The 142,997-nt window shown below is 41.2% G+C and overlaps 3 protein-coding genes, 1 non-coding gene and 1 pseudogene across 6 annotated transcripts; 4 read left to right on the top strand and 1 right to left on the bottom strand.

Moving 5' to 3' along the window:
• Window positions 1-39,850: 39,850 nt before the first annotated feature.
• On the top strand, window positions 39,851-73,666 carry Clul1 (clusterin like 1). Its single transcript, XM_028874060.2, has 7 exons — window positions 39,851-39,959; window positions 40,998-41,146; window positions 46,414-46,581; window positions 49,352-49,781; window positions 58,126-58,263; window positions 68,538-68,752; window positions 73,481-73,666. Exons 1-7 carry the CDS (start codon window positions 39,851-39,853, stop codon window positions 73,664-73,666), a joined length of 1,395 nt encoding a protein of 464 aa, XP_028729893.2.
• On the top strand, window positions 61,174-61,292 carry LOC114696439. The gene has a single exon (XR_003735021.1). It is a non-coding gene; the product is annotated as a 5S ribosomal RNA (ribosomal RNA).
• A 12,280-nt stretch (window positions 73,667-85,946) lies between the features above and the next one.
• Tyms (thymidylate synthetase) lies at window positions 85,947-98,166 on the top strand. Its single transcript, XM_028874059.2, has 7 exons — window positions 85,947-86,188; window positions 87,688-87,761; window positions 90,407-90,581; window positions 95,377-95,478; window positions 96,161-96,336; window positions 96,766-96,837; window positions 97,671-98,166. The coding sequence occupies exons 1-7, from the start codon at window positions 86,002-86,004 to the stop codon at window positions 97,806-97,808; spliced, it is 924 nt and encodes a 307-aa protein (XP_028729892.1). The 5' UTR covers window positions 85,947-86,001; the 3' UTR covers window positions 97,809-98,166.
• Window positions 98,167-99,415: 1,249 nt separating this feature from the next.
• Window positions 99,416-138,343, bottom strand: Enosf1 (enolase superfamily member 1). 3 transcript variants are annotated; one of them, XM_028874094.2, is made up of 16 exons: window positions 137,959-138,333; window positions 130,252-130,360; window positions 125,528-125,643; window positions 123,008-123,094; window positions 122,676-122,702; window positions 119,872-119,944; window positions 119,712-119,750; window positions 119,207-119,289; window positions 117,509-117,543; window positions 115,202-115,289; window positions 113,092-113,226; window positions 106,527-106,568; window positions 105,630-105,759; window positions 105,204-105,303; window positions 101,895-101,976; window positions 99,416-100,581 (listed from the first exon to the last, which is right to left on the bottom strand). In XM_028874094.2, the coding sequence occupies exons 1-16, from the start codon at window positions 138,040-138,042 to the stop codon at window positions 100,468-100,470; spliced, it is 1,344 nt and encodes a 447-aa protein (XP_028729927.1). In that variant the 5' UTR covers window positions 138,043-138,333; the 3' UTR covers window positions 99,416-100,467. The 3 variants fall into 3 exon arrangements, with proteins under 3 accessions (XP_028729927.1, XP_037066094.1, XP_028729928.1); XM_037210199.1 differs by lacking the exon at window positions 113,092-113,226 and having other exon boundaries at window positions 137,959-138,343; XM_028874095.2 differs by lacking the exons at window positions 125,528-125,643; window positions 137,959-138,333 and having other exon boundaries at window positions 130,252-130,314.
• Window positions 126,377-127,247, top strand: LOC114696425 (annotated as a pseudogene).
• Window positions 138,344-142,997: the final 4,654 nt, after the last annotated feature.

Raw genomic sequence — 142,997 nt, 5'->3', positions numbered from 1 at the left:
GAAAGAAAGAAAGAAAGAAAGAAAGAAAGAAAGAAAGAAAGAAAGAAAGAAAGAAAGAAAGAAAGAAAGAAAGAAAGGTAAAATGGATTTTTACAATTTTGTTAAAAATCCAAGATTTATTTACTATTAAAGAACATTCTAATATAAAAAAAAAGTTAGTGTCAGATCTGAAGAGCTGGGTTTACTGCTTCTTGTAGAGTTAGAAAGGAAAGTGGTTGAGCCAATGAGAGCTATATAGCAGAGGCTTCAGAGACTGAGGGCATTTTTTTTCCACATCCATTGTGCCATTCACACATTTGTGGGGGTTGATTTAAAAACAAAACTCAACAAGTGTGAAGTAATGGTAACCAAATTTGGCTGCTTGTCAGGATTGCAAGAAGAGCTTACTCCAGCTTACTCAACTCAGAGTCACTGAGTCACTCTGAATCATAGCAGGTAGGAGATGGAACCTAGAAAGTGGAATTTTAAATCAAATTGGTTTAATGTAGGTATTTGTAATTTGTAGCTCTAGAGTTTCACATAAGGAAGAACTCTCAACTTGGCATCATATGGAATCTTCACAATAAAGAGATTATTTGCTAGTACACGTATTCTGTATTTTTTAAAGTTTAATGACTTTCCTGTCACCTGCCTATACCAATGGATAGTAGTATAATTTGTATGCATCTTAAATTGCCAACTTTGTCCAGTGGAAAAGGCATCTAGCTAATGTATAGCACTAAAGAAGTTTCAAAATGGTATTAACAACTGCATATACCAGTGGATATAGTGAATTTGAGTAATTGTAGCCACTGTTGTTTTAGATAAAATTGTTTTAAGCACTAAAATCTTCCCACTCATGAAGTTGACCTAAGATGGTTCAGTAATGAACTTGACTTAGTTCAAGGCTACTTCCCACTTTCTCTTCTATCAGGTTCAATGTAACTGGCTTTATGTTGAGATCTTTGATCTAGTTGGACTTGAGTTTTATGCAGGGCACTAGATATGCATCTATTTGCATTCTTCTATGTGTCAACATCCAGTTATGCCAGCACCATTTGTTGAAGACACGTTCTTTTTCCCAATGTATAATTTTGGCTTCGTTGTAAAAAATCAGGTATTCATATATATGTGGGTTTATGTCAGGGTCTTCGATTCACTTCCATTGGTCCACATATTTATGCCAATACCAAACTGTTTTTATTTCTATAGCTCTATAGTAGAGCTTGAAGTCAGGGATGGTGCTACCTCTGGAAGTTCCTTTATTGTACAGGATTGTATTAGATATCCTAGCTATTTTATTTTTCCATATGAAGTTGCGTATTGTTTCTTTGAAGTCTGTGAAGAATGTGTTGGCATTTTGATGGGGATTGCATTTAATCTGTAGATTGCTTTCGGTAAGATTGCAATTTTTACTATGTGAAACCTACCTATCCATGAACATGGCAGATCTTTCCATTTTCTGACCTTTTCTTCAATTTCTTTCTTTAGAGACTTAAAGTTTTTGTCATATAGGCCTTTCACTTGTTTGGTTAGACTTACTCCAAGACATTTTACATTTTTTGTGGCTATTATAACAGGGTGTTGCTTCTCTGATTTTTTTCTCAGTTCTTTTATCATTTGTATATAGGAGAGATACTGATTTATAAAATAAACGGAAGCCAGGTATAGAAGTACACACCTTCAATCCCATCACTTGGCAGGCAGAGGCTAATGCAATTCTGTGAGCCGGAGGAAGGTCTGGTCTAGGTAATGATTTCCAGGGCTGTGTACAAAGACATTACCCACTCTTACCCCATCTCAGTTATATAAATGAATAGAAAAATAAAGCCTGGCAGTAGTGGTGGTGGTGCATGCCTTTGATTCCAGCACTCAGGAGGCAGAGCCTGCCTTACAGAGTGAGTTGCACGATGGCCAAGGCTACACAGAGAAATCCTGTCTCAAAAAAAAAAAAAAAAAGGAAGAAGAGGAGGAGGAAGAGGAAGAGGAAGAGGAAGAGGAAGAAGAAGAAGAAGAAGAAGAAGAAGAAGAAGAAGAAGAAGAAGAAGAAGAAGAAGAATTAGATATGATTAACTTGAAATAAAACAAAGAAACAAGGGAAGACAGTGCTGGAGGGGTCTCACTTATAGGGGAGGGATTTGATGGGATAAAAATTAAAGCCTCATCCTCTTATGACTTTGCCTGCTCTGCCTTCACAGGCTCCTCCTGACTCCTCCTGCCCAGACAGCCCTCCTCCTTTGGTCTTCCAAAGATTCAGCCAGCCAGCAGACACAGTGGTGGGAGCTACATAACCCCTTTTATGCAGTATGGATTCAGCTGTCATTGATAAAGTTCAGCCCATTAGAATTAAAGGTCCTGGTGGAGGATTAAGCCAATACATAAGGCATATTGGAGCTATTGCCTCTTTGAATGAATTGACTCTTTCTTGCTGTATATTTTATTGCTGTAGAAGCCATAGCTTTTCTCATCTGTCACAAATTTGGAAATTATTTCCCACAGTTTAGTAGTGTTCTGATCATTTATTGGGTACAATTTCCCCTATGCATTTAGGGTATTTGGATAACACCCCCTAGTTATGTGTGAAATCAGTCACACAGTCAAAACCTGTATCCCACAATCAGGTCTGTTGTCCCTTTCTCTATTGTAAATATAGAGATCTGCCTTCCTGTAATTATCTTTATTGACAGGCATTTGGTCAGTGTTAGTGTTCAGGAAAAAGTATCTCATTTGAGACATTTTCAGACACACCAAGGACATAGATTTACTACATGTCTGAAATTATTAATTCATAGCCACTTAGATAGATAGAAAATAAGCATGATCTGGTTTTACCTTGCCTGCAAATAAGAGAAGTGATGAACTAAACTAACCTCACACTAAAAGATTCTTAACTCCTTGTACTTACTTTCACCTCTGTTTAATAACACAAGATTTTAGTTTAGGGATTTATTGCTTGTGTTTACCCTAAGAAAATAATGGGAAAGGTGATCAGCCATTTGTTCATTCCCAGAAGAAAGTAAGCTTTTCCACAGGCTTGCTGAAGACCTGTACCACCAGAGGTAGCTGGAAGATGCCAGGTTCTTTTTCTTGTACAAATTAATCTTAAGTCCTCTCTTTGCTCTACAGCCTTAAGCAATAGATGGAATCCTTAGATCTAAAAAGTTCCTTTTAAGCAACTGACTATAGCAAAAGTGCAACAACAGACCAAAAGCTGCACGTATTCCTCTATTGCTTATGAAGGTTGCCTAGTAACCAAGGACCCACCCCACCCACTGGAAATGTGGCACTTGAGCCACTTGGATTGGCACAGGGAGAAAAAGGCAATTTTTACCTTATTTGTGACTTTTACTGATTATGGGCATTTAGCTAATGACCTAGACACACTTAGGAATGTAGTTTAAGCACACAAATTCCCCTCTTAGATTCCATTGCTAATTAAATCTCTAGTTGACCTCATCGGGGAGCCTCCACTAATCACTCTTATTTTGTGCTGTAAATGAAAGCTGACAGTTATTGCTCTGAGAGTAAATCTTATCTGCTTTGGTGACCCTGAGAAATTTAAGCCTCACGTGTTGTATTTTGGAAAGAATTACTGTTGTAAATGTATATAAGCTGGTACCCTTGCTGTAGAGAGGATTTGTTGTAGAACAATAAAGAGACATGGATAGAAAGAATGTGATATGAGGGGATTCATTTACTTTGCCTTCAGAGAGTCAGGTTTTTCCTCCACTTATTGTAGCATCTCCTTTGGAACCTGAGAGGAGGTCTTTAAGGGTGGCCCTTAAAAGCCTTTGTTAACACAGTGAGCTAGAAAATTGGGCACCTGCTGGTAATTCTCACCTGAGGCCTGGCCCCATGCTGAAAAACAGAGAGGTAAAGGACACAGAGGAACTGGAATGTCCACAGTGGTGATAGCACATCCTGTTGCCCTTGCAGACTGTTTGTTCCTGGCTTAGGGATTGCCAGGTCAGTCAACCTGATGTCCATGTGCAGGAGAAGAGCAAGGGAAGGAGAGCTCCTGAACTGTCTCTGAGAGCCCAGAAAACTTGGGCAAGGGAGCTTAGAGTCTGTGAGACAGTGTACAAGTGTTATGGTTAGGGTTCTGGTTTCCTCTGCTCAATACCCAGCAGAGATTTGGGATCTTGTGCTCTGTAGTCCCACCCCACTGCAATAGTGTCATTGGCCTATCATAAAGGATGAGGGCACTACATGCACACATGCTTGTTACCACATACATACCATGTCTGCATGCCTGCTAGCCTGCCTACCCACCTATCTGTAGAAAAATGCAAGTGCCTGGTGCCTTTGGAAGTCAGAAGAGGGGGGTCTGCTGAAATTAGAGTTGTGGATGGCTATCAGCTGCTTGTTGGATGTCATATGGGGGGTGGGATGTGAATCCACCAAAGACAGAGACATGATAGACAGGAGGGAAGAGAAACAGGCTATTACATTTTAGTGTTTCAAGTTATGTCTGAGGAGCCTCCTAGTTACATGAAACAAAAGCAAATCCTTTCAAATGTCCGTGTCCTCTGAGGGGAATCAAATGGTTGGGAAAAAAGGAACAGTTTTTTTTAGGAGTTCCTAAATCCTCAAGGACACTCAGACCAAATTAACCCTTAAATGGGGTTTGGAGAACAGCAAGAGTTCACTGGGCACCTGTCTCCTGCTGAATTGCTTCAAGTTTTTTTCCAATTTATGGTTACGTTGACTGTAAGATTCTCATCTTTTATGATGATTTAAGATTCCAGCTTTTATTTAATAGACACCATGTAGTGGGTAGCTGTTCTAGCTATGGCCTTGAAGCACCACCCCTAGTGAGGCGGCAGGTAACTGCTACACCTGCCTATGACCCATTACTCTGATAAAGGCTGCAGAATCTATAGCTAGTCCTATTGAGACCTAACTACCTGAGATTTCTTACAGAACCCCATAGAGATACCATTGCCCCCTAAATAGCAGGAAACAATTATAAAAAATGATCCCTGCCACCCAAAGGTTTCAAATTTTCTCGGGGTTATGAATAAATGGTTATAGGATTGAGGGTGGAAAACAAAAAGTTAGTATCAATATTCTCCTTAAAAAAAAGAAAAAAAGGGAATGAATAGGTATAGCATATTAAGGTAGATTATTATGTCCACTAGTAACCTAATCTAGCAAATTTTCAGCCTTAGATACTTTGCACTGATATGGATTCTTGTATACTGATACAAATGTAAACTATTTTTACATTCCTATTTAAGATAAATTGTATATTGATACAAATACAAAACTATATTTGTCATATTGTACACATATTCTACTGTTCAAAATATTTTGTATATTGATACAAATATAAAATTATATTTGTCATACTGTACATATGTTCTACCTCTGTTTAGGATATTTTATATATTGATACATATCAAGTATTGTTGTCATTGCATATTTCACTATACATTTCTACCTCTGTTTAATATATTTTACATATTGTCACAATTCTGAGGTCATTGTCCTTTTACTGTACATCTATTCAGACTGTTTACCTTGTTTATATGAAGCCTTAGTTCTTAGGTTATTTAGGTAGATAAGACTTACAGAATTAGTCACCTATGTTTGTCATATCTATTGTTATGTTAGTTAGATTGTCCAGATTTACAGATACATAGGTCAGATGGATAGGTAATCTTCAAACACTTCATAGACCTAGAGAATATGGCATTTAAATGTTTTGATAACTTAGAATTCTGTTGACATGAGACATGATCACTCCTGGCAACACCAATCTAATCCCTAGAGAATGTTGGGCTTCTAAGGCACTCCACTGGGAAGTTTATCTTTTTCTTGGCACAAAATGGCCTGATGGGCAAAGAACTGCCCTTGCCTCTACTGCTGACAATATGAACACTGTCCTTTCTGGATGAGCAGGACACAAGGAAAAGTGACTACTTAACCCTGCCAAGACAGGGTAACATGGTCTTTCAAAATTCCTGCTTTTGAAAATGATCTGACAAATATTCTAGCCATCTGTCAAATATGTAGCCAAATAGGATGCCCCAACAGTGCTAAGAATCTTTAGGTGACTCTCCAGGCTGGCAGCTGTCTGTGTCTATTCTCACAAGATTTTCAAAAGTTGCTTGTATGCTTTTCCCATTTTCTCGATTATTATATTCCTTCTCAGGACTTTGATGGAGCTGAAGACTAACAGTTACAGTTATAATGTTGTATCTTAGCTAAAACACATTAAATACTAGATTTAGATTCTTCAGGATAGGACAGCTTTTGGAATAATCTCTGTAACATGCTATTTACCTATGTTCTGGACATCTCTGAATTTTAGTATGTGTCTCTTGTTTAATGTTGTTCTTGTTGGTTGTAGTTTCATTTTGTTTGGCTCACTACCCTTTATATCTCTTGGATAATCATTCCTATTGTATATAGTTTTATGTTAGATTACAGTTTTCTTATACAGACAAAAGGGGGAGCTGTGGCCTTGAAACACCACCCCTAGTGAGGCAGCAGGTAACTGCTACATCTGTCTATTACCTTGTAGTACCTGCCTCTGGTGTGTGACCACCGGGAACCCTTAAGACCTGGGATGCATGTACACAGATCTCTCTCTTTGCTCCCTTGTGGTTTTAGATACTGAGATCTTGGACGAGGCAGATCAGTGTGGGACTTGGCTGTGTTTTTCCGGACCCTATGATAAATCTCCTGTGGTTGTGAATTAACCCCTAATAAATTTCTTTGCTCATTAAATAGACTCCATGGATTTCTTGCATTAGATACCTAGTCCCTCTAGTCTCATTGGCTGTACAACTTTGATCACAAAGGCATGTTGGATTTCATCAAAGAACTTCTCTGCATTTTATATTTCAATTTCCATTGTTATTACTAGTGGATTCCTGATTAATTTGTTTGTATTTTTCCTAATTCTTGAACATTGTACCAAAGGCATTTCTTTCTAGTGGGTTTGTGTTTAATTTGTTTATATTTTTCATTATTTTTAAAGATTGATTTATTTATTTATTATATATACAGTATAATGTCTGCATGTATCCTTGCATGCCAGAAGAGGGCACCAGATCTCAACTGTGTGCTGAAGTCAATTATTTGATCTCTTAGATTTCTTTAAGATGAGCAATTAGAGCTATAAATTTACTCATAAGACTTGGTTTTACTATGTGCCAGGAATTGTGTAGTGTTTAGTTTTCATTTCCTTGAGAGAATCTCTCTCTCTATCTCTCTATCTCTCTATCTAGGTTTCTGTTTTGTCCTATTCCTCATGCAGTGATGAACAAGTTGTTGGATCTCCAGTCCCATGGGCCCTGATGTCCACATCTGTCCTCTGAGGGCATCTGGTAGAAGCATGATACACAGACTTACAGGCAAGAAACGTTTAAGATCACATCCCTTCCTAACCCCTTGACCTTGTGCCAGAAACTATAGGAAAGAAACAGTAAAGGGTGAGGACTACTTAGATATGCATATCTCTTGCCTTCTAGCTAAACATTAACTTCTTGGGTATGGGGAAGCCTTCATTGCTGATTTGAGTTCAGTCATTTTCAGGTTTCTGAGGAAAAACTCTTATTTGGTTTACTTCACATTTTAACTTTTATTTTTGAGACAGGGCCTGTCTCTTTATTTGTACTCTAGACAAATTATCTCACTGCATGGCCCATGACTTCTTTCTGAGCACTGCCATGAAAGTAGTGAGCTACTCCAAATTATGTTAAATATAATGCTGCTGCTGCTGCTGCTGCTGTTATTATATAGCACAAACAGGGAGACATGCATAAAAATCCTGCCTTGTCAAAGAGCAAAGGGGACTTCTTTGGCAGGGGGGCTTTATATAGATTGGTGCTGAGTCTCTTGTGTGTGTAAATTTGGACTTATTGTGCATTTTTAAACTATAGAAGGTTGTGAGTCACTATGTGGTTGCTGGAAATTGAACTCAAGACCTCTGGTAAAGGAGCCAGTGTTCTTAACCACTGAGCCATCTCTCCAGCCCTTTATTGTGCATTTTTAAATTGTTATTACTACTGTGGTGGTGCTGCAGTGGCTTATTCCAGAGATCTGAACCCCAGTCCCTGGGTGTGTGCAATGACTGATGTTGGGTCTGTAAGTAAATCGGTTCCAACAACTCTGGGTTTTGGTCCCTGATTTTGGCACCAAAACGTGAGTTTTGCAACTCTGGGGAAAGGTGTCTTAACTACCTGGGGAGTCAGGCAACCCCTTGAGCTGCTTAGGACAGCTCTGATGGCTGAACTGCAAGGAGACAGTTCAACCCTGGAGGGCAAGGTATCCTGGACACCTCAAGCTGCTCAGAACAACAGCTCTATCCTGAAGGTGTCCCAGACACCTGGAGCTGTTTAGCACAGCTCTGACGGCTGGAACTGCAATGAAGCAGCCCAACCCTGGAAGGGAAGTTTTTCTGACTTCTTGGGAAAGTTAGGCCTGGAACTGCTTCAGCAGGGAAGGGTATCCTGACTGTTCGAGAAAGTCAGGGCATACCTGGTATGATGGGGGATAGTCTTCCCATAGGATATAGCAATCTTGCTCCTCTCCTAGAGAACTGCTACAGCTGAGCTTTTCTCAGCCCCCACTTAACTGAGCTTCCTAGCAGAGCTCCGCTTCTCCAGCCTAAGATGTGGCTTCTTTTGCTTCACTCTGCAAAGAGGGAAACCCCTGCAAAAATGTAGCAATCTCCTCCAGCTCCAGAGAAAAGTGTTACTTTTTCAGCTCTCTCTTGCTTTGTCCACTGAGGGACGTCTCAGCAAAGATCTTCTGTTCAGCTCCTCCTTGCTCTGCTCTTTCAGCTCTCCCTTGTTTTGTCCACTGAAGAACGTCTCTGCAAGGATCTTTCCTACGCCAGTGAATGAAGATCTTCACACCCAAAACTCTTTTGAGCAAGAGATTTATTTGGGAAGGAGTAGTCCAGGAGAGTAGCTGCCTCAACCAGGGTGGAGAGAACAGCCTTTTTTCTAACTGACCAGGCAGGATGATTTACACAGGATGTCTTGGGGGTGGAGTCAACGAGGGGTTGACTTGGGGCCCAGGGTTCTACTGTCCTGCTCTGTGATTGTTTGGTTTCCAGGGGCAGAGATAGCTCTGATCTGACTAAGCCAAACTATGTTTCTTTCTGACCTGATCTTACCATCCCCTAGTTCTGGGCTCCAGGGTCAGGGTGGGTTTCTTTAGCCAGGCTCTTTTCCCTACAGGGTCTGTTCTTAGCCCTCTTGTCTCTCTCTAGCTTGGGACTGAATTTTTATTGTTCTTAACAAAGGTTTAAAAGGAAGTACTTTTTCATTTTGAATTTGATTATTTATTGTATGTTTGTCTGTTTATTTTACTATATTTTCACTTATTTACTTGAGACAGGGAACTAGATCAGCTTACAGTCAGGTTGCCTAGCAACAGGATACTGAGTCAGAGCCCTTGACCCTCTCACCCTGTAAACATCCTATACAAACATCCTGTTAGCTTGTCCCACCTTATGCAGATGACAGCTTCTTGCCCCCCCCCCACCCTACAGGAACTATATAAACCTTTGTGGAAGGAAATAAAGTGGCACCTTGATCAGAATCTAGACTTGGTGTGTTTTCCTTTGTATCTCCTGTCCCTACATTCCCTCCTTAGGGTGGTCGAGAACCCGTTGTAGCCTGCAGGCAGGGAAGCATAGGGTGTCTGGAGCCCTGGGTTCTATCCTCTCAGTACTACTTAAAGTGGGTGTGCTGGCTCATGCATGTAATTTCAGTACTCGGGAGCTAGAAAGTGGAAAACCAGCCCCCTACTCCACCCCATACCCTTGTGAGTTGGAAGATGATTGCTATAGAATCATCCTTTTGTCCACTGTAAAGATTTGTTACTCAAATTGGCTTAATAAAATTCTGATTGGCTAGTAGCCAGTCAGGAAGTGTAGGTGGAGTGACCAAACTAAGGATGGTGGGAAGTAGAAGGGGGGAGTCAGAGAGTCACCAGCAAACACAGAGAAGCAAGATGAGAATGCCGTACTGAGAAAAGGTACCAAGCCATGTGGGTAAATGCAGATAAGAATTATGGGTAAATTTAAATGTAAAAGTTAGCTAATAACAAGCCTGAGCTATTGGCTGATCATTTATAATTCATATTTAGCCTTTGAGAGTTTTTTGGGACCAGGGGATGGGGACAGAAAACTGCAAACATTTGGTAAGGATTTCCACATAAAACCTGAGAAAGCTTAAAAAAAGGATTCCAAACACATAAACAAACGGAGTCAAGCATGGCTTCTTGGTAGCAACATTTTCTTGGGTAGGCTCTGTTTGTTGGTAGTGAGCAGAGGTGTAGCTCCTTTAAGATGCAGCTTCCTGGTCCATGCTGGTGGCACAGCTGGCTCCTTTGGGAGGTCCTGCTACCAAACACTTAAGTTGATTTTATGAGCATTGGGTGGCAGCATGGATCCAGAAACTCCCCCAGAGTTGGGGTGGTTAACATGGCTCCCAACAGTATCTTTGCCATGAAGCTAAGCTCTCACAGACCAAGGAGCTGTGCAGAGGCTGCCTTTTTGGTCCTACCCACTCTGCTTAGCAGTTTAAAGACTCATGTGGTCAGAAAAAGATAGAGATGTGCTGTAAAGACAGATTCAGATGAAAAATAAATAAATAAATAAACTTTTTACAGTTTCTCTCCCAAGCCTATGGATAATTTAAAAATATCCATAGGCTTGGGAGAGAAAAGGAAAGGTATAGACAGTCAGAAATATATAGTTTTAAAACAATAAAGTCCTTAAAAAGGGAGTAATATTTTTTTAAAAAGCCATGTACAGATTTAAAATACACATAGAGTCTGGATACTGTATGTTATTGTGTTGTCTTTGAATTGTTTGACTGCTGAGGAATGAACAACAGCTGCTAAGAGACATTTGATTATAAATGTTGCGGGATTGTAGTGGCATTCTGCTGAGCTCCTGGTTTGGCTCCAGAGAGTAGCACCTAACCCTAGTCCTTCATTTGTTTAACCACACCTTTTGTTTCTCTTATTGCCCTATGTGAATCTTGTCTGAGAGTCAGGATCAGAGAGTCCCCCAAGGATCAAAGGCCTATGCAAAACTTGGTCCAGGAAACCCAGAAAACCAAGGTACCTGAGAAATCAAGTAATTTGCAACTGGCATTTGGTCTCTGGGAGCTCCTTTTGGTTTGCTTTGAAGGTACGGAAATTAACTATCTAAACTGTAAAAAAAGAAAAAAAGTAAATAAATATGCCCTAGGTGAAGGAAAGAGTGCTTCAATCTGGACCACCCCACCCCCCACCCCCCTGCAACCATGATAGATTCATTCATAAGATGCCTCTGTGTCTTCATTCCATGGACCCATGTGAACCCACACACTCATGTAGCGACCACACAGCTACACTGGATTAATGCAACCTATACATTTTGAAAATGCCTTGACTTCAAAATTTAAGCCAAAAGGTATATTACTTTGGAGAAGAGGTTATGCTTTTGTTTCCACAGGAAATGAAAGTCTGTGGATTCATTCTGGGTTAAGGAAAATCAGGCTTGACTGAGGAAGACACCTCCTGAAAAATCTGACTACAAGCATAAAGAAATAAACCTAGAAGAACTACAAGACATGTAATGTATATTTTACCTTCTCAAACATAAAAAAAAAAATTTTTTTTGGCTGACTTGTGTACAATGCACAGTCCATACTTGTATTAATGCAGATATGTATGTTACCTTTAAAAGTTTCTGTATTTTCAGAGCAAGGGACCAAACAACAATGCAAATGTATGGCCCAGGCGGTCCAGCATTTCAAAATGCCTCTGTTATAGTCTCCTCAAAATTCTGCATCCAGAAGAGCTTCAAGGCTGCTGGCTGAGATGATCCAGCCTCACAGAATACTCCAGTCAGAACTTGACCATAATCCTAAATTTTCTCAGGGTCCCCTAAAGATTACCAGTGCTCCCAATCAGCAGGAAGTAGTCTAGAGAACTACACTCATATTCCCCCAAATAAATTATGAATGTTTGCCATTGTTGAGGGGGATGGGGTTGGTTACAAGTAGTTATTGATAATGGTCAGGAAAAGAGCTAAACAAAGAAGATTAGATTCAGGGATCTTGTTCTGAAAAGAAAAAGGAGGTATATAGAAATGTTAGAATAAAAGGGTAAATTATTGAATCTACTTTAATCCAAAAAACAACTATTAATCTTACATTGTCAGGAACCAAACATGGACCATGGAAAAGTACTAGCTAGGCCAGAGAACAAGCCCCTGCCCTAAACCAGATGCCCTCAAAGATAAAGAACAGGTCAGGCAGGTCAGGTAGCATAACAACAGAACAATGGGCCCTGACCAGTGACCTTACCACCTAGCAGCCTCACGACTTGCATGTAGTCCTTCACCTGCACCTTTGGCACATCTGTCATGCACCCCTCCCTCCTTCATGCCCCTTCTCATGCTATATAAGCCTTGCTGAGGAGAATAAAATTTGCAGCTTGATCAGAACACTGTCTTGCTGTCGTCCTTTCATGGCTCCTCTGTCCCTTTCATTCTCTCCCGCAGGTGGGTCGCGGCCCCCCCCCCCCCCCCCCCCCCCCCGCTTGACACCCCGCTGGCCGGGGCATTACATATTTTACATTTATATGGATTTTAGTTTATTGATACAATTTAAAGTTAATTTTGTTATATATATTTCTACTCTTGTTTAAGATATGTTTATGCAACTTATTTAAAAATGTAATGTATAATTAAGAAATACAGATTAATATTCATCTATGAGAGTCAAACTTATAGTCATATTAGTTAGGTTTTCTAGATATACAGAGATATATTCCAAATACGTAATCTTAAAACACTTCAAAGACATACAGAATATGGCATTGAAAATGTTTTAATAACTTAGACTTTTCATGACACTAAGACATGTCTGCTGCTGGCAGCACCAATGTCCTCCAGAGAAAATAGTGGGCATTGAAGAAACTCCATATGCAATTTGTTTTCTTTATGGCAAAACTAGCCATATGGATAAAGAAACAGCTCTTGCCTCAATTGCTGACAGTTACTGTCCAACCTGGACCAGCAAGACACAAAAAAGGTCAATGACAAACTTTGCCAAGACAGGAAAGTCTGTCAGATATGCTAGGCCTGTAGGCCAAAGACGAATGTCCCAACATTGCGGAACTTTGGATGACTGTTCAGGCAGCCTGATGTCCCTGTCATTAGGTAACATTTCACCCTTCTGGGATCTTTGATGGAGTTGAAGACTAGAGAGTTATAATTATAGTTTTCTTTAGTTATGATAAAAGATAAATTAGGTACAAAACTTTAGATTCACAAAGATAAGATAGATAATAGGGTGTTTTCTTTAATTTTGCCAAATATGACTAGACTGGATGTTATAACTGTAATTCTTACTTGATAACTGTTTTGTTGTATATAATCTTACTATGTTAAAGTTAAAACCTTCCTTTTAAATTAGACAAAGGGGGAAATGCTGTGGAATAATCATTTTGTACACTATAAAGATTTGTCACTTGAACTGGTTTAATAAAAATGCTGGTTGGTCAGTAGCCAGACAGGAAGCATAGGTGGGGTGACCAAACTAAAGATGAAGGGAAGGAGAACAGAGTCAGAGAGTTGCTGGCAAACACAGAGAAGCCAGATGAGAATGCCTTACTGAGAAAAGGTACCAAGCCACATGGCTAAACACAGATAGGAATTATGGGTTAATATAAATGTAAGAGTTAACTAATAATAAGCCTGAACTGAAAGACCCCCGCTCCATTATGAGGACATGGGGCGTTGGGCCGATGAAATGCCCCCCCCCCCCCGTCCCAATAACTTAGCCTAAGAAACGCCATTCTAAAGGAATCAAAAAAACAGGAGTTCACAGCTGTGGCTGGCTGGCCATCCGGCCTTGGGAGAGAGATAACTGTGGCCAGCCACCCGGCCTTGGGAGAGAGATAACTGTGGTCAGCGGCCTTGGGAGAAAAACAGTTGAGTCAAATCAGGATATTTTATGGCTGGCCCCCTGGCCTTGAGAAATAAGCAGCTGGGCTGGAAAAACACCCACTATACCCTGGGCAAGGCCAAGTCAGCCACACACATACGACCCCAAGTTCACCCTGGCCTTCTTTGAAACAACCAATAGGGACCCTGTAACTATGCTTCTCGCTTCTGTAACCGCGCCTCTGCCCCTGAGATCCCATAAAAAGTCCCCCTTGCCCTAGGAAGGGGCGCAAGTCCTCCGAGAGACTTCGCCCCGGGTACCCATGTATCTAATAAACCCTCTTGCTGTTTGCATCTGATGTGTGGTTTCGGTGTGTTCCTTGGGTTTGGGGTCTCTCCTGAAGAAAGATCTCCGCTGGGGGTCTTTCAGAACTATTGACTGAACATTTATAATTCCTATTTAGCCTCTGAGTTGGTTATTTGGGACTGGGTAGGCAGAACAAAAACTCCACCTACAGATGACCCCCACATTGGATATGTGCTCTACTGTTCTGAGTCCTGTCTTTCTAATGCTCCTTTCCCTGACACACCCAAAAAAGTTTTATTTAGGCATGATATCCCAGAGCCTTCCTAAATCTAGACACAGGAAATAAATAAGTAAATATTTCTTTGTAGCAAAAAACTAGGGTAGGTAACCCAAGAGAGGCCACGGGTATTGGCTTTCCTGGAGTGGATAGGTATAATAGACAGATAAATAAATAAGTAAAGATAAATAATACAATTAAAGTAAAATAAATAAATATACACATGAATATTATTAACTTGTAATAAAGCAAACAAACAAGGGTCAAAAGTGCTAGGAATCTGATTTATTAGGGAAGAGGTTAAACCCTGGACAAGAATACCCCAAGCTCTGGGATCCTGGCAGCTCCATGCCATTCAGGTCTCTTGTTTATTTTATTTATTAAAAAGGAAAAAAGAAAAAGAAAGAAGGAAAGACAGACAGATGGAAGAAAGAAAAAGAAAGGAAGGAAGGAAGAAGAAAGAAAGAGAGAAAGAAAGAAAGAAAGAAAGAAAGAAAGAAAGAAAGAAAGAAAGAAAGAAAGAAAAAAGACTCACTTTGCAATCAGCATCCAGGCTTCTTCTCATGCTACCCCGTCCCAATAACCACCAGAACTTGCTTTGTTCTGTGTATTGTAGCAGCACTCCAGTTCTACTGCACTGTTCACTGCTGAAGATAGAACCCTGGTCCAGCTCACCTTCCCAAATCAACACCTGACGCTTCATCTCATCCCCAGCCCAGTTTCCCTTTGCATTTATTCATTTTTTTCTTCTTTTTAATGCCATGTTAATTATTTTAATTTTGATTGTGAAGGGAGGCAAGAGGCTTTGGACTCTCTGGGGTGGGAGGACATAATAGATGAATAAATAAGTAAAGATGATACATAGATAATAGATAGATAGATAGATAGATAGATAGATAGATAGATAGATAGAAAAGAAAATTTAGTCCAATGGTGATGATGTACCCTTTTAATTCCGGCACTCAGGAGGCAGAGGCAAGTGGATCTCTGTGAGTTACAGGCCAGCCTGTTCTACAGAGTGAGTTCCAGGACAGCTAGCACTACACAATAAAACTCTATCTCAAAAAAAAAAAAAAAAAAAAAAAAAAAAAAAAAAAAAAAAAAAAAAAAAAAAAAAAAAAAAAAGAGAGAGAGAGAGAGAGAGAGAGAGAGAGAGAGAGAGAGAGAGAGAGAGAGAAACTAAATAAAGAGACATAAGCACACACAAATATAATTATCTTGGAATGATATGAACATGCACCACCTCACCCAGCTTCCTTTAACCTCAGCTTTTCTTTAACCTCAGGAAGGTTTTGTGCTTTTATATTTGTTTGTTTTTAATATCCTGTTCCGTTACTTTTATTGTACATTGACCTCATCAAGATGGAAGCAAACATGTGATGGCAGCTATCTTGTCTGTTGACCTCTCCAAGATGGAAGCAAACATGTGATGGCAGCTATCTTGTCTGTTGACCTCTCCAAGATGGAAGCAAACATGTGACTTCACCGTCATTTTGGTTGATGTAACCTGGTAACAGACACCAGAAGATAAACCCTGTTTAGAAATACCAAAAAAAGAAAAGAAAAGAAAAAGAAAAAGGAAAGAAAAGAAAAAAAGACAAAGAAAAAGAAAGAAAGAAAGAAAGAAAGAAAGAAAGAAAGAAAGAAAGAAAGAAAGAAAGAAAGAAAGAAAGAAAGAAAGGAAGAAAGGAAGAAAGAAAGAAAGAAAGAGAAGAAAGAAAGAAAGAGAAGAAAAAAGAAAAGAAGAGAAAAAAAGAAACAGAAAAAGGAAGACAAACAGATTTTACAACCAGTACCTGGGCTTCTTCTCATCCTACCCCCACTCCCAACAACGACCAAAACTGGCTTTCTTCTGTCTTCTGAGGCAACACACCAGATTATGCGCTGCTGTGAGTAGATGCCAGTGCTCGGGGCACTGTTGTGGGAATTCATTCGGTTTAACCAATGACCTTTGGGCTATCTGACCCAGTGGAAATGGCCCTTTCTGGGTAGTGACCAGTTAAAACTGAGGGGAGAGTGTGATTGTGCTCTCTCTTAGGTGGTCAGAGACGGGATGCATGCCCCACAACCCCATCAGTCCTGCTAGGCATGTACACGCGCAGAAGCAGGTTCCCCTTTCGTCGCCACTATGCCCCAGCCCACACCCAAACTCCATCTTTTGAAATACCCGCTCTGAGGCCCCCTCCCGACCTGCAACTTACCCCGCTCTGCCGCCAGAGCTCCCAGCTCCCAGCAGATCCCACCCTGGTCCAAGCAGCTCCACGCTGTGCATGCCCGCTTGCCACCAACCCTGCTTGTGCCAGCGCTTCACCAGTGATGAAGCACAATTCCACCCTGCTCCCAGCTGCCTGTAAGGCGTCCTGGCCCCGGGCTGCTCCAAGCTCCCGACCTCAGCTCACGCCAGCCACTGGCACCTGTGCTCCAATGGCTGGGCCACATGGTCCAGCGGCCGGGTCCAGCCAGCCATTTTTGCTCAGAAAACAGATTCTGCTCTGCTTCAGCATGCGGGCAGAAGCTGAGACTTCTCAGCTGCTTTCTCTAGCCGAATCTGTTTGGTGTCATTCCTTTAAGTTTTGCTTAGAACTCACAGGTCAGTCAAATTCAGGAGGCGCTCCAAGCTAGAGCAGAGCTACAGCATCCCAGGACATGCTTTGGTGGCACACCTGCGACACCTGCTGGCCATATATCGTTATTACATCCTTAAAAAAATCATGGCATAAAATAAACTATCCTAATCTGCCTGGTCAATTATGAGCTTTACACTTAGGACAATCTTCCAAGGATTTTATCTGAGATAAATTACTTGATAATTTTGAACTTTAAACTGATAAACAAACAAATAAACAAATCTTTCTTTACAAATTTGTAAACTTTTTTTTAACCAATGGCAGGTAACATCACAATGCAGATTACACATTTGCATATGTCTGTTATGGATGATACACTAGGAGAGATAAACAACCTACATGGGATATACACATTTTTAGCTATAATTGCTATTAGTCTGGCAATTCATATCATATCCTTTAAAAAATTGTTTGATAAAAGTGCCAAAAATGAGAAACTGACTGAAATGATGCAGACTTTGCAAAGTGGTAATGAGAAATTAGCCAAAAAGATACATTCCACAGAGAACTGTTATGAGAAATTGGTGGAGAGAACATTGGTTTGGGGAGGGAATATGCATGCCCTATAGATAATCACTATGGATGACAAAGTAGCCTTGGTGGGTAAGATAAAATCTTTGGAATTATGTATGAATCATGAGAACAAGAAACTGACTGATTTAATGAAGGCTTTGAAAGCACTCACTGTTCAGGAGGTTCAGACCTACAGAAGTCAGTTACAAAGAGATTCCAAGCCTTAGAAGAACTTGTTAAAAACTGATTTAAAAAAAAAAAAAGAACATTAATGCTGTGGGATGTTCTGTATGTCCTGTGGGAGCCTGTTCTTGGGTTCCTCATGGCTTTACCCAGCAGGTCCGCATAGAGGATGATTAGGACCATGGGTCTGAGTGCAGGTGTCTGAGATGGTCTGCACTTGGCCGTGCTGGGGGATGGTCTGTATGTGAAATTGCTCTGATTGGTCAATAAATAAAACCTGATTGGCCGTGGTTAGGCAGGAAGTATAGGCGGGACTAACAGAGAGGAGAAATAAAAGAACAGGAAGGCAGAGAGAGACACTGCAGCCGCCATCATGACCAGCAGCATGTGAAGACGCCGGTAAGCCACCAGCCACGTGGCAAGGTATAGATTTATGGAAATGGATTGATTTGAGCTGTAGGAACAGTTAGCAAGAAGCCTGCCACGGCCATATAGTTTGTATGCAATATAAGTCTCTGTGTTTACTTGGTTGGGTCTGAGCGGCTGTGGGACTGGCGGGTGACAAAGATTTGTGCTGACTGTGGGCAAGGCAGGAAAACTCCAGCAACACATTAAGGCACAGGGAAAAGAAGTTAGAGGGGAATTAACCTCACCAGTACCTGACAGAGTTCGAGATGAGCTGACTATGATGGTCAGCAAACCTGCCATGATTTATCCTGTTACTGTTTGTGAAAGGCCAGCAAATAACAATTATCCTGAAGGACATGCAGATTGCAAATGGGAACCTATACATACATATGAGAGATTTAAAAGATATTAAAGAAGCAATAGTTTCTTATGGTATGCATGGTCCTCTGAAAATAGAATTACTCCAAATGACTGGACTCAATTAGTCTTTGCAGTATTAGAATATTGTTCTCAGTTACAATGGAAAAGCTGATTGAGAGAAGGTAAGGGCTTTGAGCAGTAAGGTTGGGTGAGAGTTTTTGAAATTTCTCAAGACCAAATTCTTGGAGAGGACTGTTATGCTGATGTAAATAGTTAGGCTACTTTCAATGAACACATCTTGTCCCTGTGCTGTACAACAGCCTTAAATGCTTGTGACAAGATTCAAGAATCAGGAAAAAGAATTGATTCATATACTAAAGTTATACAGGGTTCAAAAGAACCCTTCACTGACTTTTTGCAAAGATTGACTAAAGCCTGTAAATAGAACAATATCAGATCAAGAAGTTGGATAAGTACTAGTTCAGTGTTTGGCTTTTGAAAATGCTAAATTAGAATGCAAAAAGATAATTGCACCTTTAAAGGTCAGATCAGCACCCATAGAAGAATAGACCCAACACAGTCAATATTGAGTCTCATAACTATAGTGATGAGGCTTGGATAGGAGAGACAATGTTCAAAGGCCTGAACAGACATCAAAGTCTCAAATGTTTGAATTGTGATAAACCAGGCCATCTAAGAAGAAATTGTACACAGGGTATTCCTAGAAACAATGTTTCTCCTAGGAACAACCCGAAGAGAAGGCCTCAACTTTCTGGATTATGCAGAAGATGTGGCAAAGGCTGACACTGGATCAATGAATGAAAATCAACAAGGGATAAACAAGGCAGCCCTTTACCATAGGGAAATGTCTTGGGGGTGGCTCTCACAGGCCCCCAAGTTGAATGTGATCTGGTCATTCCCAGTCACTGTGGAGGAAACTCCACTCCTTAACAATTCAAGGATCCAGTGCCTATTGGAAAAAACCATACTGCTTTGGATGATAGAATAGCTTTAGAAGATGAATAAAAAATTACAGGAATAAAAAATTACAAAATAAAAAATGATTATTTTGGCAGACTTCTATAAATGACCAAAGACCAAAGCTAAGGGTATGAATATTATAAATTCATAATAATTTTGATAAATAATATTGCAACTGAGGGCTTATTAGACATAGGGACAGATGTGACTATAATTACACTAGAATCATGGCATCAAAATTGGCCTCTTCAGGAGGTAGATGTTCAGTTCTTAGGGATTGGATCCTATCTCAGGTAAAACAAAGCATAAGATGGGTTGAATGTATAGGACCAGAAGGACAGAGAGGAAAACTGAGGCCATATGTTTAAAGACCTGCCATTAATATAGTTACATAGATATACAAAGTCATTATGTTGCTGAACATTTTTATTCTATAAATTATACACTACTATAAGTAATATCTGAATGATCATCAGATGTTTTACCTCTTTTTTATTGTTTTCACTTTTTGAGGGTGGGGGAATATGTGCCATGGCACACATGGACAGAACTCTTGCAGGAGTTGTTTCTTTCCTACTACCATGTATGCTCTGGGTACTAAACTCAGATCATCAGGATTAGCAGAAGGTGCCCTTGCCCACTAGCCTCCTCCCCATTTACTGCACTTCCAGGTCTCGAGGGCAAGACTAATATTATTCACTGCTCAAATATAGGTACCTGCTAAGTGCAAAGCACTGTTTAAGTGTTCCATGCCTTACACTTGGTCCACACAATAACCTTCTGATACAGTTTCAACTGTATGGTTGAGTTAAATGAGCCATGTGTTATCAGACAGTCATCAAAACAATGTCCTGTTCTTTGTAGTTCTCAAGTGTGATTCAAACCATCATTTCTAGATTTTCCCAAGTAACGCAAACAATAATAGATCCAGCATATATTGTTTGCTCCCAGGGTCTGTGGAAGAATCTGACAACCAGCTAAGGATTCTAATCCGAGGGATAGTCAATGAAGCTAAGCACACTGGGCTTGTTAGTCCATTCACATAATTCTTCTAAGTCAGTTCTATCTACACAGTTTCCTTTCTGCTCTCTTCCTTAGCTCATCTCTGTCCATCCTGCTTTCAGTCCCTTCTGCTGGTCTCTCATCATTCTACCTAGTTCTTTCCATCTCTGTCCTCATCTTTGTTCTTCTCCATCAATTCTTTTTTTTTTTTTTTTTTTTTTTTTTTTTTTTTGCTGTTCTCTCATATCTATCTAGGTCATTTCCTTCTTTTTTTCTTTGCTCCCCCAAACATACACACACACACACACACACACACACACACACACACACACATTCATTAACAACTTGTTAGTAAAAACTACAAAGTCAACTCTCAGGGACAAGTATTCTGATTAGAGTCCCACTTGGCAAAGACTTGGTAAGCTTAATTGGTGATTGACAACAGCTGTAGGTTGTAAAAAGTTCCGGCTATCTCTTAAAGGGATAGCTACAAAGGCTACAAGGAAAGAAATTAAACCAATGAGATATTTATGGAAAAGGCAAAAAAAAATGTGTACTATTTTGTGATTAATAATATCCAGATATGGTTAGTCAGTTAACAGCCTTTTTCTGTTAGTCACCTGAATCTCAGGACCTATATATAATTAGTCTGCTGAGCCTAAAAACTGGTGTATTAAAACTGGTGTAGAAATAAATACAAAGTGTTAATTGTTTTTTGAATCAGAGTGGGGAGGTGCTGGTGGAGGAGGCTAGGGAAACATAGGTGGTGTTGATCTCTTGAAGGACTAAGATATACCAAGGCCAGACACCTGCGCTATCACTTCTGGTTCACTATAATTCTGAAAGGTTTTGATCTAACAAGGCCAAGCATCTGCAATTCCACTCTGTGAAAGTTCTATGAAGACACTTTGTCTGGCCAATATTTACCTTGTCAGTGGCTAAGGATGAAGAATAAGACCTCTAAGTGTCTACAGTCCACATAGAACAATAGATCTAATATCAAGCATATTTTAGTATGCTTCTAATCATAAAAATTGTAAAATAAAAAAGTAAACCATCTTCTAGACTATCCACAATTATGTGTGCCCATAAGATTGAGATGCAATTGTGAGATTACATGTACACATAACATGGAAATGCACAGTAAATGGGGAGAATCATAGCTGTTATTGCACAAGAAGTTTACAACAAGAGACAGTAAAATCATTCAAAAGGCAGTAATTCCATAATGCCTTGCATGATGGTTTCCTCTAACAGAACCCTTAGTTCTGATGGGTTGACCTTCTGAACTCTAGTTGTCACTGCTATATACTCCATGACTTTTGCTACCAGCAGCTCTCAATACCCAAGATACCAAGAACTTCATCTTCTGAAACTCAAACACCAAATTTCCTATAGTATAAAATGGCAAATGCCAGTGAGTACCTGGTGTTGACTGAAAGAAATAGATTAAAACTGAAGAAAAAAATCAACTTCTATATTGCAACTACAGGAATAGTCAGCGAGGGTGAGGCAGAGGACTTTTTTTAATAGTAATGCTAGGAACTGAACTTACAACCTCACACAGCCAGACAATGGTTTTACACTCAGCTATATTCCCAACAGGGGACATCTTTAAATGCAAAGTAAGGGTTACAGTGGGTATTTTGAAACAGTAATTCTTGACCACAATATCAATCCAGGGTTGAACAGACAGTTGCTGGGCAGATAGATTGTTTATACAACTTTGCAGTGGCCATTCTGCAAGCTTGTGGGCCTAGCAGTCTTTTGTGACTGTTTCTGCCAGGTAAATATGCATAAGGACTTTTCCTTCCTAAGCTCTCAGCTTACTCTTGTGTTTGGATTGATACAAACAACTTCATTTTGATTTTTTGACAACCTTTACAATACACACACAGGATGAACATGTCAGAAGCACATGGGTTCTTGAACTCACAAAAACAGGAATGATAAACATGCAGGGTCCTCTTTTCAAGGAGAAAGATCTATAACCTTTTTTAAACCCAGAAGGCTCATTGGAATAGAAGTGACTAATAATCTGGTGATCTGCATTATCCTTAGAGCTAGGCCATACCAAGCTCCCAGGAATGGGGGTGGCTAATAGTCTAGGTGACCTTTGCATTATCTATATGGCCAAGAGCTCCCCCAAGTTCCCACACCACACCAGATCCTTCCCTAGGTCCTTAAGGTAATACATGTAAGCTGGGCAGTGGTAGCATATGCCTTTAAGCCCAGCACTTGGGAGGCAGAAGCAAAGGCAGGTGGATCTCTAGATCTCTGAGTTTGCAGTCAGTCTGGTCTACAGAGCAAGTTCCAGGACAGCCAGGGCAACACAAAGAAACCCTGTCTCAAAAACCAGAAGAAAAAAAAAAAGATAATACGTGTAGCCTATCTGTAGAACCAATATTCTTCTAAGAAGTGACATTTACTTTGAGTTGAGTTTCCATGTAATTATGCCTCCTTGGTGCACAGGGGATTGTATTACACCAGGAATATTTTTTCCAAATTGTACTGTGCTTAAATATGCTTACAATAAACTGCTCAGGGTCTGACTTTAGAAATATGAACCAGTACCAGCTAAGTCGTGTTGAACCAGATTTCCTTCTTGCCTCTCAAACATTGTTCCTCTGCTGACCAGAGCATTTGCAGGGACCCCCAGAACACATCGTGAAACAGAATGAATGAAACAAAAAATTAAAGCAGATCCCGAATCTTTTTTGGGTCACGGACTTTCCAAAATATCTGAAGGTTGGGACTTCCTCCCTAGAAAGGAAGATCTTCGTACAAACAAAACAATTTTGGATATAATATTAAAAGTTGTTAACTGGTCTCAGAAATCAAATCACATATTATTTGTCAGTGGCATTTCCAGGTAAAGTTCTAATTTATGTAAAAGGAAAGTGGAGTGAGTAAACCACAGCAGGTTTAAATTAAATGAGACACTAAAGTGATGCAATAATGATATTACAGGTAATAATGATGGAGGATTTTGAGGCCTGGCATGATGATAAATACATGTAATCCCAGAACTTGGGAGGCTAAGGAAGGAGGGTCACATGTTCCAGGCCAGGTATTAAAATAAATTAATAGATAGAATAAAGCCTACAGCTCTACCCACTTGCTATATGTATTCTAAGATATGTATTTACACATTTATGATTAACCATGATCATTCAAGTTAAACACTATACCAGCTCTAATGTATAGAGGAGACAGTCTATTTGTTAGGCGCAGAGAAGACACACAAGTCACTACACTTAATCATTACATTTTCTTCATAAAGGACTTCCTTAAAGAGGAAGATTTCCTGGAAACAGCTGTATTTACCTCAGAGCACACTTGCTCTCAATCATGAGGAGAGGCACACTCTCTGCTGTATCTGATGCCCAACATTCACTCAGGTCTCTGTATCCAGAGAGGTTTTATGCCTAATTTTTCAGAAGTTGTTACTACCACATCTTAAGAATAATCTTAATCAAATCAAAGCCTCAAATAACTTAGAATTGACAGTAAGGTTTGCAAGCAGGTAATCCTCATGCTTCAGAATAGAGACTCAGGTAGCATTTTGAATTTTTATATCTTAAGTTATTTCAATGAAACTTGCTCATGCTACGGATATAGCTCAATGATAGTTTGTCTAGCATGCTCAAGCCTCTAGGTTCAATCTCTAGCATCACACAAAATAAAACCCACATTCAAAATATTATCATCTAACAAATAAGTTTTTGTCCATATAGATACTTTCTATTCTTTCTGCTCAATGTTTGACCAAATATACCAGGCAAGTATATTTCAAATGGATTACTGGCAGTGTAATATGTTTCTTTGTTTTGCATTATAGGCATTCTACTTGTTAGTAGCCAAATTATTTATGTAAGATGTATAAAGCATGCTAAACTCTGTTAAGTGTTCCAGAAGAAAAGTAAAACTAAGTCAACAATGGCATACAAACTTGCTGGAATATTACTTCCCATCACTTGGTGCAATAATTGTTAATTTATTTTTTATTATCAGAAACAACTCTTCACTCATTTATTTGTTTCTGAAGGGAATAATGAAGCTGTATCATTTCTCAACTTCTTTAAGCCTTCTTAGTTCTAAGGCTTGGTCAAGAATGCTCCCAGGATAATGTATTTAGTAGGAATTTTACAAACAACAAAACCTGATTTGTATATTGGAATGAAATTTGTTTGTTTTTCCCCCATCCAGGACCCAGGCTATGGAATGCAACAGAGTGCTGGTAAGATTAGAAGTATTTCTACATGATCTAATTTGCAGTTTCTCTTCAGCCATTCAACTCATGGTAAAAGGGGCTCTGGATTGCATTAGTAGGAGTTTTCTCTGGCATGATTTGCCTGGTTAGCAGTCCTGCCCCACACTGGTGACATCGGAAGAGCTGCTCTCAGTTTGAGCTATCTGATGGATCGTACATGGAGAGTGCTGGCTGAAGATAGTGTCACTCTGTCGAAACTTACAAGCCTCCTGTCCAGTGTGAACTCACTGGTGCTTAATGAGATCATTCTTCCCAATAAAGGCCTTCCCAAACTGGCAACATTCATATGGTTCCTCTCAAGTAAGAATTCGTGGATTTACAATGAGGGCCTAACACTGGCAGAAGGACTTTCCACAATCAGTACATTCATACGGTTTCTCTCCAGTGTGGGTTCTTTGTTGTAAGAAAAGATGAGAGATTTGACTGGAGCTTTTTCCACAGTCATTACACCTGTCTCTGTTTCCTAAGTGCTGGAAGGTAAGGTGTGTTCCACCAAGCCCAGCTCTCTCCTCAGCATTTTAGATATTGCTGTCTTAATTTCCAGCTAAGATCCTCCATGCTATATAGAATAGGAGTGGGAGCTAGAGACAATGTCCAATGCTGCCACCTGAAGCAGCCTGAGGGGTTCTTTTCAGAGATCTCTACTTAGATGGAGCTGGGGCCCTTGACTTCACCACAGGAAAGAATTCTAAGATGTGTCAGTATAAACCACATCTACAGTTTACTTTAAAAGACTTTAACATAGATTTTAGCACAGGTATTAAGGAAGATAGACAGCCCCTTGCGCGTGTGTGCACATGCACACACACACACACACACACACACACACACACACATGCACACACACACACACACACACACGCACGCACACATGCACACACACACACACACACACACACGCACACACACACAGAAAAGATAGTATTCATCCAGGTGTTAGTTTCATGTGGGGTCTCTGTAAACATCAAAGCCAACAAAGTGTTGATCTGTGTGAGGAAAGAAGAAAGTCTGGTTCTACACGACTCAGTAGGCAGTGTTGGTTCAAACTTCCAGAGCCTAACAGAGGGAAGTCTATTTTAGGCATATTTAAGTACAGTACAATTTGGAAAAAGGTTTCCTGGTGTAACATAATCCCATGTGCACAATAAAGCTTAAGGTATAATTAAATAGAAACTCTGAAAAGTTCTATAGATAGACTACATGTGTTATCTTAAGAGCCTGGGGGAGCTCATGTGGTCTTAGTCATGTAGACAGTACAAAGGCCACTACATTATTAAACACCTCTGTTCCTGTTTGTAGGTGTCTTGTGGGGCCAGATGTGGCCTGGCTCCACAGATAGTGCAGAGGTCACCTAGGCTGTTAATCACCTTCATTCCCAGTCTTCCAGAAAACAGGTCAAACATCTCTTCCTTTGAAGAGACAACCTTGTGTGATTAACATTCCTATTAATGTTTTGCTCAACTCTGTTTTATCTGCAGTACATTGGTTGCTAAGTTTCTGAATTTGTCGTGTATGTTCTCTTGACACAATAAAGTTTGATCTTACACTCTGAAAAAAAAAAGCCGTGTTGCTATATTTATACAATTGAGAACTGATTTATGTAAAGAGGCCACGGGTGAAAGAAAAGACAAGTAGAGATGCAAGAAATGATTCTATGCTAAAGAGAGTGGTATACTATAATAGAGCTCAACTAGAAAGAAATAGGAACAGGGTAAGGAAAAGGCAAGTCAATAGAAAGACAATTCTAACAAGGCAGTAAGACACTTTTCCTCTATGTGACTGGTGATGGACATTAGGTAGGTAGCCATAATGCTCATATAGATGAGGGCCCCATTTCAGAGGCTACAATCTCTTGCAAGTCACATGGCCCATGGCTTATGATAACTCCCATCTGGTCCTCACATAGAGAAGCTTCATGGTGAATCCCTCCCTCTACCATGCAGGGGTCTGAAATCTACTCAACAATTCAAAGGAAAAAACTGCTAACTCATGTATCTGACAAATCTCAAATTAACTGAGCATTGTCAAAGACGTTATAGCCAACATATTATATAATTCCATCCATGTGACATTTGAAACAAGCAAAGTCCATGGATAGAGAAAAAACAGTGAGGTCAAGGGCTGTGGGAGACAAGGAAGTACTGGCTAGCACATCACTATGTTTGGGGGTGCTGGATCTGTTCTCTATGTTTTTAGTTTTGTTGTTTTCTAAATACAAGTCTTATTTAGCCCAGGCTGGCCTGGAGCTCCTGCTTCTATGTCCAAAGTGCTGGTATAACGGGTGTACACTATCATGCTCAATTAATTCTACAGATTGAAGGAGGTAGTGGTAACACAACTATTCACATTTGCCAACAATCATACACCTGTACATCAAAATGGAAAGATCTGACTGTAAAATGTAGAAATCAACACAAAACCCTTTATTATTTTAGTAATTATTTTTAGAGTACTGGAGGTGTAGCCCGGGGGCTAATAAATGTTACGCAAGAAATGATCTGTGGAGTCTCCCTCTTCCTTGTGGTCTGTTGCCCACCAGGCCATGAGGACAAAGGGATAAGAGGCAGCCAGTGGGGCTTTATCTGGCCTGTGAGCACAGCAGAAATAGCCTTCCGGGAGACTGCTTCAGTGTTCCAGCTCAACTTTATTCCAGAGTGAGAGGAGATATGAAGGATGAGGAGAGTGGCTGGAGCATCACCTAATTTGCATTTGGCAGCATGCTCCTATCATAAGGCTGGAGCACCATGTCTAGTTATCCTACGTGGCAGCACAGCCCTATCGTATAGTTACCATATGTGGTAGCAGGGGGAGAGCGTTTGCAGGGAACTGTGTCAAAGGTCTCCACTAAGTTAAGTCAGGTATCCAGTCTCAGGGACAGTCTCCAAATAAGGTCAGGCAGAGAGCAGGAAACCCATGCTGGGGTCTCTTGCCCTGAACTCAGAAGGGCTATCCTGACATGGTGGGCTGCAACCTTTAACCAGCAAGGCCTTCCAACACTGTACCACTGAGCTGTGTTTCCAACCCAACATAAACCATTTTAAAGGAATGTTCAGTCAAGTTTTGTACGCTGGGTATCTTCTTTCCCTTCTAGATCCCTTTATCTGTTGTTCCCAGAGTGCCCCAAGTAGATGTTATCAAAAGGTTCACTGGCCTCTGCCCTGCTAACTTATGTCACCGATGGAGATCAACAGCTGTATAAAAGTCTCATAAGCACATACTGTATCCACACTAGAAATACAAGGGTAAGCAAGTCAGACAGACAGCACTAGAAGGAAAGGTATTTCAATCCAGGCAGGTCTGAGCTTGCACACGGACATCTTAAATTTGGGGTTGGGTAAAAGCTTCACTCAATTTAACTTCACCAAGTCGGTCTCCATAGTATGTTCCCAAACAGTGTTATGATGAAGGTGACTGAGTTGGTGCACACCTTTGAAACCAGTAGTCAGGAGGCAGAAGCAGCCACATTTCTGAATTCAAGGCCAAACTAGACGACACAGCTAGTTCCAGGTCAGCCAGTCTTACACAGTGAGACTCTACCACCACCAAAAACAAAACTAAGCATTGCTATCAGCCTGTTCTGACACACACAGAATAGGTAATCGAGCCAGGGAGATGGCTCATCACATAAGCGTACTGTCACCCAAGCATATCAATTTGAGTTTGACTTCCAGGCCCTACACAATGGAAAGAAAGAACTGACTCATGAAAAGTATCCTCTGGCCTCCATATGGGCACACACACACACACACACACACACACACACACACACACACACTGAATAAATATAGCAAATATGTGTCTTAAAATTTTCTTCTAGACCCTGACATTAATCCATGCACATATGAACACCTGGTTTTTGACAAAGGAGCCAAAACTATACAATGGAACAAAGAAAGTATCTTCAACAAATGGTGCTGGCATAACTGGATGTCAATATGTAAAAGATTACAAATAGATCCATATCTGTCACCATGCACAAAACTCAAGTCCAAGTGGATCAAAGACCTAAACATAAATCCAGTTACACTAAACTTAATAGAAAAGAAAATAGGAAGCACTCTTGAACGCATTGGCACTGGAGACCGTTTCCTAAATAAAACACCGACAGCACAGACCCTGAGCACAACCATTAATAAATGGGACCTCTCAAAACTGAGAAGCTTTTGCAGGGCAAAAGACACAGTCAATAAGACAAAAAGACAGCCAACAGATTGGGAAAAGATCTTCACCAACCCCACATCTGACAGAGGATTGATCTCCACAATATATAAAGAACTCAAGAAACTAGACATCAAAGCACTGAACAGTCCAATTAAAAAATGGGCTAAAGAGCTAAACAGAGAATTCACAAAACAAGAACTACAAATGGCTGAAAGACATTTAAAGAAATGCTCAACATCCTTAATCATCAGAGAAATGCAAATCAAAACGACTCTGAGATACCACCTTACACCTGTTAGAATGGCTAAGATCAAAAACACCAATGACAACCAATGTTGGAGAGGATGTGGAGCAAAGGGAACACTCCTCCACTGTTGGTGGGAATGTAAACTTGTACAACCACTGTGGAAATCAGTATGGCGGTTTCTCAGAAAATTAGGAATCGAACTACCACAAGACCCAGCCATCCCACTCTTGGGCATATACCCAAAGAATGCTGATACATACCATAAAGATACATGCTCAGCTATGTTCATAGCAGCACTATTTGTAATAGCCAGAACCTGGAAACAACCTAGATGCCCATCAACGGAAGAATGGATGAAAAAAATGTGGTACATATACACAATGGAGTACTACTCAGCAGAGAAAAACAATGAAAGCATGAAATTTGCAGGCAAATGGATGGAACTAGAAAAAATCATCCTGAGTGAGGTAACCCAAACCCAGAAAGACAGTTATGGTATGTACTCACTCATTGGTGGATTCTAGATATAAAATGAACAATCAGACCACAACCCATAGAACCATAAAGGCTATATATATATAGCATGGAGGTCCCTAGGACGACTGTGGCATATAATAAATTTCAGTTTTACTCAATTATTGAAAAAAAATAGCCAAATGAATGGAAACACATGAACTATGAACCAAAGGCTGAGGGGCTCCCAGCTGGATCAGGCCCTCTGAATAGGTGAGACAGTTGATTGGCTTGATCAGTTTGGGAGGCATCTAGGCAGTGGGACCAAGTCCTGTGCTCATTGCATGAATTGGCTGTTTGAAACCAGGAACTTATGCAGGGACACTTGGCTTAGTCTGGGAGGAAGGGACTGGACCTCCCTGGACTGAGTCTACCAAGTTGACCACAGTCCTCGGGGGAGGACTTGTCCTGGAGGAGGTGGGAATGGAGGGTGGGCTGGGGGTAAGGGGAGGGCGTGGGAGGGGGGAGAATAGGGGAACCCATGGCTGATATGTAGAACTGAATGGTATTGTAAAATAAAAAATATATATCAAAAAAAAAAAAAATTTCTTCTAGCCCTTTCCCAGGTAGTACAGGTTGTCCTTGAATTCATGATCTCCCTCCCTCAACCTCTCAAGTACTGAGATTTTTGCAAGCGTGTTACACATTTGACTTAAATCATAATTTCAGTACTTTGGAAATCAACCCCTCTTTTTCATTTTGATCCAGGGTCTCACAACATATACTGGGCTGGCTCCAAACTCATGATCCTCCTGCCACAGCATCCTGAATTCTGGGATGACAGACATGTACAATCACACCTTTGCTGGAAGAACTATCCTGTGACATTTGCTTTGTATTTTATGTTTTTGCCTCATAGCAACCAAAGTGTAAAACATTTTGTTGCAAATGTTTTGATAAGCAAAAGTCACATTTTGCAAAGTATTTATTTTTATTTAATGTATATAAGCGTCTACCTTCATGTATCTCTGTGTACCACATGTGTGCAGGACCTGCAGAAACTAGAAGAGAGCGTTAGACCCCCTGGAACTGGAGCTACAAAATGTGAGCAACCATGTGAGTGTTGGGAATTGAACCTGGATATTCTGGAAGAATGGTCAGTGCTCTTACTCACAGGGCCACCTCTCCAGCCCCCACTTACTTTTGACATTAATTCCCACTCCAGTTTAGATTACTTGTTTCCATCCACTCTGATATAGCAAACTATTAATTATCTTACTGTTCCAAAAAGGCAGGAAAACACCATTTCAGCAAGTTTTCTTCCAAAGCAATTCAAATATCATGTTACACACACACACACACCCCAAGTGCTTGCATTCCAGTGTGGAAATCAGCTCTGTTCTCAGTCTGCTTCCCCAGCTCACCAGTCAGAAGTAGTCTTCCAGGTAGAGGCAGAACAAGACTGTCTCAGTCAGGGTTATCATTACTGTGATGAAACACCACAACCAACTCTATTCTTACAAAACATTTAATCAGGGACTTGCTTACAGCTTCAGAAGACATCATCATCAGGATGGGGTGCATGGTAGCAGGCAGGCAGGCATGCTGCTAGAGAAGCATCTCAGAGCTACATCTTGATCCACAGGCAGCCTTTGAAACCTCAAAACCCACCTCCAATGACACACCTGCATCTAACTCTGCCTAAATCATGCAGAAATCTAAGTAAGATACATACACATATTAACCAATAACCTTACTGGCTAGTTTCACCTTCTTGTGTGTGATCATTTTCATCTAAAAAGTACAAAAGCCAGAGGGTTTTCATAGGTGACTAAACCTAAATACCTGTTTTTAACTTTAGTTGCAATATTAAAATACTTTTCATCACTATATAAAATGCTAGAATTCAAAAATTGCAGAAAACTAGCCAAAAAATTTAAGAATATCAAGTCTTCACATTACAATGTGAATTGTTTTTCTCCATCAATGATAGAATTCTAAATAAACTGAGAAGTCAATAAAATTTAAACATCAAATGTCAGTTAATGAGCTGTAGCTATATGCCAGTCACAGGTCCATTTAACCTTCATAATCTAGAGATGGGTGGCATTATCCTCAAATCACAGGTAATTCAGAAGTGGGAGAGGCCAATCCTAATTTCACAAGGGAGGAGCAAGAAAAAGAACCATGAAGTGAGACCAGCGTCCCATACCCATCCCGACACAGGGCACCTCCCTCGCACATAGCTCAGCAGGCTGTCTCCGCTCATAACCTGCAAATCAGCGCAAGTTCATGTTCTGTACTCACTTGTTATTCCTGTTCCCATCACCGCGTGAGAAAACACATCCCTTTGATGCAAGGAATTTAAAAATTAACTTTGCATAAACTTTATGTTTTTATAGTACATGCTTTCTGGTTTTTTTTTTTGTTTGTTTGTTTGTTTTTAATTTTCTGGAGCTGAGGGCCGAACCCAGGGCCTTGTGCTTGCTAGGCAAGCGCTCTACCACTGAACTAAATCCCCAACCCCCCATGTTTTCCATTCAATGTCAAAATAATTAAAACTCCAATACAAACAGTGCCCCCCCCTACTCCAAAGGCTTTAAATCCCCTGTTCATTGATAATGAAAATGAGAGGTGAGGATAGTATTGTGTCCAGGATCATAATTTAGTAATTCAAAATTCAAACCCAGCTCTAACTTTAAATTTTGTAGAAAAGTTGAAGTATTGGAAAAAATACTTACAAAATATTAGGCTTTATAAAACAAAAATACACTAGACTATGTGTATTAGGGATTTAGTCTCTAAGGAATTAAGCTATAATTCACTTCAAAGCTTGCTTAAAATCGAAAATTGTGCTTTTGCAACTGTAATAAACTTTTTAAAAAAGGAAAATATTGTGTGGAATATTAGTTGTTTCTGCTTTTGTTTAGAGAATTAGTCATCTGGCAAACTTCTGAAAAACACATATTAAAGGTAGCAATTATGCAATCATGTTTTTGATTATTTTAGAAAAACAAAGGTTTGCAATCGATGCATAAGGCAAAGTGTCACAATTCAACAAGTTGGTAGTAATACAGACTTTCAAAAACCTTTATATCTTGGCTCAAACTAGAAAATTATTATTATTTTGCTCATTCTTGGGACTTAGATACATTCAGAAAACAATATGTATTTGTAAAAATACGATGGCAAACTCAGCCCCTCCACTTAAATCTTAACATCTCACACTAGCTTAATAATTTTTGCATAAGAATAGCTGGGAGTTTTTTCCCTGTCTATTTTATCATGAAATACTGATGAAAATATTATTTTAAAATCAGGGGCTACCAAGTCAAAATATTAGAATCAACATGGGCAACAAAATTGACTAAACAGAAACAAACAAAATTGCTGCAGCTCTTCAAGAGTCCTTTCCACCATCTTTACTCATCTGACATTTCTAAACCAGGCTTCAGGAGTCCTTTGAGTGGGGAAGAAAACAAAACCGGTATATCTAATAATCCTCAAACAAGCTTCAAACAATAGAAGGTACGAAAATATCTATGTACACAATGAAGGATTTCAGAAAGAGGTGCTGAGGATGCTGGACCAAGCATGAACAATCTCTAGAATACTCTGAAATGTTGTTTGAGCACCAAAGAGCTAAATTTTTGAACTTTGTAAACCAGAACTTTACACATGAAGGAAAAGATGTAATTCTAATTTCCTGAAAGGATTCTGTTGTTGGTATTTAACCATGGGACTTATCGTTGATTTAAAGGATCAATCTTTTCCTAGATTATGAAGAGAGCCGCCTTGATTTTAAAGTATGGTCTCCTGATAAGCAAACAGTATTTAGAATGATAACACGTCAAAGAGAAAGGCACATGAGTGAACAAATTTTAAATTTTGTTATGTGAGCAGCCTGACAATGCAAATAAAAAATATCCTCAAGAATAAGTAAAAAATCGTTTAATACAAAAAGAAATAAAACTATTCACTTGCAAACCACTTGCACATTTTGTTTTTCCCAGTGAACACATTTTAAAAGTATGAATAGAATGAGGATCAGTATACAGTTGTTTTACAGCAGAGAATCAAAGCATTGCCGAGTACAGGAAAACTACCTCTGCTCTTCTGTTTACTGATGCAAAGCTGTGCTTTACCTTCTTTCCTGCTGAGAACTTACTTACAAGTTTTGATTGATAAGACAAAATGCACATCATATTTGATAGTGATGAAAAATATTAAAATATATTAGTCGTACTTCCTATGTCCTCATGTCTCTCTCCTTACCATACAGTATCATAAATAAGGCATCTATATGTACCTCAGGTCTTTTCTCCTGCAAAAAAAACTTTGACCATTGGGACAACTATCATGAACCTTCCCAAAGAGTCTTCTTTATTCTTTGGAGGAGGTTGCTTGTCACGGCAACTATTAACAGTGCTCATCTCTGTTTCCATTTGAAAATATTTTTTTATTTTCTGAAATTCCCTGTGACTACATATTTATACCATTATCAACAAAATTCATTATGGGTGCTTAAATATTAGAAATGGATGCTTTTTAAATATGAAAAAGCACACCTGGAAACAAACTATGGCTAACAATTCCCTGGCTCTACAGACTCAGTTTCAGTTCAGTGCTGATTAATACTGACCAGAAAGCAGAAGCCTAAGTAACATCAGTGTTGAAAGTGCAAACCACGTTTGCAAATGCTCGGTGGATCCTTTCAATAAACCCTAAACTACTCAAACAACAGCCACCTAAACATTACCTATAGAAATTCTGGAATTAGCTAAAACAAAGGCCTCAAAATTAACAAATTAATGTATAGTAAACATGTTTTCACAAAATACACACTCTTAGACATGGCTACATTCTGGTGAATGATGAGAGGTCACGACTACCATGGAGGCAAAGCTGAGAGGCTAGAGAAGAGAATGTGGACCTCACCATCTGTTCATGACATCTGAGTTTAACATGCTAACTATGTCGTGGCCTCCCACAATAGAAGCGTGGCAGTAAATTTTAAGTTATTAGTTTATATATCATAAAAATGGTTTATATTACTTCTGAAAACATTCTTAATAGAAATTTTAGAAGTAATGTCAAGCTATAAAATAAAAAAAATTAAACAGAGCAAAACACTAGGCTGCTTGGCTAAAGGCAAAGTGTACTAAGAAGGCCTCTCCTTCCTACAGTGACGGGCAGTGTGCCCCGCTGAACAGCCCAGGGTAGGTGCTGAAGTCACCACTCCCCATACCCTGGTCATTTTGTCAAGCTCAATTACAAGATTCTTCCCCCACTTCATGGGACCATAAGCCAATATCATAATAATGCAACTGAGTATAAGTAAAAAAGTAACATTTTCCTTAAAAATCAATAGTAAAATAAAATTACTATGCTATATAAAAGACCACTTTATTTTTAAACTCAGAATCTGAAATTTGATACATGGGAAAAGTTACTAGTGTCCCTTAAAATGTCTAAATTTTTAAAGACTTAATTTGTTTATATAAATTTTATCCAAAATATGGGAGAATTGATATATTAGGTGAAAGTACTATTTCTCTCTACAAAACCACACATCTTCCATTCCAATGGTTGAGCTAATATTTTGTCCAAGTTTTTTAACTTTGTCATAGAACATGCGCACAGAGGAGTGTGCACAGAATGGAAATCTGTAAAGTAAACCGATACAACGATTTGGCTTGGTTTTAGACAACTCTTCATTTCTTTGCGCCAAGCATCTTCCCACTTACGGAAGAATTGCTTGAATGCATGCAGTTGTTACTAGGAAAATACAAATGACACGTTCTCTTCTGTAAATAGATCATGATCAAATCTCTAAATTCAATAAATACTCTTTAGTAATCTGAAATCCTCTCAAATATTTCTTACCTCTGAAGTCTCCGTCTTTCTTCTTTTCTAATACATCCTTGGGCTCTTGCACAGTAGGCACTAGAGATCCTCCACGGATGGACTCCTGCTCTTTGCTCTCTTCTATCTGGTCCTGGTTTTCCCTCTTTTTTGGGGGGTGCCTCATACGCTCTTCTACATAGCCTCCATCTGTGTCAACTACGTAGATTCCATAGAACATGATGCTGATGACACCTAGTGGCAGGCTGCAGAGAAAGCAGTCCATAAGTGGAGCACTCTTGCATATAGACTGTGGGGAGAGAAGTCAGTTGCAGTTGAACGGAATTCTGACATTTAAAAAAAGCATGATGTAAATTTAATACAACTGATTTCCACTCACTGCTTCTGAACTTAGTTTCAATGAATACATGTCAATATCTACCATGTTAAAGACTCTTAAGATAAAGACACTATGCTTATACATGCACATGTGAGTGTACACGTGTATAGAACTGGCTATATGAACAGGAAAAGGAACCAAATAGCCTGAGTATGTAATAAAGACCGTTCTTTTTCTCACATTACCCATGAAGATCTCTGAGATGATTACTGTCTATGCTTGAACTCTAGGAAGTTGCTTGTGGGTTCTTACTGATAGAGAGTTTATATACATGCTCTTATAGGTTTGTTTTTTTTTTTAAAGGATTTTATTTAATGTGTGTGTGTAGGTGCCTGGAGGCCAGAGGTATCAGATCCCCTGTGGCTGGAGTTATAGGAGGTTGTGAGCTGGGAACTGAATTTGAGTCCTCCCTAAAAGGTACTAGCTCTTAACTATTTATAGCCCTGTGTGTATTCTCTTCACATGACATTTTAACATATGAGTCATCTGGTTATTAGTAAAGCCACATTAACTTACTAGTTCCTTTTATGGTATGTGCTATTTCCTCAGCTCTCAGGAAAAAATAATTTTACTAAATCCACTTTACCACTAAGACATATTTCATGGGTTGTGTCTGTTACTCTTAAGAAGAGTCCAGAGAACAAAAGAAAATCATTTTTGCATTGACTCACAGAATAAGAGGTGGAAATTTAAGGATGAGTGAGAAAGAGGCAGAGTAAGGTAGCATGTGATTCCCTAGAAAGCCTCAGGAATATTTAAAAGCCAGCAATGAAAGTATTTCAGAAGGGTGGGGGCTTCTGGTATGTATTGCTGGAAAAGGAAAGTGCTCAGAGCTAATGGCTGTTGTGACATTGTGTAGTAGTATGAAGAATGGATTGAAGACTGGTGAGAGGAAGAGTGGACATGAGTGAAACTAAGGGCAGATGGCAGACAAAATAAAAAGGAGCCAAATGTGACTGAAAAAGCAGAAGGGTGCTAGGTCTAGGATAATTCAGATTACTAAATTTTACTCCTTACTAATAAAGAAGGCTAGCTACATTTTCATGGTGGTCTAGGCCTAACCCTAACTCCTAACCCCTAACCAGCTGATCATTCTGGTTACATGATCCACTGTCAGATAACTCCTTCCCCACTGCCTTGGCTTCCATTCTATGAACAAAAAATGAAGTGAAATGAACAATGAAACTGAACCAAAGCAAAATGCACAGGCAGCAGGGTGAAGCCCTCCTTGATGTCCCAGACTAACTGCATCCCAGGATTCAAGTGGAACAGAACATGCAGCCACTGATGTTGCATTAGGTCATGTGTCTGGGGAGGAGCTCAAGGGTAGCTCCATGCTCTTCGATCGAGTGCTCCTTCTCACCCTGAACTGCCATTCCATATGCATCTGTCTGTCTCTTCACCAAATACCACCCACCCTTCTTTCACTAAACTCTGAACATTGGCCCAATTTGTGTCCTGGATTTGTTTCTAAACTTTATTCCCACATTTCTTACCAATCTTCTTTCTAAAAGTAATATTGTTCCTAGGCCTTGGAAGAGGCACTCACTGCCTCTCAAGCAAGACCAGCTTCAAGTACCTGCCTCTTGCATCCTTCCCTCCACGCTCTGTTACTGCCATCTTGAAGTTCTTAATATTTGTTAGACACTGGGACCATACTGTCATTTTGTTCTGAGACATGTCTAATCTAGTGGCTGTTCTGTTCTCTGACCCCATATAAGATTATTAGGGTGCACAATATATTGGGGGACACAATATCACCACAGCATGGGCGTGTAAGAGCAGCACCCATCTTATGCTAATATTGGAACATGACAGACGTTTACTGAACAACCTATAACAAGAGCTGAATTGGTTAGAGGCTCTGCTGAGTGCAGTGGAAATTTAAAAAAAAATATTTTGATATATTGATATGCTTATGAATAATTACATTTTTGTCATACTGGCCTAAAAGGGTTAGGTTCAGCTTTATGATGGACCTCATAAAAGTTACCTGGGATATAATTTCCTCAGTGAGAGACCCTGACTCAAAAATAAAGTGGAGAGTAATTGAGAAAAGGCATTGGCCTCCCGTCTAACATCCACATTCACACAAAAACACATATACCATATGTACATGTGTCTATATGTGTCTGTAGTGTTAGTTATGTGACTATTGAACTATGGCACTTTAAAAAGAATAAAACATATTTTTTTCTTTAGTCTTGAGAATTTTTACCACTTTATAATCCAAATAACAAACAAGGTAAGCAACCAGACCACACAGTGGCTCAGGCCTGTAATCCCTGCACTTGGGAGATGGGAGATGGAGAGTTGAGAGGAATCAGAATTCAAGGTCATCTCTGCCTACCTGTGATTTTAAGGAGACTCTGGCTTAAAAAAATGTCAAACAATAAAACCATATTTGTTACCTGTCGTGATGGCACAATGCATTTAATCTCAGCACTGTAGAGGCAGAGGCTGGTCAATCTCTGTGAGTCTGAGGCCAGCCTAGTCCACATTGGGAGTTCCAGGACAGCCAAGGCTACCTAGTGAGACTGTCTCAAAAAACAAAACACAAACTCATCTACATTTATGTCAAGTAGGTAAGGTCATTGTTGCTGGTGATGTGCTTAGCCTGCCCTCTAGTGTTTCATTTTAGGTACTACCAAATTTTAAACAGCCTTAATCTCAAAAGATCTGTTTAATAGGATTAAGAACTGTGTCATCAGATGAACAGAACAAGGCTAAATCTCTGACACAGATGAAAGCCACATCAGAGAAAAGTGGAGGCCCTTCCAGAAGTTAATGGCAATTTCTCTGGAGAGAGCTGCAATATCAATGGTAAATATTACAGTATTCCAAGTTTCGTTTGTTAAGTGGGGCATGAGCAGAAAGAAAACAGTTCAAATGTCATATAAAATGTGGCCACTATATTATTACTAATATAGCTGCTGTTTTATTAGTATGTGAAAAAGATTCAAATGTGGATTAGTGAAGTTTTAATGTAACAGATATGCATAAAGTAGATAAACATCCCTTTTGATCCCTTTTGTGGGAAATTGAGATAATGTGCCATGTTTTACAGGTTTAATTTCATTAAAATATGCAGTTGTGCCAGGCAGTGGTGGTGTATACCTTTAATCCTAGCACTCAGGAGGCAGAGGCAGGTAGGTCTCTGTGAGCTTGAGGCCAGAGGGAGGCCAGAGGGAGTTCCAGGAAGCCAGGGCTACACAGAGGAACCCTGTCTTGACAAAGTTTAAATTATTCTTAGGATATTTATAACTAATGTAAATCAAATTACATTGAAAAGAGAGTCATTAATCTCAGAAAAATGTAACTGCATATCATATATGATGGTAGGTTTTATAAGAAGTATGAGAATACTCCAGCATTGTCCTGCAATCCCAGCGTACTAGAAATGGAGGTAGGAAGGCTGAGAATTCTGGACATAGAAAGTCTTCCTGGCAAACTTTAAGATTGCCTTTGGACACGTTTACTGTTGATAAAAAAAAAAAATCGGATGAAGTTTCAACTCTAGAGCTCTATGATCCATATTATTCATTGGCTTGGCTTTCAAGTACTGCAGCAGATGACATTACCATTGATGTGCTTATTGAGGCAGGGTCTTGCTATGTGGTCCAGGTAGACATGGAACTTTCAACCATGCCCCAGTGTCTATGTTCATCAAGCTGGACATGGTAGTACACAGTTAATTGTCAAGAAGAATGTAAACAAAAATAGACTAAATACAGTTGGTTTGGCTTTTGAACTCATAGTTTATGCTTCTTAATATGCCAGGCATTTTGGTATGAATTATCTGAAGTCATAAAGAGAAACTGACAGAGAAGTGCTTAGGAGCACCATGTGTTTTCAATTGCTATGCAAGAGGGTAGCTTCAAGGAAGGCATTAAAGCAGCTTGATTTTCCCTTCACAGGAACACTGGACCATGAAGCCACCCCTCTTGGTGCTTTCTGTGCATCTGCTGTGGTTGAAATGTTGCCACAGTGCACCTACTTGGAAGGACGCAGCTGCTACTACGGATGGAAACCTGAATAGTATGCCCTGTTGCTTGTTCGCCTGTCCTGCTGGTGTTTACAGGGATTTGCAGTTCAGAGATAACTGTATCCATTACATTTCATAGTGAAATGTTCTCTGGGCACTTAATCCAAGTCCTCATGGTGTCAAAAAAATTGGATAAAAATAGAAAATTCCAATAAATCTCCATGAGCCAACATTCACAAATCCAGATGTTTGCAATCATGCGGAGAAAGCTTGCCAAATTTTTGTCTGCATTTTCTTTTGTATTATCCAAATGTTTGATGTCCTCTTCACATATCTTCAATGAACAGCAAAATGTTTTCCTGGCTTCTAAAAAATTTAAACTACTAGAGTAATCCCTGTAATTATTTTTATATTAGTCAAAGGGCATGCTGTCATGACAGTGAATCTGGTTGTTCTGTGCCCATTAACTTTGTTTGGTGATACAGATTTGGGGCATTTAACATTTAGTAAAATAAATTAGCTAAAATGGAGCTCATTTGGAGTCTGCAATTAAATTCAGAGGTAAGAAAAGCATCATCAGGATGCCACACTGGCTAAAGAAAAGATAGAATGACAGTGACTTTATACCCACAAAGGGACAGTTAATGGTGCAAAAGAGACTTCTGTTAAGTTACTATGTGTGTGTGTTATATGACATACATTTTTAGTATGACGGCTTCTTGGAAGGTAATTAAAACTGAAAAGGGGAAACTGTTCACTGTGTTTGAAGTCTTCTGCTGAGTGTTTCACATAAACTGTAAAAAAAAAAAAATCAGATTTTTCTCTAATACAACCATACCTGAGTCTCCAGTGATAGAAAAAAAAAAAGTAAAGGAAAACAGGGCTTCTGGAAAATGGCAAGACTGAGATCAATAAGCTCAGATTTGTCCAGGAGCTCCCATGTAAGAGACAGAAGGCGAGTCAAAGAGGCAGCTGATAGCTAATTCATCATGAAGTGCTTTAGATTGAAAGGTTGTGCAAGAATAATCAAGCTACTATTTAGAGGGTACCAAACACTGGTGACGTTACTGTTTTCTAATCACGTCTTCTAGGTCTTTTGGAGGTGGGGGAAACAGATATAGGAGGAGAAGTGAAGAAGGCTTTGATTGGCATTAAGCAGATGAAAATCATGATGGAAAAGAGAGAGGAGGAGCACGCAAAACTGATGAAAACCTTGAGGAAATGCAAAGAAGAAAAGCAGGTACCATCACTGAAAGCTGTCTGTTTTTTAAGCGCACCTGGGCTATAAAAATTGCAACAATACATATGTGCAATTAGTGAGTCACTTCCTTCAGTATGTCACATTTTCTGGAGAGCAGTTTAGATGGGAGAAGTTAGAGGAAGCTTTACATTTTCTTGTCTAATCATCTTCCACAGGACCTTGAACACAAAGATTTGGGGGTTGAAATTTAGTTAAGAAGGCTGCTTTCTCAAAATGCTTCACTTTTAGTCTCATTTAAGATATTGAGTTAAAAGTGTTTGGAGAGGTTTTGACTGGGTCAGTGGTTTCTAGTCCCTGTTACTAAAAATAAATAAATAAATAGTTAAAGACTACTCCTAAATATATTTAGGGTAAGAATGGTTAAGAATGCCATATTTCACGGGCAGTGGTGGCTCACGCCTCTAATCCTAGCACTTGGGAGACAGAGCCAGGTGAATCTCTGTGAGTTCAAGGCCAGCCTGGTCTACAGAGTGAGATCCAGGATAGTCACCAAAACTACACAGAGAAACCCTGTCTTGAAAAAAAAAAAAAAAAAAGAATTTCATATTTCTTTTCGTTTTTTAAATTTTTATTTATTTATTTATTTTTAATCAGGGTCTCATGTAACACAGGCTGTAACTGAGGCTGGCCTTGAACTCCTGACCTTTCCACTTCCTAAGTGCTAGAATTATGTGTATGTATCCTCATACCCAGCTCTGAACTCTACATTTTAAGTAGTCTTCTGGCTGTTTGAAAATATCGTCGGATTTGCCACATCTGATTAGATCTCTAGTCTTACCCTGTCACATGGCCAATAATGAGCTTACAATGAAGGACTGTCAGTCTGCCCTACTTCTTGACGACTGCACTTAAATCACCCATGGATTTTTACCTCTCTAGATTACTTTCCCCCCTCCAAAATCTTTCAAAGCCCCCTAGCCTTTCTTTTTTAAAGAGTTAGTTTAACTGCAGGTCAGCAAGAGGGCTCGGTGGATAAAAGCACTTGCCACCAAGCCTGATGACCTGAGTTTAACCCTTGGAACCCACCCAGTGGAAAGAGAATGGACTTTCACGAGCAATCCTTTAACTTCCACATGCACGCCATGGCAACCTGTACCACACATACACACAAGTGCACACACACACACAAGTAAATAAATAAATGTGAAAAAAAATGGAGAGTTAGTTTAGTTGCAACTATATAAAAATTCACTAGTCCACTTGAGTCCTCTGAGAAGGTACCTCATTATTACAATCAGAATGCAAGTAAACCGAGAACTGCCCGGGGGGGGGGGGGGGGAACTGGCCAATACCTACAGAATGAAGGGACCCCTTCCTCGGGGTCCTCATACAGTTGGCAGGTGGAATGTCTGACAGCATTCTAGCAGACACCAGAGTATGTGAAATAGCGCACCGGCCTAACCCATTTTGTTACATTTATTTTCAGCATTGTCAGTGATTGTAACAGGGGCCTCTACTACTGAGCTACATCCCAGCCCCATTTTATCTTTCTATTTTCAGTTTTTGAGACGCTAGGGATAGAATACATGCTGGGCTCTACCCCAAGCTACATTCCCTAATCTATTTTTTAAAATCAAACAACTTTACATATGGTTATGGTCCAGATACCTATTTTTCTAATAGAGAATAAATGTTATATTCAAATGTCCTTGGAAGATGTGAAAATTATTCCTCAACTACTGTATAGGACTATAGACACTACCTACTTGATAGTTTAATAATATTAACAGGTAATATAACACTCAAAACAAATACTTTCCAGAGGTTATATTTCAATGCTACCTTTAATCAAAACAGAAATAAAAACTGTAACAGAATAATTCAGAAAATCTGGGTAGGTTGCTTATGCCTGTAATCCCAGTATTCAGAGTCTAAGGCAGGAGGATTGCCACAAGTTTAAGGCCAACTACATATTCAGTTTCAGGCCAGTTTGGGCTAAATAAGTAAATAAATAAATAAAATTAGAAAATATTTTAAATGTTAATGTTGATAACTGCATCTTACTTTTTTTCTTTTTTTAATTTTTTGGGGGTGCTGAGGATAAAATTTAGGGCCTCACACATTATAACTGAGCTCACTCCCACCTCCATCTTTTCATTTCTGGGGGTACCGTTTAGTAGTGTTAACTACACTCAGAACACTTTGCATCACTGCCAGACGTGTCCTCGTTTTGCAAATGCTGAGATCCGTGCCAGTAAACACCACCTTATTTCTCTTCCATCCAACCTTCCCTGTGTTTAATTATTAACCTAAAGGTACAAATGGGGGGGGGCATCTGGAGAGAGAGCTCAGTTGGTAAAGTGCCTGCTGCTCAAACACGGAGATTTGAGTTCAGAGCACCTACATGAGAGTATAGTGGTACGTGACTGAAACTCTAGCACTGGAGGGAGACCTGTAACATTGACTTCTGGACTCTATACATACTCATTAAGAAAAAATACCAGTGGAGTTCCAATGCACAACTGTATCTTTACCTACGTTCTTATAAAGTCAGAGCCAATGAATTCCGGACAGTTTCTAGAATCTTATCATTCTTGAGCACTGACCTCTGGGAGTCCATAAGGCAATAAGGGTGGAATCTGCCAAGCTGACCCCAAAGCTGTGTAATGGTCACTTACCAGGCAGGAAGGAGATGACCCAGCTGGCAGCTGCTAGTCCTCCCCTCTTCTGGCAGCAATCAAGATGGTGAGGAAATCTAAAATAGCTCCTCATTAGGACAATGTGAAAGGCCCCATGCTGGTTCTTCCTTGGTGTGCTTATAGTCTGGCCATCTGGGAATAGTGACACTAAATGTCATTAATACAAATCACCATCATCTCATGGAATCCTTCAAACATCTGGGTCAACCACACTTTGGTTTTTGCAGCTAAGAAAGCTGAGGTCGGAGCTGCTAATTAACATGTTTCTCCAACACTAGCATGAATGAACCTGGAGGAAGTCCGCAGATGAGCATGTGAGAGCCGCTGATTTACTATTGTTCTTATTTTCTTAAGCTGCCTACAAGCTAAGACTGCGATGCTAGGAAAAGAATATTCCCGTGAGGACCAAGGAAGCAAATGTGGGTTTCAGAGCTGATACTGAAAAATCCCAGCAACTAGTAGAAATTTTATTCCTAAAATTTTATTCATTGCATTAGACTCTAAATTTGGGTACTCAAAAAATTAACTGAGGAAAAAAATAGAAATCTTAAATTTGGGCTGTGGTGGGGCACACCTTTAATCCCAGCACTCGGGAGGCAGAGGCAGGCAGATCTCTGTGAGTTTAGTGATCAAACCCTGTATCAAAAAAGCAATAGCAGAAGACACCCAACTTCAACCTCTAGCCTCCCCACATACATATGCACACATACAAACACATAAACTTGCACACACAATACACACACACACACACACACACACACACACACACACACACAAACACACACACACAAACACACACACACAGGAGATCTGTGATAATACCCATAATGCTAGCACATAGGAGGCTGAGGCAGGAGGATCAGAGTCAGCCTGGACTACATATTGACTCCCTGTTTCAGAAAACAAGCAAACAAGGGTCTATAATAAAATGGTTTCAAGAATAAAAACTTCTCTTCTGTTTTTCACTTGAGAGCCGCCTTGGCTCTGAGGCCTGGTGTAGCCCTCATTCTCCTGAACTGCATCTCAGACAAGAAGTTCATGTGTGCAGTGAGGCCAGGGGTCAAGTCAGGAATAAAATTTAAAAAAAAGGCCTTTATTTATTTATTTGTTTGTTTGTTTGTCTGTCTGTCCGTCCGTCCGTCTGTCCATCCTTCCGTCCGTCTATCTATCCGTCTATCTATCCATCTATCATCTATCTCTACCCATCATCTATCTATCTCTATCATCTATCTCTACCCATCATCTATCTAATCTATCTATATCTATCTATCATCTATCTATCTATCTATCTATCTATCTATCTATCTATCTATCTATCTATCTATCTATCTATCTAATCTATCTATTCATGTATTTATTTTTGCTATAGAGCTGTGGGGACCTCCAGGGCAGAACTGAGACAGTTGCCATTGCCGCTGGCTTCTTACCAACGCTAACAGGTCCTAGCTGAGTACAGCCAGAACCACAAGGGGGCGCATTTGGAATACAGACAAGAATCACTGTAAATCAATGGTTGTATACAGGAATCGTGCTTTCTTGCAGTATCTAAACACATACCACGATTTAAGGAAGCCTAAATTAAAGAATTAAAATATCGGTTTTCAAAGCCTTATAGCCCACCTTCCGTATCCCCCATGGGCTAACCATGCAGATAGAGAAGTCAAAAGATAATCACCGTGGTTCCCCATAGGGGTGATGTCTTTGCTATTGGCTCATCCACATTTAGTGCAATGTTCATCATACAGTGAGTATTCAATAAACACTTGGCGAAAAATAAAAAGACAATGAGATTTTCATGGCCTTCAATCAAGGTTCATTCAGAAGACTTTATCAAACAGAAATCACCAAGGCAGATCTCTGAGGCAGTTCACTGCTAAGGATCTGAGTGAAGATGGAAAACTGAAGTCGTTTATGAAATGATGAGCCACACTGTTAGTGGTGCTGGGTGCCAGCGGGAAGGTCACAGTCAGGACAGAACCTGGTTGCTAAGTAGCGGAGAGCTTTATTAAGGAGGAAGGGGAGAAGGGATAAAAGGACCAGGCCTGAGGAGGAAAGAGAGAGAAAGACGGTGGGGTGGGGGAAGAGGGAGCAGAGCAGAGAGAGAGGGTGGGGTCTGCGTCTGGCTTTTAAGGGCTCCCGATTCAGCCTTACACTACTGCACGCATGTAGCTGGCAGCGCACACCAATGCCATAAGACGCAGGACCTTTTGCTTAACTCCTGGACTGTGCGTGTGCGGTCATGCAGCTGGAGTAAGGGCAGAATTCTAACAGTTTAGAGGGTCTTAAACTTAACTTCTGTTGAAGCCAGGTCATAGGTATTAAAGGATGGGCTTGAAATTACCAGGTAGCCAAGAATAACCTTAACTTCTGATCCTCCCTCTTCCACCTTCTGAGAGCCGAGATTAAAAGTTTGTGCCACCATGCCTGTTTAGGTGGTACCGGGGATTGAATCCAGGGCATTTCAAATGTAAGGCAAGCGCATTCTATCAACCGAGCTAATTTGGCAACCCCTAGTGCCAATATACACTTAAAAGGGGGAAACCAACTGAGGTCTATAGACAGACTCAGGAAATGAAAATGAGACCCGTGCTTGTACATTTTAACCAGGAGGCCCTGAAACTCATGAATGAAGTGCAAGAACATTTGGAGGAAGAAGAAAAGTTATGCCAGGCATCTTCTGTGGATTCCTGGGATGGATGCAGGCCATGTCTGGAAAGTAACTGCATGAGATTTTACACAGCTTGCCAACCTGGTTGGACCTCTGTGAAAAATACGGTAAGAGGGGAAAAAAAAAAAAAAGCTCACCATTTTAGGATTCTTAAGACATCCAGGCCATCTTGATTTTTAAATTATGTTATTTTTAAAAATGGAAATGATTGATGTTGTCCTTTTATGATCTAGAACCTAACACCAAAGTTATATATCACCACCTGTGTGTGCACAATTTATAGTTTAGAATAACTATCAGTGTTTATTCTCCTTATAATTACACTCTGTAACTCCTGTAGAAGTGCCCTGACTTTGCATTGTATTCACTGTCTGTGGACAGGTTCCAAATAGATAGAAAAGTCTTTGATGGCAAGGGTCGTATTTTATGGGTCTTCCTTTGAGGAGGCTGCCAATAAACATGTCCAACTGCATTTTCAATTATAGTATTACAGTCTTTTCTTTCAATCTTCAAGCATGTATTTGAATCTTTCTCTCCTTCCCTTCCTCCCTCCCTCTTTCAACTCTACACGTCCTTAAACTCAGTATGTAGCCACATTATGACCTTGAACTCCTGATTCTCATGATTCCACTACCTCCGTTCTGGGTTACAAATGTGTGCCATAACACTTAGGTTCATTGTTCCCGCCCTCCTTCCTTCCCTCCCTCCCTTGATTTATGGTACAAAGTCTCCTCTGAGATGTCTCCTAGACTGACCTTGAGCCCATGATTCCTCTACCTTAGTCCCCCAAGTGCCAGGATTACAGACGTGCAACACCTCATCGTCTTTATTTCAATGTGCTTTTCCTCTTCTGTATTTGTATACAAATGTGAGTAGCTCCAGGTCTCCTTTCGCCCTCTCCGTGTGTGGCTTGCAGGACTGGCATGTTTTCTTTGTATGCCCTTTGGCTATCTTCTAGGCAGAGGAATTCACAGAGGGTGGTGACCCACATAGGATGAGCTCTGCCCCAGTAAGTTCTTTGATTGGCCTGGATTTTCCTCCCCGCTTTGAGAAGTGAGCCATGTATGAAGTGGAATGGAATTTTACTCTTTGTATTAGTGTATATATAGTAACTATACTCTGCCTCTGGCTTGACAGTGCCACACTCAATTACAAAAGAGCAGCCACTAGGATAAGGAACACGCCAAGTTAATTTGGTGACATTGTTGATTGCATCTGCTCCACTTTTACCGCTAGGGTCATTCTCTGATGTTCCAGAATATAATGATGAGTGCTGGAGACAGGAGATTTGGAGGTCATTCTCATTTGGGCCAGACATATAACTTTATGAACTTTTGTTGGGACTTGCTTATTATAGTTGCTGTTTTCTGAGTCTTGTTATGTTGCACAGGGCTGTATATCTCAACCCCTTGGCTGTAGTAATGCCCCCTCCCCCTCAGTCCCCAGTGGAGCTAGAACTATAGTCATGTGCCGCCTTGTCCAGCTTTAAAGTTTTGTTTCTATGGATGGAATCAGTAACCAAAAGCAGGCAGAGGAGAGGCAGGCAATCTATCCAGATTGTTTTCTGGGAAAGGCATGGGTCCTATACAGATTCCTGGATAATTGTTTGGACGGTAGGAAGCTGATGCTCCAGGAGTAATATTCCATAGCTGGTGACACTCAACACGTTCTAGCACTGTGATGTAAAGACAACTGTGGTCTGGCCAGACTTAGATGTCACATAGTATGATGTCTTCTTCCATTGAACAGTATTCAAATTTCTGTGACTAGGGTTTCATTCATTCCTTTGACTACAACAAGCTGGGCATTCTCGCTGTTAATTCACAATTGTCACTAAGCAACCTACTATATAACCATCCCAAAGCTGGCATCTATGGCTCAGTGTAGATGTGTTCATTTTTTTTTCTTTCCATGGACTAATCTAGTGATAATAAGAGACAAAGTATCAAGATAGTCACACTCTACGAAATAATCATTAACAACAACAATAATAGTTAGGAGTCAAACGATAACAGCATTCTTTATAGTTCTAAGGCAAACTTCACAGTAGCCTATAGTCAATGACCTGCCAGCTGCTGCCAGAAGATCAGGTTATAGTCTGTCTACTATATTTTGACCTTTTTAGCCCTCAGTGAGAAAACCTAATCCAGGAGGAATTTCAGGTCCCTTTTCCATAGTTAAAGTTAAGGCCAGCTATATGAATTGTAGTATAGGGATTCTGTATGTGTGTGTTTGTGTGTGTGTTGGGCATGTGTATATATGTATGTATGTGTGTATATGTGTGAATATGTGTTGTGAGTGTGTATGTATGTGAGAGTATGAGTTTGGGTGTATATATATATATATATATATATATATATGTATATATATATATGATAGTATGAGTTTATGTGAGTGGTATATGTGTGATTGTATGTTATATGTGAGTATGATATATGTGTGTATGTCTGAGTGTGCATATGTGTTTGTGTATGGAGAGCTTCTTTGTTGCAACAGTTAAAATATATACATATATATGTGTATTTGTTGTACATTGTTTTATGATTGTTCAAATTTTAGATTTTTGCCAAAAGTTGCTAAAATATTCGGCTTCTAACTAGGGTTTTAATTAAAAAACTTTATATAAATATTTTGGAACATACACATTTCCTTGATCTAGAAAAGTTTTTGTTATAAAAAGAAAATGATGGTTATTATTAGGTAAAATAATAAAGGACTAACTGGGGGGAAAAAAGAATGGTAATGTATCATCTCAAAGTCAACCACCTTTCCCTAGTTCGTACAGAACTAAATTTAGAATGACTACCATAAGATGACTTTAAATTTTGCAGTCGTTAACTTCCTTATTTTCATTCCATGCCCCACTCTGCCCCACAGATGGAGCAATTTCTCAGGAAGATGTACCGATTTCTATTTCCCCTCGGTGAAGATGTGGAGGATCCCCCTGCCGCCAAACAGCCGACGGAGGAAGACTTACAAGTGACGCAAATGGAGGACCTCTTCAGCCAGCTAGCGGTGGATGTGAAATCTCTCTTCAACATGAGCTTTTACATTTTCAAACAGATGCAGCAAGAATTCGACCAGGCTTTTCAGTCATACTTCTTGTCCAATGTAGACTTCATGGAGCCGTACGTTCCCCCAGCTTTACCCAAAGAGCTAGCCAAAAAAGAAGACCTTGGGCAAAGGTGGGACATTGCCAATGTCTTCCAGCTGTTTCATAATTTCAGCCTCTCTATTTATGGGAGAGCCCGAGAAATAATTATGAAGATACTGAACGCAATTGAGGATTCGTGGGAACCACACAAAGGCCAGTTACTAAAGACCCCTCTTCCTCACTCTTTCTTCTCTTCCCTCTTGCTCCCTCTTTTTTTTCCTTTTGCTTTTTTTTTGTGTGTGTGTGGTATGTACTGGTGTGCCTACATGTTCATGAATTTGCTGGTAAACATGTGGGCATGTGGGCCTCTGTGTATGTGCACATGCGTGCAAAAGTCAGAGGTCAACCTTAAATGTTATTCCTTAGGAGCCGTCTATCTTGTCTTGAGATGGAATCTCTCACTGAGACCCAGGGCTCACAGACTTGGCTAGACTGGCTGACCAGCAAGTCTCAGGGATCACCTTATCTCTGCCTCCCCAGCACTGGTATAAGCACATGCCACCATGTCCAGCTTTTCATGGGGTGCTGGGGATTGAACTCAGATCCTTATGCTTGCGTGTTAAGTACTTCACTGACTAAAGTGTCTTTCAAGACCCTTTTTCTTTCGCCCACTACCTTTGTCAACCTTTCTTTCTCCCCTCCCCCCCCGCCCCCCCAAGACAGTGATTTTCTCTGTATCCCTGGTGGTCTTGGAACTTGCTTTGTAATCCAGGCTGGCTTAGAAAGTTGGAAATCTGTTCAGCTCCACTGGGAGCAAAAGCATGTGCTAACACAGCCAGCTCTTTCTTTCATTCAGAGGCAGAATCTAGGCTGGTCTGGAACTCACAAGCCTTAGTCTCCCCAGAGCTAATATTCATATAGTACAAAGCCTGTCTTTAAAAAAAAAAAAACCTACTTTAACTTAGGGATCTATACTAAAATTAAGTTTGACTTCAGAAATGGTACATATAGGCCAGTGGGAAGGCTTAGCAAGTAAAGATACTTACCACCAAACTTGAGAACCTGAATTCAATCTGGTAACCTGAATTCAATCCCCAGCACCCACTGCCCCACCCAAAATCAATTTAATAATTATTTTAAGGAAATGGTAGACATTTCTGAGTCATTATAGAGTGTTTCTTAAAGTGATCATTCATAGAATGTATTCAGAGCCCCTTACAATGAGCTTTAAAGTTTACCAAGTACCATCTCACCCCCATCATGCTTGAGAGTTCTAGGACTTTTTACTTTTCTTAGAGAAAAATTTAAAGCTGAAAGACTTAAACTCTAACAGGCAAAAACTTGAAAATCACAGCTCCCTCCCTTACAAAGCATATGTACACACAGACTCAGCTCAGTTTTTTTTTTTTTTTTTTTTTTTTTTTTTTTTTTTTTTTTTTTTAAGTCAATCTAGGTCCTCGCCTACTTTGTGAAAAGTCTTACTTTTTACAGGTCCAACTGAATGTCCTGAGATATGCCTGAGTCATCTCTTCATCTGAATCACAAAATGGATGCACAGGAACCATAGGAAATGCTTACAAAGATCCTCCAAGTTACACAAAGGACAGCATTTTAGAAGAGAGAGTGTCTGTATGTGCTGAAGGGAGAATTCAAATTCCTCAACTTACCGTTTTTGTTGTTTTCTAACAGGGTCTCACTGCAGCCCAGGCTGACCTGAGACTGCTCCAGGTCCGTCTGCCTCTACCTCCCAAATGCTGAGATTACAGGTTCATCCCCTTACACAGCCTCAACCTTTTATTGATCACAAGGCCAAGTTAAAAAGCTGCTTGCTCTTTTTTATTGTTGTTGAAATAGTAATAGGCTAGTGCCAGCTGTTCTTCATTTCTGTTAGCTGTATCTGGCAGCATGAGAACCAGATTCTCAAAGATACCACAAGACCACACAGTTGGCTTCCATCTAGGAAGGGTTTACCTCACACATTTTGGAAATGGAAGTCAGGAAACAAACCCTTCCTGTCCCATTGTTCCATGAGCAGAGAACAGCCATCATTACTGGAATTGCTGGGTTCTATTTCAAGGTCTGGCAGATTTTTTTGGTAAGTCGAATGTTTTCTCTGGTCTAAGCAATACTCAGGACCAGTATCAGGTAGTAATACTACATATGTTGATACTGGAATGGAATTAAATAATTCTTGCCTGGCTGTTTAGGTAGATATCAATTACCTTGGACCAATGTCCAGAATGTATTCATTAGAACAAAATGGTGCTCCTCATTTCATACTGTATAGCGGCCTTGCACAGCTGCTGCTACGTTTAAATGTGAAGCACAGGGTTTGGAGCATTTCAGATACATCAAAATCTAAATAACTTCCTATCCACTGCAACTCCCTCCTGCTCTAAGAGGAGCATGCCCAAGGTTCTTGCCGAGTCACACATGGGGTGGCCATCCCTGCCCTTCTGTTCTATCCCATCTCTATGATAACTCGATATCTAGGGTCCCTGTAAATGTAAACATGGAAAATAAAGGCCAGGCATGGTGATAATAGACCCTGGCACTCGGGAAGGAAAGGCAGGCAGATTTTTATTAGTTCCAGGCTAGCCTGGTCTACATAGTGAGTTCCAAACCAGCTGTGGCTACACAGTAAGACTGTCTCAAAAATAAATTAATTAAGCCGGGCGGTGGTGGCACACGCCTTTAATCCCAGCACTCGGGAGGCAGAGGCAGGCGGATCTCTGTGAGTTTGAGGCCAGCCTGGGCTACCAAGTGAGTTCCAGGAAAGGTGCAAAGCTACACAGAGAAACCCTGTCTCGAAAAACCAAAAAGAAAAAAAAAAAAAATTAATTAAATAGAACACAGCTTTGGAATGTAGCTCAGTGGTAGAACACTTATCTAGTTACCTGTTTAGTTCAGTCCTTAAGAAACCACCAAACAAACCTACTTAAAACAACAGCTTCACATAAAGATAAAGACCTGGGTTACACTATTACCAACACCCCTCCTCTAGATATCACACAGCAAGCTCAACAAAAGAGAAATGGTCATTTCCCGGATGGACAAAGGCAAACTACTGATCTGTCAGGCAGAAGCTACAGAGCATTTAATGTGGCCTCCACCACTTTTCTGTACAGGTGGGTAGTAAGGAATAGGCCAACCATCCCTAGAAAATCTGCCTGGTGTGGGGAAAAAAATTTTATTGAGACAGGATTTCTCTGTGTAGCCCTAGCTGTCCTAGAACTCGATCTATAGAGCAGGCTGGACTTGAACTCAGAAACCCTTTTGCCTTTGTCTCCTGAGTACTGGGATTAAAAATGTACACCACCACTGCCCAGCTGTGTGGAAAAAATTAGAGCGCCCCCTTGTGGTGGGCAGAATTAACAATTACCTAAAGTTACGGATCCCCTTTACTCCCAGGACCTGGGATCTCCATGTTACAAGGTAAAAGAAGAGTAAGTGCATAAAACAGAACTAAGGTTGTGAGCACGCTGACTTCAAACCCCAGAGAATATTCTGGATTATGGAGGGGCTCAACGTAGTCACAGGGTCCTTAAAGTAGAAGGGACTAAGAATGTAGCTCAGTGGTACAGTGTCTGCCTAGCACATAGGAGGCCTGAGTGTGATTGCAAAAGCACACGAAACAAAACCCTGATATCCTCAAAAGTAGAGCAAAGAGGCAGGAAAGAACAGAAATAGCATCTTGAGAAGGCTGTGGTCCAACTTTGCTAATGTTGAAGATGGAGGAAGGATGCCTTGTGTCCCAGTGCAGGTTGCCTCTAGGAGCTAGACATAATGCACACTAGGTTTCTCTCTGAGAATTGTCACATAATCAGTCCTGCAGACAACTTTATACTAACCCAGTGAGACCCACACCAAACTTCTGACGTACAAAAACTGCAGGATAGCCGGGTAGTGGTGACACCCAGCACTCAGGAGACAGAGCCAGGTGGATCTCTGTGAGTTCAAGGCCAGCCTGGTCTACAGATCGAGATCCAGGAAAGGCGCAAAGCTACACAGAGAAACCCTGTCTCAAAAAAAAACAAAAAACAAAACAAAACCAAAAAAAAAAAAAACCTGCAGGATAATGAGTTTTCACTGTTTCAAGCCAATTTGTGGTGCTCTGACACAGCAGGAATAGGAATCTAATACATAGCTCTTGTCAGTTCCAGTGGTTAAGGGTGAGCTAGTGTTGTGTGTCAGGAAGCTATCATGGATGGAACTTAATGATCACAATCACCCTAAAAGCTGAAATTAGAAAAATGGCTAAAACTTAGAAGTGAACTCAATGAAAAAGAAAGAAGGAATCTTTAAAAAAAAAATCTAAGCCACCTTAACATTCAATGCTATTTTAAATTTTATTGATTTGATTTTCTATGTATTTGTAATTCCTCTTGGAGGGTCTCAAAATTTGATCTGCTTTAGATATTTTCCTAAATTTTAACCCACTGATTATTTTTTAAGACAGGGTCTCATGAAACCCAGGTGAACTTTAACTTTTGATGTAGCTAAGAATGACCTTGAACTTCTGATCCTCCTGACTTCACCTTCCAAGTGCTGGTGTTACAGGCATGAGCCACCACACCCAGTTCGTTAACCTACTATTCATAACAATATATGTATATATAAAATGCAAAAATGAATGGTGCTCTAGTAAATACCATCTGAATTAAGACATTTCTAATTTCTTTGGAATTCCCATATATTTCCAATTATAGCTTTAAATGTTAAAGCCCTGGCTAGCCTCAAACTTTCTGTGTAGCTGAGGAAGCTGGCCTTGAACTTTACAAAACCTTTCTTTTGTTATTGGAGAATTTCATATATGTATATAATGAATTTTGATCAAATACACCCTCACCCTCCCCTATAATTCCTCTACTATCCTATTATCACTTTTCCCTTCCAACTTAATTTACTCTTTAAAAAAAAACCATTAAGTTTACTCAGTGCTGTCTGTAAATGCAAAACTGAAATATGAGCAACCTCTCAGGAAGAGCATCCCTGAAGAAAAATCTCTCTCTCTCAGCAGCCATCAGCTGCCAATAATTCCTCAGATAAGAGTAGGATTTCAGGATTCCCTCTCCCATCTATGCTGGGATTTTGTCTGGCTTGCTCTTGCAAAGCTCTTACACATGCAGTCCCAGACACTATGAATTCACGTGTGCTATGGTGCTGTCCTGTTCTCAACAAAAACTCACTGCAGATATCTACTCGCTCTGGCTCTCAAAATCCTTCTGACTCCTCTTCTGAGATAATCTCTAAGTCTCTGATGAAGGAGGAGTAATATAAATGTCCCATTTAGAAGTAAACATTCTATGGTCTCTTATTCTTTGAATGTTGTGGGTCTCTGTATTAATAACCATCTGTTGCAAAAAAAAGAAGCTTCTCTGATGAAGGTTGAAAGATACACTAATTTACAGGTATAAAGACAAGAACTTAGAGGGTAGAGGGTATTCTACTGCCCTTCCCTGAAATACCTCCCTCCCCTCATGGCCCCTTGTAAACGCATATAAGATTCAAAAGCAGTATACACATATGAGAGTGCCATATAGCATTCATTTCTCTGCATCTGGGGTTATTTGACTCAGGATAATTATTTCCAACTCAATCCATTTGCCTGTGAATTCCATAATATTCTTTACAGTTGAAAAATATCCCACTGTGTATTTAAGCCATATTTTCATTATCCATTTATCATTTGGAGGGCATCTAGCCTCTTTCCTATTGTGAATAGAGCAGCAATTAATATGGATGAGCCAGTATCTCTATAGTAGGATATAAAGTCTTTGGGGAGTATGCCCAGCAGTCACATGGCTGGATCATATGGTGGCTGTATTTCCAGCTTTTAAAGGAACCTCAACATTGATTTCCATAGTGGCTGTACCAGTTTGCACTTCTACCAACAGTGAATGTTACCCTTTTCAACATCAACGCCAGTATTTGTTGTCTTTTTTTTTTTTAATCTTAGGCATTTTGACTAGGGTAAGATGAAATCTGGAAGTCATTTTATTTTACTTATTTTATGTGTATGGGTATTTTGTCTACATGTATGTCTGTGCACCATGTGCATTTCTGGTGCTCATGAAGGACAGAAGGGCGATCCTCTAGAACTGGAGTTTGTTGTGCTGGGAATTGAACTCTGGGTCCTCTGCAAGAATAGCAAGTGCTTTTAAGCCCTGAGCCATCTCTCCATCACTCAAAGTAGAGTTTTATTTTGTATTTTCCTGATGATCAAGGATATTGAACATTAAAAAAAATACTTTCCTGCCATTTGTATTTCTTCTTTCGAGAAATGTCTATCTCTCTGTGCAGTCTTGGGTGTCCTGAAAACTTGCCCTGTACATCAGGCTGGCCTAGAACTCACAAAGATCTGCTTGCCTCTGTGCCCCACCCCCACCCTCCAGTGCTGGGATTAAGGTATATGGCACCACCGCCCAGCCTGCATGTCCAAAACTTTAATTGGGTTGTTTGTGTTGTTTAGATTTTTCATATTCTAGATACCAACCCTCTGTCAAATGTACAACTGGTAAAGATTCTAGAGTCTGCCTCTTCTTCTGAATGATGGTACTGTACAGAAACTTTTTAGTTTCATGAGATCTTATTTGTCAATTGTTTGTCTTATGCCTGTGCACTGAGGTCCTGTTCAGAAAGATCTTTCCTGTGTCTATAAGTTAAAACATATTCCCTATTTTCCTATCTTTCAGATTTAGGGCATCAGGTTTTATGTTAAAGTCCTTAATCCATATAGAATAGAGGATAGAAGTCAAGGATCTAGTTTCATTCTTCTACATGTAGCTATTCAGTTTGACCAGAACATCTATTGAAGATCCTGTCTTTTCTCTAATGTGTACTTTTTGGTTTCTTTGTCAAAAATCAAGTGTCTTTAGAAGTGTGAGCTTATATCTGGGCCCTCTACTCTATTAATTGGTCAATGTCTGGTTTTATTTTATTATTTATATTGTTTGTTTGTTTGTTTGTTTGTTTTGAAGTAGTGTTGCTCTACATAGCCTTGGCGCTCCTGGAATTCACAATGTAGATCAGGCTGGCCTCAAACTCACAGAAATCCCAAGTCTTGCTTCCCAAGTACTGGAATTAAAGATGTATGCCACAAAACCCTTCTTGAATTTCTGATTTGGGTGGTGGTGGTGGCGGCGGCGGCGGCGGCAGCAGCGAGGGCAAGGGAGGGGGGAGCTGTTGAGACAGAGTTTCTCTGTATAGCCCTGGATATCCTGGAACTTACTCTGTAGACCAGGCTGGCCTTGAACTCAGAGACCCACCTGCCTCTACCTCCTGAGTGCTAGGTTTAAAGTCATGCTCCACTACCTGACTTCAATTTCTGTTGTTGTTTTTTTTTTATTTAAGAAGTTTTTTCCACTTATTCTACATACCAACCACAGTCAATTTCTGTTTTTAATGCCAATACCATACTACTTTTATTACTATAGTTCTGTTGTATAATTTGAAATCAGGAATGGTGAAATTTCCAATAATTTTTTTTTGTTATTCAGGATATTTTTGATGTCATGAGTATTTTGTGTTTTCCAATGAATTTTGAAATTATTTTATTAACTACTGTGGAGAGTTACCCTAGAATTTTGGTGGGGGAATTGCTTTGGATCTGTAGACAGCTTTTGTAGCACGGCCATGTTCACAATGTTAATCCTACCAACCTATGAGTATGGGAGGTCTTACCATCTTCTGGCATCTCTTTCAGTTTCTTTATTTAGTGTCTTAAGGTTTTCATTGTAAACCTTTCACTTCTTTGGTGAAATTTATCCCAAGATTGATTAATTTTTAAGGTTATGGTGTGGGCTGATTTTAGGCTGTGGTGTGGGATTGTTTCCTTGATTTCTTTCTTGGTACATTTGGTTGATTTATAGAAAGGCTAAGGATTTTTCTGTGTTAATTTTGTATCCTACTACTTTTCTGACTACTATATCACCAACACTACAGCTGGCATTGAATTCATGATTTTTTTCCTCTACCTCCCAAGTGCTTGAATTACAGATATAGGCTACCATGCCTAGCTTCTAAAGTTTTAAAATTTTATTTAATTTTGATTTACTTATCAAATAAATTAATTTATTTAATGTCCATACAAATATGCGTACATATATGTGTGAGTATCTTTAGGTATTGTTCATCAGGAGTCAACTACTTGTTTTTGTTCGTGAGTTTTTCTATTTTATTTTTAGTTTTTCTTTCATTGTGTTTTTAGTTTTTGTTTGTTTGAGACAAGCTCTCCCTATGTAGTCCTGATTGGCCTCCAATTCAAAGATTGCCTGCCTCTGCCTCCCACATGCTGGAATTAACCTTCTCATTGGCCTGGAACTCAAGAAGGCTAAGCTAACTGGGCCAATAAGCCCAAGGATCCACCTGTCCTCACTTCCCCAGCACTGGCATTAAAAGCACATGCTACTACACGTGTTTTTTTTCCAAGGGTTCTAGGGATCGAACTTTGGTCCTTGTGCTTGTGGAGCTAGCCCTTTACTGACTTAACCATCTCCCCAGCCCTGTATGGTGAAATTCCAGTAGTGTTTACGTGTGAATGTTGTATTCCCTACAGAGTTGGACCAGAGAGACCTGCCTTCAGAGATGGTACCTGAGCAAAATGGAGGAATGTGTGAGGAATTGGGCCAGAATGTTTCCGGATGTTTCAAATTTCACGAAAGATGCCAAAAATGTCACAATTACCTATCTGAAGGTAAATAATTATTGTTTTATATCATGTCTTTCATGTGTGTGCATTGCTGTGTTCATGTGTGTGGGTACATGTGCACATAGAACACCTGTGCATGCTGAGATCAGAGGACAGCCTTAGGTGGTATTTCTCAGGTTCAATCCATAGTTTCATTTTGTTTGAGACATGGCTTCTCACTAACCTGGAACTCTGGCCTGGCCAGCTAGTGAGCTGTAGGTATGTACCTGTCATATCCTCCCCATGACTGGCTTTTTAAAATGGGGTTCTTGAAATTGACACAGGCCTTCCTCCATGCTTGCATAGCAAGCACTTTACCAACTGAGCCAGATCCCAGCCCTGTTTTTGTACTCTTGGTTCTATCCAAAGGTGTTCCTTATAAAAGTTTATAAATAATTACCCAGTGTATGTAAACTAATCCTTTTACTTTCGTCAATTCCATCCACTGTGAATTGTTTTGTATGTATGATTAAAGACTAAAGAAACACAAATATATACAGAAGAGAAAGACAATAAGCCAATTAGGTCAACTTCCTTTTGCTGCAAAGAAAAGGAAAATCCACTGATGAAGGAAAACTTCTCATGGAAGTGAAAGGTAATGTTTAGATAACCTAACTCTAACCTTTCCTTTCTCGTCCCCAGGATCTCGTGTTAATATTATAATATAATACACAGCCTAACTTTTAAAAGATCTACAGTCTTTAAAAATTCCATGTCCCTTTAAAATTCCAAAGTCTCTAAACTGTGGGCTTGGTTGTAAAAAGTTGCATACTTTCTTATTTCAAAAGAGAAGAACAATGGAACAGGAAAAATCAGGTCAATGCAAAATAAGAGTCCAGCATCAGGAATCCAAATCCTGTAGCTCAATGTCCAGCATCTGACACTCACTCACTCTTCTGACTCCAACAGGCCTATGGGCAGCACACACAATTCAAATGGTAGCCTTAGGTGGGCTCTACTTCAAATACACTGCTGTCCTTGGCAAATGTCTCATGGTCCTGGCATCTCCAATAACCTAGGGGTTTACCCTGTAAATAAGGCTGAACCTCTACCAGTGACCTCTTCCTGCCTCTGTACAGAGACTCTGACCCTTCCATATGGTGCCAAACTTCTGAAGCTCTCTGTGATCCCTCCATAACCTCAAAATAAATACCATCCAGGCAGCCTAAAATATAGCCTGCTCCTGTTAGACCAACTCTATGTTCTAACTCTGAGGAAATTTTTTTTAATTGTCCCAATAAAGCAGAAAATTTCACTCAATGGCACTAATCTCTTATTAATCAAAGCTGATTCTTTCGCCCCAGCAGATCAGCATACACAGGTTCTTAGCCAAAATATTACATGAATGGCCCCTATCCCAGGTCTTGATATAGTCTTTACTTCCCTCTGAAACTTCTCAAGATAGGCCTTCACAGATAACATCTCTCTCAGCATTATTGTTTTCCAAGCTCCTCCTAGAACGGCCCATTAAGTTCTGAGCATTCAACCACTCTTCTTTTCCTTTTTTTTTTTTTTTTGTTTTGTTTTTTGTTTGTTTTGTTGTTGCTTTGGTTTGGTTAGGTTTTTTTGTTTTTCAAGACAGGGTTTCTCCGTGCAGTTTTGGTGCCTGTCCTGGAACTTGCTCTGTAGACCAGGCTGGCCTCGAACTCACAGGGATCCACCTGGCTCTGCCTCCCGAGTACTGGGATTAAAGGTGTGTGCCACCACCACCGCCCAGACTCAACCACTTTTCTAACCCAAAGTTCCAAAATCTTCCACACTCCTCCAACAACATAGTTCAAAGATGTAAAAAGCTACATCATCAAGTCATCGCAGCAAACACCACTACTCTCACTATCAATCTTTGTTCTAGTTTCATTCTGCGGCTGTGATAAAACACTCTGACCAAAACCAATTTAAGGGAGGAAAAGAGTTTATTTCTTATTGCAGATTACAGGCTGCAGATCTGTGGTGGTTGGAATGAGAACGGCTCCCACAGGCTCATATATTTGAATGCTTGGCCCCCAGTTGGTGGAACTGTTTGAGAAGGATTAGGAGGCCTGGCCTTGTTGGAGAAGGTTATGTCACTGGAGGATGGGCTTTGAGGTTTTAAAAGCCCATGTGATTTCCAGTTAGCTTTCTCCCTGCCTCTTGTTTGTGTACCAAGATATAAAGTCTCAGTAACATGCCACCTCCTGCTTCCCACCATGATGGCCATGGGCTCTCACCCTCTGAAACTACAAACCTCCAATAAACACTTTTATAAATTGCCTTGGTCGTGATGTCTTCCTATCAAAACTATATAAAAGTAACTAAGACACCATCATTGAGTGAAATTAGAGCAGTACCTCAATCAAGAACTTGAAGCAAAAACCATGTAGGAATGCTGATTGCTACCTTGCTCACAGCCTCATGTCTTTTTGTTGTTGTTTTGTTTCGTTTTGTTTGTTTGAGATAGAGGCTTGCTATGTGGCCCTGGCTGTCCTGGAATTCTCTCTATATAGACCAGGCTGGCCTCGAACCCACAGACATCTGTCTACCTCTGTTGCGATTAAAGGCATGCACTATTATAATCAGCTCCAGCCTCATGCTTAACTAGTTTCACTTTTTAGTTTTTAAAAAATTAATTTTATATGTATGGGTGTTTTGCCTGCATGTATATCTGTGTACCACATATATGCCTGGCACCTGCAGAGGCCAGAAAAGAGTGCTGGATTCCCTGAGAGTAGAGTTCTAGACAGTTGTAAGCTGTCACGTGGATGCTGGGAATCAAACCCAGGTTCTCTGGAAGAGCAGCCAGTGCTCTTACCCATCTCTCCAGGTCCTTAATTAGCTTTTGTCATACTGCCCAGGACCACCTGCCCAGATGATGACACTGTTGTGAGGTATCCACCAGAGAAGACTGCTCTGACGTGGGTTTAAGTAAATAGAAAGTCAGTCTACAGCCATACCACCCTGAACGCGCCCGATCTCGTCTGATCTCGGAAGCTAAGCAGGGTAGGGCCTGGTTAGTACTTGGATGGGAGACCGCCTGGGAATACCGGATGCTGTAGGCTTAAAAAAATAAAATAAAAATGATAATAATAAAATAAATAAATAAATAAATAGAAAGTCTTTATTAGCTGGCCAGCAACTACACTAGGCATTTGGGATCCCGGTGTACCACTGAGCTTTTCTTGGGGTGAGCTTTTTTTTTTTCTCACTGTGTAGCTGGGGTGAGCTTTTAACCACAAAAACCATGTTCTGGGTTGTCATACTTCAGTTAACAAGAACACTTAGCCAGAAGCAGAACTCCAGAAGCTAAAAATCAAGGTTAGTGCATTTAGAGAGTTCCCCAGAACTATGGACTTGGATGGATTAGGTCTTTGTTTTCACTTCAGCAGGTGGTGCTGTCTACTATAGAGTTTACAGCCTGAATGGTACTTCCATCATGGAATCAGTTGTGCTAAAGTCTGGGGGCCTGCTACAGTGCCACCCAAGTGAGCTGGGCCCTCCTCCATCAATTAATAATCAGTATAATCCCCCACAGACATGCCCAAAGGCTAATCTAATGTAGGTAATTATCTCAGGTGATTCTAAGCTTTGCTTACAATTAAATCTAAATAGGGCAAGTTAACAAAATCAAAGTTAAAAAAAAGTCAGGAAAGACCAGATTCTTTAACTGCAAAGTTAAAAAGCTCTTGTACCCTCAACTTGCTCCAAAACAAAGACCACAAAACAAAGACTGATCTACCAATTGGAAGATCCACAGTACAATCGACAGAAACTTTTTTTTTTTTTTAGGTTTTTTTTGAGACAAGGTTACTCTGTGTAGCTTTGTGCCTTTCCTGGAACACGCTTGGTAGCCCAGGCTGGCCTTGAACTCACAGAGATCCGCCTGGCTCTGCTTCCCGAGTACTGGGATTAAAGGTGTGTGCCACCACCGCCCGGCAGAAACTCTTTCCACCTGTCTGCAGACTTTCCTCTGCCTTCATCAGTGAGTAAATCTCAGCAAACGTAACTCTTTAGAAATGAGGAAGAACAGAATTCTGCTCTTGACGAAGGTAATATAAAATACACACTGACTTTTAAAATATTAGAGAGGCTGGAAAGATGGTCCAGTGGTTAAGAGTGCCAACTGCTCTTATAGAAGATCTGTTTGGTTCTCAGTATTCAAATCCAGTGACTCACAACACTTGTATCTCCAGTCTTCATGGGCATCTACACACATGTGCACATAAACACCCCCAACACCCCACATAATTAAAAATAAAGAATAATGTTTAGAAATAAGATGCCAGTAGATATACCATAATGTGAATCAAGGTTACCACTGAGTTATAATGTTAAGGATGAGTTTCATACCTTTCTCTGTATTTTTAAATTTTTTTTACTATAAACAAACATGTACACATACCTTGAATAATATTGAACATTATAAAGTATTTCTCAAATTTATTTAACTTTTCAATGTAGTATTTGTTTGATTTAATCATACTGGTTAGACTGGGGATACAGTTAAGAGCAAGCAGGAGGTCCTGGGCTAGAGTCATTGCTTTTCCAAAGGTCCTGAGTTCAATTCCCAGCAACCACATGGTGGCTCACAACCATCTGTAATGAGATCTGGTGCCCTCTTCTGGCCTGTAGGGATACGTGCAAACAGAACACTGTATATATAATAAATAAATAAATCTTTAAAAAAAAAAAACAAAAACAAAAAAATCAAAAGCGAACTATTTCTCATTCTGCTAAAGCCTACCACAGTGTCATATGTTTATAATCTGAGTATGTTGGAAGTAGAAATAGAAGGATCAGTTAGTTCAAGACTGGCTGTGGCTCTATCATGAGTTCAAAGTCAGACTGGATTACATGAGACATTGTCTTAACAAGCACACACACACGCCAAGCAAGAGCAAACCCAAACACCATGCTCAAGGTAATTATGTTTACAGATTAATGTTCTCTGTTAAGGAAACAGATCTTTGTGTCCTGTGACTTAACGCATCATAGATGTCCTAAGTCTTTGCATGCTCTGAAATTCAAGAAGAGTGAGGTTTTTATTCTAATACTGTGCTCAACTAATAGGCAAAAGATGGTTTTAATAGTTTGCTGAACTAAACCAGTGCAGTGTTTGGGTAGTTACTAAGTGTCTTAAACATCAATAATGTTCCCTTCCCCCTTTTGCTTAGTATTACCAGCCTGGGCTCTTATTTCTCAGTTCTCAGGGGCACTGAATTTGTCAAGGGCAGGTTCCCTGAACTACTGACAAGAATGAGAATACTTTTTGTTTCTCTTTCTCTTCTCTGTTTCATTCCCTTTCCTCTTCAATGAACTTCACAGGAGCAGCCCCTCTTTTAGGAAAAAAAAATATCCATTAACTAAATGTGTTTACCTATTTCTACACATTCCCCTTCAACCAATGTCTACCCCACCTTAGAATTTGTGTCAGAAAATTTTGACATCTACAATTTGTCTTGATAGGATAACTTCTGGGAGTTAGTATTTTCATAGTTTTGATTATAAACTACTGTGTCCCACATCCCTGAAACTTTGGTTACCTAAAGCTGGTGAAGTTTATTCCCCCTGAACTGTTGACTGGGTGAATGAGATGCTGTTTTATCATTTAAAAATAGGGGTAACAGCTCCACTTCATACAGGTCTCTTGTGCACTAAGCTATTGCCTGAAGTATCAGTGACTTTTACTATTCAAACATTTTAAAAGCCACTTGCAGGATTGTGCACAGAAGAAATGATAGCTCCGTTGTTGGCAGAATGGTTGTTGTACAAACAAGACCTAAGGTTAATCTCCAGCACCTATGTAAAAAGCTGGGCATAGTGCTAATCCTAGCACTGTGAAACACAGATAGGCAGAGCCCTGGGCTCACTAGTCAACCAGCCTAGCCCAACTGGCCAGCCCCAGGTTCGAGTGGAAGACCCTGTCTCAAAACAAAGTAACAACAAAAGAAAGTAGATGGCTCCGGAGGATGATCCTTGAGATTGAACTCTGGCCTTCTCATGATTCACAAACGTGTGGATACCAACCCCCAACACCACCCCATATATACACAGTATGAACTAATGAATTGATAACTTGCAAAAGCCATCCCACTCAAACACCACATCTATATACCTTTTACATGTATTTCCTGCCACCTATTAATTTCTCCCCAATTGTCACAGATAAAGTAAGTCATTTAATATAAATGTATCTGATAACTGCTCTCTATCAATGTGCTAGCTTCACTTTACTGTACCAGGCTCTTCCTATTGGGCCACCAACCAGCTCCCAAGTCACGACACAGAGACTATTAGTTTTGAATGCTTGTCCTACCTTAGGCACATTTTGGGCTAGCTCTTTAACTTAAATTAACCTGTTTCTCTTTATCTACCCTTTGCCTCGGGGCTTTTTACCTTCTTCCTGTATATCTTACTTTCACTGCTTCTCATGTCTGCTGGCTGGCAGCTGCCTGGCTGGCCCTGGGGTCTCCCTCATTCTCTCTTCTCTCCTTCTTCCTCCTCTTGAGCCTAGATTTCTCCTCCTGTGTATTCTTTCTCTCTGCCTGCCAGCCCCGCCTCTCCTTTCTCTGCCTAACTATTGGCCCTTTCAGCTCTTTATTAGACCAGTCAGGTGCCTTAGGCAGGCAAGGTGAAACAGATGCAACACATAATTCAACAAATGCAGTATAAACAAAAGTAACACACCTTTACACAGTTAAAGTTATATTCTTCAGCATAAACAAATGTCACACATCTTTGCCTAGGTAAAATAATATTCCACAACACATTACCATTAACCAGATAAGTTATGTTACAGAGAAAAAAAGATTACTTTGGTTTATATAATTGAGATTTTCAGTCTGTGATTGGTTGGGCCCGTTGCTTTGAGCCTGTGATGAGGCAGCCCAACACGGTGGCAGGGCAAAGCTGCTTTCCTCATGAATAAGGAGAGAAAAGGAGAAAGAAAGAGCCCTTTAGGTCCAGTGGCCTAAAGACCTTCTACTAGGCCCCACCTCCTACAGTTTCCATCACCTCTAGGTTAGGGATCAAGCCTTTAAGTCTTAGTTAGGTCTTTGGAAAATATTCCAGATCCTAACTATAGGAATTAATAGATGTGGCATATATCAGGTAATGCAGCAAACATGCAATATAAATTGTTTGTCACAGAGATAAAATAGGAGGGAACCAATGTCCCAATGTGATTCCGATGCTGTTAAAACATATTTTTTAAAAAAGCAATTCATTTTAAAAATATAAAGGAGGGAATAACGAAACTCCATGTACCTACCACCTACATTAAGGATTAAACATTACTAAAGCAGATGAAACTGAACTATGTCATTCCTCCAGGTCACATTCCTTTTATCCCCTCAAAAGGAAATGGAGGGGACCAGAGCCACGTGCAGTGCCCCAGCTAGAGTCGTCCAGCATAACAGAGTCCCAGCAGCTGCATGTGAAGGCTGGACTGCTCTATAAAGACAGTTAATAAAACCCTGCTCCAAGACAAAAAATAAGTAAATGAAGGAAATGGGGGCGTTGAGGGTGGGGTGGCTGGAGATGTAACCCAGTAGAGCACTTCACTTGAATGCACAAAAGCCTAGGTTCCATCCCCAGAATTGCATAACTGGTGTGCTGGTACACACCTATAATCCCATCAACACAGGAGGAGCAAGAGGTCAAGGTCAGCAGCCAGGTGTGGTGACTCAGGCCTTTAATCCCAGCACTCTGGAGGCTCGAGCTGGTGACTTTCTGTGAGTTCAAGGCCAGCCTCATCTACATAGTGAAACACTGTCTCAAAAAAAAAGTAGATGCAAATGACTAATTAAGGTTTAGTATTTATGTCTTTATTTTTACATATTTACTTATATACTATATGCATGTATGTGTACACATTACACACATATATACACCATACTTAACAGTATTTTATGTTTGAAATTTTTACATCTGCAAATTGTAATTTTAAATTTAAAATATTACTGATGAACCAGGTACGGTGGCACACACCTATAATCCCAGCACTTAGGAGGCTAAGGCTAGAAAATCATGAGTTTTCTCATGGACAGCACAAAGCAAATGAAAATTTTTTTTAAAAGTCACATAAATAAACTGAGCCCACTACTTCTAGTCCAGCTAGAGTTTCAAGCCAGCCTGGACTACAGAGTGAAACCCTATCTCAAAACAAATGAACAAACCAACAACCTCCCCATCCCCACCAAAATCAAAGAACTAGGTACTTGTAACCAAGGATAGAATGCTGAAATAAGAATGCAAAACTAGGCGTATAGCTAGTTTGTATACAAGAGTATAATCTTTGTAATTATAATTATTATTAGAAAAACCATTCACATCTTTGCTAGAAAAAGCAATTTAAAACTCTTCAATCCATAATTTTCATCTATCTAGTATCATAGAGTCTAGCATTATTCAATACTATAAACCCAACAAAGGATCATTTTCCTAGAGACATAAAGAGGGAGTCTTAAACAACAGCATTGGAAGAGCATGCAGCGTTATTTTGCCGTATTTCCAAATTCTGAATATCCTCTCTTTATTTTTGAGACAGAGCCTCACTCTGTAGTCCTGACTGGCCTAGAACTCACTATGTAGACCAGGCTGGCTTCAAACTCACAGAGAGCTAAATGCCTTGTCTCCTAAATGCTGGGATTATATGGGATTATTACCCATAGCCCTGTATAATTTGTCTTAATATGTTAGTGATTATTTATTCTTATCATCACTCGGTCTAGTTTGTAAGATTTATCCAAGTGAAAAATATTTTACTCACATTCATTAATTCACTCATTGTATATTGGTCTGTGTTGGAATATCACAATTTCTCCATTCTCTAGCTGAATGCCTGTACTGGCTAGTTTTATGTCAACTTGGTACAAACTAGACTCATCAAGGAGGAGGGAACCTTAATTGAGAAAATGCCTCCAGGGAATTTTCTTATTTAGTGATTGAGAGGGGAGCACCCTCCCACTTCTCACTGGGGCCACTTCTGGGCTGGTGGTCCTGGGTTCTATAAGAAAGCAGGCTGAGCAAGCTATAGGGAGCAAGCCAGTAAGCATCCATGATCTCTGCATCAGCTCTTGCCTCCAAGTTCCTACCCACTGTGAGTTCCTATCCTGACTTCAATGATGAACAGTGATGTGGAATTGTAAGCCACATAAAGCCTTTCCTCCCTAAGTTGCTTTTGGTTATGGTGTTTAATAACAATAATATCCCTAACCAAGACAGTGCCTTAAGTTTTGTTTTGTTTTATTTTCTTCAAAGTTCTGCTATTACAAAACACAGAAGCAGAAAACTATTTGAGGAGGGCCTAGTAGCTCATATGCCTGTAGTCCCAGAACTTGAGAGACAGAGTTAAGAGGATAGGAAGTTCAAGACCAAGACCAATCTGATTGGCATAGCCAAGTTCCAGGCCAACCTGGGTTATCAAGTGAGAACCCATCCCCCTTACCAAAAACAAAACAAAGGCAACTGTCATACATTTTATCAATTAATTATTCTATGAGTAATCCCATAGCTATAATTATAATATCATACTTGATACACGTAAGACAAAATGTTTTTCCAAACATCACTAGTTATGATTTTCACTGTTTTACTATTCATTTTGTCCTAATATTAAGTAAATTTACTATAAAGATTTCTTTTTACTCACCCCTCCACTTGTATTGTGCTTATGTGTTTGTTTCCCCCTTTGATGGGATGGAGAGAATGCTGTGGAAAGGACAAAGCAGAGGCTTCTGCTTTAGTCAAGTTTTTTGGGGAGAAGGGCTAATGGTCAACAGGGCTTTGCACTGTCCAGTCTAGTCCTGAGCCACACCCCAAACACTGTCCCCTTAAAATATAGGCAGTAGGCATGTGAGATTTTTTTTTTTTTTTGGTTTTTTTTTTTTGTTGTTGTTGTTGTTTGTTGGTTGGTTGGTTGGTTTTTTGGTTTTTTTGAGACAAGGTTTCTCTGTGTAGCTTTGCGCCTTTCCTGCATCTCACTCTGTAGCCCAGGCTGGCCTCAAATTCACAAAGATCCACCTGCCTCTGCCTCCCAAGTGCTGGGATTAAAGGTGTGTGCCACCACCGCCCAGCCGGCATGTAAGATTTTTAACAAGAATGTCTTTTCTTTATTCATCCACTTCTGCTCCATAAAACCACATAATTAGCAATTGATTAAGCCAGGTCTCATTTGAAAGTGATGCTGGCAACATTACTTACTACAAACAACAAGCATTAACTAAGAGCTCTGGGTCTTAAGCCCACACCACCCACTTTCAAGTTTCCTGGACTGCTTCTTCATTATTTCTTTACCTCCTTTATAGACTGCCCTGATGTACCTGAACTACACATAGAATTCCTTGAGGCCCTGAAATTAGTCAACTTATCTAATCAGCAATATGATCAGATTGTTTGGATGGCCCAGTATCATCTGGAAGACACCACATATCTGATGGAAAAGATGCGAGAGCAGTTTGGATGGGTGTCTCAACTAGCAAGCCATAACCCAATGACAGAGGACATCTTTAATTTAACAAAGGTAAGGACCCCAGAGCAGAAATAACACGTGCTACCTCTATTCTGCTAGTTACTTACTGATTACAGCTGAATTTGAAAACAAGTTCCAGAGGAGTACACATTACTCCATTGTGATTGCGTCCAAGCCTGCTTAATGCAGTTCATGGTCTAGAAAGATGGCTCAATCTTTTACATCAGCTACCCATAAGATTGAGGTAGGAAGATCTTTAGTTCAAGGCCTGAATGGGCTACATAATGAGCTCTGTGCCAGCCTAGACAACTTAGTGAGACCCTGTCTCAGAATATAACAAAATAAAAACTTATAAAGGGCTAGGAATGTGTCTTAGTGGTGGATTTGCCTAGCATTTCTGGGTCCTTATACTGAGGGGGATGAGGTCATAAAATATGAAAGTATTTTAATCTAAAATGACTAATTCTTCCCATAGTTATAGGGTTGTAGATGATAGTGACACCTTGAACTGGCTAATATAGACTTAAGAAAGAAGACTTGTAGGTAAAGTAGAGTTCAAAATTAGACATCAGGGGCTGGAGAAATGGCTCAGCAGCTAAGTGCATTTCTGTTATTGCAGAGGCACCAGATTTGATTCCCAGCACCATAAGGAGGTTTACAACCTTCCTTAACTACTACTCCTGGGGATCTGATACTCTCTCCTGACTTCCTTAGGAACCAGGCACGCATGTGATGTACAGACATAAATTCAGGCAAAATACCCATATTCGCAAATTAAATAAAAAAAATCAAAATTAGACTCTAAAACTTAACAACTGAGAAAGATTGGAAAAGGTCTTGAACCTTTCTAGGCCTCAGTTTTTCCAGTAAGATGGGAACACTAGAAGCCACCTTAAAATGTTTGTCTGTAAAGCCAGTGAGATGCCATAGTTTTTTAAAAAGTAAATTATAGCACTTAATAATTTTTCATGTAATAAACTAAGGCACCTTAAAAATTAAATATCAGAGCTGGAGAATTAAATAGTTGTGGCTCAGTGGTTAAAAGCACTTGTTGTTCTTACAGGGGATCCAGGTTTGGTTTTTAGGAAGCACGTGGTGGCTCACAATCATTTATAACTCCAGTTCCTGGGGATCTGACACCCTCTTCTGACCTCCTCGGGCATCAGGCATGCACATGCACTTGGTACACAGGCATAATGTAGGCAAAGCAACCATACACATAAAATAGACCTAAAAGGGTTTTAAAATGAAATACCATCTAAAAACATACTGTCATCTTAAACCACACCTAAGCTATGGCTCCCACATTTGATCATTAACTCTTTGCTGCATAAAGCAACAGCTGGCTTTTCATTCTGAGCCACACATGCCTATGACCATACACACACATCACCTTAGTTATACAAAAGTGCTACATCGATTCCTGGGGGGTTAGCACTGAGATAGAAGGGTACAAGAAGCATGGGACATAGCCAACTAAATATGCAATACTCTGTATAGTGTGTGATGCTCTGTAGAGAAACAGAACTGATAGAGCAAATAAATATTACAAAGTAGATTTATTATACTGACTTACATGATATGCTCTAGGTAGTTTAACAATGGTGGTCTACATATTCAAGAGGCCGAGAACCGGTAGCTACTCAGTCCACTAGGATAGACACCTTAGCAACATCCTTCTAGTGTTGAAGGCATGGAGGACTCCTGGATTTCCACACAGGAAGCTAAAGCAGCTGGGTTTTGATGTCAGCAGAGGATAGCAGTGGCTGTGGCAGCTGCAGTGTTGGCAGCAGCAGCAGCAGTAGGGCGGATGCACTCACCAGAAGGGAGTGAAGGCAGGCAGGCGAAAGGGAACAGTCTTCCCCTCAGATCTCATCATATGAGGGCAGCTGCAGGAAGGTGCCACCCACTCAAAGGGAGGGTCTTCCCCCCTACAATTAATCTATTCAGGAAATACTGTCATAGATCCATCAAGAGGTGCATCTTTTAGTTGATTCCAGCCCCAATAAAGTTGACATCAAGGTTAATTATCTTGGGTTCCTGTTACCAGCTCCTGGTCTAGCCACTGTGTTTTAGAACTCTGCCGGATACAGGTGCAGCTAGAGGCGGATTGTAGCAATGTTTTTATTCAGCATCCCCCTTTTATTCCAGGTTGCTTTCCTTTTTAAAAAATTTATTTATTTTTATTTTATGTGCATTGGTGTTCTGCATGCAAGAATATCTGTGTGAGGTTTGGGGATTTAGCTCAGTGGTAGAGCGCTTGCCTAGCAAGTGCAAGGCCCTGGGTTCGATCCTCAGCTCGGGGGGAAAAAAAAAAAAAAAGAGAGAATGTCTGTGTGAGGCTGTTGGATTCCCTGGAACTGGAATTACAGACAGTTGTTAGCTGCCATGTGGGTGCTGGGAATTGAACCTGGGTCCTCTGGAAGAATAGCCAGTGCTCTTAGTCACTGAGCCATTTCTCCAGGCCCCCAGGTTGCTCTCCTAATCCTCCTAAAAGTTTTACCTGAGAGGATCCCTTTAGTAATCAACTCACATTGGGACCTCAGCCTATTTTTAGGGAATCTAACATTTTGGTCTTTGTCAATCTGCAAATTGTAGCATAGTTTGAAAACTGTTTAGCTACTCATGACAAACACATTAAAAGTGTTGTGGCAAATGCCTGTATGTAATCTTCTCGGCACTTTAAGAGGTGGAAACAAGAAGATCAGGAGTTCAAGTCTGGCCTCAATCACGGAAGACTCTGTCTCAAGAAATCAAAACAAGCCCAGTATGGTGGTGCACACCTGTAATCTCAGCAGCTAGAAGCCAAGGCAGAAGAATTTCAGAGAGTTCAAGGCCAGGCTGGGCTCTATAACAGGTACCAGGCTAGCTAGGGCTGCATAACAAGACTCTGTCCCACCCCATCCCCATGTGTGAAGATCTGGGCTCCATCCCTACTACCACAGGTCGTGAGGCAGATGGGATGCAAAGGAAGGGAGGGAAAAAATGGAAGACTGAGCAATTCTCAAAGAAATGAGGCTTCTTTACTTCACAATTCTGGAGAGTGGGGAGTCCAAGATCACCTTCTTAGCTTCTGGAGTGAGTCATGTGTTGCTCTGTGCGTCCTAGGAAGGAGAAGCCAGCAGTGTGGAAGTAGAGCTTGTGTAAGAGAGACTGAGGAGTGGTAAGAGGGGAGGTGCCAGATTTGCCTCCTAACAACCTACAGCCTGTGCTTATAATAACTGACACGGTGCTTCTAAATGTAACTCACTTCAGTGAGATCTCATCACCTCCTAAAGGCTCTGATATCTCTCAGTAACAATACATTGAGAATCAAATTCCAGCATGAGTTTTCAAAGGGATAAATCACACCCAAACCACAGCAGGTAAGAGTACTGTGTTCCCCAATTTTCAGATGAGGCACAGAAGACAGATTGTATCAGCTCACACAGAGTGAGCATTATGGGAAGCAGAGTGGGTTTTGCTCCAGAATCAGTGGACCCAGCCACTTTGCTAAACTAAAGAGTTGCCTGTAAAAGCCGTTCTTCTCAAAGTAGCTCTTATTTTTATCATGGAAAGCAAAGTGCAAATCATAGGCCTGCAAGTGTTGAAAAGAAGCCTTTGTGTGTTTCACAAATTCTAACAAATAAGAAAGTTATGGCCCCTTCTTATTTACAGTTTACTATACAATTATGTATTAGACTAGGTACAAATATTTTATGGAGTTTCCTATATGCATTATATTTACTAAAAGGCAAGTTACTCAGACTATTCCCTTATAAACTAGAATTGCAGCCAGGTATGGTGGCATGCACTTATAATCCTAGCATTTGGGAAATGGTAGTAGGAGGATCAGGAGTTCAAGGTCATCCTTAGCTATATAGCAAGCCCAAGGCCAGCCAGAACTATACAAGACCCTGTTTCAAACAACTACAAACAAACAAAAAATAGAACTATTAAATTTGTTATTTTAATTTGTCCTTTATATTTTTGGTAGAGGAATTTATTGAAAAGCATTTCTTAAATAGTTCTGTTAAGACTACATCAAATTGAATTTAAAGTTTAGTTCCATCAAAATGTTTTTTAAAATACATTATATGCACTTGGGAATTTACTAAGAGACTAATTAAGCCAGGTACGGTAGCACATGCCTGTAAGTGTGACACTCAGAGATGAGGCAGGACTGTGAGTTTGAGGTCACCCAAAATATGTAGTGAGACTCTTTTTCAAAACTAAATCAAACCAGACAAGAGAGAGAGAGAGAGAGAGAGAGAGAGAGAATACAATGTACATGCTACTTGATTAGTTCTTGCCAAAATCACACATAAAACCATAAACTGTAAATTTCTTAGGAAAATTACAAAATTTGGTGGTCTACATTAATGTCAGTAGGATAAACAATAGTATTCATTAAACATTTCATCAGCTCACTTGGGTTTTCTGATTCCTCTTGGAGATAAGTGGTGCTCTTATGTGCATGGAGGTCAAAGGACAACTTGTAGGAGTGGGTTCGTTCCTCTCATCATGTGGGCCTAGGGACCTAACTCAAGCACCCTTGAGCATCCTCAGCAGCAAGCATCCTTCTCCACTGGTCCATTTCATTGGCCTGTGTTTTTTTTGTTTGTCTGTTTGGTTGGTTGGTTGGTTGGTTTTGGTTTTTGGTTTTTTGAGACAGGGTTTCTCTGTGTAGTTTTGCGCCTTTCCTGGAACTCTGGCCTGTGTTATTAATTTTGAATGTGTAGTAGGATATGGAAAACTTTTTACTCTATAATCCTTCTTCTTCTTCTTCTTTTTCTTCAGGCAATTCCAAGCATTCATGGAGGAAATACTTCCAAACAGGATGACATGATGGTAGACTCAAGCATTCTGCCTTCCTCTAACTTCTCACTCCAGAGTTCTGAAGAAAGTGCTGAGAGCGTAAATGTCATTGACTATGTGGTAGCAAAAGTTCTTCGGTATTTTAAGGGACATTTTAAAACTTGGTAAGCAGAATGGCTGATTAGAAAACCTTTGCTGACAGGGTAGGTGACTCATAACAAGAAATAACAGAAATATAAGAATTAGGTAGGAGCTATCAAATTTGCCAATGTTAAAAAGCTGTGTAAAATGTTCCTAGAAAGTTACACACACATACACACACACACACACACACACACACACACACACACACACACACACACACACACCTTTAATCCTAGCACTTGGGAAGAAGAAGTTGTCAAATCTCTGTGAGTTCAAGGCTAGTTTGATCTACATTGCCAGTTCCAGGCCAGCCAGGGCTATATAGTGAGACCCATATGTAGTTGGAAGGTTTTCTGTGTCCCACCAGGTCTGCAGGAGCTCAGACCCAAGTAAACACACAGAAGCTTATATTAATTAAAACTGCTCGGCTATTAGCTCAGGCTTACTACTGACTAGCTCTTACACTTAAACTCAGCCCATTTCTGTTACTCTATATGTCACCATGTGTTCCGTGGCTTTACCTGTGTGCCACTACATGCTGCTCCCTAGACGGTGGGATGGCATCTCCTGACTCAGCCTTCCTCTTCCCAGAATTCTCCTTGTCTGCTTATCTTGCCTATACTTCCTGCCTGGCTACTGGCCAATCAGTGTTTTATTAAACCAGTGTACAAAAGCATTATTCCACAGCACCTATGGGGACATGATGACTTGAAAACTTATATTATCAGTAGGGATATAAGTTGGTTTTACCTTTTATTATTTTTCCCAAGGTTTTTGAGACAGACCCTTGTTGAATAACCCAGGCTGACTGACCTCCAAGCATGATCCATCATATCCAGCCTGGCTTTGCCTTTTCGAAAGGTATTTAACTATGCATCCAGAGTCATACAATTTCTTTTTCACATCATTCTACTTCTGGAATCAATATAAGGAATAAATCTAAATTAGCTGAAAGAATCAATGTAAAGAATAAGTCTAAATATAATGAAAAGTCCCCTTCAAGATTTATACTTGAACAGTAAAATAATGAACCTAATCTGATGGGTGAATATCTTTCTGTATGCTGCAAATATGTGTTGCTCTGATTCGTTGATAAATAAAGCCGTTTGGCCTATGGCAAGGCAGCTTAGAGGCAGTCGGGAAATTCAAAGAAAGAGACAGGAAGAAGGCTGGAAGAGCCACCAGCGAGCCAAGGGCAACATGTAATGGGATGCAGGTAAAGCCAAGGAACATGTGGCAATACTCAGATTAGTGGTTATGGACTAATTTAAGATATAAGAACTAGCTAGCAAAAACCTTGAGCCATGGCCATGCGCTTAATAATTAATATAAGCCTCTGTGTGTTTACTTGGGGGATGCAAGTGGGAGAGATTTGTCCCGACCACCAGCAGGCCAAGACACATGAAATCTTCCTGCTACACTAATCAGTATCTAAAAATAAGAGCATGATTAGGCAGATATTGTCCAAATCCATTTAGTATACTTTATGAAACTTAAAAAATTACTTATAGAATTTGAATAAGGACCTGCCAACTACTGTGGTCAGGTCTATTATGAACCATTTTTGAGGTATTTTTTCCCTTATTTTATGGTAAAAGAACCTGAGGCATAGTCCAAGGCCAAATGATCTCAAACTGATGTAAATCAATTTACAGGAGAAGTGGAACTCACTGCTCCACATCACACAATGACCATTATGGCATTTGGTCCAAACAAACAAGACACAAAGATCTTGGGAATATGGATAATCTTAAATAATTATCAAATTTTAATTCTAAATTACCATTCAAAAGGAATCTTTTTTAGTATGCCACTATCAATGTATAATTAAAGTCAATAATACCAGATAAACTGCCTCTCATGTCTTTGTCTCCAAGTTTTTTTAATCAATTAATTTGTGTTTTTGTGTGTACATGTGTAGTAGGTGTGGAGATCATAGGAAAACATGTAAGAATTGATTATCTCCTTCCATCAAGTGAATCCATGAGGGATCAAATCAGGCCTTCTGAGATTTGGAGGCCCTTCTTGTCAGCCAATTGACATCTTCTCCATATATATTAGGTTATGACCCAGGACCCATGTACTGGGGAGGAGAAAATGAAGAATTCAACAAGATCTTGTTCCAGAATAGCTCTTTCCAGCAGAAAGAACAACACAAGCACATGAGAGAACACACACACACACACACACAAATACATACACACAGGTAATGGAAGGCTGGATTACTGAGTTCATGTAAGTGGACTCTGGGAAATTTGGGAGAGAGCTGTTCACTTTCCAAGAGGGAGAAAGTTCTGACCTACATATATTTCCATTCTCTCTTCCTTTCTGTCTCTCCTTACCACTTCTCTCTCCCCATCTTTTCTTCTTCCTTCATTTATCAAAAAAAATTAGTTAACAATATATTCATGTAATCAAATGAAGGAGATGGCAGAGGAGACTGTGGTGAGAACAGAGTGCCACGGTACTAGGAGGATGTTGAAAAGTCTTACTCATCCTCTCCTACAACAGGACCCTTCCAACCTATGGGAGTTTGGGTTTTTGTCTTTAGTTAGAGGCAAAGACCAACTCAGCTAAAGAAATGAGAGGGTACTGTGCAAAGGTAAATGATCCTGAATGGGCTGAGTAGGGACCAACTGCTCAGGGAGGCAGGAGCTAGGGAACCACTGTTTGGGGCAGGTGGTCAGGTGAAGTACTTTCAGGTGTTTCCTATTTTCAACACCACCATCTGTTCAAGGTTTGACTTGCACTGAGGAACTGAAGTAGCCCATCTGATCCCTAGTGTCTGTCTCTGTCTCTAGAATAGGGACAGAGGGTTTCCTGACAGGCTCAGTGTACTACCTCTGCTTAGGAACTGAAACATCAGTAGATCTAAGTCCAAACTGTCACTTCTTTGGTGATGGCACAAACAAAGCAATAAGTACAGGTGAATGGAACACAGGTGGATCTCTGTGAGTTTGAGGCCAGCCTGATCTACAGAGTGAGATCCAGGACAGGCATCCAAACTACACAGAGAAACCCTGTCTCAAAAACACACAGAAGAAGAAGAAGAAGAAGAAGAAGAAGAAGAAGAAGAAGAAGAAGAAGAAGAAGAAGAAGAAGAAGAAGAAGAAGAAGAAGAAGAAGAAGAAGAAGAAGAAGAAGAAGAAGAAGAAGAAGGGAAGACGGGAGGGAAGGAAGGAAGGAGAAAGAAAGAAAGAAAGAAAGAAAGAAAGAAAGAAAGAAAGAAAGAAAGAAAGAAAGAAAGAAAGAAAGAAAGGAAGGAAGGAAGGAAGGAAGGAAGGAAGGAAGGAAGGAAGGAAGGAAGAAAGGAAGGAAGAAAGACAAACACTCTCCTGAGCTTGCTTACTTAACTGAATTTCTGCTTTTTGCATCAAATAAGCATGGTAGGTATATTTGTCAGTGTTCTGACAAGATTAGTACATTGGGATCTCATTCCTGACTAAGGTCCAAGAAAGAAACTAAAGAAGCAAACAGGAAATATGATGTCCCCCTGGAATTTTTCAATCACACAAACATTTGTTAAGTGTTCTAAATACAGGTATATAGCTTGCTAGGACATAAATTTGAATTTTATTGAGTGAAAAATGCATATTTAGAACTTTCTTCTGGAACGCTCACCAGCATGCCTGGTTCTGGATGCTTCTTAACAGTTTATAATATCTGGTGATTATCCTGCAGGCATTACAGTAGTCATCGGGGGGAAAAAAAGATCAGGGTGTGGTAAGAATGAAACTTGGCTCGGCCCGATTTTATTATAACTAGTGCCAGACCAGGATTTCTAGTGTCTGGCCCAGATCATTTTACTTTAAGCATATTTAAGCATAGCACAATTTTGGAAAAGCCTATTCAGGTAACAATTAATTCATTCCAGTGAGTACAACAAAGCTTAAGACATGTTTACATTGACATTCTTAGTAAAGCACACATGACTTCATCTGTAAGATGGTTTCTTATTGACTTAGAAACAACGCTTGAAATAAGGGTCTAGGGAGAACGACTGAGGTAAACGTAATGCCTATGGGAGTCAAGATTGGCCTGGCCCTAAGATCCCAAGATAACAAAGAAATCACGTATGCTATAGTAAAGTACAAAAGACAACTCTCATAAGGGTGGATTTTTATGGTCTAAAAGCAATGCTCAAGATTTAGGGAGAAAAGGTCTGGGATAAGTAAAATCATAAATTCTGGGAGATACAGGTGAAGCATATCTCCTCAGACAGCAAAGGCTCACCAGGTTGTAAAACTGCATCATTCCTCGCACTCCAGGAAGAGCAGCTACTCACCTCATTCCATTGGAGAGGTAAGCTGTGTGTTTAACTTTCCTGGCTTCTCCAGTGCTTATCTGCATGCACAAGACCCTTTTGCCCTTTACAGTGATTTATTTATTTCCCCACACCACACTATCACAGGTTCCACAATTACAGACTGTAACACAATGTCTTATATATCTTGAGTATTTAATAAGCATTTATTGATGGGTTCTTACCATCATTGTGAAAAATACGCATGCATTTTTTTAAAGAGGAGAGTGGGTCATGAATATCAGAAGTCTACGAGACAAGGGCTGAGTGTATGTAGAATTTAGTTTCACATAAGAGGAAGAGACCATCTTATTTTTATTTGTTAAGTGCTGAGGATGGGACATAGTGTATTGAGCATGTCAAGCACATACTCTGCCACTGAGCTATACCATAAAAATTCAGGTTCAGCAAGCCATGGGAACTGTGATCATTTCTTCAAATGATAAAGTTAATTATATCTATATGAGAGAGCTGGGCATGGTAAAGGCAGGAAGCTCAGGAGTCAAAGATCATCCTCAGCTACATAGAGAATTTCAGACAGCTTTGGGCTATATGAGATCCTATCTCAAAGAACTAAAAGGTCTGAAAGGGGGAGACTGTCCATACTTGAATCTAGAAAAAGGAGTGGAGGGAAGACATGAAAGTAGTAGGGGGACAATCAGAGAAGAGGAAGGATGTCAGAGAAAGAGGAGAGGAAAAGGTAATAGGGAGTGAATAGAACCAAAGTATATTACATATGTATTTAAAAGTGAAGCCCATTATTTTATACAATTAACATGCACTAACAATATTCACATATGTAGGTTTACCATTACTTTGTAATACATTAATTTTTCTGAAAGCCAAGAACATTTACCTATTCTGAATTTTTACTCCAGCAAAAACAAACAAAAACGCTAAGACTATAGCTAAAAAAAAAAAATTACTATTTTGAGTATTGAGGATTTTGTTTAAAGGGTAAGATATAATACATCCTGGATCCAACGATCTTTAGCTGAGACCTGCAAATCCTAAGATACAATTCAGACTAATTACAGTAAACATAATTACAGGAAAATATGTTAGCCCTGTGTTATGAAGGGCTGTTAATATACTTACATTGAATGGCAGACTAATGACTAGTCATATTGAGTTTAAAATGAAAGTCCATTTTAAAAATAAGGTGTAACTATGTACTATATTGAATGATAGATTAGCAGTCTGTATATTAAACATTAAATCACCTGGGTGTTTATGTTCTATCATTTCTACAAATGTATTGCTTTCTTTCTTTCTTTCTTTCTTTCTTTCTTTCTTTCTTTCTTTCTTCCTTCCTTCCTTCCTTCCTTCCTTTCTTTTTTTTTTTGGAGACAGAGTCTCTCTATTATGTAGCCCTGGGTGTCCTGGAACTTGATATATAGACCCAGCTAGCTGGCCTCAAACTCACAGATATCCACCTGCCTCTGCCTCCCAAGTGCTGGAATTAAAGGCATCCAACACCATGGCCTGCTTTTTTTTTTCTTTTTTAAAAATTTATTTTAACTGTGTGTGTGTGTGTGTATGCTTGTACATGTGTAAGTGCAGGTGCCCATGGAGGCCAGAAGAGAGCACTGAATGTTCTAGAGCTGGAATTCCAGGCTGTTGTTAGCCCACATTGAGGGCACTGGGAACTGAACTCAGTTCTTCTGCAAGAGTAGTGTGCTCTCTTAACCACTGACCCATCTCTCCAGCTCACCAAATTTACAATGTAATTGTAACCGCTCATGCATTCGTCATAATTTTCTTTATAGTTACACTAATAATAATTGGTGTTTGGGGGAACTGGTTAGTTCCTTTAATAGTTGGGGTTCTAGACATCACATTCCCACATATAAATAACCCAAGCTTCTGACTTCTACCACCATCATTTCTACTATCATTAGCATCATCAATAGTAGAAGCAGGAGCAGGAACAGGATGAACTGTTCATCCACCACTAACTGGGATAATCTAGCACATGCTGGGGCATCAGTAGACCTAACCATTTTTTCTCTGCACTTAGCCAGTGTATCCTCCATCTTGGGAGCAATCAATTTTATCACTACTATTATTAATATAAAATCACTATCCATAACACAATATCAAACTCCTCTATTTGTCTGATCAATCCTAATTCCAGCTGTCCTCCTGCTCCTATCCCTCCCCATTTTAGCCACAGGCATTACTATACTCCTAACTGACCATAAAGTGTTGTTTTCTTTTCCTTTCCTTTTTTTTTTTTTTTTCTTTTCAAGACAGGGTTTCTCTGTGTAACAACCCTAGTGGTCCTGGAACTCGTTTTGTAGACCAGGCTGGCCTTGAACTCACAGAGATCTGCCTGCCTCTGCCTCCCGAGTGTTGGGACTAAAGACAGGCGCTGTACCACCATCCGGCTCATGTGTCACTTTCTAATTAACAAAAGGTTTTCACTTCAATATTTTTGTTTTGTTTTTTGTTTTCTTTTTCTTTTCCTTTTTCTTCTTTTTTGTTTTTGTTTTGTTTTTTATTTTGAGACAGGGTTTCTCTGTGTAACCCTGGTTGTCCTGAAACTTGTACCTTAGACCTGCCTGCCTCTGCGTCCTGAGTCCTGGGATTAAACACATTCACCACCATGCCTAGTTCAATTTAAAGTATCTTGTCCCACCCCTCCTTTTAAATATTAGTCAATCCTTTCTTTAATAAAAAGTAATAGTTTCTGCAAAGTTATTTTTACTGTGGTAAAATACACATAGCATGAAACTTGCCATTTTAAGTGTAGATTTCGGAGGCATTGAGTACATTTACACTGTGCAACCATCACCACTATCCAATCTCCAGACATTTTTTCATCTTCTCAAACTAAACTCTATACACATTAAACATTAGGTTCCCCTTCCTCTTAACCCCTAGCCCTGGCAACCACTATCCTAGTTTCTGTCTTCATGAATCTAACCACTCTTAGTTTCTCATGTATGTGGAGTCATACACTACCTGTCCTTTTGTGACTGACAAGTATCATCTAGCTCAATGTCTTCAAAGCTTCTGTCTTGTATCTCTGGTTGGTATTTCCTGTTCACGCATAATATTCCATCACATGTATAGATCAAATTTTGCTTTAATATCTATTACCCACTACATGGGTCAAAGGTGGATGAATTCATCCCTTTCTACATGAGTGCAAAATGCTACTTTGAACACACACACACACACACACACACACACACACACACACGTTTACATTGTTATCTTAAAAGTAGGTTAAACAAGCAGGCTGAGTATATAGTAGGCTAGCAGTCTTGAGTCTTAAGTGACTTTGAGGTGTATTATTAATTCTGACTGGGAGATCCAGCAAAAGTTCTAGTCTCTTAGACTTTCAGAGATATTTTCAGAATACTGCATTGCTACTTCTATTCTTTCATGGAAAGGCACTTTAATTTCCTTACATTTCTCCCTAAACTCTTATTTTCATTCTACTTTCTGCTAGAAATATTATCTACAATGTATTTTTAGGCCTAAATATCCCTTGTTGATCAATAAAACTAAACATCTAAAATTAAGATTTAAAATTTTAAAAAAAATCTGTAACAACAAATCAATAGGTATGAAATATCCATTCTGGATTGCTACAATTGTAATTATTATTTGTGCACTATTGTATGGTGATATTTTGTGTGTGCTCTAACAAGTAAAGCTTGCCTGAAGATCAGAGGGCAAAACCAGCCACTAGTTAGCTATAGAGGCCAGGCAGTGGTGGCACAGACCTATAATCCCAGGACTTGGGACCTCCGGGCTTTGTTCCCAGTACTTGGGAGGCACACACACGCCTTTAATCCCAGTGCCAGGGAGGTGGAGATAGGAAGTGATATGGCTGGGTGGAGAAAGGAATATAAGGCAGGAGGAGACAGGAGCTCAGTCCTTTTGGCTGAGGATGATGAGGTAAGGGGTGGCTGTGGCTTGTTCTTTTATCTCTCTGATCTTTCAGCATTTGCCCCGATATCTGGCTCTGGGTTTTTATTAAGACCAAGTAGGATTTGTGCTACACCATTGATCAAATAATACATATTACAAATTGCTATAACTATGAACTGAAAGTTCTTTGTGGCTCTCTGGTGACCTGGACCAGCAGGTCATTCTTCAATGACAAGTCAGTCCTGAGAGAGAGAGAGAGAGAGAGAGAGAGAGAGAGAGAGAGAGAGAGAGAGAGAGAGAGAGAGAACCAGAAGATCAGAAGATAAGAAGATAAGGAGAGCCGGGCGGTGGTGGCACACGCCTTTAATCCCAGCACTCGGAAGGCAGAGGCAGGCGGATCTCTGTGATTTCGAGGCCAGCCTGGTCTCCAAAGCGAGTTCCAGGAAAGGCGCAAAGCTACACAGAGAAACCCTGTCTCGAAAAACCAAAAAAAAAAAAAAAAAGAAGATAAGGAGATAGATATGTTTGGGATTGGAAGGTGCTGCATAAGCTATGCCTTGTGCCAAGCAAGCTTATTAAGAAGTTTAGCATCTTACATACTACTTCTAGGGGAGACATGGGATGGAGTCAGCAGAAGCTATCATACAATGGGAGGAAATCAGCAGGAAGCTTATCAGGTGATGCTGCACAAGGGGCACACAGGTATCTCAAGAACCCTGTGGACCACGTACACTGCAGCCTTGGGACTGATCATTGTAGCCCCTAAGGGTGGGAAGAGTTGCATTCTCAGGATATGGAGCTGACACTCCCCAAGCCTTGGGCCCCAGGCCATAGCCAGCTCTGCCAAGTTTGTTCCTGGTTTTGGAGGAGGATGTATGTTCCTTCTCCATACATCAGGGCCTCAGGGAAAGCCTTGGGTTTAGGGACCGAATCTGGGTTCTGCTAAGTGTCACATCCTGGCCCATCTATAGAAAACTTGCTTGAGACCTTTCCAGTCGTTTGTCTCTGCTGAAAAATCAGTTCCATGAAGACCAGGTTCTTGCTTGTCATGTTCCTTGTTGACACAAGCAAGGTATAGAAATGGTTGTTGAATGAATTAATGGATGCTTGTTTGAGGATCACTTATTCTGGCTAACTTATATTCAGTAGCCACTTTGAAATGACCCTTTTCATCAAAACAAGGTCTTCAGTGAAGGTCATAGTAAAGGGTATTTTTCATGAGAGTGGGAGACCCCACTTTTGGGTCTTGGTTTACCTTGATCAGCTGATCTTAGGTAGAAAAATAAGATCAGATTCAACATAGAGAAAATTAACACAAAAATAACATGTAACTGGGTAGTCTGGGATATTTTCCGCCTAGGATTCTGCTAGTGACTAAAAAGTATGTGGACTCCTTTTGGTTGGTACAGAGCTGGAGAGAATGTATCTATTTGGCTGGCTTTCTGAAGGCATTACCGGCATCCTGCGTTGTGATGGACAGTCACACTGAGTCCCATCCAGAGCACCAGAGAAAGTTCTCGTTGGAAGTCCTGCAGCTCCCTGACACCCAGAACCTCAACCCACTCAGTCAATCATCTCTGAACACCTAGGAGTGTTCTCCTCAAATGAGTCCCAGCCCATCTACTGTTATCTGAGCCCACATTTCTCACAGTGCACCCATGTCTTCCTAAACAACCCTCAGAAAGCTCACAGCCCAACATACAGAAGGATTCAGCCTACGGTATTCCCAATGTGTCACCTCGACATGTTGTGTATTTTAAGCTGAAGGGAGTAAGGAGATTACTCTCATTGTGCCCTGCTTTTCTCCCCTAAAGCAGGTCTTACAAGAATTCTTTGACCTATCTTTCCTGAAAATAGGCTCTCCCAGAAAGCCCTACCCTATTAAGAGCCAACACAAATCTGAACAGACAGCTGTTGCCAAATCCTATCCTTTTCCCTACTGTTATGAGAGCAGACTCTTACCCTCAATCATTCTCAACACAACTGCGCCCCAACCCCTGCCACCCACAACCCCAAAATCAGGTTACACAGCTCTCACCTCAAAGAGAATAAAAGTAGTTTATTCTGGAGCCAAATACAAGTGACTGGCTCCAAGAACATAGATTCAGTTACCAAAAACACTATGTTCCAATGTGGTGTCAGTTTCATGAAGTTTTTCTAGGAACAGCACCAAGGAAGTCATAAATCAAGGCATTTTCCAAACACATCAGTAGAAATATCAGGTAGGAATATTATAGTAAAGCAAGGAAGTCTCCCCTATAGGCATTAGGTACAACTTGAAGATATTCTTAGCCTTTGGTCTGAAGTCTCCTGTATCATACAAACATATTAATAAACTTCTATTAACCTGTCTTTGTTATAGAGAATTAGCCATGACCTCGTGAAAGGTAATGAAAAGATATTACTTTTTTTCTCTCCTTCATAAAGGAGGCTCTAACTTCCCAAAGGAGACACTGATGATTTGGAAGAACAGCATTACACCAATAAGAGTTTGGGTAGAGAAGCCGTGGGGTGAAGAGTCTAGGTTGATCTAGGAAAAGCCAAACTAACATTGGTTGAACTAAGTAGACTTTCAACTTACTGCTATCCTGAAACTCAATGCATTTCAGCTCAGTACGACTTTAGTGAGCACTCACACAATTATATAGCAAGAATACCAATTTTCTTTTTCTTTCTTTCTTTCTTTCTTTTTTTTTTTTTTTTTTTTTTTTTTTTTTTTTTTTTTTTTTTTGATCTCGCTCTGTAGCCCAGGCTGGCCTTGAACTCACAGAGATCTGCCTGGCTCTGCCTCGGAGTGCTGGGATTAAAGGCGTGTGCCACCACCACCCGGGCAAGAATACCAATTTTCTATTACCAAGTTTGTGAAATGTTTCCTGTAATACTTCTAATTAAACCAAAATGGCCAACCATACATATATACAAATATCTTTTGAAATTTGGATTGTTTTATGAAACAAAACCGCATAGAAACACTTGACATTTTCTTAGCTAACTGAGTAAGAAAAACTGCAGATGAAAGATGATTATCTAACCTCTTATAGGACCCCTTCCATCACAAAATTCTATTTGTATTAAAATTATTTTATTTTATGCATATAGTGTTTTTCTTGCATGTATGTCTTCATATTATGTGTGTGCCTGGTGCCCACGGAGGCCAGAAGAGGAATTATACAGATGGTTGTGAGCTGCTCTGTAGGTGCTAGGAATTGAACCTGGGTCTCCTGGAAGAGCAGCCAGTGCTCTCAACCGCTGAGCTGTCTCTCCAGTCCAACAACACACACATTTTGAACTTGAGCGTTTGAGGTTGAGCTTTAGCAAGAAAATCATGCTGTCAGCTTCTTTCCACTGTGACCATCAACTTATGATGGTTTAATTTGGCAGAAGGTTTCAGAACATGGTCGCTTGTTTTAGTTGCCTTCTTGTCTGTGGGAGAACAGCACTTCATCATGTTTCCATGGAGTGAAACCTGCTTGTGTAAGCAGAAACCTATGGGGGCACGCAGGCACACACACACACCACACACACTTTAAAGGATGCTTGAAAGGCCATCATTAATTTTAACAATGTGCATCTTCCACTTGTTCCAGCTGATAGCCTTCAGCAAGGCGTGGGGAAATATGAATGATAGTCCCTTGTTGCTCTGTCCTTTGCGACGCAGGCAACAGAACTCAGATAACAGGGTTTGTTTTTAAATTTGCACGGAAAAAGGAACCAAGCCTTTCCCTGTCTTGGAAAACGAAATCCTTATGGTCAGTGCAACAAGAGGCAGGATCTGGGTGCATTTTAGTCTAAGCCAAAGGCTCTTCTTGAGCTAGACCCAGGCTGGCCCTGAACTTGCTATGAAGCAAAGGATTGCCTTAAATTCCTGATCCTCGATCTCCCGCGATCTGGGATTACTGGCGTTGCGTCACCACTCCTTGATCCTATAGACTCTTAATGCCAAGATAGGGTAAATCAAGGGAATTGGGAATGCTGGCAGGTGTTTGCACTGCAGTCTCCAGGAGTTCCGCCACGGGGACGCCGGGTCTGACAATTCCTGCCGGCAAGAAGCTTCCCAGCAGGAAGAGGCGGGGCCCGCCAAGTGTAAGGCAAAAGAGCGCGCGGAAGGTCCCGGTTTTGGCGCCCACCGCACCGCCGCCGTCGCCGCCGCCGCCGCCGCCAGCTCTCCGCTATGCCGGCTGCGGGCTCCGAGATGCAGTCCGCCGCTCAGCAGCAGGGCGCGGAGGCACCGCCGCACGGGGAGCTGCAGTACCTGGGCCAGGTGGAGCACATTATGCGCTGCGGTTTCAAGAAGGAGGACCGCACGGGCACGGGCACCTTGTCCGTGTTCGGCATGCAGGCGCGATACAGCCTGAGAGGTGACCGCGGCTGGTCCCCACTAGCCGGAGGGACTGCGGGAGGAGGCTCGGCGGGTTGGGTTGCGGAGGCGCGGGGCTGGCGGCCACGGTTAGTCCTAACCCCGGCTCTATGAATCCTAAGCTCCGAGTTCCGGCCCTAGGGTCTCTGGGTGATAGCTACTGCAGGCAAACCAGGTCCTAAAGGCCTCTGTCCTTAACACCCCACCCACCCACCCACCCACTCAAGTTAGGCCACCTCTCCCAAAGCCAGCTTCAGCTCGTCATGGGTCCCCGAGGGATGGAGTAGAAGAAACCTGCCCAGGCTTGTCTAAACCTTGTCCTGAGGTCCCGACTTTTGCTCCTCCTCATTCCCCTTATCTCTTGTTCCCCTTAGCAACTGTTTAAAAATTGGAGCGAAAATGACTTGGGCGGTGCTAAAGAGGCGCGGGAAATGGAGAACCCAGCCCTGAGGCGGAAACCGGGGGGTTTCCCCCAACAGCCAGGGCTTTTAAAGAGGAACCGAGTGTAGAGGGGCCCCAGGGAAGAAGTGCTCTTTGGGGGGGGGGGGGTTGCTAGCCTCAGGCATTAAGCACAGGGCTGGGTAGGGGACAGGACCTCCTAGATGCTGGGGATGAATGGGTTAAGGTGTCCTTTAGGATGAATGAAGAGCAACCTGACACCGACTGGTTGTACACTGGAGAGTAGCGTGTAGTGAGTTTAGACTTAGTTGGAAACATGTTCTGGAGCTGGAAACGGTCAGCAAGGACTGCACAGATTAATCCAGTGTGCGTGCAAGGGCCTCCTGGAACAGTGGACTCTGAGGAACCACATACCCAGTTTGTAGTCCACTTCCTCTGCTTCGACTGTAGACAAGTTGTTTTTTTTTTTTTTAATAACTTCTCTAGTCTTCAGCCTTCCCATGTAGGTGTTAAAGATGGAAGTATCGCTCTCTTAGGAAACACATCCTCAGGCTGCACCCCTAGCCTGAGCCTTTCGTCTTGACCTTGTCCGTTCATTGACCTGCCCGCCCTACCCCTTTCTCTCTCTTCTGTATTGCCTTTGGGTTCCCTGGCGGCCATTCCGAAGTGTAAACAGTTCTGGTTTTATATACTAGGTCAGTTTGCTTCCCAAATATCTGAAAACTGTTTTTCAGTTTGTACCAGTGTGAGATCATGTGTCTGCCTGGAACCTGGTGGACTTGGGCATGGGAGCCTTTAGGTTGTGTCCTGGGCCACATTTTGGGTGTTGTCATTACACACCAGTGACAGCATCCATAATGGCTCAGTAGTGGGTGGGTGCTCTTTCTTTGTGCCAGATGGGTACTCCCTGTGTCAATACAGAACTGTGGTTTCGCTGACTTACCCGGCAGCTGGGGGGTGGTAGTTCCCAGTTTTCCTGAAGCCACTCACAAAGCCACTCCAGGGGTTTGTGTCCCAGGTAGTTTCCCTCCACAGAGAAAGCTGGATGATGGCTTGCTGTATGTTTACCGCATTTTAACTGTGTTACAAACTGTTTTTCAGATGAATTTCCTCTGCTCACAACCAAACGAGTGTTCTGGAAGGGTGTTTTGGAGGAGTTGCTGTGGTTTATCAAGGTAAGGGTGGTGCTGCTCTTGGAAGCTGCCTGTCTTCACAACATGAGCCTGAGAAGTCAATCCTGCAGCTGTTCGCCATTCCCACGTCACTGGCTCATTTTCTAGCTCTGGTTTTAGATGCTCTTCTCTCTCCCACCCATCCTGCTTTCTTGACCAGTCTGAGCACACTGGGATAATCCTGCCCAGGCCACTAGCACTTGCCATTCCATTACCTAGTACTTTTTCCTTCCAAATGGAGTATGGTTCTCTCCCCTCCTTCCAGTCCCACTCAGACAACCTTGACTTCTTCTAGTCACCTCTTTGTTTCTATTCATAAGGAAACATTATCAACTGACCTATGTAGCTTGAAGTTTTTTCCTGTGTCCCACCCAGTCTACAGCCGCTCAGACCCATATAAACACACAGGGGCTTATATTAATTACAAACTGTATGGCCTATTGGCTCAGGCTTCTCGCTAGCTAGACCTTACATCTTAAATTAACCCATTTTTATAAATCTACACTTTGCCACGTGGCTCGTGGCTTACTGGTGTCTTTACATCTTGCTTCTCCTGGCGGCAGCTTGCAGCGTCTACTGACTCAGCCTTCCTCTTCCCAGAATTCTCCTCTCTCTCTTGTCCTGCCTATACTTCCTGCCTGGCTACTGGCCAATCAGCTTTTTATTTCTCAACCAATCAGAGCAACACATTCACAACATACAGAACATCCCACAGCAGACCTGTAAATCAGCTTTCCCACTTCTGGATGGGAGATAAATAAGTACAATGTCCTGTGAGTTCCCCAAAGGTAGAAAATCGATTTCTCCTATTTCCTGTTGTATCTCAGGACTAAAATATAGCCAGCCACATGGTAGGTACTCAGCATGTATTGATTGATTGCTGAATTGATAGATACCAAAGAATCAAGTAGGGTACCTTAATTATATTGGAGTGATGTGATGACGGGGTGGGGGGGCAGTAGCCCCAAGTTCCTCTTCCTGTATCCCGGTCCAGAAGAAGCGAGGCTCTGTCTGGTGCCAGTTTAGAGTACTCCAGGAGATAAGATGAATTCTGGGCCCTACTACAAGTTCAGCCCCTTCTTTAGAGTACATGGGATGATGGCTCAGTAGGTAAAGAGGACTTTTTGTATTAGCATGAAGACCTGAGTTCAATCCCTCCCCAGTTGTCACATTAAAATTCCAGGTATGGAATGGAGAGATGGCTCAGTGGTTAGGACCATCTGTTGCTCTTGTTGGGGCTTGGGAGTTGGGGTTTAGTTCCTAGCTCCCATTTAGTGGCTAGCCATCTGTAACTCCAGTTCAAGATATCTGACTCCCTCTTCTACTCTCCTTGGGTCCTGCATGCTCATGGTGTACAGACACGTACAGGCAAAACACCCATACACATAACATTAAAAATAAAACGTTAAAAAACACGCTGGGTGTGATTGCATGTGTTTGTAACCCGAGTGCTGTAACGGGAAGGTGGACACAAGAGGGTCTTTGGTGATTGCTGGCCACTCGTCTAGCCCAAATACGTTCTAGGTTTACTTGGGGACCCTGTCTCAAGAGAAAAGGTAGGAAGTAATAGAGTAGAACAGCCAGTATCCTCACTGGCTTCCATGGACTCGGGTACCCATGCACATACATTTTCCAGAAAAGCTAGCTACTGATTACCACCACAAATCCTTTACCTAGATAGATGATACATGAACAGACTGCACATGGAACATTACACAAGTCCACTTGCAGTATGGCGCTTAGACATGGGGCATGTTTGATTAAGCAATTCAAAACTGTCAGATGAGATAGGCATATTTTAGGAACTTGGAGGTATTTAGAAAATTAAAGGGAAGGCTGGGGAGATGGCTCAGTGGGTAAAGGCCACACAAATCTGACAGCCTGAGTTTGGATCTCTGGAATCCTCATTAAAAAAAGCCCTGATTGGGTCGGGCGGTGGTGGTAGCCCACCCACACCTTTAATCCCAGCACTTGGGAAGCAGAGACAGGCAGAGTTCAGTGAGTTTGAGGCCAGCCTGGTCTACAAAGCAAGTTCCAGAACAGCCAGGAATATTACACAGAGAAACCCTGTCTTGAAAAACAAAAAACAGGCTGGAGAGATGGCTCAGTGGTTAAGAGCACTGACTGCTCTTCCAGAGGACCTGAGTTCAATTCCCAGCAACTACATGGTGGCTCACAACCATCTGTAATAAGATCTGGCGCCCTCTTCTGGCCTGCATGCAGACAGAACACTGTATATATAAGTAAATAATTCTTTAAAAAACAAAAAGAAAGAAAAACAAAAAACGAGCCGGGTGGTGGTGGCGCACGCCTTTAATCCCAATCCCAGCACTTGGGAGGCAGAGCCAGGCTGATCTCTGCGAGTTCGAGGCCAGCCTGGTCTACAGAGCAAGATCCAGGTTAGGCACCAAAACCACACAGAGAAACCCTGTCTCGAAAAACCAAAAAAAAAAAAAAAAAGTTGAAGGGAATAGAAGAAGTGCCATGTGGAAATTTCTAATAAGGAGTAAGGCCATTTTATAATCCCTCAGAAGCCTGGGCAGGAGCAGCCTGCTTGAAGACAGGCTGCATATGGAGAGTGTACCATGGGTCGGAAATGAGTGGCTCAGAATCCTCTTTTATGCCTGTTCTACTCACATATTTTCCAGGGGTCCACAAATGCTAAAGAACTGTCCTCCAAGGGAGTGAGAATCTGGGATGCCAATGGGTCCCGAGATTTTCTGGACAGCCTGGGATTCTCTGCACGGCAGGAAGGGGACCTGGGCCCCGTTTATGGTTTCCAGTGGAGACATTTTGGAGCAGACTACAAAGACATGGATTCAGGTGAGGAGATAATAATGCCTCGGGTTTTCTGGGTGTTCTTCCTCAAAGATCCATTTTAGAGTAGGCGGGGAATAAGTCCACATCATGGGAGTTGATAAGTAACTGACTTTGGGAGAAGCTGTGCTGGGTTATGGTGGAGAAACTACAAGAAAGTCTCACAATGGCCAAATCATACTTTTGATTGGAGCTTGGAACTTTCTATACCCGTGTCAGTGACCAATAGTGGCAGATTTGGTTTGTTAGTGTTAGGGTTTAGGATAGAAGGGGGTTCATCTTTACCTGTGATGACCATTTCCCTTTGCAGGGCTGAGGCACTAGCGAACTTGTATGTGGTATGGTGTGTATGGTGTCTCTGTACAGTTTCTGACTTACCTTTTCCTTCCTGCTCTCTGGGGACAGAGGGTGAAGAAAACATCTCATTTTGTGACTGGCATCTTCCTCTTTCCTGGGACTGTTTGTGTGTCACAAGACCTGCCTCCAGCCTCTGCCGCTTCCTGGCTCATCTCTCCCTAGGACAGGTTCCAAAGTTAATGTCTCACTCGTCTATGTGCGTATATGCGCATGTGTGCAGGAAGTAATAAATTACTGGCTGGGCAGACACCAGCAACCTGAACAGTATGTTTTTTTCTTCTCAAGGGGACAGTCACAGCTCCTTCTAGCCAAGGGGAAGAATTTGGGCCCTGGAGTGGTTTGAATAAGAATGCCCCCCCACATAGGCCCATGTATTTGAATGCCTGGTCACCAGGGAGTGGTGTTATTTGAAAGGATTAAGAGGTATGGCTTTGTTGGAGGAAGTGTGTCACTGGGGGTGGGCTTTGAGGTTTTGGAAGCTAATGCCAAGCCCAGAGTCCCTTATCTTGCTGCCTGCAGATCTGGATGTGAGCTCTTTTCCAGCACCATGTCTACCTGCATGCTGCTAAGTTTCTCACCATGCTGGTAATAGACAAAACCTCAGAAACTATAAGCAAGCCCCAAATAAATCCTTTCTTTTATAAGAGTTGCCATGGTCATGGAGTCGCTTCACAGAAATAGAACACGGATTAAGACGGGTCTAGTGTCCAAATTCTTCAGTAAAGCCTAAAGTTGTATTTGTCTGTGGAATTCTTTGCGGACTAGGAATGAGCAAATTGGTAGAGGTAGAAAGAAGAGGAGAGATCGATGGGCTTGGGGTGTCATGTGATAGTTAGCGTTAATGGGCGTAGAGTTATTTGACAAGCTCTGGAAGTGAATAGTGTGCTGGTTACATATAGTGTGAATGAGCTAAAGGTGATTGCTTCCAAGCCTGGAGACCTGAGTTTGCTCCTCAAGAACCCGTGCGGTAGAAGGAGAGAGTCTATTCTCACAGTTTCTTTGACTACACGTGCCATAGCATATGCCACACATAACAAAATAAATGAATATAATATAAATGTAAAAACAGTTTTAATGGTAAATTTAATGTTTGTGTATACTTTGTCTTATTTATTTATTTATTTAGAATCACAGTCTTACTATAATAGCCTTGGCTAGCCTGGAAATAATTATAATAGACAAGGCTGGCCTTGAACTGCCTACATCTGCCCTTCCCGAGTGCTGAGATTTATTTATCGTGTGTGTGTGTGTGTGTGTGTGTGTGTGTGTGTGTGTGTGTGTGTGTGTAGGAGGAAGGTCTTATGAAGCTGTAGCTGGCCTCCAACTCCTGATCTCTACCTTTCAACTGGTGGAATTATAGAGGTGTGCCATCATGTTCACCTTACCACCATTTTTTTTGGTTGTTTGGTTTTGCTTGGGTTTTTTGTTTGTGTGTTTGTTTTACAGGGTCTCTCTGTGTAGCCCTGATGGTCCTAGAACTCACTCTGTAGACCAGGCGGGCCTTGAACTCACAGAGATCCACCTTCATGTCTCCTGAGTGCTGGGATTAAAGGCGTGCGCCACCACTCCTAGCTGATTGTCTTATGTTTTAAATGTTTTTTTAATGTAGACAGTTTCCTTATACTTTCCCCCTTTTCCCCTACAGAGAATAATTACAATCTGTTCTGTACTTTATCAGATTTTTTAACACTTAATAGATTACAGAATCATCACCACAATCAAGCTATAGAATATTTCCTCAAGTCTTCAATATTGCCTTCCCGGGGCTGTCATTTTGGGAGTCCCCTCCCTCCAAGTACCAACTGTGCTAGAACATTGACTGACACACCTTGGTAAAAGTGCATCCAGAGGAGACTACATGAAGTAGTCCTGGCCTTCATTAACAAATCACTGCTCAGCTTCCACACCTCAGCAGGAGGCCGGGAATTAAAGTCCGTAGATGAGACTGGAAAAAGTACAAGATCATTAAATTCATTACCGTTTTTCCTGGGAGTTGTAAGTCAGTGATGTGTTTAGTGAACTGTAATGTTATTTTAGGTGGAAGTATGGGTAGGACAGTGCCTAAGCCCTAGAAAGGACTCCATAGTTCTGTTATTTGGAGTATCTGTGAAATGCTCTCTTCTATTTAAGATCCAGTGTTCTATGGGACAATAACAGATTGTGTTGGTGAAGTGTGACAAGGGTGATTGGTAGGTATAGAGACTACCTCACATGGGGACACTGGGAAATTCTAAAACTGCTGAGATGATTGGTCTATTTTTTTGTTTCTATACCAGAATATTTAAAGCTAAATAACTTTGAAGAAAAGAGGTTTATTTAGAGCAAAGGTTTCTTAAACTTTTTCCACTGTGACTCTCTTTGCCCAAGAAATTTTTTTGGTAGCCCCAGGTGTATAGGTACATAAAATAATACACAAACCAAATATTTATCAATAATAAATCATTAAAAATTTACCTTATGACAATTCTTTGATATACATGTAATTTTAGCATTTATTAAATAATAAATGTATTATGTATTAAAGATGAAAGCAAATTTTACACATTAATGAGATGGGGTGTGCTTGTTAATTTTCACATAAAGAATTAAATCTTGGCTGAAAATAGGTTGTAGGGAATTTTCAGAGTTTATTTTTATTTATTTTTTTTTAAAGTTTTTGTTGTTGTTGTTTTTGTTTTTAAGTTTCTTGAGACAGGGTTTCTCTGTGTAGCTTTTGGAGCCTGTCCTAGAACTCTCTCTGTAGCCCAGGCTGGCCTCAAACTCGCAGAGATCCACCTGCCTCTGCCTCCCGAGTGCTGCAATTAAAGGCGTGCGCCACCACTGCCCGGCCAGAGTTTACTGATAGTTTGATTTCACACTTGTCGATGATGAGAACTCCGCACCACAGAAATATGGAGTACAAAATGGCGGAAGTATGTGTGCGATTTCAGAAGCTCTTGGCATTTCTGTTCTAATCTCAAAACAATTCACTGAATGATGTTTTTATGAAACCCAAGTCAATTTTTAAAACCAAAGATTCTACTCTAATGCAATTCAGAGATACACTAATTTGGGTTGGCAAGATGGTTCAGTGGGTAAAAACATCTGCTACACAAGCCTTAACAACTTGAGTTCGCTTTCCAGAGCTCCGAGTGGAAAGAGAAAATTCCTGAAAGTTGTCCTCTGACCTGCCCATGTGCACTGACACATGCATCCCTACTTGCACACACATCAGACACATACACAAAATAATATTAAATAAATTTAAAAAGACCCACTCTCCCATCCAACAAAACCAAAGATATACTAATTTGAAGACATACCAAGGCATGAGTTAGGAAATATTAACAGCCTTAGTTTTTCATAATTAGATCATTACGAATCTAGAAAAGCAGCAAGCTGTGTGTACAGGAAAATGGCACAGTTTATAATAGTCGGTTGTCTTGAATCCGAGCTGAAGTGTTCCAGGCAGTGTTTGTTGGTGCTTCATGTTACACCAACATGTACAGTGCAAAGCGTGTATGTGTATTCAGACTGCATCCACGACTGAGGTGAAGTGCCGCGTGCAATACTGGGGAGCTCGGTGAGAGTCACCTCAGGTTCCTCATGCATCTGACTTTGAAGTCGTTTTTTGGATGTTGCATGTTTAGTTTTTCACAGCCCCCACATTCATTCACTCAGCGCCTCCCCCCCCCTTTTTTTTTTACCCTAAACTCAGAGTTAAGGAAGCTGTGGTTAGATCTCAGCACTGGTGGTTCACATGCCTCCGTTTTGATGATAGTCACACAAGGTGACGCAGTATTAGGTGATGAAAGATGAGAAGTATGTCTCCTTTGGTTTCTTACGAAGCCACCAGGATTCACTCATGGAACTCCACCCTAATGAAATCCTAATCACCTCTTCAAGACTACGTAATTGGATTAAATTTCTACCCCAAAATGAGAATTACATTTCAACTCATGAATCCTTGAGCGACCCATTCCAACCATATCCAAACAGCAGTTAGCAACTGGGGCAGTATTAAGTGGAGGAAATGACATTGTCACAGACTAAATATTTAAAAGACTTGTGTAGAAAAGAACTCAGAGCCGGGCGGTGGTGGCGCACGCCTTTAATCCCAGCACTCGGGAGGCAGAGCCAGGCGGATCTCTGTGAGTTCGAGGCCAGCCTGGGCTACCAAGTGAGCTCCAAGAAAGGCGCAAAGCTACACAGAGAAACCCTGTCTCGAAAAAAACCAAAAAAAAAAAAAAAAAAAAAAAAAAAAGAAAAGAACTCAGTGTGTTATAGCTCCATTAGGACCTTGAACTTAAATCCAGCAAGATCTGAGAAATGCTCAGAATGTGCTGCGTATCTTAGAACCATGGGTCAGGGAGGGGCACTCAATGAAAGCTGTCAGGGTCATCACATGAGAGGCTGTGACTGATGTGAACTTAAGTGTGCATGTCCTCTCCTGACGATTCCACAGATTACTCGGGTCAAGGAGTCGACCAGCTGCAAAAAGTGATTGACACCATCAAAACCAACCCTGATGACAGAAGAATCATCATGTGTGCCTGGAACCCAAAAGGTGGACAGCATCCTCAGTCATTTTCCTTTGGATAAACTGGCCACTTAGCCAAAGGGAAGCAAAGTGGCCTGAGGCAGCGTAGGGCACTGGAACTGTCTTCAGTCATGTGGTTGATCGTGTACCCTTGGGCAACCCAATCACACTTTGCTCCACTTTCAGTAGACCCGCATGATTTTTATCCATTTATATGAAATGTGCTAAATGGCCTGTAAAAATACACCAATGGTTTAAATGAAGATGAAGTTTCAAGTGCTAACTTGAAACCAGATTATAAAATTAAATTAAACTCTGCCCGGGTTTAGTGAGTACTCAGAAAAGGACATTTCGTATTTCTAATGGAGACTTAAAAGGCCAGTTTCCTATGGCCTTTGCAAATGAAATAATTTTCCTTTTATTTGGTGCCATCAACAGTAGCCCAAATCCTTAATTTTAGCACCAATGAAAGAGCATGGCTTCAGCATAAATGTAAACTTGCAGATACCTTAAGCTAATGAACAAGCTTCCATTACCTTCCATTACCGCTGCTGCAGGTTTGGGGAAGTGGTCTGACTCTGACATAATGGGGAGGTGTGAGCGGTGGGTGTCTGTAACGTAGTGGCTGTTTTCATGGTAGGCTTCTGTTTTCCCTTTTTAAAAGCTCTGCTCTCTAAAACCCCTGTCTGTTTTACCACTGACTCCTCAGATCTTCCCCTGATGGCACTGCCTCCCTGCCATGCCCTCTGTCAGTTCTATGTGGTGAATGGGGAGTTGTCTTGCCAGCTTTACCAGCGGTCAGGAGACATGGGCCTGGGCGTGCCCTTCAACATCGCCAGCTATGCCCTGCTCACCTACATGATTGCACACATCACCGGCCTGAAGGTGAGCTGCTTTCAGAAGCCATGATTGTAGCCAGTGTAAGGTGCTGAGCTCATAGCAGGGAATTCAGTCTGATCAGTATTAAAATTTTGTGCAAATTTTATGAAAAATGTATGTAAATAAGACATGTACTGGCTCCCCTTATAACCCTCCTTGGAGCTTTCTGGTACCTTATTGTCTATGGAAATGAACATTCATATAGGTTGTTGTGTATGTGGGGGGCCCACATGTTCCCCAGTGTGTGCATAGAGATGAGAGCACAATTGCGTGAGTCACTTCTCCATGTGGGTCCCAGGGATCAAGCTCAGGTTGTCAGGCTTGGAGGCAAGTGCCTTTACCCACTGAGCTTTCTCACCGGCCCCTAATCTGTTTTTAAAAAGTATTTAAACTAAAATATTGACTGTTGTGTTCTCTCCTGTGGGATATTTTTAGCCAGGTGATTTTGTCCATACATTGGGAGATGCACATATTTACCTGAATCATATCGAGCCACTGAAAATTCAGGTAAGAGATAGACCTGTTACATCTCTTCTTGAGCTTGGTGCCTTCTCTTGACAAAAGATCGGACGGCAGGTCATCCTTTGTATCACAGGCACTCTGGTTGATGCTGTCTTATTGAAGTGCTCCAACTGCAGGGCTTTTAAGAAGGGAGATGAGCAGGAATGAGGCCATTATCGGCCTTAGCAACCACAAGCACAGAACATGGTAGGGTAATAAACCCCAGTATCAGAGAGAAGAGCCAGGAGATATGGCATTTTAAGTCATATTTTTACTTGAAGAGCTGAAAATAAATGTTTGGCTTTAGTTTGATGCTTAAGTACAGTACTTAGGTCTAAACTTTAAAAAGCCTATTTTTTTTTTTTTTTAAAATTCCTTTCAAATTTCTATAATACAGCAGCCAACAAATGAATTGAAATGGTAGTAAGAATATGAGTGTCCATGTTTTGTGAACATTAAGGAGAAAAATTAGACTCAGAAAAGTAAACAGCTGTGTCCCTATGTTTAATATATTTATCAGGAGTTATCTGGTGGCTTCAGCCTATAATCACAGCTACTTAAGAGGCTACAGCAGGAGCATTCCAAGTTCAAGGCTTGCCTGGGCTACAGAGTGGGTTGAACATAAGCCTAGATAACTGACCAAGACCCTGTCTCAGAATAAAAAGGTAAACAAAGCTGGGCTATAGCTTGATGGCAGATTATTCATGTAGCTCTCATGAGGTGCAATCCCCAGTGAAAAAGTCAGTACAGTATTGCACTCCTGTAAAATAGTACTCTGTGATAAAATAAAGTACTGTGTTGGGAACAAATGTAAAATAATACCATGATTTTGTTTTTAGCTTCAGCGAGAGCCACGACCTTTCCCAAAGCTCAAAATCCTTCGAAAAGTTGAGACAATTGATGATTTCAAAGTTGAAGACTTTCAGATTGAAGGTTATAATCCACATCCAACGATTAAAATGGAAATGGCTGTTTAGAGCTTTTTCAAAGATGGTGTGACTATTACCACACATCAGAGTTTGAGCCTGATGCCAGGGTAAGATAAAGTCTCTAAAGGAAAATAAACAAAATCAAAACTCTGTCAGTGATCTAACTATTTATAACTATCATCACTGGCTTTAGAACTGACTTTCCTTTAGTGTTCACTGAGGTACATAAAAAAGCTGAGATTATATACTCAGCAAAACAACCAGGCATTTATATGTGTCTATATGAAGATGGCTGGTAAGATTCAGATTATGTTATTCCTCTAAACTTGAAATATGTTACAATGTTTACTTATAAATGTTTTATATGTTGTAGTAATAAACTGTTTTGCATTTGTCAGTTTAAAAATTTCAAATTAGTTTTTATTAGTGTGTGTGTGTGTGTGTGTGTGTGTGTGTGTGCGCGCGCGCGCGCGTGCATGTACATGTGTGCATATAGGTCAGAGCACAAATTTGAGGGAGTTTGGTTAGGCTTGGTGACAGGCTCAAGTTTCTGACTAAAATAGATTGACCTAATAAAAACCCTAAGCCTTCATTAGGTTGTTGTTAGACAGGGTCTCATGTGTCCCAGGCTGGCCTCAAACACACTCTGTAGCCGAGGATGACTTTATTCCTCATCCTCCTGACTCTTCCTAGTGGCTGGGATTGTAGGCATGTATTGGAGATTGAACCCAGAATTTCCTGTGTGCTAGGCAAGTACTCTACCAAGTTAGCCACATCCCCAGCCCAGCCCTCTTGGTTTTGTTTGTTTGGCAGCGTCTTATCTACCCAGGCTGGCCTGGAACTCACTGTGTAGCCTAGGCCTGGTAGTTAAATTATATTTAGTAAGGTAGATTAAACTTTTTCCTCCTATTTTTCCCACAGTGTACTTCAGTATAGTCACATTTTATTTGAAAATATAATGACCACTTAAGATGGTTAGGGGTCTGTGGGTCACTCAGCGATTCACCATGACTGTCTTAGTTAAGGTTTCTATTGCTGTGAAGAGACACCATGACCATGGCAACTCTTATAAAGGAAAAGGGAGTCGGGCAATGGTGGCACATGCCTTTAATCCCAGCACTTGGGAGGCAGAGACAGGCGGGTCTCTGAGTTCGAGGCCAGCCTGGACTACAGAGTAAGTTCCAGGAAAGGCGCAAAGCTACACAGAGAAACCCTGTCTCAAAAAACCAAAAAAAAAAAAAAAAAAAATGGAAAAGGCGTGGCTTGCTTATGGTTTAGAGGTTCAGTCCATTATCACTATGGTGGGACATGGCAGAGTGCAGGCAGACATGGTGCTGTACCTGTAGCTGCGAGTCCTACATCTTGCAGGCAACAGGAAGTAGTCTGCGACAGTGGGAGTACTTTGAGCACAGGAGACCTCAAAGCTCACTCCCACAGTGACACGCTTCCTCCAGCAGGCCACACTTAATAGTGCCACTCCCTTTGGGGGCCATTTTCTTTCAAACCACTACAATGACCGTGAATAAATTTCAATAGGATGCTTTTAACATCTGGCACCTGGAATGACTGGGGCCAGGTCTGCACCTGAGAGTGCTCCCAAGCTGCAGCATTCTAGCCGTATCAGCCCAGAGCTCAGAAAGGCAAAAACCACAAGATTACAAGTATTCTGCCTACCAGTAGGCAGGGTCTAATTTTTAACATACATGTCTTGCAGTTGTCCCAGTCATCTTTTTGAGCAGAGTAAGCAGTTCCGATTACAAAAGCAGAAATAGCAGTTAGGCTTATGACCTATTATCTTGTTAGAACAGCAGTTTTTACAAGATCAGTCAATTTAAGAATCTTCAACATCTGGTTAAAAAAAATGATGGGGGTGGGGGGAGTGGGCTGGCAGGGTACAGCCTGTACAAGCTAGGGCTTTACATGCCAGAGGCATTTTTTGTTCTATATACGCCTATCTTAAGCATAGTAATTAAACCTTAAATGTAATGTTAACCATCAGAAGGTTTTAAATCACATTTTAAGGTTTTGTTTCTTGGTGGTTGTGGTGGTACGGGGACATGTCTCACACTTTAGCCCTAGCTGGTCTGGAGCTAGTATGTGCCTTAGGCTAGCCTCAGACATATGGCACAACTCCAGCTTCAGCCTCCTGCATGCTGAGATTACAAGTTGGAGTTCCCATGCCTGGCTAAGATAGTTTTTTAAGAGTTATGAAAGCGTGAAGAAATACCATTTGTCCCCATTAATTTCAGTGAGGTGTGGATTCCCTAAAATGCTTAGACTGATAACAGAAGGGATGCTATTTCAGGACAAATGAGTGAATCCTTTTTTTTTTTTTTTTTTTTTTTTTTTTTTTTCTGCTTTCCCAGATTACTTACAGTGATGCAGAACCATTTTTATTCTGATTTATGACAAGTGTTAGAATGAGGAGTTGTTACAAAACATTGTGAAACATTGCTTATTTTCAAATTATAGCTTAATATCTAGCATGTGATAGAGATTTACCATCTTCCTAGGCTTTGGGTTAGGTACATTTGCTTTAGAATTAAAAAAAAAAAAGAAAAGAAAAGTAGAATATTAACTTGTTGACCATCCACCATGATGACAGCTGATTCCTGAGGTGAATATGACCTGCAGCTAGACTTGATTTTTCTTCTATTTTTATAAAACTCCAAAATTTTAAGCATTTCCACTTCAGAAAAAAAAAGTGTTAAGGCTGACTACATGAATCTTGAGCAACGAGGAGTTTCTTCCAGACCTCTCCATCTGGGTATTGGTGTTTCTTTACGGATTCCTCTTTCATTTCTGTTGAGTAGCCTGCATCCTAGTAAAGACAACAACAGGTTGAGACATGTTAACACTGGTTTCTGCTGCTGCTAGAAATGCTTCTAAATCTAATCCAGAGGTGGTTCTGTATTTAAGAAATTAAGTTGGGGGGCTGGAAAGATGGCTCAGCAGCCAAGAGTGCTTGCTGTTCTTCAAAAAGCCCAGTGCGGTTCCCAGCACCTATCTCAGGCAACTCACAACCTCGGTGGATTCCAGTTCCAGGGGATTCCCTCCTTTGGCCTACCAGGGTGCCTATACTCATGTGCATATACCCACACACATACATGTAATTAAAAATAAAGCTTTCAAATTAAAGGGTTTTTGTTTGTTTGTTTTTGTTTTTTAAAGAGGACAGAGGGCCACACTATTGGCTACTTACCTGGATTGTTAGTGAAACTAAAACTTTGGTACCTTAAATCTGTTGGTGAAAATGAGCCATAATCTGGACAAAATCAGGATAAATGGTCCAGGTCACAAAACTGTAGTCAAAACCTTTCAGTCACTAAGGTGCAGACGGTGCTGGGATTGGGGCAGAAGGAATGTGTGTTGAGGGCTGAGCAATGCCGAAATATGACCATAGCTCTGTGTCTTAGGATGTCTATTGCCCTGATAAAACTGACCACAAAGCACCTTGGGAACAAAATGATTTATTTCGGCTTACATCTCTCAGGTCACACTCCATCACCAAGGGAAATCAAGACAGGAACTCAAGAGGGCAGGACCTAAAGAAGGAACTGAAGTAGAAACCACTGAGGAATGCTACTTACTGCCTTGTTCCTCATGGCTTGCCAGTCTGCCTTCTTTTTTTGGGGGTGGGGGGAGGTTGAGACAGGGTTTCTCTGTGTACTTTCAGTGCCTGTCCGGGATCTTGCTCGATAGACCAGGCTGGCCTCTAACTCACAGAGATCAGCCTGGCTCTGCCTCCCGAATGCTGGGATTAAAGGCATGCGCCACCGACGCCCAGCTCAGTCTGCCTTCTTATATCATCTAGTAAGTACTACACCTGTCCAGGGGTGGCACTGTCCCTAGTGAGCTGCACTCACCGGTATCACAGTCTTGCCCGAAGACCAGTCTTCTTGATTTTTTTCTCAATTGAGGTTCCCTCTTCCAAAATGACTCTAGCTTGTGTCTGGTTGTCATAAAACTAGCTGCACACTGACCAAAAACTTAAGATTTAATACTCATCACTAGAAAGCCATTTGTTTCTAGATATTGAAAACAAATTCTTAGAGTCAAGGCTTTGTGGTCCCTGTTCAGCGGCACAATGGCTGATGGTAGAACATCTGTATCATGTTCTAGGTCTCAACTTACCTTGGGAGGCAGATAGGAAGCATTCTTGATTACCACGGGATACTTGAAATGTTCATGCAGATGGTCCACATATTCACACATCCTAGGACATTGGAGCGTTAGTGCCTGAAGTTAGGTAACTCAGTGAGCTAGCAACGGTGAAAGCAGAAGTGTCCTTAAATGGTAGGTGGAGGAGATGGCTCAGTGGGTAAGAGCATTTGCTTTACAAAAATGAAGACCTGGATTTGACCTCAGGAACCTGTGTAAGCTGGGAGACAAGGGCATCTACGGTGCAGTGGGAGGTGGCAGCAGAGGAACCCCTGGAAGCTCAGGTGGGCCAGCTAGCCGGTTTATACATAGTGGGGAGCAACAAAGAGACCCTGTTTTAGACAAGGTTGGGAGGTAAAGACTAACATCTGAGGTTATCCTCTGACCACAACTGTGCCTGCATTCAATATCTCTCTCTCTCTCTCTCTCTCACACACACACACACACACACACACCCTTTTTGCAACAGGTGCAGCCGGACCTGGGGTTGTAGCTCCATGTTAGTAGAGCTCTTCACTTGGATAAGATCCTAGGCTCAGTCCGCAAGGCTTAGCTGTTAATATGCATTTCTTGTGAGTCATTTTGTGAGGTACTTCCATCTCCCAGATATATGTAGGAGCTGAGAGACACTGTGAAGTGACCCTGAAGGTTTTGCGGTACCCCGACAGCAATTCAGATTCCGGACACCTCCGATGATTGTGGTGCCTAAGGCCAAACGTTAGTTAACTCGATTAAACTGCCAAATTGAGGTTCCTTCCATTTATACCGATGATTCGGTGAAAAGCACAGGTTTTGGGATTGGGTCAATCTGTTCAAATTCTGTATGCCAGTGTCCGGTCCTGTGGGCAGGTGCCGTACACGAAAGGGTGGGTATTTCCTTAGTCACCTGATAACGTGATGACACCTAGGAGGATGTGTACCAGAGTGGCCCAGTGTTGTGTGGCAGATCTTAGGAGATTAAAGCCTCCCATTTTGGAGTGAAGCTTACTAAGTCAGAATGTTTTAGGGAAGTGAACCAACAGGGAGGTAAACACTGCAGGGAAGGAAGCTGTAACAGGAATCTTAAAGGTCTTATTAATAAAAAACAAACCCAGAGCCAGGTATTGGGGTGAAAGCTCAGAGAAGCACAACAGGCCACAGCTAACCCGCCTCACCAACTTCTCAGCCCATCCTGTTTCCTCAAACTGGAAGCTTCTGTGTCCTTATCCAAGTGGATCTCAGCTGAACTGTGCTGCTAAAAGTCTAAAAGCTTAACAGGCTCCAGTTCCTGGTTCTCACGCCTTATATGCCTTTCTGCTTCCTGCCATCACTTCCTGGGATTAAAGGCATGTGTCACCATGCCTGGCTGTTTCCAGTGTGGCTTTGAACTCACTGAGATCTGGATGGACCTCTGCCTTTGGAAAGCTAAGATTAAAGGTATGTGTGCCACCATTTTCTGGCCTCTGTACCTAGTGGGTGTTCTGTCCTCTGACCCCAGATAAGTTTATTAGGATGCACAATATATTGGGGGACACAATACATCACCACAGGAATGAGATGTGCTCGCTAGGAGATGAAGTAAACGACTCATAGTAGCTTCAGGAGTTCCCGGAAACTGACCACATTTACTAGGCCTCTCTTGCCCAGAGTAAACAGTAAAGGCTGGTGAGAGTCACTTTCAGACAAGCCCAGCCACCCAGAAGAAACAGAGATAAGCCCCAGCCAAACTGCCTAGAAGAAGCAAAGACCCAGAGGAGCTGCCTGGGAGAGTCTCAGAACTGAGTCACCTCTAAGGGACTCTTCAATCTGTGGTGCCGCCTGCAGGCCGTGCAGTGTGTTCCAAGTTCCAGCTTCGTGAGCTGTCACCCCTGCTGGATGGGCTTTGGTCAGGCAGCTGTCTTTGAGTCATTCCTGCTCCTGTAAGTCACCCCTGGCCCATATTCCTATAAGTAATGTCAATAAAACTCAGTAGTTCCCCAAGCTGGACTTTGGTGGTGTCTGTACTTGAGTCTGTCACCAGTCCCGGATATAGGGTGATAGAAGTTTGTTCCCCTCTCCCCAGGAATAATGTCACACATCAACCAGGAATGCACAAATGGACTGGCAAGAGAAGCTCATGGCTCCTGTGTCCCATGTAAGGAACAGGGTGCAGATAAAGAGCCAGCTACATGAGAGAGACAGATGGGTCTCAAAAAACGCAGAGGCAATCACAGATGTGAGGGCTTAAGATGTCCCCCCTGCTGTTGGTTATCTGGGGGCAGTTTTATACAGGCATTTCTGAGCTGCAAAGCCTGTATGAAGCACCAGCTCTGCCTGGCAGGGTCTCTCACACCAGGGACACTGCACTAGGGTGCTTAGGTGACTCTGATCCCCTGGGACCTGCAGGACTCTCATGAAGACAAGATCTGAAAAAGTAAATACAGAGCAATGTGGGAAGGATGCTTTCAATCTAGAATCAGTTTGGACAGTACTAAGAAAAGAATAATGACCTAGAACTTCATGGTCAAGATTCCTGTGAGGTGAGGTATGAGCTCTAGGGTGAGGAAGTCCGGTTTCCTCCCTTTAAACTGAATGTTCTTTCAAGCATAAACTAGTTTAGGCAGATTTAAAAGGAAGTGTTTTCCACTCACTAGCCAGCTGAATAAAGACAACCATTTCAATTCTAATCAAACATCCCCCCCACACCCCGCACCCTGCTTCCGTGGGCCTTGGCATCCTTTTCTTTCCTACAGTCCTGGATTGGGTGTTTGCCGTTCCCTTGTAGACTCTCACATTTGTTCTCACAATTTCACTCTAGTGAGGTTCCTGTGCTATGTTTAGCTTCAGCAGACGAAGAATAATAAGCAAATTCATATATATGTGCAAATGACTGGAAGGAGACTCCTCCGATTTAAAATCCTGTTGGGACTAGAGAAATTGTTTGGCTGTAAAGAGCACTGGCTGCTCTTCTAGGGGGCCCAAGTTTAGTTCCCAGGACTCACAAGGCAGCTCACAACCATCTGTAATTATAGGTCCAAGGGGTCCAGCACCCTCTTCTGACCTCCTTGGGCACCGCATACACGTACAGAGGCATGTACATGCAGGCAAAGCACCCATATACATAAGAGTAAAAGGAGAAAAAATAAAACAAAAAGTGAACAGTATCAATTTGGAATTGGTATTTTAAGTCTCTTCTAGGTGCATACAACAGTGCACAGGGTTCTGAGTATCTCTGACCCTGAAAGAATTTTCAATGAGCTGTTCTGGATCAAGGGATATTAGGGGTATTACCACAGTGAGAGAAGCTAATGCCATGCTACTGACCTGTTTTGAAGGCTGGTGGAGACTGATATGTAGTCAAATATAATCAAGTGCTGTACCAGTTCACAAAGTCCAACTCCACCGGCATGGGGGCAAACAGGGACTAGAAGAAAGGTATTTCAATTTAACACAAAAGTAATGCAGAGAGAGGAAGACGGAGGGAGATGCCATGGGGTTTTTTTGTTTGTTTGTTTGTTTTTGTTTTTTGTTTTTTTAGTGTCTAAAGGCAATTTGATCATTTTTTAATATTTAGCCTGAAATTCTAGAATGGAAATCAGCCAAGACTCACTGATAAGGGATAAATAAGATTTAGAGAAAAGGCAAACTACAGATCCATGAGTTGCAAAGGCCAGCAAAGGGAGCATGCATGCATGGCCTTTAGTGGGAGCAGAGTGGAGGCGTGGCCCCCAGCCTCCACAGCACCCTTACTTCCAAACTTTTTGGCCATCAGCAACACTGAGAGGTTTTCATTGACGCTCCCCAGTCTGCAGCTGTCAATCTGGAGAAACTGCAGGGCGTCCGCTTGTAAGAGTTGCTTAAATATCACTCGGTTCTGGCACTGGAAATAGAATCAAACATTTCAACATAGCACCAACAGAAGAATTAGCCTTCGTTTTCCTGATCCCTAAGCTTGGCAGTACCATGATTCCACACCAGCTGTTACCCATTACTAGACTTCAGGAAGCCTGGACTATATTTCTCTTCTCTTTTCCTTTTTTTTTTTTTTCCTCACTTGGCCTGAGGTGACCCTGACAGTAGAGAGGGACAAATCGGAAGATGTAACTGAGTCAGGGACAAATCACACCAGTTCTCCATTTCTAAAGAGATGACTGTTCTATCACCTGGCAAGTGAGAAACGGAGTGAGGCATCAGGATGGAAGACTGTGACAGCTACAAGCAGATGGCACAATGACAAAATGGAACGGTGGCGGGGTGGTATTGTTCATTTCGCTGGGAGCCTGAAAATCTGTTCCTCACTCTGCTCTGCCTTTGGGCTGACTCCAGCAGGTGCACACAGGCACTATGCTTAGTATATAAGCACAAGAAGAGAATGAAGTCATCCTTACTCTGTTTGGAAGCTGACTTTCTTAAAATCACTGTATGCCCTGACAGTAATAAGCTGTTTCTCGTTAATTCTGAGTAATTGCTTCAAGAAAAAAAAAATAGTGACCTGAGTCCATGAATTCTGGAAAAATTCACAAAACATTGAATTCTAATGAACCACCAATTTTTATAATGATAAAAAAAAAGTCCCAACTTACAGTGCAACATGACAGTATCCTCTGTCGGTGGTCAGTGAGGTGATACCAAGGACATATCACTCACCTGTTCTCCTGTGGCAACGCCAATTCCTAATGGGGCCAATGCCTGCAAAATAAGGCAGCCTGGTGTTATTTTCCAATGTTTGAACTGCAACTCTGAATGTTTAAAAATATTTTTAGAGCTGAAGGAAACATCACTGCTGTTGAGCCATGTGAAGTTTAAAGCCCGGCAGAAGGATGTCCACAGAAATGTGTGTGCGTGGGAGAGTTGTGTATCCACAGAGGGGAAAAACAGGGCTGCTCACATATAGCCACTGCTCCCTTCCTGGATGTGGCTCTGTAGATTTCCTTCCACAAAACCTTGTCTCTACATGCTCCAGGGCCTGAGGAGAGGATGGAGTCACTAGGTAATGTGTTCTTGTGGACTCATGGGGCTCTAGCCTCTGCTTCCTGTGGATCATGGTTCCGTTTATTTTCTTATTGTATCCCTAATAACCATGTGAAGTGAAGAGTTTAAACTCTCTTGCCTCTGTTAATTCCCAAACCCTTCCATCCAGCTCTGTTGGTGGCCTTCCTTTACAGACTAAGACCACTTTTTAGTGGTGAACCCTTCTGTCATTTAGTAAAGTACTGGAGTCTTCACTTGGATATGGCATTGCATTCTCTCTATTTTTCTTGCCTGGCCCTGAACAGCTTCCCCACCTACCACCTGGGCTACAGGACATTTCCCAACAGTTCCCTTCCCCAGACATCTTAGTATAAATGATTCTTGGTTACAATCCACCATGACAAAGAGGAGCTATTAGTAGCCCTGTTTTGCAGATGAAGAAACAGGCATACAGGTATGAACTCTTCCCAGATCACAAATGGAAAGTGTAGAGTAGGCTTTGAGCTTTGGGATGATTCTCGAGTTGGAATCAGAGGAGACATCTGAATCATTAGATGAAGCAGCTTAGCAGAAACAGCCCTTAATTCAGAAACCAGTCACCCCCAACATCACTACTCTTGTGCTGTGTTTAACTGGATGTGTTGACTTGGGTAAGACCACCAAGAACTATAAGCAACAGGTTTCCTCATTGGAGAAGGTCTCAGTTTCAACATCGTTTCTAAAGTATCTTCTCGTGCTCATAATTCCCACTTCCTGAAATTTCGCAATGAATTGTACTTAGCTCTTTATCTCAAGAGAAAAAGAGAGGGAGGGAGAAAGAGATGAAAGCCATTTGACTTCGTCACGTCATCACTGTGAGATGGTGCTCCTAGCACTAACTAGGAGCCACGTTTTGTTCCCTCCTCATAATCTCCTGAATCTGTTCTCCCAGCTGCCCTTTCCCTTCATCTTTCCCGGATAATAACAAAATCCCATCCCTGACTGCTTCCTTCTGCCCATTTCTTTTACCGCCCACATACCTATCTCAGTCCACTCTACATGTGGCCTCCAGTCAACTCCTTTTTCTCTTGTCTTTCACAGTGTCAGTCTCTCCTTTCAGAACCCACAGTGGTGCCTTCTGATCAGTTGTATCCTCTGAACAATGGAGTCTATCATCTGGCTCCAAGCACCGGCCTCTGATACTTCCTGGCAGGCAGCATTCCCTTGGCATCTCTCCTGGTCTCTATGTGGACCTGCCATTCACACAGCTGCTCTGTCTCAGCTCATTTACTCCCTGCTGAGGGGAAGGCCTCCGCTGTTTGAGGAGAATCTTGGTGAGTCTGTTGTGGAATATTATTTTAACTGGGCAAAGATGTGTTACGTTTGTTTATGCTGCATTTGTTTAATTATGTAAAGATGTGTTGCATTTGTCTTACCTTGCCTGCCTAAGGCACCTCATTGGTCTAATAAAGAGCAGAATGGCCAATACCTGGGTAAAGAAAGGATAGGCAGGGCTGGCAGGCAGAGAGAATAAGTAGGAGGAGAAATCTGGGCTCAAGAAAGAAGAAAAATGAGAGAAGGAGGAAGAGAGGAGGAGGGAGAAAGAGAGGGATATGCCCAAGGTAAGAAGCCAGGCAGCCCCCAGCCAGCCAGACAAGAGAAGCAGTGAAAGGAGGACACAGAGAAGGAAAGAAAAGGAAAAAGCCCTGAGGCCAAGGGTAGATACAGAGAAACAGGTTAACTGACGTTAAAAGAGCTAGCAGAAACGAGCCTAAGCTAGGCTGAGAATTCATAACTAATATTAAATCTGCATGTCATGATCTGGGAGCTGGTTGGTGGCCCAAAAGAAGAAGCCTGGTACGTGAATCCAAGCTCAGAAAAGTATCCAAGAATACTCTAGGTGGCGGAGGTGACAACCTGAGTTCAATCCCAGTGATCCTAAGATAGAGAGAGAGAATCAACTCCCGCAAACTGTCCTCTGACTTACACACTTACAGACACACACACACACACACACACACACACACACACACACACACACACACGAATGAGTAAATGTAACAACAGCAAAAAGAACCCTAAGAAGCCAGGCATAGTGGTAAACATCTGTTATCCCATCACTATGGAGATTCAAGTGGGAGGACCAAAAATTTGAGATCAGCCTGGCTACAAAGTGAGAGCCTGTCTCTAAAGTAAGAGTTTCAATCCCAATCAAAATCCCCATCTTATTCTTCACAGAAATAGGAGGAAAAAAATCCTAAAATTCATAAGGAATCACAAAATACCCCAGACAGCTGTAACAGTCCTGAGTAAAAAGAGCAAAGCTGGAGGGATTCCGATTCCATACGTCACGATACACAACAGAGCCATAATAATAGGAAAAATATTGTTCCAGTGCAAAAATAGACATACAGACCAATGGGAGAAACTGAAGAGCTGACCATAGGACCTTACAACTATAACCACCTAACATTCAACCAAGATGTCAAAGCATCCAATGGAGGAAAGATGGCAAACGGTCCTGGGAGAACTGGATGTCCATATACAGAAGAATGAAGTCAGATCCATATCTATCATCCTGCACAAAAAGTTTCTCCAAATGGATCAAAGGCTAAATGTGAAAGCTAAAACACTGAAGCTGCTAGAAGCAAACATCAGCAGTGCCCTACAGGATACAGGTACAAGCAAGAACTTTCTGAACAGGACCCCATTTGCCTGGGAATTGAGACCAACAATTGACAAGTGGGACTTCGTAAAACGAACAAACTTCAGCATAGCTAAAGAAACAATCAGTCTGACAGAGGAGCAATATCCAGAATATATAAAGAACTCAAAAACAAAGAGTTAATAAAGTCAAATAACTCATTCAAAAAAAAAATGGGCTTGGAATCTGAACAGAAGAGTTCTCGAAATAAAAATGGCCAAAAAAAATTTTCAAAAAAAAAATGTTCATTGTTCCTATCAATTAGAGATGTAAATAAAAATAATGTTGAGATTTCATAGTTTCCCAGTCAGAATGGCAAAACTCAACCAAAGAACTGACAGGAGCTGGTGAGGCTGTGGGGGAACAGGGACTCCTCACTCAGTGATGGTAGAATTGCAAACTGGTCCAGACATGTGGAGAGCTATCAGAAAGCTAAAAATGAATCTACCATGTGACCCAGCTATGGCACTCCTCAGCACGTTCCCCAAAGACCCCAATACCCTTCTCTACAGACACTTGCCCATCCACCTTCATTGCTGCTCTATTCATGGTAGCTAGGAGATGGGAGCAACCTAAACATCCTTCAGCTGATGAATGGATAATAAAAATGTGGTACATATATGCCACGGAATACAGCTGTAAAGAAAAATAAAGTCCTGAATTCGCAGGTAAATAGACAGAATTAGAAAGGAACATATTGAGTAAGGTAACTCAGACCCAGAAAGACAAATGTCACACACTCTCTCATCTGGGGTTCCTAGCTCCAAATTCTCAGATGTGAGCATATAATCTGGAGTGACTACAGAAACTAGGAATGTAAAAGGGAACTGTGGGGGTGGGGAGAGGAGCGACAGAGAAGGGAATAGTGATGTACACATTATTTGAAGGGGGAAAGGGAGGCTTTAATTAGGAAAGGGGAGGGAGAAGAAGAGAAGAAGGTTGAACAATAAGAGTATCTGGAAAAGTCTTAAGGAATCATTAGTATCTATCTACCTAAAATGAAATGTAATATATATAAGTCTCTACAGACAGACATACATTGTTCAAATGAAAATTCCCCATCTGGGTTGACAATGCTTCGCCCTAGAGCTGTAGACTATCCAAAACAAACAAACAAAAAAAAAAACACAACCCAAACACCAAACATGATAAACCCTTATTGGTCAGGTTGTCAAAAAAGACTCCCAAAACATTATAGACTATTCCTATTGCCTTTGGTTGCCTCCAAAAGTTTAAGGTAAGACTCTCTTGCAGAAGACACCAAGCACTTCAGACACAGGACCTGGAGGACCTGAGCTGGGTCTGACATGGAATCTCCTCCCTGAGAACTAGCTTTTCCAGTACCAGGGAGCACCATGCAAGCTTCCTAGGAAGGAAGGCACCCAACAGTCCTACCCAGCTGGGATGACTATGAACCACAACAGCCAGCATGGCACTACATCTCTAAGTGTACAACAGTGGCATGTAGACCTTGGTGGTCACGGACATCTCTCTAATTGAACCAAAGGCCCACCCAATAAAAAAGGAAACCGTGCCTGGTACTAGTGAAGTCAAGGACCTTGGAGGAGAACCTGCAACCGCCACTTTCCTAAACCAGCACAATTCTTTTACTACATTGTGACTTATCCTTATTCTCACAGATAGTTTCAGTTCTCGCCTCTCATCAAAGAAACTTCTCTTTGCAACAGAGATCCATGGCAGAAAAACCACAGTCAACCAAAACGCAGAGAACAAGTGATCACGTGGTACCCAGACCCAACTGACAGACCTACAACACAACTCCTCAGGGATAATGGAGGAGGCGGAAAGATTCTAAGAGCCAGAGGGAACAGAAATTTTTCTGTGAGATTGTGCCTCCTAGAAACGGCAGAAAAGACACTAATAAACATAGAAGAGGGAAAACTTTCAGGGCCTGAACACTAGACAAAGAACTATGGGGAGCTGAGGAATGCTGAGAGCAGGAGAAACAGCCTTCCCAAGGGAAAAGCCTCTGAGTTGCTTATCCAATACCGGTTGGTAGCATTGTTTGGGTAGGCTTACGAGGTGTGGCCTTGCTGGAGGAAGTATGTCCCTGGGGGCATGTTTTGAGGTCTCAAAGCTACATGCCTTTCATGGTTTGAGATAGGAGCACTCAGCTTCTGCTCTAGCGGCCATGTCAACTGCTTGTTACCACACTTCCCTGCCATGATAGACTCTTTATCCCTCTGGAACCATCATCCCATATAAACCCTTCCTTCTATAAGTTGCCTTCAAATAGAAAAGTAACTAAGACACAAACTCATCCCAGAGAGAAAATGTTCCTTAAAGGGCAGGAGTTGGCTAGGAGTCAAATTAATATACTAATTCAATAGTACAATGTACAAGCATGTGGGATGCTAGCCAAACCTGTGCCCAGGAGAGGGACAGGCTTACAGCTCCAGGTCTTAGTGCCAGAGCTTTGAGAGGGCCATGATGGGTCATTGAGGTCTGACGTCATCGAATATTCAAATTTTATAACCAGTCCTGCCCCAGTTTTCCACTCATCCTACAGCCTTTGATGAGTACAATTTCTTACCAAGCGTGCTTGGGTCTGAGGATGGAAGATCAGTTTACAAATGAGCCAACTGGTATTCTGGTTCTAAAGATCACCGCTAAGGACCTGAGCCACTGTAGCCACCCACGATGACATAGTTTCTAAGATGTTCTGACATATCAGGATCTATTTGAATCCTCAAGGCAATGCAGATGGCCCCCCAATTACTGCAAATTTGTATTGAGGGCTCTTAGAAAACAGTCAGGCAATCTCTTGTTTGGAGGCCTGATCTTTTGAGTCCTTTGGAGGAAATCTACACTTTTTAATTTCACTTTGGGCAAATACAATACAGGTGCTCCTTAGCTTGATAGAATCCTCATGATTACATTGTAAGTGGAAAGATCATAAGCAGAAAATGTATTCAACCTACCTAGTCTACCAAATATTAAGGCAGACTAGAGACCCACCTGCTCCTGGAACACTGGGACAGGAGTTAAACATTATTAGAATACTATTAAATCACTACTAATGTTAATGATAAACCTTTATTGGACACATTTCTCTTTGACTCTATTTTTCCTTTAAATAGGCTAAGCTGTTGGGGGCGAGGCAATCTGACTCTCTATTCGACAGCATTTAAAGACTTCCCTGGTACTCTGGCTAGCTAAACAGCTAGCATTCTGGGCACTGTGGAAAATCATTTTGAAGACACACTAGCAGCTTGATAGGACCACTATAAGCATGGATGAAGATATAGTCCATACAGCCTGCACCAGCCTTAGAAGGCAACAGTCTAAGTGAGATAAACCTTGATGAACTAGATGATCCTGAAGCCATTATTTAATAAAGATAGAAGGGGAACACTTCCCTTATAGCCTGTGATTAGAGCAAACATAGCTCCTCGCTTTGCAAGAGGGATTGTCCTGTGTTTGATGAAAACATGGTCTTTTTGCACGAGAGACTGTGCATGAGAAATGTCATGATCCCTGGAGAACACTAAACAAAACAGTAAATGATTGAGATGGCAGAAGCAGCAGCTTTATTACCTTGGAAATAGCTGCATGGCCCAGGATGTCATCAGGGGATGTGGGCTCCTCAATCCACAATGGCTTGAACTCAGCCAGTTTTGACATCCACTCCACTGCCTCAGGCACATCCCAACACTGGTTGGCATCCATCATCTGCAAGGACAGACCCCTCACTTCTCTGTAGGGCTGGAGCTCCAGAGAGGAGATGCCATCATTTAATGCAACCTACTGCTTAGGAAGATTCTTCTGGCATTTTTTCTGCTAAAGTCTAGCCCAGAGTCCTCAAAAAAGGATCCAAAGTGGGATTAGAGATCTGGCTTCAGATCTGAGTGAGCCATATATGAGGTAGGATATGTGAGTTGTTCACAGAACTGCTGTGATGTCTTCAAGTGTCCTAGGCTGGGTTACGAGATGTGTTTACTGACCTTTGAGTTAGATCCACTGAGTGTTTTATTTTTAAGTGTATGAGTGTTTTGCCATAATGCACATGATGTACATTATGTGTCTAGTGCCAGCAGAAGCTAGAAGACAGCATCAGATCCACTGAAACTGGAGTTGCAGCTGGTTATGAGCTGCCATTTGGGTACTGGGAACAGAATCTGTGTCCTTGGCAAGAGCAGAAAAACAATGCTCTTAATCACTGAACCATCTTTCTACTTCCTTATGTTACTTATGCAGTGTATGTAGTGTGTGTGTGTGTGTGTGTGTGTGTGTGTGTGTGTGTGTGTGTGTGATATACACACTCATCGAAATCAGAGGACAACTTGTGGAGGATCGATTCTTTCCTTTACAATGCAGATCCTGGAAACTGAACTCAGGTTCTCAAACTGGACAGCAGATACCTTTAACTGCTGAGCCATCTCACCAGCTCCCCTTCGGTCCTTTGAATCATATGCACAGTCAACACTGAGGTTCTTCAATCGTCCTTTATTGACTATTGCCTACCAGGCATCTGACATATTAATAAATAAGCACTAATGAAGCTCCTTTTCCACTAGATACTTAATGAGTTTTGATCCATTTAATTTTTACCATAACCCCACAAGGCAGCACATATTACTCTGTTTTACAAATAAGAAAATTATTGGCCTATAGAGAAGTTAAGTAAGTCTCTCAAGACTAGTAATCTAAATTGGTGGTAAGTTCAAGTCCAGGCCTTGCCTTCTAGGCTCTGGCTTTCTCATTATCATCTTACCTGGAAGCCAGGAGATTGTTGTGCAGAGCTTGAGACAGGACCCACCCCTCTGCCATCAACCTCATTACACTCGGAGAAGACGGACAAGGACATGAGATTCTATAAATCCTCTAAGTGGTAAGAGCTGCTTCACAGGATACTCTGAGAACAACAGTATGGCAGGCTCAAGATCAATTTTGTCATAAATTATTTGGAATAGGATGACTTCATGGAACAAGAGCAGTGCCATTTCATGTATAAATAATGAGACTTCTGATCTTACATCAAATATTCCAAAGTTAATTTTAACTCACAAAACAAGCCTTATTTGTTAAAATTCATTAAAAAATCTGATTGTAACTTTCTTTTACAAAAAATATTTTATATAAAATAATTATAAAATACATAGAATTGATATATTTTTATATATTTATAAAAGTTATATTTATCTCAGCTAAAAACTCAACACTACTTTGACTGCTTGGAACCTATCTCCTGATAAGCTGCTTAAGGGAGGTCAATGGTTGACACACTAGCATGGTGCCAATGGAAGACTAATTGTTCAGGCTAACTCATAGTTAGCAAGAAGGATGGTCTCTTGTTCTGATCAGACTTCATTGGCTCTGTAGAATTAGAAAACTTAAACTGATCAGATCCCACAGCTTTTTAAAAAAGAGTTCACCTATCACAAGACCACCACCAGCCTGAACACTTCAGTGTTCCTAATCCTTGCTTGAAACAAAAGACTTCAGGCTAGAAGTGAGTATTATAGCTCAGTGGTAAAGTGTTTATCTAACATGGACACATCCCTGAGTTAGACTCCCAAAAACAACAACAACAACACACACAAACACACACACACATACACACACACACACACACACACACACACACACACACACACACACACATCCATCAGGCTTCCAATTCTTATTAGCATGAGAAGACATTTACCAAAGTCTTCTCTGGTCCGATCATGTCCCTGATGAGACGGCATCTTCGTATGTCATCCTGGAGATCAGCCCCAACTTTTACTTTAAACCTACAAATACACTTAGTTTAGGTAGGTCTCTAACTTGGCAAGAACATCTGGATTTTTTTTTATAGAAGTGACTTTCTGTGAATCATTCACAGGCCACGTTTACTAGTAACCTCTGCTCTTCAGTCAAACTTTAGACAAGTCACTTAATAATAACACGGCAAACTGCATCTCTTTATTCACTTTCAGGGCAATGACTCTCAATTATCTGCTGACTCACAGTTAAGGAACCAGAAAGAAAAGTTACATCTCTAATACAGCATCTCAAAAATTTTCAATGTCAAACAGATAAGAACAAACCCTGTTCCAAATGGAAGACAAGACCCATACATGTGCTAGCTATTTGTACAGAATGCTTTGTCTTGAGACAGAAGCATCTATATATGTTCTTTATGACTCTGCTGGAATATGGTTGGTCCAGTGTGGTCACTGTTAGTGGAGGAGAAAATATCACCCCAAGGGATTGGTATCCAATTTTTCACTCACAACCATCTGTTTAGTGAGGACCAAGGCTGTGCTTGAAAGCCACAGTGGCTTTAGGCTGCCACAGCAGACAGAGCCTAGGTCTTCTACTCTTCGATGTACCCAATCTCTCTGTCTACTAAGAGGCCCATTAGGCTCATAAAAGCTTCACACAGGTACAGGAGTCACCTTTCCTGGGTAATTGTAGCTACTAACCCCCTTCAAAGGAGACTCTCTTTACATCAAATGGAGGCCATCATAGAAAATCACAACTTTACACAACACAGAGATCAACAGATCATCAGGACCCCAACCCTAAAGGATAATATACATCAAAGCTCTTGCATCAATGGCTCAGGGAACATCTTGGAAAAAGGGACAAAGATTGTTAAGAGGCAGAATACCAGAAAGTTTATTCTGAAAGCCTCTTCTTGAAATGACTGCCTAAACCAGACCAGAACAATGGCAATATCAATAGACATTTTAACATGGAAGGAGGAAAATCTTGCAGGGTCCCACCCCTAGACAAGGAACTACAAGCAACAGATGACTACTAAGAGGAGAATCAGCCTCTCCCCTTAGTCTTATCCAATAAAGAGTGGTCAGCCTTGAAATTATATACGCCACTACCAGCAAAAATGGACTCAGCAGGTTGTAATTATATCTAATAGTGTACACACACACACACACACACACACACACACACACACACACACACAACAATGATAATCAAAGAAAAACAGGCTGTCAATTTAAGAGTGGGGGTTTGGGGAAGGGGAGCTGGTATGAAAGGGAGGGAGGGAAAGTGATGTAATTTTATTTCAATTAGAAATATATTTTTTAAAAACCTGAACATATTCAGGCGTCCACTGTGTTGTTTTCTCTTACTCAGAACAAACTCCCAGAGATACTTCTACTCCAGGTGGAAGTTTCAGCTATATGATATGTAATACTGGAGAATACTGGAGACAGCTGGCCATAGCCTCCGTACACATTTTGTGCTGAGGCCCATAAATCTTTCTGGAGTCCTCCTGACCCCCTAGAGTCGACTCTTCAGCCCCATCATGGTTAGGGAGAGTCTGGTCCTCATGGTACAAATTCACCTTGTGCTAATTCTCATCAAATATGGCAACTCTTAGAAGGAACAGGAGAGAGGGAAGACTTATGTTTCAGAGGCTGAGAAATCTGCCTAGCATCACACACTGAGTCCTTGAAAAGGGATGGTGGAAAAAGGCGAGAGTTTATTTTAATTCTATCAGATGCCAAACATCTGTCTACAGATGCTAAAGCCCTTTCCTTGCCTTCTTCATGCTATCACTCTGTTTAGCGAAGGCATTAACAAGGGTCCAGTCCCTCTTAAATTTGGGTACACAAATGAGGAATAACTGAGGGGTCTTGTTAAAATGAGGGTCCTGGTTGGAGTTGGAGTTCAGCAATGGAGTCATTGCCTAATGTGTATGAGGCTCTGGGTTCTATCCCTTGCACTACAAAAAAGAAAAAGATAGAAGGGATTTGTATACTGGATGGGTGCTTGAAGCTGTTATTTTCCGAAGAATGTCACTCCTCCCTGTGATATTCTAGGATTCTAAGTAGATTCACACCTTGTCTTTAGAGAGACTGTGTCTGGCCCAGGTTGAAATGTCTGGGTGCTGACACACTAGTCTAGTTTCTAGTTTTAATCTGTGGCTCCTCTTCACATATTTGGCCTCTTAGTGTTGCTAACTAGGAATGTCAAGTCCACTGTTACATAGATAGCTTACCTGGTCCAGCCATCCTTCAGTGCCGCTGCACAGAGCTGTAAGGAAAGGGGTGCATCTCTTATCACATATTGGTATAGTGCACCAGGGTTCCCTGGCCTGATGGTACCTCAGTAGTTTCTGATCTTGGTTTCACAGACATTATGGTTGTATATAAACCCAAGGAATGAGCATGTGTTATTTAAATTAGAGACAGAAGCAGTTTGGCCAACAGCATCACTCTAGTTGTGAAGTGGCCTTCTTTCCTTATCTCTATGGGAACAATTCCTTTAACTGTCATAAACGTGCCTGAAAGGCAGATGCAGTATGGATGTCCATCCTTCCTTCTAAAGCTAGCATTCTTTGTGGCATCCACAAAACTAACACATATAAGAGTGAAAACCATAAGCCAGCTTCTCCCTCTCTCCTTTTTCTTGGCCCTATTTGAACACAATATGGTGAGGAAGTAGGGCTGGGGGCACAGATCGGTTTTTAAGTGCCTGCCTAGCACATATGAGGCCCTGGTTTTAAAAACAAACATAATACAGTAAGAAAGAATAATAAATGACCACATACTAGCCATGATAGGAATCCTTAGAGCTTTATCTGAATCTTCAAAACTGTCCCATAAGAGATGGGGTATTGCTTTTCTACTTCACAGAAAGGAAACTGAGGCTCAGTGTAGCTAAATGACTTGACAGTGTTACATGGCTACATATGCATAGAATCAAAACTAGGCTATCATCTCCCAGAACCCAACATGAGACTTACTAAGTCAGAGTGAATGGCTTTTCTTTCTCTCATGTAAGAAGGCTAATGTGAAACAGTAAAATTCTCTCAGAAAGCCAGTGTGGCATAAGGAACATACATCTGGCATTGGTCCCCTTCTGCACTCTACCTTCCCATATCATTTCCTAGCATGCCGTTCCTAAAACACAGAATCTCCTTAGTGATAGTATCTTTTGTATACCAATAAATTGACCCTAAAATCAGTCCCTTCATAGTTGATTACCATTAGACCAAGCTATGACTAAAGGGTTAGAACTTTTAGTCCTACCCTGAAACCACTAGAGAAAGAAAGATTGATGGTTGAATTGCTTACCAAAAGCCAATGATGGTAATCAATATGCTTATTAATGGACCCTCTGTAAAAGTCCGGAAGGACAGAGTCCAGGGAATTTCAGGATTAGTGAACATGTGGTAGTATCTGGAAGCACACCAAGAGGACGTGGAAGCTCTCTACTGCCTCCCCTACACACTTTGCTGTGTGAATCCACTCTACCTGGCTCTTCCTAAGTTACATCCTTTGTAATACACTGGTAAACATAAGTCAAAGGTTCTCTGAGCTAGTCTCGTGAATAATAAAACTCATGGTATTAGATTGTAGAAACCTATGTTCTAGCTGCTGTAGGTCAGAGACTTAGGTGACAATCTGGACTTGCACATTTGGAGAGATTAGTCCTTGGAGATTGAGTTACACAACAGGATACCCAGTTGTTGTCCAAGGAAACTGGTGTATGTGTGTGTGTGTGTGTGTGTGTGTGTGTGTGTGTGTGTGTGTATGTGTGTGTGTGTGTCCAAGGAGACTGGGGTGTGTGGGTGTGTTCCCACTTATCTGGTTATCAGAGCCAGCCAGGTATGATGATAGTGGTGTGAATATATATGAACTAGCTTGCTTCTCCTGCTTTGGCCTGTCTATAAAAAACAGGTTTAAAAGCTTACCTGCTTCAGTGTACTGTCTGAATACCCCAACCAGGCACATGATGTGGTGTAGGCAGGGTAGCCATTTCTCAGCATTTGTTCTTCTAGAAAACACAACATTTGACACTTTCTAGGAAACTTCAGAATTAGAATTGTCAAGAGCTAAGTTATTGTCCACAGGGAGTCCAATTGTTCTCTTGGGTGTCCTTTATACACTCACTACCATTTGTCCACCTCTGGTGTGTCCAACTCAAACAATAAGGATATTTACTGAATGCCCTGCTCCTCAAAGTTCCCTATCCCACAGTGCAACATGAAAGCTAAACCTTCTTGAACTATTGCTCAACTGAGCCCTGCAGCCAAGTCATACCACTAGTGGCTTCTTCACCCAAATTTGCATGTATGACTAAGGGTCTAATGCTTAGTACGAGGTATCTGGGAGCATCATGTGCACCCCAGAAGATATGGATGTTCAAAAGTAGACACTGATAGCGCAAACAGAGAAGGACATTTTCTCACAACATACCTCTTTCTTTTTTACCAAGCTGACCTTTCTTCAGTATTTCTGGGGAGGAAGAGGAGAATAGTATCAATCATTCATTTAGATGATAGAGTCTGCATCTGCTGTGCTCACTCTTTGGTAAGCACCAGAACCCTTCCAGACCCACAGTTTACACATAACTCACCATAGGCATCCTCTTCTGTCAAGACGTCAGTGATGTACCTGAAATCAATGCAGGACAACAGCATCTGTGGATCCTGGTGCACAGGAAGAGAAAGGCCCAGATCAATCCATAGGCAGATAATTTATCTATACTTAAACTGATCCCATGGGCTTATCCTTTCCAGGAAGGGATCTTTGGATTCGTGTGTCTGGTTCTGTCATTCTTTAGTATTGAACATTTTAGAGATTCATTGCTGCCCCTAAGGAGCTCTCAGACCCCCAACCCTCCTGTCTTAACTTCTACTTCCTGCCACTGCCCTGTTCTTTCCAGTTAACGTGGATTCTTGGCCAGAGGGCCTGGTACCCAGTGAACATTCAGCACCAAGCGAAGGAGTAGATGGTGCCTTGAGTTCCTCTCTGAGTCTGGTCTACCTGTCCTGCTGATTTCACTGAACTATGAGGTGATGAAGGTAGTCCTGGAACAGCACAGCAGAGCGGATGGAAGGCTGTGTTCAGAGTCGACCGCTCGGGTCAGCCCTGGGTCCACAAGTGTGGACCATAGTGTGACTGTGGCCATCTCCCCAAAGACTGACTTCCTGACAGGAGGCGAGTGATGCACTAATCCTCCAGGATTAGTCCTGTTCCTTCATGCTCACTCACCACTTTGCCCAGGATGCCTGGGCCGGATATCCTCATGCCCAAGTAACAGTCATGAGGAAGTGAATCACAACTCTGTTCCCATTAATATCCATTTGACTAGTAATATATGTCATTAGAACAGAAAATCTCAAAAGCTCTTTCAACCTGGAGACCCTGCGCCTTTTAGAAGATGACCAGGACAGAAAACAGAATCTAAAAGATGGGAAGCAGGCTATAGAGATGACTCAGTGACATGGTTAAGAGCACTAGCAGAGGACAAGAAAGGTGGCTCAATGGTTAAGAGCACGGGCTGCTCCTCCAGAGGACCTGGGTTCAATTCCCAGCACTGACATGGCAGCTCACAACTGTATGTAACTCCTATTCCAGGGGATCCGATGCCTTCATACAGGTATACATGCAGGCAAAACATTGATGCATATGAAATAAAAATAAATAAATCATAAAAAAAAGTTTAAAAAAAGAGGGCTAGCAGCTCTTCTAGAAAATCCACATTCAATTCCTAGCACCCACACTGCTGCCCACAACCGTCTATAACTCATTTCAGGGAATCCAATACCCTTTTCTGGTCTCTGCAGGTACTGTATACATGTGGTTCAGACATACGTGCAGACAAAACACCCAGTTACATAAAATGTAAATAAATGATGGAAAGTCTTCAGGTGAGACCTCAGGCACCACTCTGCTGAACTTCAAATTCTTTTTCATTTTGTTTTTTTTGCTTGTTTTCTACACAGTGTCTCACTATGTAGCTCTGGCTATCCTGGCCTCAAGATCTACCTGTCTTTGCCTCCAGAGTGCTTGGATTAAAAACGTGCACCACTATGCCTAGCTGGACTTCAAATTCTTTTCATGACTCTCAGTTATACCCCTGTGAAAGGCTGAGCTTTCCCATACCCTTCCCTTCAGATGGCCCCATGCTACCCTCGGCCTGTTGGAATGAAGCTGTATGATCATCTAGGCTCCATCTGCCCCTAGAAGAGGAGCAAAGCCTCCTAGCCCAACAATCTTCAAAGCCCATGTTCATTGATTTTCCTTCACTTTGCTATCAAATAATAATGGTATCCTGTGGTAGTTTGAATGTAATTGGTCCCCATAAGTTCATAGGGAGTGGCACTATTAGGAGACATGACTTCGTTGGGTGGATAGGGCCTTGTTAGAGGAAGTATGTCACTGTGGGGGCAGGCTTTGAGGTTTCCTATGCTCAGGATACTGCCCAGTGTCTCAGTCAACTTCCTGTTGTTTGCAAGATGTAGGACTCTTAACTTCTTCTCCAGGACCATGTCTGCCACATGCCACCATGCTCTCCACCATGATGATAATGGACTGAACTTCTGAACTATAAGCCGCCACCTCAATTAAATGAGTTTGCTGTGGTCATAGTGTCTCTTCACAGCAAGAGAAACCCCGAGACAGGGCCTTTATTTGTGGGCCCTCAGAAATCACCTGAGTCATCTACCATTCAGTGATAAGCAACATGCTCAAGGATGTTCTGCTACTTATTAATGAAGCCTGTGCTGAAAGTCAGGTCTACTTGGGTCTGAAGGTCCCTCCTCATTAACTAGCACAAAGAATTTTTTTTTTTACCCTCCTTAGTAATCAGGCACTCATCCGTGCTACAAATAGGTATCTGAGAAAGAAAACAGCCACTGTATGTCTTTGGAATTCAGTATTACACTGTTACACCTGAAATTTATGGTGGAAACTGCAATGACCTCATCATGTTTTTAAAGTGGCCATAAGATGTCTTAGTAATAGTGTGTGGCTTTTCAAAATTGATGGAGTTGTATTTTCATTTGATATTTAAACTGATTCTGAGGCTCCTAATGGTTCAGGTGGTTTTCTCAAGCAGTAGGAGCTCAGAGCTTGTATGACATTTGTAAGGACCCTTCAGAAGAAAGAAGGACTTGACCTCACTGCCTCCCATCCTTGCTTGCCTGCATGAGCACAGCTATCTGCTATTTCAAATAGTCAGAAATGAGCTGGGAATATGAGTTTGTGGTAGAGTGCTTACCTAGCATGCAAGGCCCTAGGTTCATGCCCATGATTCATTTTATAATCAATGATCAACAGACTAGTCCTGAATATTCTTACCGATTATCAAAAATACCATGTAATCTACAAAGTATTTTCTTTAGAAATAACTATAATATTAAAGACTCTACTTACCATGTCCACAAGCAGCTTCCATAAAGGCTTGAATGAAAAAGAAAGAAAGAGAGAGAGAGAGAGAGAGAGAGAGAGAGAGAGAGAGAGAGAGAGAAAGACATGTAAAACCATTGGTTTTGTCGGATGTGAATGCAACAATGGTACTGCCACCAGACATGTGGTTCATTTCCCGCCCCATCCCCAATGCTCCCATGAGTCTTGCTCCCCGTAACTGCTTCTTTACCTTTGTTGTCCCTTCCCCCTTTTCCTTGGTCCTGCCCCGACAAATTTCAAACTACAGTCATGTATCCCCTTGAGTTGGGGAGCCACAGGTGTGCCTCTGAAATCATTACCTTCCCTTCCTGCTTTGCCCACAGGTCCCACACAGCATTCAGAACAGCTGCCGTGGCCAGATGCACTACACCTTTCTCTGGACCAATCTGGTTGGGAAACAAAGCACAACAGTGTTGTCTTAGTTCAGAAAAGATATCTGAGCTTTCTCCAGGGACTTTTGGGTGGGGGGTGGGGAGATTTAAAGACAAACCAGGTGTGGTAGCAAACATCTACACTCACAGAACTCAGGAAGCTAAGGAGAGAGGATCATGAGTTTAAGGCCAGCCTGTTTTACACAGAAAGACCCTGGCTCAAAAACAAACAAATAAAAAAAATGCCAGCCGTGGAAATTCAGTTTCTGATTCACAGAAAAGTTGCAAAAGTAGAAATAAAAAACCTGAAATCCTTCTCTTCTCTGCCTCTGAAAACATTTAATTTTCCCAACCATCTAAAAGCAAAGTTGCAAATATCATCCTTTTTTTTTTGTAATCATAAATACCTCTGTTTGGAGTTCCTAAAAACTAGGACATTCTCCTACATGTGTCCTCATAATACAATGATCATATTCAAGAAATATGTTGATGGAATGTTATCTAAAAGACGGCCCATAATCAAATCTTACCAATTTCCCAATAATGTGCTTCATTTTGTCCTGACTCATATCTGACTCAGGACCACATGTTGCATTTAGCTGGCATGTGTCTTCAGCCTCTTTTTATGTAAAATTCATTTATACTTCTTTGAATGAGAGTGCCATTTTTAGAGTGTGGGCCTTGACTTGTCTAGTATCCCTCAATATGGGCTGATTAACATAACATATTACATAACTGATGATGACATCTTGCCTTATTATTGGGGTTATTAAATTATACTGCTTTAGTAAGTTAGTATTCATTTATTTTCTTTACTATGGAGTTACTGTTTTCCTTTTCCAAGGAAGTATATTGCTGCCCCAGATTAACTACAACTCAGCTCAATTAACTACAACTATGATGTCACTATTGGCCTCATACTCATTAGGTTGCATTCTATTGATGATGAACTTTCCTTTATTTATTGCCTGAACGGACTCATGGGTTCTTACATTATAATGGTTATAAGCCATTATCATCCTATCTATTCTCATGTTGAAATTATTCAAGATTTGGCTAATGGGAGCTCCTTCAAGGTGTGACTTTTCAAGGCATGTTTAACTTACTTTTCATAAAGTTAAAAATATAAGTCAAGGAAACAGAGAAAGTTTCTTGTGCCTGTCTCTGCATTGAAAGAAAACTGAATAGACTTAGAAAAGAGAAACTCGGTATCAGGAGACAGGAAAAAGTCTAGATTACTGGAGTTACCTTGCTGTGTTAGAGTCCTTTCTTTCTTTTTCTTTTCTTTTCTTTCTTTTTTTTTTTTTTTGTTTGTTTGTTTTTCAAGACAGGGTTTCTCTGTGTAGTTTTGGTGCCTGTCCTGGAACTCATTCTGTAGACCAGGCTGGCCTTGAACTCATAGAGATCCGCCTGGCTCTACCTCCCGAGTGCTAGGATTAAAGGAATGTGCCACCACAACCTGGCCTAGAGTCCTCTCTTTAGAACTATTTTTTCATGCTTTGACTTTATGGTTCAGATACTCACCTATATATACAAAAGCACAATTCTCCTCTATGTTCGTAGTTTTCCTCTTATATTATCTACCTTACCTACAATGCCATTACTATTCACATCCTCACCCAAAGGGCTGCCCATTTGGACTTTTATCTTCTAGACCTCTTTATTTGTCCTTTTGAAACAGGTTCTTACTCTGTAGCCCAAGTTGGCCTCAAGCCCATGGTGATCACAATCTTAGGGCTGGGATTATAGGCATAAGCCACAATCACAGACAATAGGCAATAGACAATTAAAATCCAGACGATAGGCAGTGTAGTATATAATAGTTGGATTTCTTGAGATCCAAATGCATTCAGATTCAAGTCTTTTTTTTTTTTTTTTTTTTTTTTTTTGATTTTTCGAGACAGGGTTTCTCTGTGTAGCTTTGCGCCTCTCCTGGGACTCACTTGGTAGTCCAGGCTGGCCTCGAACTCACAGAGATCCGCCTGGCTCTGCCTCCCAAGTGCTGGGATTAAAGGCGTGCGCCACCACCGCCCGGCCCAGATTCAAGTCTTATAGAAAGGAACTATCTCAAAATTCTGATGATCTAAATGGTTCAAGCCTTAATTTAACTGAATGAAATTGTTTATGAAAAAAAAAACTTGAAAACCCTTCTCTATTTTTATATTTGTTACAACCAAAGGCATCATAGACTGTAGAAACATTATTTATAAAAAGCTTTTTATAAAACAGCTCCCCGGAGCTGGAGAGATAGCTCAGAGGCTAAGGGGACTTGCTGATCTTCCAGAGAACTGGAGTTGGATTCCCAATACCATATCAGGTGACTCACAAACTTGTGTAACCCCAGCTTCAGGGGATCTTAAACCCTCTTCTGGCCTACATGGGTACACGCACACGCACACACACACACACACACAACTTTTTTAAAACAAAACAAAATACATTCCTTACCCATCTGAGCTGCCCATCACTTGTGAGCTGTCTGTAGAAGCCTCTGAAGTCACCAACGATGTCCCTGAGATCCTTGTGAAGCACGTGGTGGACAAGAGCATTCACAGCACAGACAACTATCGAAACAGGATTGCACTCTTGTTCATGTTTTAATATGCAGTCAGGAAATTAAGACATTAAAATACCACCAACAAATGGATATGGGTGTTTTATGAAAATAATTAAAATACAGAAAAACTCATATACTTTAATACTCTTCCAAAATGTGTCTGTGCCTACTGTAACTAAGAACTAGACATAACTACAACAACTAGGAGTCCACATACTGAGTGGAGCAAATATATTCTGATTGGTTGTCATGTGAAAAGCAAAATCATAGACTTGTAAGTTTAGTTACTATTCCCAAAGTGTTTTCCTATTCACTGGGTAATGTGTTAGGCAAGGAGGTTCAAAGCCAAACCTTGCTAATTCATTGTTCTAAAAGGATAAGAACACTCTGACTTACGGAACTATAAACTTACTTTTGTTTTTATTTAATTTTGTTTTTAATTTGAACTTATTTTTAAATGGTGGCAAATAAAGATACTTGATTCACAACATCATATACTACCGAAGATAAATTTATTTGAATGTAGCATACTTGCATAAAGAACACTTTTATGTATATGAAAATACCATTATAGCATTAAACTTCTTCCCAGTGACTTATACTACATTTTTAATATGCAGTGAAAGTTAAACATAATTTGGGTTAACATCACCATTAATTATTTATTTTTGGTGCTTTAAAAGGGTTCAGTGTGCCTGGCATGACTTCTCTCACACTGAAGTGCATGCTTCCTTCCACTCATGGAAGACTCGATGGATATGGACATGAGCCCTCTTAATGCCTCAGAACTACCTTTGTGGTTGTGAATAAAGACTGACAAAGATTATCACTGTAAGGTGGGTAATAATGAGAGCGAGCACCAATTATCACTAAGAATGATTTACAGGCAGCAGCAAAAGAAGAATCACACATCATAGAGGCAGAAGCAGTGAACTATGAAGGCAGTCCAATTAAAGAAACACTGAAAACTTTGAAAATGTCTGTACAACTAACAGTTTCCCTTGGGGGGTCTTTGAAGTTATACGACCTGTGGTCCTTAAGGTTGAAGGATGGTTCAGAGCCTGTGCACATTAGTGGACAGCACCTAGTAGCCGTAGAGGAAGATGCAGAGTCAAAAGATGAAGATGAGGAGGATGTAAAACTCTTAAGTATGTCTGAATAGAGACTGCTACTGGAAGTGGTAATAAGCAAGGTTCCACAGAAAAAAGAAAAACTTGACAAAGATGATGATGATGGTGATGGTTATGATGATTTTGATAATGAGGAAACTGAAAAATAGTTCCAGTGAAAAAATCTGTACAAAATACTCAATAAAAAATGTACAAAAATTGAACCAAAACAGAAAAGACTGAAAACCATTAGCACCAAGATCAAAAGAATCCATATATATATATATATATATATATATATATATATATATATAACAGGAAAAAACTCCTAAAACACCTAAAGGACCTAGTTCTATAGAAGATATTAAGCCAAAAATGCAAGTATAAATAAAGGTGGTTCTCTTCCAAAAGTGGAAGCCAAGTTCATTATGTGAAGAATTGCTTCTGGATGACTGACCAGGAGGCTATTCAAGATCTCTGGCAGTAGAGGACATCTCTTTAAGAAAATGGTTTAAACAGTTTGAAATATTCATCTTATTTTATTTCTGTAACAGTTGATATATCTGGCTGTCCTTTTTATAATGCAAAGTAAGAACTTTCCCTACTGTGTTTGGTAAATGTTGTCCAGGTTCCATTGCCAAGAATGTGTTATCTAAAATGCCTGTTTAGTTTTCAAGGATGGAACTCCACCCTTTACTTGGTTTTAAGTATATATGGAATGTTATGATAGGACATAGTAATAGTGTGGTCACATGTGGAAATGGTAGGGAGACAAATATACATGTGAAATAAACTCAGTGTTTTAATAAAGTTTAAAAAAAATGGGGCTTCATTGTGTTATTTGAAGAGGCCCTTGGAGGGAGCCCATGGTAGGACACTTGTCTCATATGTGCAAGTGAAAGTCCTTCCAGACTTTGTTCCTTTTAGGACACATGTGTCCATGTGTCAAAGACCAAAATAAACAAGTCATTAATGTGCCCCCAAAACAATTGATTTATTACAAAACATTGTGGTAAATTTGTTTGGTGTTGTATTGATTCCATAGTAAACTTTTAGGTCATTTAATAAGGTAGTTATAGGGATACAGTTTTACTGTATGCTAGATAAAGACATTTTTAAAGCAGACCCGTGTCTGAGTGACACAGCTTTCCAGTGACTAAACATTTGCTGATAGATGCAGCATTTAGGGCTGAACCAACCATTCTGGGTTCTCTAGGGCTTTTGTTAACAGAACACACAATCATTCTAGTTGGGATATTTATGCCACAAAACTGCAAGGCGACGATATCCTCCTCATTCCTTGATGGTTGATGTTCTTGGATTAAAACAAAAATCTAGAGTAAGTTAGTGACTCACAGTGAGGTATATTATTATCTACATCAGACTCTGGCCTCGTGGCTTTGATTGTTGCTATAAATCACTGGGTAAAGCAGCCTATGGTCTCTAACACAATAGCAAATGCATCTAACAAAAGCTATGAATGATCTCAACTTCTATGACTCTAAGAGTGGAACAAGCCCACAGTGAAAAATTTATCTATAGTATGTGGATTTTCCTTGCTTGACATGAAGATGCTGCAAAAGGTTAACTAAAAATTTCTGCATTCAATAGAAATTTGGTTGTTGTGTTTTGGTTCTAGGGTGGGGAGATTCATATGGCAAAAATTAGCCTTAAAGGCAGATTCTGGCTGACTAAACCCAAGTTTTCTCCCACAAGATGAGTTGGTGGAAAAATCCACTCAACAAAAAGAAACTTTTGGTCTATTCTATACATTAGTATACAACCTGCTCTCCCTATATCATGGTCACACATACATACTCACACTCTTCAATAATGAGGAACACGCAATTTTTTTTCTCATTTTGGGTGATGGTGGTGAACTTAAAATAATAACTTGGTAAATGGGTTGACAAAGGTTGCAGGAAGAATCATACTGAGCTAATGCAAAATTTCATTTTTGGTGCAAGTTTAAGTAACACTGAGATGCACTGACTCTCATGAAATACAGAGGAAGATCAAAATTTAAATGGATTCTATCTGGATGTACTCTGGAAAATGTGGAAGCCAATAACATTAGCACAAAAGAAACAGGCATTAAAGTCACAAGGAGATGGGAGTTGATTTACCCCCTGCCCCAAGACCTCTATCAGGAATGTGGGTGAGGCAGGTAAAGCCATCAATACAACTGAAGAACAGTATCTCATCTTAGTGCTCAAATTCCCTCCACTATGTTCCAGAAGCAGTGAAATTCAAAGATTTAGCTTTTAATAGAGTGGATTCAGTGGTCTGCCCCAGGTTTTATAAGTCCACTGTGTAGATTATGAAATGTGTCAGGGTTGTGCTGTATGGTATGAAGCATGGACAAAGACAGCGACTTCATATGCTCAGCATGTAGGCAGGCACAATTAAAGCTGCAGAAAGGCAGAAACAGCTCACAAATGGATCTTAATCGGCAGTCACTACCTTGTGGAAAACTTTTACAGGAGATCCTTAACCTAATGGGGAAAGTGGGATGTAGAGATGAGTTGATGAATCTTTGTCTGGTCCCCTCTTTTACCCAGAAGATAGATTCTATTACTCTTGGGCCTCGCCTCTATTCTGAAACCTTCCCCAAGCCTTTGGGTGAGGGAAAGAACTCTTCTCCATGCTGTTCAGATACATTTTTAAAAAACAGTACTTTTCACGCTGTATAAATATACCTTTTGTGTCTGATTCCTCAGCAAGTTAATGCATTCTTCTGATATGGGACTCTGTGTTGTTTTTTGTTTTGGCTCTTTTTGGGAGGCCCACCACCCAGCTCCCAAATAAATCACACACAAAGGCTTATTCTTAATTATAAATGCCTCGCCCTATTTTGGCTTGTTGCTTGCCAGTTTTCCTTAATTTAACCCATCTGCCTTTTTCCTCTGGCCTTTTCTCGTTCTCTTACTTCTGTAAATCTTGCTCTTACTCTGTGGCTGGCCTCTGGATCCCCTGCCTTCTCTTGCAACTTCTTCTTCTCCATCTCTTTTCCTCTCCTCCCAGATTTCTCCTTCTATATACTCTCTCTGCCTGCCAGCCCGCCTATCCTTTCTCTTGCCTTCTTATTGGCTATTCAGCTCTTTATTAGACCATCAGGTGTTTTAGACAGGCACAGTAACACAGCTTCACAGAGTTAAACAAATGCAACATAAACAAAAGTAACACACCTTAAAATAATATTCACCAACAACTCTGCTTTCTTTTTTTGTTTTATTTTTATTTTACGTACATTCATGTCTTGCCTTTGTGTATGTCTGTGTGAAAGTGTTGGATCTCCTGAAACTGGAGTCACAGGCAGCAATGAGTTGCCATGTGGGTGCTGGAAATTAAACCCTAGTCCTCTGGAAGAGCAGCCAGTGCTCTTAACCACTGAGCCCTCTCTCCATGATTGAGCAGCATGATTACAGAGAAAAATAGAGTAAAAATGGAATCTATGTGAAAAATAAAGCATTCTGGAAACTCAAGACTTGAGTCCTCAAACTCACCAACTTCAGTGCCCTTCCCCAGAGTGAAAGTAATGCCATAGCCCTTGAGTCCATCTTCTGCATCAGTCTCTATGACAACATAGGCAGCCGAGTAGTCAGGGTCTGTGTGCTGTAGGAAAAGGGGTCCCAAAAATGCAAACATGAGAAACTTCACCCCAAAAATCCATAAAAATAGAAATGCTTCCAGGTACTGATGATGCACACCTTTAATCCCAGCACTTGGGAGGCAGAGGCAGGTGGATCTCTGTGAGTTCAAGGCCAGACTGGTCTACAGAGTAAATTCCAAGACAGCCAAGGCTATGCAGAGCAACCCTGTCTTGAAGAGAGAGACAGAGACAGAGACAGACAGACAGATAGACAGACAGACAGACACACACACACACAGAGAGAGAGACAGAGACAGAGACAGAGAAAGGAAGAAAAAGAATAGAAGTGCTATGAGAGAGATACAGAGCTCCAATCGGATAGAATACTTGATGTACTTCAGACAGCATACAAGAGATCTGAATAAACTGAGAAAAAGTACTCTTGAAGATTCACACTAGTGCAGAAATGCAATGGACCCAGTTTTGGGGGATGGAAGTGGAACCCAAGGCTTGTACATGCTTAGCACATACTTTCCTACTAAGCTCCTTACTTAGCCCCACATACATATATTCTTAAACCAGTTTGCAATGATATCAAAATTTGGTTTTGAGTTTATTTTTAAACACAGGAGTTTTGGATCACGTCTCTCTAAAAAAGATGTACCTTCATATGCAATTTCAAATAGAATGAATCAAATTTGTTTAGAAAACTCATAAAAAATTGCTCAGCTCTCCATTGTAGCATCTTATGAAGCCTGACAATGCAATAGTTCACATTCAGAAACCATTGGGAGAAAATAAAGAAATAAAACTTTAAGACAAGTTAACTCATTTATTCATGCCACCCTATGTTGCGTTAATTCTACTACTAAAGAATGTTCTATTAACTCACCGTTGACAATTTCCATGTATGTATATAGTATACCCTAGTCACATTCGCCCTCCTGCCCCCATCTTCCTGCCATTCCCCATCAACTCCTCACTTCTTCTAACAAGCCTCTTTTATACTATCATTTCTTTTTGTTTTATGAACCATTGAGTTTAGCTAGAGTCATGCATGAGTGGGCATTGGTATGGAGCTATGCATATCCACTATCTAGTAAAGCATAGGTAATTTATCAATGGCTATACCACTGAAGAGAATGACTCCCCCTCCAAGCAGCCATCAACTGTGGAAGGACCAGAAAGTCATGAGCACCCCTAATACATGACTGAATACTGAAAGGACCAGTCTTCAAACAGTAATTTTGCTAAATTTTTACTGTTCAGCTACTATGAAACTTAGTGTGGCTTGTTGATATGGAAGAAGCAGATTTCTTTTATTCTTGTCTATCAGTAGAAATTTTTCATATAGTGGGGAGGGGGAGCCAAAACCTAGGACCAGATGAGAAGGTGTTTAAGTGATGACTATGATCAATTATAGCTAGCACAGTAGTTAAAGGGCAAGAAAGAACTAGAACTTGAGGGAATTTTCTTGAATGGGGCAGAGACCACAAGGATGTGCAAATGGGCAGAGAAAGCAATACAAATCCCAGAGGCTTTTTTTTTTTAACAGAGAAGAAAAAGATCTACAAGAGCATTGTTTTGGAAGTGAATGAGAGTTCCCTGACATGTTAGATATGGATACTGAAAAAGGCAGGCAGATGGTCTGAATATGTTAATAAGGAATGTAGGTCACAACAATGATTGAAGAGTTTTGCATAAGGCTAAGACAATTTATTACTTTCATCATTATTCATGCTATATAACTATGCTATATAACTATTCATGCTAGATTATTGCCACAAGCACATTCTAAAAGCTTTATGTTATTCATTCGATCTTCACAGTGATAGTATAAAGTAGGTGCTATTATTCTTGTTTTAGAGACGAGCAATGTGAGTTTTAAAGAGGTTTAGTAACCTGTCCAAGGTCATAGTATGAGTAACTTCTGGAGGCAGACTGTAAGCTCTCATATATTCAGTGCAGGGATGGGAGGTAGGGTAAGAGGTGTGTATGATAGATGGAAGGTCTGAGTTGGCATCCAAGTCTGGTGCAAGGTGATGTGATGCTCAGTACAGCCTATGTATTAGAGGCTGTAGGTTGCTGAGGGGACACAGATGTCTGTTTTTGAGGGAGTTACAGTCAAGAAGACATAGTTACCCAAACTCTAATAATATCAGGCAGAACATAGTAAATCCCTGGGAAAGACGCAAACTATGAAAGACAGGCAGAGGGTATTAGCAGATGGATGTACTCGGAGGTGAAACAGGCTGTAAGAGGCTGGACTCTAAGGCAGTTTGTGGAGGACTGAAGCTTTCCAGCACTAAAGAAGGACCTGGGAAGGAAGATTACTGGAGGGAGATAACTGCTATGGGTTTGAATACAGTTTATCCCCACTAGAACTCATACGGAAGCTGGATCCCTAATGGAAGGTATTTAGAGGTGGTGTTTAGATGTGTTTGGACATTTTATAAATTTTAATTTGTCATTTCTTTAAATTAAATATAATCACATCATTGTCTCTGTTCCCTTTCCTTCCTCCGGCCCCTTTCATGGACCCCAACCCTACTTGTTTCTCCTAAACATATAAACAAATCGATTCAGTCTCTGACCTCCACAAGAAATGTCTCTTTGAAACACATAGAAACTGTAACAGAAAACCATAACTGATTTTAAAAAATGCAGAAAACCATCGATAGTGTGGTACCCAGCACAAGTGATCCATCCACAATACAACTCCTCCATTTAAAGCTCAGGGAACATCTCAAAAGGGGATGGAAATAGTGTAAGAGCCAGGGGAAAAGGATGTCTGCTGTAAGAAGATTACATCTCCTAGAAATGTCAGGGAAGCTACACCCATGAAATCTCAATGCTGGATGGTCTGGACTGTAGAGAACAATTAGTTATTTGTACACTGACGGATTAATGTCTCTCTGAAGAGACTACGTTAGGTCTTTTAAGACTGATTACGAGCTGGGTATAGTAGTAAATGCCTGAAATCCCAGTATTTGGAAGGTAGAGGCAGGAAGATCAGGAGTTTAAGGTAATCCTAAGATATATGGCAAAGGACTACAAGAGACTCTCTCAAAAACAAAGCAAAATAAGCCTTGATTGGTTTCATGAGAATGGGTTGTCAGAAAACTAGCTGTCTCTTGGCTTCTCTCATACATATGCTCCTTGCATATCTGTCTGAAGCTTCCTCTTTCTTCATCTCTATCATGATAACAATTCTGTGCCAGGTCCTCACTGGAAGTTGAGCAGAGCTGGACACCACTTTCTTTGACCTCTAGACCTGTAAATTACGTGAATCTACTTTCTTCATAAATTACACAAGATCTCCGGGATCTTGTTACAGGAACATAAAACAGAGTAAGACTGTAACAGTGGTGGTGGAGGCAATAAAGGGGGTAGTTAATGCAAAGGCTAGCATGTATTCAAGTTTGTACCTGTGGTAATTTGAATAAGAATGACCCCCATAGGCTCACATATTTGATTGGTTACCAGCTGGTAAACTGTTTAGGATTAAGTGTGTTATTATTGGAGGAGGTGTGTCACTGGGTCACTGGAGGTGAGCTTTAAGGTTTCAAAAGCCCATGGCAAGCCGAGTCTCTCATCTCTCGTCTCTTGTCCCTCCCCCTCTCTTGCCCCCTCTCTCTTTCTCTCTCTCTCTGCTTGTAACTTTTGGGTTAGATGTGAGCTATCAGCTACTATTCTAGTGGCATGCCTGCCTGACTCCATGCTCCTTGCCATAATGGTCATGGACTAATTCTCTGAAACTGTAAGCAAGCCTCCAATTAAATGCTTTCTTTATCATAATAAATAATAAATACTACCTTGATCATGGCATCTCTTCATAGCAATAGAACAGTAACGAAGACAGTACCCATCCTGGTTTAGAACAACCATTGGGTTCCACAAGTAAATTAAAGACATGAAGCTAAAAGGGAAATTACAAGAATTAACGTCTTCTTGGGTTACAGGATTGCATTGCTTTTTCAAGTAGTAAGAAAAAGAAATCCTCCATTAAAGGCTTAGGAGAGGGTCAGAAGGACAAGATGAGCCAAATCTAACTTGAAGCTTATGAGTCTGTGTCTAAGAGCAAGAGCGTAGGGGATCAGAAGGAAGTGTATATATAGGGAGTTGGGATTGGGAGCTAGAAGGTGATGGTTTATCATTTAGATGGTGTTAAGCATGAAGGCAAACAAAAAAATGAAGCTGAACCTTTTTCTAATGTCTACAAAGCAACTGGACCTGAGGTGAGAAGGCAGATCCAGAAATAGAATCAGAAAGACTTTGGCATAGAGATATGTTTAGAAGTTGAAAACATGGAGTGGTGTCATAGTAGGAGTATGGAGTAAGATGAGAAAGCCTTGAAGAGGAAAGAAGGGGTCAGCACAGGAAGAAGGAAGAGTCAGAGACAGGGATGGGTAGGGAAACAGGTTCAGGAGATGAAACAACAGACCGCCTGAGAAGTGGCCAGGGGTGCAGGGGACTGGAAGCTGAGATAACAAAGACAATCCCCAAAGCAGGGAAACAATGTATTTCAAATTAGGGAGGAAATAAGTAGATATAAAACAAGGGGACAGGCCAAACACCTAAGACTGACCAGGGGCAGAAACCAAAGGGAGCCAAATATGAATTTGGTCAAGTTCAGACTCTTCCAAACAGTGGATGGCCACTGGAAAAGAAGAGAGTTGAAGAGGCTGGAGAGATATCTCAGACGTTAAGAGCACTGGCTGTTCTTCCAGAGGACCTAGATTCAATTCTCAGCACCCACATTAGGCTCACATCAATGTGTAAGTCCATTTCTAGGGAATCCAATGTCTTCCTCTGACCTCCATGGACACCAGGCATGCTCGAGGTTCATAAACATAGGACAGGCAAAACACTCATATACATAAATAAGTCTAAATTTAAAAAATCATATTTCTAAAAATAAACTAGTGAGAAACTTGAAGGTGGGAAGGCTTAGGGAGGTGAGGGCATAGAAAAAGAGCCTCGGGAGTTTAGCGGGGGAGGAATTCGGCGGGGACTATATTAGTTTTGGAGCAGGACACATAGAGAAGAAAGAGCAGAATTAGAAGGTCAGCTTGGAGACAGAGAAGGGACCATGGGTATTTTTGTCTTCCACCTACTGAGTGATGTAGTGGCACCTCTCTAACTGCTGAGAGTTAAGAAAGAACTAGGGAGCTCACAGTGAGCAACAAAGTAAAAGTATGGCTAAGAGGTGGTCAAGTAGCAGCTGTACTATGAGCTCACAGCTGTGGAGCTGACTGAGTACTTGCTGAGTCCTGGGCTTGCACAAGCCAGCAACTAGTAAGTACATGCAGACGTGAGCGTTCCATGTTTCTAACAAAGCAAATCATACCAGGAATCTTTGCTTTCGCAGACATGGAGGGCAGTTAAGTCTTTTTCATGAAAGGTTCATTGCTGCTGTGTGCTGGAAAGTAGTCGGAATGCTAAGTCGAGTATTCCAAGACCAACAAAGCCATCACCATCAAGAACTGCAAAGTAGCACATTCTACTAAGTCCGTCCTCCAGGATCAACATACTATATTCACCCTATCTCCCAGAGAGAAATGTTAAGTATTTATGAGCTTCGAATACAGATATCAGAAAATCTGATATCAGAGCTCATAGCCAACTGAAGCCCAGAAGTAAATTCCATTTCTTAACTGTTCCTACACAAGCCATGTTTCTTAATATTTCATACATTCAAAGTCAGGTTTATGTCAGTCCTTTTTGCTTCCATTCCTGTGGTGTTTTGTGTTCCCCAAAATATTGTGCACCCTAATAAACTTATCTGGGGTCAAAGAACAGAACACCCACTAGATACAGAGGCTAGAAAATGGTGGCACTCACACCTTTAATCCTAGCATTCCAGAGGCAGAAATCCCTCTGGATCTCTGTGAGTTCAAGGCCACATTGGAAACAGCCAGGCATGGTGACACACGCCTTTAATCCCAAGAAGTGAGCCTTTAATCCCAGGGAGTGATGGCAGATAGCAAATAGGTATATAAGGTGTAAGGACCAGAAACTAGAAGCATTTGGCTGGTTAAGCTTTCAGGCTTTCAAGCAGCAGTTCAGCTGAGATTCATTCTGGACGAGGACACAGAGGCTTCCAGTCTGAGGAAATAGGATCAGCTGAGGAACTGGCAAGGTGAGGTAGCTGTGGCTTGTTCTGCTTCTCTGATCTTCCAGCATTCACCCCAATAACTGGCCTCAGGTTTGATTTTATTAATAAGACCTTCTAAGATTCCTGCTACACGTTTCCTCATCAATAAGTGATAATTAAAGTAAACTCCTGTTGGGAGCCTTCTCTATATAAAGCCTTTTTCAGGTATCTATCTACATGCACAAAGTAAATACTGTTGGACCTATTTTACAGATGAGAAGATCTAGGCTTGAAGAGATTATATAATTTATCCTCAGCTGCTAAACCTCACAGAGGCAAAGTCACATTCAATGAGGTGTCTGGATTTTTACAAGTTGCTAAAATTATGAATATTTATTTGTAAGTCCACAAAAGACTATGACTAGATTTTTGTATCATTTACTATAATATCATATATAAAGACACAGGGATTTTTTTTTTAATGCCTCAGAACAGAGAACATTCTTCTGCACTTAATATATTCATTATAGTTTTTAAGAAGCCTGTTTTTAATCAAACATTTCAGGTTTTTTAGGAAATAAAATATTCCACTGTAAATTAAAGTTCCTGGGGATGACTCCCTGACCATATTTTCTCTTCCTTGGGGACAGGTAACCATATTCCTAACACTGACGCTTCTCCATCTCAGGCATGCTTCCATACATTCACTCTGCATGGATGCAACTCTTGGTATTCTAGAGTGGCATCTCACTGGTGGATTAGAAGGCACTCAGAGCTGTGAAGAGCAGTGATGGACTCCACACACGTATTAAGGTTAAGCCATCAGCCAGTTGGATAAGACAAGCAGAACAGTCTTTCTAACAGTCTCAGCTAGCAAGAACTGTCCTTCAGGACTGACGTGGGAGCCTAAATTTATGCCCTTCCTTTATTTCCTCTCTTAAGACTGTCACAGGTAGAACTCTTTATGTTAATCTTTTCTAATCACTTTTGGAGGTACAGAGATTTCACAGGAGTGCCCTCTCAAGCGACCCACAGTCACTCTGATTCTTGGTTTCACAGCCCGACTGTGACACTTTCATTCCACTCATGAGCAAAGGGTGGCAGAGAGGCTGGGGTCTTCTCAAAGTCACTCAATGAGTTGTGACAGAGGGGGAGGATCACCACCCTACATTCCCAGCTCGAGGTTCCTGGTCTCCACATTATGGCAGGCCTCATAATGTACCGCGTGTGGACACGGTCAGTGCCGAGTTCTGCTTCTTCGCTAGTGGGGCCTCAACTTTTGCTCTTGGTCCTCTGCATTCTACCCTTTCCAGGCAAACCTAAGTTGTAAAACCAAGGCAAAGAAAAGACAAAAAGAGAAACAAAGAGAAAAGAACCTCGCCCCCTACCTTCCCCAGAGAGTGGCAAGTGCTGGCTACTCCTGCCCCTCAGAAGGCCTCTGCCCTGCCCCACGCCTGCCCGCTGCCACGTCCTAGAAGCCTTTCTTCACCTCGCACTCTTGACCCCTGTGGTCTGCGTGCTTACCATGGCGTCGGAGCCGTGGCCACCTAGCGACGTAGGAAAGCGCACGTCATGCACCGAGAGCTGGGAGATCCTGCCGCGAGCCATTTCGCACGCCGCCCCCGGGAGCCCTGGGTGGCGGAGAGGCCGGTTTAGGGAGCAGATCTGCCCAAGCCCCCGGCCAGGCAGGGTGGTTCCTGCAACCCTGCGGGAGGGCGCGGTCGGCGGGCGAGGATTGGTCGGTCCTCTGGGGCCGTGGCTGCACACCTGCCCGGGATTTCTAGCCAGCCCCGCTGGAGGCCAGAGCTTGGGCGAGGCGGAGAACGAGGAGCCAGCTAGGTTCTTCCAGGGAAGACCGCAGTGGGAAGGAAGCCAGGCGTGGCAAGCGTGTGGCCGCTCAGCGTTGTGGATGCCGCCCAGCACAAACTCGTTCACTTAAAAAGTTTATGTAACTCTGGGTCTCTCGGGCGCAAACTTCGAAAACACCGTCTTGTTGCCAAGTCAAACCTGCCCTCGAGGCCAGATGGCTCAGCGAGTACGCCAGCAACCAAGTGTGACCTGAGTTCAATCTCTAAGATCGACATAGTTGAAGGCATGAGCCGACTCCTGCAGGTTGTCCTCTGCCCACCCCCCCCCAACACACACACACACACACACACACACACACACACACACACACACACACACACGACAAATAAACAAAAAGTTTAAAGGCGACCCCAGTCCTTTATCATCTGATAAATTGACACACCCCTCTATGATGCAAACTGCTTTAAATCATCTCTTATCTGCCCAACTGTGCAAGATAGGTAGGGAGGAAAGCCTTTTACATTTTATTGTGGGGGTGAGGGGGGACGACAAGAATGTGAATTCAGAGATGTTAAGTGACTTACCCAAGGCCACACAGCCCATTAAGTGGCAATGTCTTAGCATGAAAAGCAGAGGCTTATTTGTGGACTGTAAGATCCATCTGAGAACAGAGTGCTGAGAAGATGGTGGAGATATAGACCCTCTCTCTACTGCCACGTTCCATATTCCTTGACTCAAAGTTTGCACGTACATGGATTTTCATATCCCATCAGAGGCTCACTGATGCTGGGAAGATAGTTCAGTGGTTAAAGCTCTTGCCAAACAAGTGTGAAGTTGTGAGTTACAATCCCAAAAGGCCATGTAAAGTCAGGGGCAGTAGCATGGGTCTATGCCGCTACAGGGAGACTGGAGGCAGATACAGGAATGAAGCTCATGGGCCAACCACATTGAGCAATGTGTAACCAAAAGACCCTGTGTCAAACAAAGTGCAAGGTGAGGAGCAACACCCGAGGCGCTGTCTTCTGACTTCCACGTGCCTGCTATGGCACACACACACACACACACACACACACACACACACACACACACGAAGATAAAACAGATTCTCTGACATGTGATGTGCCGTACCGTTCGTACCTCTGGGGAAATGCTTTCAATAGTAAATGAAATGTTAGAAATTAATGCTACAGGTATTCTATCCTTCCAGGGTGTTCCTGTAGGGAGGGCATGGATAATTTTAGGAGTGCTCATGTCATTTGTGCTGCTCAAAGATGGGCATGATCCATATTAGATGAATTCATTTGGCAATGAACAGCCTTGGCAGAAACAGGAAGGAAAAAGAATGAGGTCCCAGGTGGTGGTGGGCACAGCTGGAGGTACCTGCTCTTTTTAAAAGGAAGCCTGATCCTCCAGTTGATGGTGGCCCTGTAGGAATTTAAGCACCAGGCTGCCATTTTTCCAGAAAATTACCCAGAAGTCTGAAGTGCAAATGTTAATATAAAACATTGTTTTCTAGACATTACCCTAGCTTAATTTCTTTCTCCTGAAATGGTATGTGCTGGCCAGGAAAAGAGTTCCATGGACTTAGGGCTTGGTGGCTGGATCTTTGTCTTTCTCTTGGAGTTAATCAGTCCCATTTGCCTCAGGAGTTGGAAGTTAATTGCTAAAATCTGATTTTAATTGATGACCCAAGGGAAGAACCTAAAGGTTGTCTGAGAATAAATAATTTGGGTAGCACAGTATAAAAGGATGGCTGTATCATTTATAAAACTCCCAGCAAACTCTTGTGAGGTAAGCAGGGATTACCTATTCCACGTTAAAGCTAATAAAGGGAAGATCTAGAAGGATGAGATCAATTAGTAGGGCATTAGAACTAATGCAAAATGTAATTCTAGGGCAACCATTGGAAATGCAAAGACAAGTGTAACTGGAAAGCAACGAAAGAAGTGAAATACAGCTACATAAAATCCTAAAAAAAAAAAACCAAAACCACATGGAAGACAAAAATAGGAACCAAGAACAAGGGAAATGGATATAGTCTATATTAATCCTTAGGCATCAATCAAGAGTGGTTGTGAGCACGGTACAGCCAGCCCTAACCTGGTGGCATTGTGTTTTTGCCTGCCGGGAGATGAACTACTCTATCTCAGTCATTAGAGTGCTCAGACCTGGGTGATGGTTTACACAGGTCCTGAGATGACTAAAGAAACTTAATGGAACCAGGCGTCGCTTCAGGGCTGTTGACCTTTTGCTCTGGAATGGTTGGGAGATCCTAGTGGCCTGCAGGTGAAGAAAGAATAGGATAAGGGGCTGTGAGGCTTCAACAGCTGCCTTTGCTTCTGGAACACTTGCTTATTGCTATGGGAGTGTGGATGAAATTCTAAACAGTCTTACTAAGTAAGAAACACAGAGCCAACTAGAGTTAAAAACCCAAGAGATCAGAGCACTAACGAAGAGCTAAGACCACCTTATCTTACCACTTGCTGCGGTCCTTCCCCTCAGAGAGAGACCTTCTTCCTGTGTGTCTTGCGTTTTATTCCTGTTCTGCCTTCTCATTGGCTCTAAGCCCAGTCACATGATTTCCTCATCACTGCCTGTCTATACAGACCTCTTGGTCTCTATGGTTCGTACTGAGATTAAAGACTCAAAGGTCACCACGCTTGGCTATGTCCTTGACCACACGGAGACTCTGCCTGCCATGTGATCAGATTAAGGGTATGGGCTACCACCACCTGACTTCTATTCCTGGCTCGCTAATGACCTCTGATCTCCAGGAAAAGTTTACTTATTAACATACAAATAAAATCACATTTCAGTATAATTAAAATATCACCACATGGGAGAGGGATGAAGTGGTCTTTTTATTACTATAGAGCAGGAAAGTAAGAAACATCTGGGGGAAGTAAAACAGTCTTCTTGCCCAGTTGTTGATTCCATGGATGGTTGTAATACAAGCTTTCTAAAGTCTACTTTAAAACCCCACCTTAACCCTGCTTCCCTTTATATATATAAAACCCCTTTATATATATATATATTCATTCTATATGTTTTGCTACTCTAGAGAACGCTGACTAATACAATGGCCTTCATGAGTTCTGCAATGGCATCCTGAGAGCAGTGGAATCACAGATGTTAGAGGACGGTCATCTTCCAACAACAATACTTAGCAAGGCCAATGATAACCAAGTTAAGTTTTGTACACATAAGGCAGTAAGACCGATTTGATTTTTTTTTTTACTGTGTTGGTGCTGTGGAATAATCCTCTTGTACACTATAAAGATTTGTCACTTGAATTGGTTTAATAAAACACTGATTGGCCAGGCAGGAAGTATAGGCAAGGTGACCAAACTAAGAATGCTGGGGAAAGGAAGGATGGAGTCAGGAGTCACCAGTCAGATGTAGAGGAAGATGAAAATGTTGTACTGAGAAAAGGTACCAAGCCATGTGGCTAAACATAGATCAGAATTATGGGTTAATTTAAGTGTAAAAGCTAGTTAGTAATAATCCCAAGCTACTGGCCAAACATTTATAATTAATATAAGTCTATTCATGGTAATGTAAGAAGCAGCTGCTGGTGATTCAGGTGTTGCTGGCAGGACAGTAACTTCTGCTTACATATGGCACTCCAATGTGCCACATGTACATCTACATAAAGCCTGAGAAAGTTTTTTTTTATATATATATATTTTTTATTTTACAATACCATTCAGTTCTACATATCAGCCATGGGTTCCCCTATTCTCCCCCCTCCCACGCCCTTCCCTTACCCCCAGCCCACCCTCCATTCCCACCTCTTCCAGGACAAGTCCTCCCCCGAGGACTGTGGTCAACTTGGTAGACTCAGTCCAGGGAGGTCCAGTCCCTTCCTCCCAGACTAAGCCAAGTGTCCCTGCATAAGTTCCTGGTTTCAAACAGCCAATTCATGCAATGAGCACAGGACTTGGTCCCACTGCCTAGATGCCTCCCAAACTGATCAAGCCAATCAACTGTCTCACCTATTCAGAGGGCCTGATCCAGCTGGGAGCCCCTCAGCCTTTGGTTCATAGTTCATGTGTTTCCATTCATTTGGCTATTTTTTTTCAATAATTGAGTAAAACTGAAATTTATTATATGCCACAGTCGTCCTAGGGACCTCCATGCTATATATATATAGCCTTTATGGTTCTATGGGTTGTGGTCTGATTGTTCATTTTATATCTAGAATCCACCAATGAGTGAGTACATACCATAACTGTCTTTCTGGGTTTGGGTTACCTCACTCAGGATGATTTTTTCTAGTTCCATCCATTTGCCTGCAAATTTCATGCTTTCATTGTTTTTCTCTGCTGAGTAGTACTCCATTGTGTATATGTACCACATTTTTTTCATCCATTCTTCCGTTGATGGGCATCTAGGTTGTTTCCAGGTTCTGGCTATTACAAATAGTGCTGCTATGAACATAGCTGAGCATGTATCTTTATGGTATGTATCAGCATTCTTTGGGTATATGCCCAAGAGTGGGATGGCTGGGTCTTGAGGTAGTCCGATTCCTAATTTTCTGAGAAACCGCCATACTGATTTCCACAGTGGTTGTACAAATTTACATTCCCACCAACAGTGGAGGAGTGTTCCCTTTGCTCCACATCCTCTCCAACATTGACTGTCATTGGTGTTTTTGATCTTAGCCATTCTAACAGGTGTAAGGTGGTATCTCAGAGTCATTTTGATTTGCATGAGAAAGCCTTTTTTTTAAAAAAGGATTCTACACATACAAA

The sequence above is a fragment of the Peromyscus leucopus genome, chromosome 13 (genome assembly GCF_004664715.2).
Source record: "Peromyscus leucopus breed LL Stock chromosome 13, UCI_PerLeu_2.1, whole genome shotgun sequence".
Taxonomy (NCBI): domain Eukaryota; kingdom Metazoa; phylum Chordata; class Mammalia; order Rodentia; family Cricetidae; genus Peromyscus; species Peromyscus leucopus.
This window is presented reverse-complemented; position numbering and strand designations above follow the sequence as displayed.

Excerpts from the sequence above, each read along its gene's own strand:
- Enosf1 (XM_028874094.2), bottom strand. The coding sequence starts at position 138,042 with ATGGCTCGCGGCAGGATCTCCCAGCTCTCGGTGCATGACGTGCGCTTT. Across the intron at positions 125,644-130,251 it reads GGGGAAGGGCACTGAAGTTG|TTGTCTGTGCTGTGAATGCT; the intron begins GTGAGTTTGAGG and ends CTGTTTCGATAG. Across the intron at positions 122,703-123,007 it reads GGGCAAAGCAGGAAGGGAAG|CCTTTATGGAAGCTGCTTGT; the intron begins GTAATGATTTCA and ends TTTTCATTCAAG.
- Tyms (XM_028874059.2), top strand. The coding sequence starts at position 86,002 with ATGCCGGCTGCGGGCTCCGAGATGCAGTCCGCCGCTCAGCAGCAGGGC. Across the intron at positions 87,762-90,406 it reads AGTTGCTGTGGTTTATCAAG|GGGTCCACAAATGCTAAAGA; the intron begins GTAAGGGTGGTG and ends CATATTTTCCAG. Across the intron at positions 95,479-96,160 it reads GTGTGCCTGGAACCCAAAAG|ATCTTCCCCTGATGGCACTG; the intron begins GTGGACAGCATC and ends CTGACTCCTCAG.
- Clul1 (XM_028874060.2), top strand. The coding sequence starts at position 39,851 with ATGAAGCCACCCCTCTTGGTGCTTTCTGTGCATCTGCTGTGGTTGAAA. Across the intron at positions 39,960-40,997 it reads TACGGATGGAAACCTGAATA|GTCTTTTGGAGGTGGGGGAA; the intron begins GTATGCCCTGTT and ends CACGTCTTCTAG. Across the intron at positions 49,782-58,125 it reads TTCGTGGGAACCACACAAAG|AGTTGGACCAGAGAGACCTG; the intron begins GCCAGTTACTAA and ends TATTCCCTACAG.